At 39.6% G+C, this 141,024-nt stretch overlaps 2 protein-coding genes and 1 long non-coding RNA gene across 7 annotated transcripts; 1 reads left to right on the top strand and 2 right to left on the bottom strand.

Annotated features, from left to right (window-relative positions):
- Positions 1 to 42,863: 42,863 nt before the first annotated feature.
- CXHXorf58 (chromosome X CXorf58 homolog) lies at positions 42,864 to 74,534 on the bottom strand. The gene is made up of 7 exons (XM_036912772.2): positions 74,404 to 74,534; positions 65,886 to 66,019; positions 64,777 to 64,872; positions 62,938 to 63,032; positions 62,420 to 62,531; positions 56,527 to 56,658; positions 42,864 to 43,040 (listed from the first exon to the last, which is right to left on the bottom strand). The coding sequence occupies exons 2-7, from the start codon at positions 65,997 to 65,999 to the stop codon at positions 42,864 to 42,866; spliced, it is 726 nt and encodes a 241-aa protein (XP_036768667.2). The 5' UTR covers positions 66,000 to 66,019; positions 74,404 to 74,534.
- Positions 74,535 to 74,794: 260 nt separating this feature from the next.
- APOO (apolipoprotein O) lies at positions 74,795 to 127,606 on the top strand. Of its 4 annotated transcripts, none has more exons than XM_036912809.2 (9): positions 74,795 to 74,925; positions 95,280 to 95,387; positions 96,560 to 96,679; positions 99,006 to 99,060; positions 102,033 to 102,128; positions 107,179 to 107,270; positions 110,673 to 110,753; positions 122,014 to 122,079; positions 127,331 to 127,606. In XM_036912809.2, exons 1-8 carry the CDS (start codon positions 74,917 to 74,919, stop codon positions 122,047 to 122,049), a joined length of 597 nt encoding a protein of 198 aa, XP_036768704.1. In that variant the 5' UTR covers positions 74,795 to 74,916; the 3' UTR covers positions 122,050 to 122,079; positions 127,331 to 127,606. The 4 variants fall into 4 exon arrangements, with proteins under 4 accessions (XP_036768704.1, XP_057351209.1, XP_057351210.1 ...); XM_057495226.1 differs by lacking the exon at positions 74,795 to 74,925 and adding an exon at positions 77,797 to 77,853 and having other exon boundaries at positions 127,331 to 127,605; XM_057495227.1 differs by lacking the exons at positions 74,795 to 74,925; positions 127,331 to 127,606 and adding exons at positions 77,797 to 77,853; positions 123,757 to 123,974.
- LOC130681744 (uncharacterized) lies at positions 122,102 to 127,317 on the bottom strand. Of its 2 annotated transcripts, none has more exons than XR_008995001.1 (3): positions 124,049 to 127,317; positions 123,675 to 123,874; positions 122,102 to 122,663 (listed from the first exon to the last, which is right to left on the bottom strand). It is a non-coding gene; the product is annotated as an uncharacterized LOC130681744 (long non-coding RNA). The 2 variants fall into 2 exon arrangements; XR_008995000.1 differs by having other exon boundaries at positions 123,675 to 123,836.
- Positions 127,607 to 141,024: the final 13,418 nt, after the last annotated feature.

The following is a 141,024-nucleotide window of genomic DNA, read 5'->3' as shown; positions in this document are numbered from 1 at the left end:
GTTTTTTTGTGGAATATATATGATCCATGAATGTTCTTGAGAAAGCAGGGCTAAGGAGTAAAACAAGTACAGAGGTACCACTAATTCAGGTACTCTGGTCTATAAAACAGGACTTCCTCCTGCAGGTTCACTTAGTTTCCAGGCTGAAGTTGATACTTCGCCAAGGTGACATTACCCCGGGGATTTCACACCCCAAATAAGGTTCCATCTTCTCCCCCCAGGAGTAGGATGAATTTGTACAATTAATTTACTCAACTAGTATGATTTAAGGAGCAGAACGTCCAGAATAGCCAAGTAAGGAGCTCAGCAAATTCTCTCCCTAAAAAGCAAGATAAAACTGGACAAGCTTGTAAAAAAAAATGCAGACACTCTGGAAATTGACCAAAGGTATACAACAAACTGCAAAGTGTTTATTCAACAAAATGTACTGAACTGAAGTTAAGAACTTTGAGAATCTATATGACACTTCAGCCTGGGGCTGCTCCCATCCCAATACCTCCCCCCACCCAACTCTGTTACACAGGAGTTTTACCAGGGCCATCGGAGGGCCCTGCCCTTATTTGGAGTGGACTGTGGAGAATCCCGTATGTCACTGTGACCAACACTGCAGCTAGTCTGAGGTCTCAGTAGTGTTTGGATTTAGCAAGAGACTGGCAGAAAGAACAGCCAGAAATTTAACAGATCTTTGGAATGAGACAACCTACTTTATCCCTGGTGATCCAGAAGGTTGTGCTCATGGACAAGGCTGGTGCACCTAAGGGGAGAACTAAGAGGGCCCTAGAAAGCTACTTGCCCCTGGCTGGATGTGAGGCCTTCCAAACACAGAAAATACAAGCTGAAAACTGCTCCAACTTTGAATGGATTCCCCAGCTCTCGCACGCAGATTCCTTAGCAAAAGGTTGAAGCCTTACTGGCATAAGGTGTTTAAGTGTATTTCTGACCAGCGCTGGCTGGTCACTAAACTATGTTGACTTGGGCAATCCCTGGGTATCCAAGCTTTAAAAAAATTTTAAAAACCCAAATTGAGCAAAGACACAGAGACTATACACTGGGGTTGGGGGAGAAGGGAAGTGAGTGGGGAATATACTCCACAGAATTCATCCAGGCAAATCACTAAATCAACACACAATAAGCAAAAAAATAGCAAAACAACCACACAGTTCAGAGTTGCTACAATATATTATCTAAAATGTCAGGTTTCCAACCAAAAATTACAAGACATGCAAAGAAACAGGAAAGTGTGACCCATAGCCAGGAAAATAAGGGGTCTATAGAAAACTCTGAGGGATCAGAGTGTTATGGAAATCAGCATAATTACAGTTTTGTATCCCATTTCTCATAAAATTTTATTAGAAGCAATTTCACAAGTCATTAAAATTTCTTTGGGAATAATATTTGTAGTGATTGCTTAGTGTTCCATAATACGGCTATATCATAATTTACCTAACCATGCTCCCACTATGAGATATAACTACATTTTTAAAGTTCTTTCATTTGATATGTATATATATGCACTTCTGATTATTTCCTTAATGTAGTTTTTTAAAGATAAAATTTTTTAAATGAACTATTTAAAGTCCCTGACAAATATTGCTAGATTAAGCTCCAGAAAAGTTATACAATATTATATATGCATTCACAGTGAATATGTTTTATTACCACACTCTATACTTTAAGAAATCATTAACAATCTAATAGGTGAACACTGTAATTTCTATTTTTTATTTATAGTGAGTGTTGAGTAATTTTTTCCCATCTATTTGCCATACGTATATGTTCTGTGGATTCCTGTTCATGTCATTTATGCATTTTCAACTGTATTTTGGTTTTTCATTATGGGTTTGGAAGGATTTCTCATCAACTATGCTTTGTCACACTTCAGTATACTAATCCAAACATGACTAGGTATCTTTAATTATTGGGGTGATTTTTTAAAAAATCATATCAAATTTCATTAAATGTGAAAAGCAAATATAAAAGAATTTAGAGAAAACGAAAGTGATGGGAATTATACTGATGAAGTAAAATGACTACAAATCAAATATATTTGAGAGGACAAGCTGATAAAGCTATTGAGAAAGGCATGGTATACATTATAGACTCAAAAGAAACCCTATTCAAAAGTTAACAACATTCTCCTTGGATCTGGGGAATGAGAAATTTCTTTGTAAGGTTCCATCTTCTATAATGGAAACACATTCAACATTTGTAGAATACCTGCTATGTGTTCTAGAGCAAAGTTAGGTGGGAGTGAAAAAAACAAGATCCACTCTGTTCTCAATCTAATGAGGAAACAACAAAAAATCACCTTAGGCAAGAAAAGGTGCTAAATAGAGGGAAAAGGATGCTAAGGGAGCTCAAAGTTACTACTGGTGAGGATCAGGAAAAGGTTCATGGAGGAATTGGCCTTTCTACTTGGTCATGGAGATTAAGTAGGAGTTCTCTAAGTGGAGAATATAGAACAGGGTTTTCAAGAAAGGATGTGTAAAAAAAGACCCAGAAGGTCACATGAGGCAGAAAGTTCTGACCCACGCATGCACCCAGACTCAATCTATCAGGCTTCTACTTAAGGAGATTCTCATACTGGTAGAAATAATCAACATAAAATAGTACCTAGTAAAATTTGTTTCAAAAGAAAATAATGGCTAAAGACCCATTTTAACTCGTTAACAAATGTTTAACTCTGAGAACTTGAAAGAATGACCATGGAAAATTCAGACTGTAAAAATAATCAACACAATAAAACTGATAATGGCAAAAACTTTATGCAATGACCTTTGTAGTGTGAAATTGGGTTCCCTGGATGCCCACTGCAAGATGAGAATGAGAATACCAGTGATTTATTTGGGAGATCATCACAGAAAGCATCAGTAGGGGTGGAGAAAGTAAGAGGGATGAGGATGAGCCAGCAAAGGGCACATCATCAAGCAGTTTTCCACTGGGTGTGACTGAGGTCCACTGCTCTCCCTCCCTGGGGAACTGGGAAAAACTGTAGAACTTACTTCAGACTCATCCCACCAGAGGATGGGGAATCTGGGCTATTTATCCTCCAACTGCCCTCTATCATTGGCTTAGGGCTGTTCTCAGGCACGTTAACTCCCCAGCACTTCTGGCCCAAGGGGTCCAGCTGAGAGAAAGCCCTCAGGTGGGGAGTTGCAGGTGTTTATACTCTGAAGCCAACCACCATTCTTGTGTGCTGCAGGGCAAGTGCCAGAGGGGTAAGGGTGGGCCTCCACAGCTATCTGCTCCTTTTGCTACTGACTTAAAATGATCTGAGGAATCGCTGTCTTGACAGAGTTTAGGCCCACAAAATCTGCAACATGGGCAATTGGTAGACAATTGTCATAAAGGTAAAAATCACTTGTAAGAGGGTAAAATTAAAATTTTTTTTATTTGGACAAATCTTCACGGTGATATTCTTATGAAAAAATTTTCCAGATGAAAAAAAAATAGTAAAATCAAAGCAAATGAACACTAGAAATACTTTATCTGCATTATATAGAAAATTGATATCAAGGAATTAAATTGAGTATTGCTCAGGAAATATGTTCTTCATAAAATTTCATCAATGTTGGCATGATTCTGATTAGAATGTTTGTTTGTACTCAAAAACATGGAGTCAGTGTCCCCAGGCCCAAAACAAGAGGAGGATCGAAACATCCTGTTCTTGAGTTGCTAGAGGCCAAAAAATGAAGAGGATTTGTGCCAGGGGAAATTGCATGGGTAAATGCAGAGTGGAAAGGCATATGGAATGCTTTGGGAATGATGAATTCCTCACTGACAGAGCTATGGGAGCAGATGTTAAGCAAAAAAAAAAAAAATCATTCATGAATATTCTGTGGATCTGCAAATTTCTTTGTTGAAAGAGGATAAGAGAAAAATTGGATCTTACAGCCCTCTGGTGATGCTCCTCACAGCTTTTCACTAAAATATCCCATGACCTTACATGAAAAGAATAAAAATCCATTAAAATAATGAGAGGTTGACCAACAATATAAAATTTTGAGCAGCCTTGAAAATAATTTTAAGGCAAATGGAATTAGACTGAGAAAAACATCCATATTTCACCTTATGGAATACTCAGGTTTCCCTTCATGAAACAGAACTGGAGAAAGATTTATTTTTTAAGGTACATTGCTCTGCCAACTGTGTTCTGATTCAGAAATTTGGGCCTTTACTAGTCAGAAGACTGGGCTTTCATTTCTCTTGATCCCAAAGAGCTATAATGTCAGACAGGTGGTTTTGTTGCTGAGTTTTGCCCCTTCCCTTGAAACCTGTCTCCTACCTCTAGCCCCCTAGTCCCTTCTGGTCCCACAGCCCCTGCTCCCAGTCTACCCACTGTCTTTTTACATTTTTACATTGAGAAAGAAGAACCTACTAATCAGCTAGGCAGGAAGTGCCAGCGGACTGGCAGTGGTTTAAAGTGTAGCCTCCCCCATTACTCACTGTAGGTGGCCATAGTCATAGGAAGAATTGTTTCACTTACTGCTTCCAGCTTCCAGTACAGAGGAGAGGAGCACAGGAGGGCAATAACCACCAGAGTACAAAGAGCTACACTGAGAAAAGGCCTATTAGAAGTTGAACAGTGGCCCAGAAGCTGTGCCTGTCAGTGCACCCACTTTCCAGCTGCAGATTTATCAAGGGGGTAGAACTACCCAAATGATAAAAATTGAGACTAAATGCAACCCCCACGTTCGATTGACACACTGAATCTGGAAGATTCTTCCCTTATTTGTGTATGAATTAAGAGAAAAACCAAACTGGGGTCTATAAACAGATTAGGGGATAAAAGAGGTATTTGAAGACTCAGAGAAAGGGTACTCCTGGAAAATTACTGGCTTTCAGAGCCAGAAGAACAAAACTATTTGGCATCTTCAAAAGACTGCAAATAATCATAACCTCTGTGCACGAGAAGCCAAAGGTCATAGGTAGATGAAGAGCAAAAGTTGAAAATGCAGTTGACTCAAAGACTAAGAAAATTCCAAAGGCAACAGCAGAATTAAAATCCAAATGTGGTCAGTAAAGAATAGAAAGGATATTGTAGAAAATTCACCTGCTGATGTGAAAGACTTCCTTCAGAGGCTTTCCCAGAATACAGATGAAAATGAGAGATTCAGTTCTTCACTACATGCTTTGTGCACACCTACTATGTGTCTGTCACTTCTGGGGGCTCCATCTAAAGGTGCGCCCTCACATTAACTATCCTTCAAGTGTGAGAGGCAGCCATGAAACCCCCAAATAAATTAGCATGTAATTTCAAATTGTGACAGTTACTGCAACTGAAAACTGGCCCTGTAAAGACTACCTGGGAGAAGCTCATTCTGACTGGGTGGTTAGGGAAGGCCTCTCTAAAGAAGAAACATATAACTGGAAATATAAAGGATGAGTAAGAGAAAACCAAAAATGTGAGAATGGGTAGGGTATGTAGCCCTGTGGCAGGAAAGCATGTGAGGTAGCAGAGTGGCTGAAAGAGGGACCCAGGCATCTGATCACAGCGAGGAAGGCAAAGTGTGGTTCAAGCTGTGCCAGGAGAGGTATTAGGGCCAGATGCCCCCAGGCTGCCTAAGGCTTGGTGAGAAGTTTGTATTCGCTTCTAAGGGAATGTGAGGTCATTAAAGGCTTCTAACTAGTTGGTTGATGTGATTTATGTTTTAAAAGGTTGTCTGGTCCCTGAAGAGGGGTAAGGATGACATTGGAAAGCTCACTGAGGGAGCCAGGTCAGTGAGAAGGGTAACAATGCCTTGGACAATGGTGGTGGTTGGCATGGCAGACAGAGAAGTGCATGGAGTTAAGATGCTCTGAAGGTTACGACTGGCAGAACTTGGCGATGGATTGGGTATAGGACATACTGGAGAAGGGACGGTCCCAAAGAACAGCTGGGTCCATCTTGAACACAGGGCATGTGATGATGCCATTAATTCCACGGGAAAGATGGGTAGAAGAGCGATTTGGGGAGGGAGTAGCGGGAGTGCAGGTACAGGCCCCATTAGGTTTCAGATGCTTGTGGGGTGTTCAAGAATGAAGAAGTCCAAATGTCACTGGATATATAAATCTGGGTGAAACTCCAAAAGAGAGGTCAGAACTGCAGAGATACACTGGGCAGTCATCCACTATTACAGATAGTACTTACTTATTTTGGTTTTATGTACCTTTTCCTTAATGGAAATATTCAAAGATACAGAAGAGTAGACAAAACAGTATAATGAATCTCTGTGTCCCATCATAAATCAAATATTTTGCCTTGAGAATGGTAAGTCTCCTAAAGAGGAAGAGAAAGGTACCAATTCCCACTGATGACTCCAGTCTGAGTTTCCTCATCCTCAAAATGGGAATATTCAAACCTACCTCATGGAGTTCTGGTGAGAATAAAATGGAATTAACCATGTCAGTGATGATATTTTGTTATTGTTGGGTGAGCAAGACTGATCCAATATTGGAGAAAGAAAAATATACCGAGGTTAGAGGGTGGAAAGAAATTGAGTTGTTTCTCAACTGAACAGAAAGTATTCAATTCACTGAGCTCTTATGGAGAGAAGAATAAAACAGAAGCTGCTGACACAATTATGGCAAGTTTTAGGATTCTTGCAAAGGTGAGGCAAGCTGGGAACATGGCCAAGAATGACCAAGTGGACTTGAAGCTTCCGTACTGTGAACTGTGCATGTAAGACTCCTAGGAGCGCTGGCAGTGGAGCCCCCACTTACAGCAATAACTTCATACTGAGGGGAAATTCACATGAACATGAAGAATTAAAACCTCAGAGCATTACATGATCTGGTCTGGTGAGGCATTGGGGAAGGTTTTGGCTTCCCAAGAAGCAGCACCTAGAATGGCTCTGTGAATAGACAAAAAAAAAAAAGGACTGTGAATAGAAAGGTTAAACTGAGCCCAGGCTCTGGAGCAGAGCTTCTCAAACAGTGATGTTCACACAAATGCGCGGGACGTTGTGAACATGCTCCTGCTGATGCAGCGGGTCCAGGGTGCGGCCTGAGAGTCTGCATTTCCAACAAGCTCCAGGACGAGGCCTTTGCTGCAGGGCTGGGCAGTGGGAACGTCTAGGGTCCTGCACACCTGTTGCTCTTCCCGCTGACTTTGCCTGAAGTGTGTCACCGAGATGTCGTGGGTCACAAACACCTGCCAGCACTGCTGCCAGGAAGGCAATAGGATGGGGAACCGGCAGAAACTCATCCCCTCAGAAACCCTCAGGGGTGGGCTTGTGGCAGCCAGTGGCCCACGTCCCCCCCTGGGCCTTCTAGGGCCTCGATGGAGGGGAGAAGAACAAGGAGTCAACCCTGTTGGGATTAATACCATCATCCACACCCCCAGGCCCTCAACATTCAGAGGTGGGGGCGTGAGAATACGATGAGAGAGACGATAGATTCGGAGATGACTCTGAACACCTACATACAGGTACTGGCCGTTCCCAGCCAAGGGGGGCCGTGACGAAAGATCTGTTAGAAAAAGACTTTCCTAAGCTTAAGGAAGATCTGGTCTGCAGACGGACAGAACTCACCTCGTTTCAGGGAAAATAAGCTACCTACACACACACACACACATTTGCAACCATTTCAACGACAAGGGGCAAAGCCCCGTGCTTCGGCAGGCAGGAGAAACGATCTGTCACTGAGGGCTCACCTTGTGTTCTGTACACTGCTTGGTGCTTCCCGTGAGTTCTCTCCTTCAGCCCTCATAGCGTTCCAGTCAGGTGGTGATGCTGGCCTTCGGGATGACTGCTATCGGGAGCTGGAGCGATTTTGTCGTGAGCCCTTTGCTCGCCAGCTCCCTCGGCTCTCTCCGCACGGTGTGGCAGCAGACAGGCTTCGTCCACGTGGCACATGCAGCTCTGGCCCCCAGCAGCCTCGCTCAGTGACCCCAGAAGAAAAAGACAGAGTCTCTCGTCTGGGTTCACCACAGACGGACTCCAGTCGTCTTCATGCCTTGTGCTCGCCTTTGGAGCCATCCCAGTGGCCAAGAGGGAGGGGTAAGGTCACTGGCCAGGGGCCGAGGGTGCTATGATTAGAAGTCCCACTGGAATGGCAAGGTTGGAGTGAGAAAAAAAGCAACAAATGAAAGAGAGGAAAGATGGTTTGGCCCACAACAGGGAGGTCTGTGAGTCGCCTGACTTTACAGATGATGACCACAAGGATTAGAGAGGTCAAGTACCTCGCCCAAGGCCACACAGCTAGTGTAAGTTGAAAAGCCAGGATACACACCCCGGCGGTCTGACCAGAGCTTACCATGCTGTAAGACAAGTCAGTTTGGTTGCAGACTTCTCTGCAGCCATCAGCTTTCAGAAGAAGAGAGAACAACCGCTACACTATTTGGGGAAAGGTTTGTAACTGAAGATTTGTACGCTCTGCCAAATTGTCTTTCACAATAATAGCTAACAAATATTAAACACACACCGTGTGAAAGGTGCTGTTCTAAGTGCTTCATATATATTGAGTCACTCACTCTATGAACAATGCTGTAAGACATGAATTCTTATTTTCCTCAGTTTACAGATGAGAAAACTGAGAGGTTAGGTAACTTATCTAAGAGCCAGATGGCAACTAGACAGTCTTACCTCCGGAGCCCATGCTGTGCAGTGCTCTCCCGTAGGGCCAGGGTTCAAAGGCAACTCACCAACACCAATGTTTTGAAAGACAGTTAATAAAAATATACACCACAATAACAAGAGAGCAAAAACACAGAGTTCAAAAATGAGAAAATTGTGAAAATGATAAAAGTAGTTTTGAAAGTCTTTATGATTTGTCTGCATCTAAGATTTTATTAACAAAGAGAAGATGGAGGAAAGTAAAAGTGAGCTCTGTTTGGCTGATTCAGGAGGAACTAAAAGATTATCATTTCACATAAAAATACTGATAATTTAAGAAATATAGGCCACAGAATTTTTTAAATTATTGTCCTGCTTGAATATTTTATTTAACAGTTCTCCAAATATAGCTGTGCCATAAATTGCTCTAAAGGGAAACAATAAGGTTTTTGTTAAAAAGTGTAAACAGTAACAGTGTTTTGGTAGTATGAACTCACTGATTCAAATTTATTCAGTGTGTTTCAATCTGCCACAGTTATCTTTACTGATGCTCAAATTATCCCAACCGTGGCTAGTGAGAACTTTAAGTTGGCTCCTGAGTCCTTTTGCCTTGACCCTGTAGACAACCTATAGCTTTATTGATATCAAAACAACTTACATGTGTCCTTTTCTAGACCTACAGAGTGTTTAAAGGTTATACCCCATAGTCCTAAAAGAAGTGTATGTGCCTTCCAGAGCAATGAAGAAGATAAAAGCAAAGAAAATATTCATAAGAGAAAAACAAATCATAAAACAAAGGAAATAGCATAAAAAAAGATGAAACAATCAACTAAATGTATTCATTACAATGATAACTACAAATGGAACCTACTCCCATATTTAAAAGTAAGATTTCCCAGAGTAGATTTTTTGAAAATCAATTCTATGTTATTTAAAGGAATTGCACAATGGCACAAAAAGATCAATGTAAGAGAATGAGGAAAATACGAAAAACAGACGTGAATGAAGGGAAACCAAAGATCAAAATATTCACTTAATAGAATTTGAAAGAAAAAACTGAATGAAATGTCATTGAAATGCATAAGAACAAAATATGAAGGATAGAGACTCATTTAATGATAAAAGTAATGTCTTATTTAACAGCTTCCTGGAAAGAAACAGTAGACAATAGACCTTTTTCCCTAGTGCCCACGGAAACCGTGTAAAAACTGAATGCATAGCTGCACTAACAGTGGGGCTTAAACAGGGTCCAATTGCTGAAGAAGACTCACAGGACCCAAAATGGCAAAGCTTACAAATTGTACAGTTCATTCTATAGCGAGAGTGTGAAAGTCAGAATATATACATAACAGCATATGACTCACAGCAGGGATCTGGAGAGGCCAGGTGGGGCTCATATCATGCTCTTTCTGTAAGGGCCAGGCCAGATGCCTTGTAGATCAGGAACCACTGTTGTGTGCACAAAACGCTTCAGAACCAGGGAGACTAAAATGAAGTCCTTGCCGAGGTGGTTTTTATTTTGCTGGTCAGCTAAGCATATCTCTGCTGCAGAACCAGCAAAACCCAGGGGCGGGGGCAGAGGAGGCTCACACCAAGACCAGATGCAATTCTTCAATTGCCTTGTTATTAATAAACAATGCTGATGAGCTGGGTCCAACTTCCCTAAGCTCTTTGGACTCATGGTTGCATAGAGACACTATACATCAATGTTCCATGCTTTGACTGGGAGTCAGTGTCAAGCAGGAGCTTTCATTTAAACAAACAGCTCAGGTTCACAGCAGATCTGCTATGATTAACCTTTATAGGACAATAGCAAAATGCTAAGTATATCTCAGTAACTTTGAAAATGCTTTCTGAAAACCACACAAACCCTATTTTGGGACCACAATTCAAAAAATGAATAAATATGATGAATCAAAAGGTAATAAAAAATGCAAATCAAAACAAGGTATTTTTAAATAATATAAGTGTGATGAAAATAAATAAGAATGTTAATATCCAGTGTCAGTAAGGATCTAAGGGAACAAGCCTCTTCATTCACTGCTCATGGAAACAGAAGTTTGTAGAACTTTTTTCTGGTACATCTTGATAATCTGTATCAAAGTCCTTAAAAAAGTATACTCTCTAGGCCCAGAAATGACATATTTGGCATTTCATCCTGAGCAAATAATTGAAGATATGGACAGGCAAGCCTGTTTATTGTAGCACAGTGGATAATAGCAAAATGGAAACAATCAAAACATCCAGTGGTATGGGCTGTTTCAGCAAGTTATATCCATATCCAATTATTCCAGATAATTTTGTAGAGGTCTATTTGTGGAAGGGTCTGTTAGTTGCATGTCTAAAATCCTTTACCTTCTTCTTTTATACTAACAGAACCCAGGTACTGTTCAGGGCAGCAATGTTCACTGCTGTAGGTACAAAATCATGACACTCCTGTTCCCATTTTCCCAGCTTCCCTTGCACCTAGGAGAGGCCATGTGATCCAGTTTTGGCCAATGAAATGTAAGGAGAAGTCTACTGGGGGCTTTGAAAAGTTTTTTGCTTTCCTAACAAAAGGGAGAGATGCTGTTGATGCCAACAATAATCTATGGCAGGCCTTACACGAAGTGAGAAAAGCTATTTGTTAAGCAAGAATTGGCTGGGTTTTCTGTTATTTGGACCACAGAGTGTCCCTCACTGCAGCAAATACCACATCGCCCATCAGGATTTCCAGGTACCAGGAGGGCTACAGTCTGACCATTTTCATCTCCAGGAATGGCACTCAGTTGAAGTTAGCTACCTTGCTCAATGTCACATCCCCTTCCCAGGAGGCACCCACATCAAACTCCACAGGAGTATAAAGACCCAGCCTTCTGTTTTCAGTTTGGGACAGCTCTGCCGGGCCCTCCCTGCTCCAGACCTACAGCCCTTGTGATTGCTGCACTGTTGCCTAATATCCCCTTCTGCCTAATCCCACTTGATTCCCTTCCCCGATGGTGCTTTGTTTGTTTTGCTGTTTTATTTTATTTTTTACATTGAGGTACATACAATAAAATGCACAAATCTTAGAGTACAGCTTGATGAATTTTTTCCACGTTGTGTGATTTATTTTATATGAAATATTTAGAATAAAGAAACCCATTTAAACTGTAGACAGTGGTTGCCAGGTGCTGCTGGAGAGGGAAAATGCCATGTGACAACTTAATAGGTATGGAGTTTCTTTCCTTTTTTCTTTGTCTTTTTGTTGTTGATTTTTTAAATTTAAGTATAGTTGATATACAATATTATATTGGTTGCAAGTATACAACATGGTGATCAACAGTATATACATTGCGATGAATTCTGACATGTGTATACCCTCATGTAACCATCACCCAGATTGATATCAAACTCGATGGTGTTGACCTTAAGAGCACTCCCTAATAAACCTCCTGCATTCAAATCTCTCTCTCAGAGTCTGTTTCCTGGGGAACCCCACCCATAACACCACTGACACATTTATTCACATAAAAAGATGAGCAAAATATATTGCTAAATGATATAACAGGTTATAAAGCAGTATGCATGGTATTTTCTTATACAGAGTTTATACATCTACATGGAAAAAGTAACTGCAAAGGAAGAGACTAATATTTTAACAGTAGGACTTGTGTTTCCAACAATATGCTAGACTAGAGGTTCAGAGAAACTCCTTCCAGTTCAGGGCACATTAAACACCAAAAAAAAAAAAGAAGCCTTAACATTTTAATGTGTAGAGTAGTGGTGGGAAAGTAAGGGAATTCCTGGGGTGTGGGGCAGAAATTGTAGGAAAGTACAAATCCCCAACAACTAGAGACTACACTTGCTCTGGAGGTATCTGCTGATTCCTGATGGCCAAAAGCCACGTTTTAATGAGCCATTGCTGTCAGACCCCAGAGACAAAGCCTAGAGCCCAAGGTGCATAAAGGGTCAGGTTGGAGACCCTTGCATAAAGGCAGGAGAGCCAAAGAGCAACAGCCTCAAGAAATTTAACTGGAAAACGCCCACCCTGCAGATGGAGCTGGAGGAAGTAAACTCCATGGGAAGGGCCAAGTACAAGTGCACTCACATGGGTGATGCAAACCTAAATCGCTGTGGTTCCAAATAAATCCTATGCCTAAAACAGAGTTCAGAGTGATCCTTGGTAGTGCCCACAGAAAACTGCCAGAAGAAAAATATTTTTTCTTTGGAGGAAACTTCTCTAGACTTAAAAAAAAAAATTACCGTAAAGTTACAAATTCAGAATAAAAAAATAAATTACTAAATCAATGAAGGTCAACATAAACATCAAATTTCAGAATCAGGCACACACACACATGCCTACAAATACACAGATGGTGGGAATTCAGATACAGAATATAAAATACTGAGGTTAGTTGTATATAAAGAATTAAAGATACAGTTAATCAGTTAATAGAATAAGGGCATACAGACCATCAAGACTGATGGGTAGATTTGAAAGAAAATCAAGTAGTTTATACAATAAAAATATAATAAAGTAGAAATTTAAAGCAGATAGAAAAGTAGAGAATTAGAAGATCTAAATAAATTACCAATATAGGGCAAAAAGAATGACAGAAAATATTGATTACCAAGCATAGAGAGGGTCTAATATATGTTCCAAGTAGAGTTAATAATATTGTATTATGGGAGATTGGATTAAAGATGGTACCCTGAGAGGTGAGACAGAAGCTTCCTCCTAAAACTGCATATAATATGAAAATATAATTAATACAACTAATCCTGAAAGAGCAACAGGAAAGAAGGCTGCGCCAGACTTAATACACCTGGAGAAAAGAATAAACCTCACAGAACAGGGTAACTTACCAAAGCCATGCTCTGGCAGGACCCAAGCCCTTCCCCCACCCCAGCTCACCAGAGGGAGGAAGAGAAACAGAGCCAGGAGGGAGTGGAGGCCTGGGACTGCTGAACACCCAGCTCTGGAGATGGGCTCTGGGAGCAGAAACCTACATTTCATGGAGCTCTCATGATTAGGGGGGTTGGAAAAACTAAGACAGGCAGAACACCTGGAGAGACTGAGATTCCAGCTGCTTGTGGAAAACAGGGATCCATATCCAGCTGCTCTGGGACAAAAGAAAGGTGGGCAGACTGAAAGACTTCCTAAGAGTGAGAGGGCTGCTAAAGCGGCAAGGATTGCACAGGGCTTACTGCTCAGGAGAAACAATAGGTAGACAAAATTGTCCGGGTGCACTCTGCCCAGCAGGTTGGAAACTTTCAGGAGCTTCAGGCATTCCAGGCCCCTGGCTGGCTATGCAGTTTCAAGGCCCCCCTCCATGACACACAACCTGCTGCAACTTCCTCCTGGCCAGCACCACCTGGCTCACAAACCAGCAAACCCTACCCTGGCATTAGGCCAGCCAGACAGAAGCCTCGCCTACATCAGCTACAAACACAAAGCATAGAGGTGTATACCTGTGTGCTTGGCCCACTGATTCTGGCAGTGGAGACAGGTATAGCAGCCAGGAAGCAGAAAACAGCTATTTCCTCCCCCCAGGCAAAAAAAACCGCTCCCCTGTGACCCCCAACATTGCTCCAGGGGCTGAGCAGGTCCAGAGAGTAGAGCTTTTGGGCACTAGAAGGTGCCACATAAAAATATGAAACATCAAAGGAAACTGATTCAAAGCAAAATTATGAATACACCAGTGAAAGATTCAAATGAAATTGATCTCATGAATCTTCCTGAAAGATATTTCAAAATAAAAATCATTAACAAGAACATGGAGGTACAGAAAAATATTCAAGAACTCAGAATGAAGTCTGGTTGGAGATCCAATCATTATGGAACACAGTATCAGAAATGAAACATAAAATGGAAGGTTTTAAAATCAGGTTAGTTATGGTGGAGGAGACACTAAATGAAATAGAAATTAGAGAAGAGGAATAAAAAGAAGCTGAGGCACAGAGAGAAAAAAGGATCTCTAAGAATGAAAGAATACTGACAGAACTGTGTGACCAATCCAAACAGAACAATATTTGCATTATAGTGCTACCAGAAGAAGAAGAAGAGAGAAAAAGAGATAGAAAGTGTCTTTGAGGAGATAACTGCTGAAAAATTCCCCAATCTGGGGACAGGAGATAGTTTCTCAGGCCATGGAGGTGCACAGATCTCCCAACACAAGGGACCCAAGGAAGACAATACCAAGACATATAATAATTAAAATGGCAAAGATCAAGGATAAGGAGAGACTATGAAAAGCAGCGAGAAAGAGAAATAAGATCACATACAAAGGAAAGCCCATCAGGCTAACATCAGACTTCTCAGCACAAACCTTACAGGCCAGAAGGGAGTGGCATGATGTATTTAATGCAATGAAGCAGAAGGGCCTGGAACCAAGATTACTTTATCTGGCAAGATTATCATTTAAATTTGAAGGAGGGATTAAACAATTTCCAAATAAGCAAAAGCTGAGAGAATTTACCTCTCACAAACCCTCTCTACAGTGTATTTTGGAGGGACTACTATAGATGGAAGTGTTCCTAAGGCTAAAAACCTGTCACCAGAGGTAATAAAACCACAGTAAAGAAAGTAGAACAGCCAATTACTAAGCAAATGCACAATTAAATAAAATACCACCAAAGTCAGTCAAGGGATAGACAAAGAGTACAGAACATGATACCAAATATATAAAGAATGGAGGAAGAAGAGAAAGGAGGAGAAAAAAAAAACCTTTAGACTGTGTTTGTAATAGCATACTAAGTGAGTCAAGTTAGACTCTTAGATCGTAAAGAAATTACCCTTGAAACTTTGGTAACCACGAATCTAAAGCCTGCAATGGCAATAAGTAAATACCTATTGATAATCACCCTAAATGTAAATGGACTGAATGCACCAATCAAAAGACACAGAGTCACTAAATGGATAAAAAAACAAGACCCATCTATATTGCTGCCTACAAGAGACTCACTTCAAACTGAAAGACATACGCAGACTAAAAGTGAAGGGATGGAAATATATATTTCAAGCAACTCACAGGGACAAAAAAGGAGTTGCAGTACTAGTATCAGACAAAATAGGCTTCAAAACAAAGAAAGTCACAAGAGGCAAGGACATTACATAATGATAAAGGAAGGGGACAATCCAACAAGAAGATATAACCATTATAAATATCTATGCACCCAACACAGGAGCACCTACATATGTGAAACTAATAATAACAGAATTAAAAGGGGAAATAGAATGCAATGCATTCATTCTAGGAGACTTCAACACTCCATGCACTCCAAAGGACAGATCAACCAGGCAGAAAATAAGTAAGGACACAGAGGCACTGAACAAAGCATTAGAACAGATGGACCTAACAGACATCTACAGAACTCTACACCCAAAAGCAGCAGAATACACATTCTTCTCAAGGGCACATCGAACATTTTCAAGAATAGATCATATACTAGGACACAAAAACAGCCTCAGTAAATTCAAAAAGATTGAAATTGTACCAACCAGTTTCTCAGACCACAAAGGTATGAAACTAAAAATAAATTATGCAAAGAAAATGAGAAATCCCACACACATATGGAGGCTTCACAAATAAAGAATGGATCAATGACCAAATAAAAACAGAGATCAAGCAATATATGGAGACAAATAACAACAATAAATCAACACCGCAAAAATCTGTGGGATGCAGCGAAGGCTGTGCTAAGAGGGAAGTATATTGCAATACAGGCCTACCTCAGGAAAGAAGAACAATCCCATATGAACAGTCTAAACTCACAATTAATGAAACTAGAAAAAGAAGAAATGAGACCCAAAGTCAAAAGGAGGAGGGACATAATAAAGACTAGAGCAGAAATAAATAAAATCGAGAAGAATAAAACAATTGAAAGAATCAATGAAAGCAAGAGCTGGTTCTTTGAGAAAATTAACAAAATAGATAAACCCCTAGCCAGACTTATCAGGAGAAAAAGAGAGTCTACCCTACACACATAAACAGAACCAGAAATGATAAAGGAAAAATCGCTACAAACACCACAGAAATACAAATAATTATTAGACAACACTATGAAAAATTATATGCTAAAAAACTGGATGACCTAGAGGAAATGGACAACTTTCTAGAAAAATGCAACCTTCCAAGGTGACACAGAAAGAAACAGAAAATCAGAACAGACCAATTAAAACCAATGAAATTGACTTGGTAATCAAAAAATTACCTAAGAAGAGGCAGAGCCAAGATGGCGGCATGAGTAGAGCAGCAGAAATCTCATCCCAAAACCACATATATTTTTGAAAATACAACAAAGAAAAGAAAACTCTTCCTAAAAGAGAGACCAGAAGACACAGGACAACAGTCAGACCACATCCACACCTGCGAGAACCCAGCGCCTCACAAAGGGGGTAAGATACAAGCTGCGGCCCGGCGGGACACAAGCGCCCCTCACCCCAGCTCCCAGCGGGAGGAGAGGAGTCAGAGCAGGGAGGGAGAGGGAGCCCAGGACTGCTGAACACTCAGTCCCAGCCATCCGCACCAGAGCGCAGACACAGTGCATGTGTGGGGTGCTGGAAACTAGGGAAACGGGATAGTAAGACCTGTGAGCGGGTCCCTGCAGACGTTGCATGCGGGACAAAGAAAAGCGAGTGCTTTTTGGAAGTCTTAAAGGGACAGGGACCTCACGGCCCGACGGAAGGGTCCTGGGACATTTAGTCCAGCAGCAGGGAATCTGGGGATCTCTGGGCACTCTAACCCCCTGGGCAGCAGGGAGCACGGAGGCCCCTCACAGAGATAAAAAGCCTCCCGGCTGTTCCCCCTCCAACACGGCTCCACCATTTCGGGGCAGCAGCCCGAGGCAGGCCATGCCCACAGTGACATTGGAGATAAACTCCATAGCAGCCTGGCAAGAATCAGAAGCCCTTTCTGCACGCAGCTGCCCAGAACAAGCCACTAGAGGTCGCTGTTCTCCCAGGAGAGAAAGGCCACAAACCAACAAGAAGGGAAGTTCTTCCAGCCGTCACTCGTCCCAGCTCTGCAAACTATCTCTATCACCATGAAAAGACAAAATTACAGGCAAACCAAGATCACAGAGACAACACCAGAGAAGGAGACAGACCTAACCAGTCTTCCTGAAAAAGAATTCACAATGAAAATCATAAACATGCTGACAGAGATGCAGAGAAATATGCAAGAGCTAAGGGATGAAGTCCGGAGGGAGATCACAGATGCCAGGAAGGAGATTACAGAAGTGAAACAAACTCTGGAAGGATTTATACACAGAATGGATAAGATGCAAGAGGCCATTGATGGAATAGAAACCAGAGAACAGGAACGCATAGAAGCTGACACAGAGAGAGATAAAAGGATCTCCAGGAATGAAACAATATTAAGAGAACTGTGTGACCAATCCAAAAGGAACAATATCCGTATTATTGGGGTACCAGAAGAAGAAGAGAGAGAAAAAGGGATAGAAAGTGTCTTGGAAGAAATAATTGCTGAAAACTTCCCCAAACTGGGGGAAGAAATAATCAAACAGACCACGGAAATACACAGAACTCCCGACAGAAAGGATCCAAGGAGGACAACACCAAGACACATAATAATTAAAATGGCAAAGATCAAGGACAAGGAAAGAGTTTTAAAGGCAGCTAGAGAGAAAAAGTTCACCTATAAAGGAAAACCCATCAGGCTAACATCAGACTTCTCGACAGAAATCTTACAGGCCAGAAGAGAATGGCATGATATATTTAATGCAATGAAACAGAAGGGCCTTGAACCAAGGATACTGTATCCAGCACGATTATCATTTAAATATGAAGGACAGATTAAACAATTCCCAGACAAGCAAAAGTTGAGGGAATTTGCTTCCCACAAACGACCTCTACAGGGTATTTTAGAGGGAATGTTCTAGATGGGAGCACTCCTAAGACTAAACAGATGAAACCAGAGAAAATAAAATCACAGCAAAGAAAGCAGACCAACCAAAAACTAACTAAAGGCAAAAAATAAAATCAACTACCCACTAAAAGCAGTTAAAGGAAATGCGAAAGAGCACAGAATAAAACAACCAACATATAAAGAATGGAGGAGGAGGAATAAGAAGAGAGAGAAGAAAAGAATCTCCAGACAGTGTATATAACAGCTCAATAAGTGAGCTAAGTTAGGCAGTAAGATACTAAAGAAGCTAACCTTGAACCTTTGGCAACCACGAATCTAAAGCCTGCAGTGGCAATAAGTACATATCTTTCAATAGTCACCCTAAATGTAAATGGACTGAATGCACCAATCAAAAGACACAGAGTAACAGAATGGATAAAACAGCAAGACCCATCTATATGCTGCTTACAAGAAACTCACCTCAAACCGAAAGACATGCACAGACTAAAAGTCAAGGGATGGAAAAACATATTTCAGGCAAACAACAGAGAGAAGAAAGCAGGGGTTGCAGTACTAGTATCAGACAAAATAGACTTCAAAACAAAGAAAGTAACAAGAGATAAAGAAGGACACTACATAATGACAAAGGGCTCAGTCCAACAAGAGGATATAACCATTCTAAATGTATATGCACCCAACACAGGAGCACCAGCATATGTGAAACAAATACTAACAGAACTAAAAGAGGAAATAGAATGCAATGCATTCATTTTAGGAGACTTCAACATGTCACTCACCCCGAAGGATAGCTCCACTGGATAGAAAATAAGTAAGGACACGGAGGCACTGAACAACACACTAGAACAGATGGGCCTAATAGACATCTATAGAATTCTACATCCAAAAGAAACAGGCAACACATTCTTCTCAAGTGCACATGGAACATTCTCCAGAATAGACCACATACTAGCTCACAGAAAGAGCCTCAGTAAATTCCAAAAGATTGAAATTTTACCAACCAACTTTTCAGACCACAAAGGTATAAAAGTAGAAATAAATACTATAAAGAAAACAAAAGGGCTCACAAATACATGGAGGCTTAACAACATGCTCCTAAATAATCAGTGGATCAATGAACAAATTAAAATAGAGATCAAGGAATATAGGGAAACAAATGACATCAACAACACAAAGCCCCAACTTCTGTGGGACGCAGTGAAAGCAGTCTTAAGAGGAAAGTATATAGCGATCCAGGCACACTTAAAGAAGGAACAACAATCCCAAATGAATAGTCTAACATCACAATGATCGAAACTGGAAAAAGAAGAACAAATGACGCCTAAAGTCAGCAGAAGGAGGGACATAATAAAGATTAGAGATGAAATAAACAAAACTGAGAAGAATAAAACAATAGAAAAAATCAACGAAACCAAGAGCTGGTTCCTTGAGAAAATAAACAAAATAGATCAGCCTCTAGCCAAACTTATTAAGAGAAAAAGAGAATGAACACACATCAACAGAATCAGAAATGAGAATGGAAAAATCACGACAGACTCCACAGAAATACAAAGAATTATTAAAGACTACTATGAAAACCTATATGCTAAAAAGCTGGAAAACCTAGAAGAAATGGACAACTTCCTAGAAAAATACAACCTTCCAAGACTGACCAAGCAAGAAACACAAAAGTTAAACAAACCAATTACGAGCAAAGAAATTGAAACGGTCATCAAAAAAATACCCAAGAACAAAATCCCCGGGCCAGACGGACTTAACCTCAGAATTTTATCAGACATACAGAGAAGACATAATACCTATTCTCCTTAAAGTTTTCCAAAAAATAGAACAGGGGGGAATACTCCCAAACTCATTCTATGAAGCCAACATCACCCTAATACCAAAACTAGGCAAAGACCCCACCAAAAAAGAAAATTACAGACCAATATCCAAAAACACTCAATAAAATATTAGTAAACCAAATTCAAAAATATATCAAAAGGATCATACACCATGACCAAGTGGGATTCATCCCAGGAATGCAAAGATAGTACAACATTCAAAAATCCATCAACATTATCCACCACATCAACAAAAAGAAGGACAAAACCACATGATCATCTTCATAGATGCTGAAAAAGCATTTGACAAAATTCAACATTCATTCATGATAAAAACTCTCAGCAAAATGGGTATAGAAGGCAAGTACCTCAACATAATAAAGGCCATATGTCATAAACCCACAGTCAACATCATACTGAATGGCGAGAAGCTAAAAGCTTTTCCTCTGAGATCAGAAACAAGACAGGGATGCCCACTCTCCCCACTGTTATTTAACATAGTACTGGAGGTCCTAGCCATGGCAATTAGACAAAATAAAGAAATACAAGGAATCCAGATTGGTAAAGAAGAAGTTAAACTGTCCCTGTTTGCAGATAACATGATATTGTACATAAAGAGCAGAAAAGAATCCACCCCAAAACTACTAGATCTAATATATGAATTCAGGAAAGTTGCAGGATACAAAATTAATACACAGAAATCTGTTGTATTCCTATACACTAATGATGATCTAGCAGAAAGAGAAATCAGGAAAACAATTCCATTCACAATTGCATAAAAAAGAATAAAATATGTAGGAACAAACCTAACCAAAAAAGTGAAAGAACTATACCCTGAAAACTATAAGACATTCTTAAGAGAAATTAAAGAGGACACTAACAAATGGAAACTCATCCCATGCTCTTGGCTAGGAAGAATTAATATCGTCAAAATGGCCATCCTGCCCAAAGTAATATACAGATTTGATGCAATCCCTATCAAATTACCAGCAACATTCTTCAATGAACTGGAACAAATAGTTCAAAAATTCATATGGAAACACCAAAGACCCCGAATAGCCAAAGCAATCCCGAGAAGAAAGAATAAAGTGGGGGGGATCTCACTCCCCAAGTTCAAGCTCTACTACAAAGCCATAGTAATCAAGACAATTTGGTACTGGCACAAGAACAGAGCCACAGACCAGTGGAACAGATTAGAGACTCGAGACATTAACCCAAACATATATGGCCAATTAATATTTGATCAAGGAGCCATGGACATACAATGGGGAAATGACAGTCTATTCAACAGATTGTGCTGGCAAAACTGGACAGCTACATGTAAGAGAATGAAACTGGACCACTGTCTAACCCCATACACAAAAGTAAATTCAAAATGGATCAAAGACCTGAATGTAAGTCATGAAAACATAAAACTCTTAGAAAAAGACGTAGGCAAAAATCTCTTAGACATAAACATGAGCAACTTCTTCATGAACATATCTCCCCGGGCAAGGAAAGCAAAAGCAAAAATGAACAAGTGGGACTATATTAAGCTGAAAAGCTTCTGTACAGCAAAAGACACCATCAATAGAACAAAAAGGTACCCTACAGTATGGGAGAACATATTCGTAAATGACAGATCCGATAAAGGCTTGACATCCAAAATATATAAAGAGCTCACCCACCTCAACAAACAAAAAACAAATAATCCAATTAAAAAATAGGCAGAGGAACTCAACAGACAGTCCTCCAAAAAAGAAATTCAGATGGCCAACAGACACATGAAAAGATGCTCCACATCTCTAATTGTCAGAGAAATGCAAATTAAAACCACAATGAGATATCACCTCACACCAGTAAGGATGGCTACCAACCAAAAGACAAACAACAACAAATGTTGGCGAGGTTGTGGAGAAAGGGGAACCCTCCTACACTGCTGGTGGGAATGTAAATTAGTTTAACCATTGTGGAAAGCAGTATGGAGGTTCCTCAAAATGCTCAAAATAGACTTACCATTTGACCCAGGAATTCCACTTCTAGGAATTTACCCTAAGGATGCAGCACTCCAGTTTGAAAAAGACAGATGCACCCCTATGTTTATCGCAGCACTATTTACAATTGCCGAGAAATGGAAGCAACCTAAGTGTCCATCAGTAGATGAATTGATATAGAAGATGTGGTACATATACACAATGGAATACTATTCAGCCATAAGAAGAAAACAAATCCTACCATTTGCAACAACTTGGATGGAGCTAGAGGGTATTATGCTCAGTGAAATAAGCCAAGCGGAGAAAGAGAAATACCATATGATTTCACTCATCTGTGGAGTATAAGAACAAAGGAAATACTGAAGGACCAAAACAGCAGCAGAATCACAGAACCCCAGAATGGACTAACAGGTACCAAAGGGAAAGGGACTGGGGAGGATGGGTGGGTAGGGAGGGATAAAGGGCGGGAAGAAAAAAGGGGGTATTATGATTAGCATGCATAATGTGGGGGGTGGGAGAAAGGGGAGGGCTGTGTAACACAGAGAAGACAAGTAGTGATTCTACAACATTTTGCTATGCTGACGGACAGTGACTGTAATGGGGTTTGTGGGGGAGACTTGGTATAGGGGAGAGCCTAGTAAACATAACATTCTCCATGTAATTGTAGACTAATAATAACAAAAAAAAGAGAAAGAAAAAGGGGATTACTTCCTGATAGGATAAAACTAACTGCAAATCAACGATTAATGCATGCTTTACATATCCTTAATTTTGATCTTTTAAAGGGTGTCAGATGATCAGCTATGGAAGTACATTTTTCTGATAATATTCCTTTCTCTTAAAAAAAAAAAAAGCAGTTCCTGTGTGGTGATCTCCAATAGGTTCTTCACAATGGTATAATGGTCATATCAAAGTGTGGGCAAAGGGTTTGTTTGTGTTTATACAGAAGATCAAAGCCTAATTTGGCTACACAGAAAACGAATTAAGATACGATATGAAGAACTTCCAACATCAACATCCTCTGTAAGAGTCATTCCTGAAGATGAACATCAAAAAACTTCAACAAATATCCTGGCGCTGTTGCAGTTGTAGCTGCAGTCATCCCACCGGTTCCTGGACTTGCCATTGGAATGAAGAAGGAGATATCTAACTGACCTGTGCATACAGTAAAGCAACAAATTTGACTGGATCTATACTGTTGGAACTCAACCAAGAATTAGGAGAAGTGCAACTTGCAGTGCTCCAAAATCGTGCGACTACAGACTATCTACTGTTAAAAGAACACATGGGATGTGAACAGTTCCCAGGAATGTGTTGTTTTAATTTGTCTGATTTTTCTCAAACTATTCAAATTCAGTTAGACAATATCCATCATATCATTGATAAGTTTTCACAAATGCCTAGGGTGTCTAACTGGTTTTCTTGGTTTCACTGGATATGGCTGGTAATTGTAGGTCTGCTTTTGTTATGTAGCTGTATTCCTATTATGTTAATGTATGTGTGCAATTTAATTAGTAGTTTAAAACCTATATATACTTATGTTACTCTACAAGAAGATATGTCAAAGAAATAATCAATCTTCCCATGTTTTCTTCCGTCTGCTACTTCTATAGCTTTTCTTTTTCCTTCCTAATTACAACCCTTTAGAAGAATTAGTGCCTCATATCGAAAATTACCGAGTATCATAATTCTTCCAAGTGGTAAAGATACCTCAAGACAAATGCTGGGCATAGAAGCCACAGGGCATAAATCTGCAAAGAAGTAAAAAGCTAACCTTTTCAAAGATTATTGCTTCTCTCTCACTTACCAACTGTACATTTCCCTGTATGGCCCCAGAAGACGACTGGTTAGCCAGAGATGGGTAAGATTCCTCAAGGGAGGAACAACCTAAGACAGGCACAGTCGCAGGGGGGCCATCAGGAGAGAAATTGGGGACCAACAGAGGCGAGGCTTAGAACCTCACCCCCTGCCCCTGTTTTGAGAGAAATCTTCTGCATCTGTGGATGTTTTGTTGCCCTGGTCTAGCTTGGATTAATACTTAGTCTATAGGCACAGACCTGATCATCTACATTTGCCCTCTTACAGCACTAAATTATGTTTTCTACCTTTATCTTGCATCTACCTACCACTTCAGCATTTTATTTAAAAAATAATAATAATAATAAGGGAGAAATGTGGGACTCACATATAAATCAAGTATAAAAATTAAACGAATAATCATATCTGACTTGATTGTTTATAGTTCATGATGCATGATCAAAACTGAATGTTTCTGTGATATGACTGCCCTTGCACTGTTCACCATGTAAGAACTTATTCACTGTGTAAGACCTTGTTCACCATGTAAGAACTTGTTTGTTATGCTTAGAAGATTGGAGACTGTTGAGATATAGGCTTGGGGTTGATTAATGACTGTGCATTGAGTCCCCTATACAGAATTTTATTGTTGTTAACAACCATTTGATCAATAAATATGAGAGATGCCCTCTCAAAAAAAAATTACCTAAAAACAAAACTCCTATTCCATATGGCTTCACCGCGGAATTTTATCAAACATTAAGTGAAGACCTAATACCCATCCTCCTTAATGTTTTCCAAAAAGTAGAAGAAGAGGGAATACTCCCAAACTAATTCTATGAAGCTAGCATCACTCTAATACCAAAACCAGGCAAAGACACCACACAAAAAAGAAAAGTACAGACCAATATCCCTGATGAACATAGATACAAATACTGAACAAAATATTAGCAAACCAAATTCAAAAGTACATCAGAAAGATCATCTATCATGATCAAGTAGGATTTATCCTAGGGAAGCAAGGATGGTACAACATTCGAAAATCCATCAACATCATCTACCACATCAACAAAAAGGACAAAAAAAACCGTGATCTTCTCTGTAGATGCTGAAAAAGCATTTCACAAAATTCATCATTCATTCATGATAAAATCTGTCACCAAAATGGGTATAGAGGGCAAGTACCTCAACATAATAAAGGCCATATATGACAAACCCACAGCCAACATTATATTTAACAGTGAGAAGCTGAAAGCTTTTCCTTTAAGATCAGGAACAAGACAAGGATGCCCACTCCCCCCACTTTTATTCAACATAGTTCTGGAGGTCCTACCCACAGCAATCAGACAACACAAAGAAATAAATGGCATCCAGATTGGCAAGGAAGAAGTTAAACTGTCCCTGTTTGCAGATAATATATTGTACATAAAGAGCACTAAAGAATCCACCCCAAAACTACTAGATCTAATATCTGAATTCAGCAAAGTTGCAGGGTACAAAATTAATACACAGAAATCTGTTGCATTCCTATACACTAATGATGATCTAGCAGAAAGAGAAATCAGGAAAACAATTCCATTCACAATTGCATCAAAAAGAATAAAATACCTAGGAGCAAACCTAACCAAGGAAGTGAAAGACCTATACTCTGAAAACTACAAGACATTCATGAGAGAAATTAAAGAAGGTACCAATAAATGGAAATACATCCCGTGCTCATGGATAGGAAGAATTAATATTGTCAAAATGGCCATCCTGCCTATAGCAATCTACAGATTCAATGCAATCCCTATCAAAATACCAACAGCATTCTTCAGTGAAATAGAGCAAGTTGTTCTAAAATTCATATGGAACCACAAAAGACCCCAAATAGCCGAAGCAATCCTTAGAAGGAACAATAAAGCTGGGGGGATTATGCTCCCCAACTTCAAGCTTTACTACAAAGTCACAGTAATCAAGACAGTTTGGTACCAGCACAATTACAGAACCACAGACCTATGGAACAGATTAGAGAACCCAGATATAAACCCAACCATATATCGTCAATTAATATATGATAAAAGAACCATGGACATAGAATGGGGAAATGACAGCCTCTCCAACAACTGGTGTTGGCAAAACTGGACAGCTACATGCAAGGGAATGAAACTGGATTATTGTTGAACTCCATACACAAAAGTAAACTCGAAATGGGCCAAACACCTGGATATAAGTCACAAAACATAAAACTCCTAGAAGACAACAGAGTAAAAAATCTCCTGAATATAAACATGAGCAATTTCTTCCTGTATGCATCTCCTTGAGCAAGGGAAACAAAAGCAAAAATGAACACATGGGACTACATCAAACTAAAAATCTGTATGGCAAAGGACACCATCAACAGAACAAAAAGGCATCCTACAGTATGGAAGAATATATTTGCAAATGACATATCCAACATGGGGTTAACATCCAAAATATATAAAGAACTCACACGCCTCAACACCCAAAAAACAAATAAGGCAGTTAAAAAATGGGCAGAGGATCTAACAGACACTTCTCCAAAGAAGAAATTCAGATGGCCAACAGGCACATGAAAAGATGCTCCACATCACTAATCATCACAGAAATGCAAATTTAAACCACAATGAGATGTCACCTCACACCAATAAGGATGGCCAGCAGCAAAAAGACTAAGAACAACAAATGCTGGTGAGGATGTGGAGAAAGGGGATCCCTCCTACACTGCTGGTGGGAATGTAAGCTAGTTCAACCATTGTGGAAAGCAATATGGAGGTTCCTCAAAAAACTCAAAAAAGAAACACCATTTGACCTGGGAATCCCACTCCTTGGAATTTACCCAAAGAATACAACTTCTCAGATTCAAATAGGCATATGCACCCCTATGTTTATCACAGCACTATTTACAATAGCCAAGATATGGAAGCAACCTAAGTGTCCATCAGTAGATGAATGGATAAAGAAGAGGTGGTACATATACACAATGGAGTATTATTCAGCCATAAGAAAGAAACAAATCCTACCATTTGCAACAACATGGATGGAGCTGGAGGATATTATGCTCAGTGAAATAAGCCAGGTGGAGAAAGACAAGTGTCAAATGAACTCCCTCATATGTGGTGTATAACAACGAAGCAAAACTGAAGGAACAAAATAGCAGCAGACTTCCAGACTCCAAGAAGGGACTAGTGGTTACCAAAGGGGAAGAGTGTGGGGGGTCAGGTCGGGAGGGAGGGAGATGGGGATTGTGGGGTATTATGTTTAGTACACATGGTATGAGGGGTCACAGGGAAAACAGTGTAGCACAGAGAAGGCAAATAGTGAACCTGTGGCATCTTACTACACTGATTGTCAGTGACTGCAATGGGGTATGGGACTTGATAATATGCGTAAATGTAGTAACCACATTGTTTTTCATGTGAAACCTTCATAAGAGTGTATATCAATATTACCTTAATAAAAATATTGTATTATGTAATAACATTTGTATGGTGACAGATGGTAGCTAGATGGTGAACACTTTGTAATGTATATAAATGTTGAAGCACTATGTTGTACACCTGAAACTCATATTGTGTGTCAACTACACTTCAATAAAATAAAAATAATAATAAAAAGGAAATAGTATTATTTACAAGAGTAGCAGAAACATGAGATCCTTAGGTATAATTCTTACAAAATATGTGCAAATTTTGTATGCTGAAAATCATAAAACATCAATTAAAAAAATCAAAGAAGTCCTAAATAAATAATGATATAGTACCTCCACAAATTTGAAGACTCATTAAGATATCTGTGGTAGGGAGTCTTTAAGATGATCCCTGCCATCTGGTGTTCATGCTCTTGTGTAACTCCCTCCCCTTGAGTGTGGGCTACACCTAGTCTTGCATATCTAGTGAGTAGAATACAGCAGAAATGATGCTGCTTCTTAGATTAGGTTGCAAAGAGTCTGTGGCTTTTGTTCTGAGCACTCTCTCACTCTCCTTCTCTAAGGAAAGCTAGATGCCATGTGGTGAGCTGCTGTGAGAGGGGCCCACAGCTCAAGGAACTGAGAGAGGCTTCCAACCAACAGCCCAAAAGGAGCTGAATCTTACAAACAACCACACATGAGTTTTGAATCAGAGCCTTCAGTTGAGCCTTCAACTCAGCCCTGGCTGACAACTTGATTGGAAGGAGAGGCAGCCAGCTAAGCTGCACCCAGATTCCTGACCCACAGAATCTGTGAGAAAATAAATATTTGATACTGTAAACTACTTAATTTTGGGCTAACTTGGGTATGCCGTTATAGGTAATACAATGTCAGTTCTCCCCAGATTGATCCATAGATTCCATGCAACTACAACCCAAATCCCAAAAAGACTTTTGTAGAAATTGTCAAGCTGACTCTAAAAATTGGTATGGTAAAGCAAAGGAACTAGAATAGTCAAAACAGTTTTGAAGAAGAACAAAGCTGGAGGACTCACAGTGCCTGATTTCAACATGTGATATAAAGCTAGAGTAATAATCAAGACAGTGTGGTATTGGCAAAAAGATAGATAGACACTTAGATCTATGGTCTAAAACAGAGTCCAGAAATAAACCCACACCTATATGGTCAACTGATTTTTGACAAAGGTGCAAAGGCAATTTTTAGAAAGGTATCTTAAACAAATGTTGCTGGAACCCCTGAACACTCATATGAAAAACAAAAGATCCTATTGTACACTTCATATCATGTGCACAAATGAACTAAGGATTGATCACAGACCTAGATGGAAAACCTAAAGCATTAAAACTTATAGAAGAAAATCTTTGTGACCTGGGTTAAACAAAGATTTCTTATCTCTGACACTAAAAGGACAATCCATAACAAATTGACAAGCTGGACTTCATCCAAATTCTGCTCTTTGAAAAACACTGTTAAGAAAAGAGACAAACCAATGGAATATTATTCAGCCATAAGAAGAAAACAAATGTTACCATTTGCAACAACATGAATGAAGCTAGAGGGTATTATGCTCAGTGAAATAAGCCAGGCGGAGAAAGACAAGTATCAAATGATTTCAGTCATCTGTGGAGTATAAGAACAAAGCAAAAACTGAAGGAACAAAACAGCAGCAGAATCACAGACTCCAAGAATGGATTAACAGTTACCAAAGGGAAAGGGACTGGACAGGAGGGGTGGGAAGGGAGGGATAAGGGGAAAAACGGGGGCATTACGATTAGCACACATAATGTAGGAGGGTGGGGACACGGGAAAGGCAGTATATACAGAGAAGACAAGTTATGATTCTATAGCATCTTACTATGCTGATGGACAGTGATTGTAATGGGGTATGTGGTGGGGACTTGATAATAGGAGTAGTCTAGTAACCATAATGTTGTTCAAGTAATTGTACATTAACGATATTAAAATTAAAAATTAAAAATATTTTAAAAAATTATTCCTTTGATGCTGTGTCTCCAGATAGAATTTGGGAAGGAACAAAAGGGCTGGCGGTGCATAGTCTTTGCATAGAGCATTTTTTACTCACTTTAAATGAATGTAAACCTGCATGTCATCATCTGATCCTATTTAGCATATTAAAAAATTACATCAATTTATTTGTGCTAAATGAGAAAGTACTCTGAGGAAAAGAACAATGGACTACATGCTGAGAATAACCTATGCATTAATATTTAAAGTTTCTCAAGAGATGATGTCAGAATAAAACTCCCTGGGACATACAGTATAACAGCATTAGTCATAGATTTCCAGAAATGCAGATTCCACATCTTTTAACACTGGAGGCTTTTTATTTATAGAAACCTGTAATAATTATTGATCCAAAATAAACTCAGGTTGTATTTCTTTCTTTCTTAATATTACATGATGAAATGGTGTAATTTCTGATATTTATTTTCTTAGTCTGGTCCATAACCATCGTATCTTGATATTTTCACTTTAGAAGTTTTCGTATACTCTGTAAATATTGGAGCATTTTGGAAAATATCACTTGATGGGGTGATTTTAATGCCAAAGATTGTCATCATTTAATATTACCAGGGAAAAATGAATATTCACTTTCCCAAAAATATAGAAGGAAATAACTTACTCTTGGAGAACTTTAAAAAATGATATACATGAATATTTTAAACTTAATGTCATTTCTATGAATCACAGCTGAAAATAATTCTGTAAATTTATAGAATAGCATTGAAAATTTTTGGTCTGGGGGCAAGCTTCATTCTTTCATATCTTCCTGGTCCACAAATCTGAGCATCTCATCTTACTTCCAAGCAAAGATTTAAGAGTGGAGGTGAGGTAAGTTCTTGTTACTAACACTTGATTCATTTAATATATTATATATATATATATACATATATGGTAAAATGTTCACACGTACAGTATGAAAATAAGCCACAAAACTATTTTAAATTCATTATATATATATATATATATATATATACACATATATGGTAAAATGTTCACGAGTACAGTATGAAAATAAGCCACAAAACTATTTTAAATTAAACCACATTTAATTTAGACACGTACTATTCATGAACAGGAAGCCTTGATGTTTGATTTTAAGCAAAATTGCTTCAAGTTGTCAACATTATTCTAGAAATAATTAGGATTAGTTAGGAAGACTGTTATTGGCTCATCATAGGAAAACATTAATAGAGAGTATTCATTAAGTTATAGAATCTTATTATTCTCTGTCCTTTTTTTAACTTAAGGTTCTGATTATTTAGAAATATGTAATAAAATTTCCTCTTTTTCTTTCTAAAATCCTGTATTGCTGAGTTCCTACAACTATTCCTATGAAATCTGCAATCATTGTTAATGGTGCCTGGTTAATGTACCGCTGTTAAAACCAGCCTTGAGTAACAGACAGAGGTTTCTGTACAAGTGGTTATGCAGTTAATTTCTTCAGGAAGGCATTGCTGAACACCTCTATGCTATTACTAGGGGTCCCTTTGTCAGTTAATATATATTTCACACATAAGGTTTAACACTTCTGGAGATACCTTTTGAGATGGCAACCAAGATAATGTTATAGAGTGAACTCTAACAATTTGTCTCTTAAGAAGATTCTGCCAGTTGCCTGAAATAATGAAAGTCCTTAAAAATTACTTTGTATTTTTATAGCACCCCGTTCAGGCATGTAGTAAATGTTCAATATATATTTGCTGAATTAGTATTTTTGTTGTCATTGTTGTTAATAATAAAGAATGAATCTCTAGATCTACCTACTGATTTACAGGAAATACAGAGGGCAGAAGAATATGTTAAGCTACCCCACAAGAATTCAATCAGCAAAATCCAGATCATGGGAGATGCTGCAGACGAACAATCCAGTTTGTCAAAAAATTGTAAGGGGGAAAAAAAGAGGTGAATGGGGAACCTACAGATTAAAAAGAGGTAAAAGCCCTTTTAAAAAGAGGTGAAATGAAACCATAGTATTTATGGATGCATGTTTAGGGGATGAAACTATAAAGGATGAAGTGATTGCCATAAAAGTCAGAAGTATGGCTTCTCTTAGGAGAGGGGCAGCAGGTGGAGAGTTTCTGGGGTGGTCGGCTATGGTTCTTTTTCTGGGGTACATCTGATGTGATAAGTTACAAAGGTGTCTTGCCTTAAAATTATTCATTAAACTATATTTGTTTTATATGGATGGTTTTCTGTAGGTGTATTATACTTAACAATAAAAAAGTCTAAGAAATAAACAAGATACATATATTTTCAAGTTACCAGCACATTACAATGTAGAGTTGAAAAGAGATATCCAGTAGCACACCATTATATAGCACTTCTACCAAATACAATATAAATAACATCAAGATCATAGATCATAATAAAATGTAGTAAAATAACCAGGAAATGATGAGTTCTAAGTAACTAACTGTGCACTTAATATCATAGTTTACTTAATGGTAAATTTATACAATTCAATTTTTAATAATGGCTATATTTAACAACTGGCTGACCAAATTCCTGGAAATCTAACAACAACTTGAGCAAGCTAAATATGAGTTGCTCCAGCACAGTCCTGTCTGCATCCCAACAATTATCCTGCTTTCTTGTATTTGTAAAACATTTTAGTTTTAACCATCAAATGCATATATGCATGGAGCTTTAAAAGTCAGATAGTTCTACAATGATCATTATAAAGTCCACTAGATTCTGCTCCTGTTCCCCTCCATTTCTGATCCCTAGAAGCAACTGTTTGAATTCCTGCAACTGAGTCTTACATGGCTGTTTTCTTACAAACACACCAGTCCTATTGGATTTGGGGCCCACCCTACTATAGAGTGACCTCATCTTAATTACATCTGTGACAACCCTATTTCCAAATATAAGGTCACATTCTGAGGTTCTGAGAGTTAAGAATTCAATGCCTATTCTTGGGGAGAGGAAGGGACACATTGCAATCTATGACAGTGGGGAAGGGATTTGGTGTTCTAATTGCTTGTTAAACAGATTTTCAGCTAATTCCTTCTCCTTCACCCCTCACTTTCAAAGATAATTTTTTTGCTGTTGCCAATTCCTAAGTCTTCTGGGGATCCCACAGTATAAACTGGTTTGCTTCTTAGCTTTTCCTCAAGGTCGGTTTTCTCAGGTCTGCTATGTCAACTACCACTCAATTTCGTTGCTGGTAATTAGTCTTCAGATTTTCTGTTTCTTTCTGGGTCAGCCTTGGAAGGTTGTGTTTTTCTCGGAAGTTGTCCATGTGTTCTAGGTTATCCAGCTTGTTAGCATATAGATTTTCATAGTATTCTCTAATAACTCTTTGTATTTCTGTGTTGTCTGTCATGATTTTTCCTTTCTCATTTCTGATTCTGTTTATGTGTGTAGATTATCTTTTTCTCTTAATAAGTCTGGCTAGGGGTTTATCTATTTTGTTTATTTTCTCAAAGAACCAGCTCTTGGTTGCATTGATTTCTTCTATTGTTTTATTCTCAATTTTATTTATTTCTTCTCTCATCTTTATTATGTCCCTCCTTCTGCTGACTTTGGGCCTCATTTGTTCTTCTTTTTCCCGTTTCAATAATTGTGACTTTAGACTATTCATTTGGGATTGTTCTTACTTCTTTAAATAGACCTGTACTGCAATATACTTTCCTCTTAGAACTGCCTTTGCTGCGTCCCACAGATGTTGGGGCTTTGTGCTGTTGTTGTCATTTGTCTCCATATATTGCTTGATTTCTGTTTTAATTTGGTTATTGATCCATTGATTATTTAGGAGCATGTTGTTAAGCCTCCATGTGTTTGTGAGCCTTTTTGTTTTCTTTGTACAATTTATTTCTAGTTTTATGCTTTTGTGATCTGAGAAGTTGGTTGGTAGAATTTCAATATTTTTGAATTTACTGAGGCTCTTTTTGTGGCCTAGTATGTGGTCTATTCTGGAGAATGTTCCATGTGCATTTGATAAGAATGTGTATCCTGCTGCTTTTGGGTGTAGAGTTCTGTAGATGTCTGTTAGGTCCATCTGTTCTAGTGTTTTGCTCAGTGCCTCTGTGTCCTTACTTATTTTCTGTGTGGTGGATCTGTCCTTTGGAGTGAGTGGTGTGCTGAAGTCTCCTAAAATGAATGCATTGCATTCTGTTTCCTCCTTTAATTCTGTTAGTATTTGTTTCACATATGTAGGTGCTCCTGTGTTGGGTGCATAGATATTTATAATGGTTATATCCTCTTGTTGGACTGACCCTTTTATCATTATGTAATGTCTTTCTTTATCTGTTACTTTCTTTGTTTGGAAGTCCATTTTGTCTGATACAAGTACTGCAACACCTGCTTTTGTTCTCCCTATTGTTTGCATGAAATATCTTTTTCCATCCCTTCACTTTTAGTCTGTGTATATCTTTGGGTTTGAGGTGAATCTCTTGTAAGCAGCATATAGATGGGTCTTGCTTTTTTATCCATTCTATTACTGTCTCTTTTGATTGGTGCATTCAGTCTATTTACATTTATGGTGATTATCAATAGATATGTACTTATTGCCATTGCAGGCTTTGGATTCTTGGTTACCAACGTTTCCAGGGTAGCTTCTTTACTATCTAACCATCTAACTTAACTCTCTTATTAAGCTATTATAAACAAAGTGTGATGATTCTTTATTTCTCTCCCTTCTTTTTCTTTCTCCTCCATTCTTTATATGTTAGGTGTTTTATTCTGTACTCTTCTGTGTTTCCTTTGACTGTTTTGTGGATAGCTGATTTCATTTTTTGACTTTAGTTAGTATTTGGTTGGTCTGGTTTCTTTGCTGTGATTTTATTTTCTCTGGTGACATCTATTTAGCCTTAGGAGTACTTCCATCTAGAGCAGTCCCTTTAAAATACCCTGTAGAGGTGGTTTGTGGGAGGCAAATTCCCTCAACTTTTGCTTATCTAGAAACTGTTTAATCCCTCCTTCAAATGTAAATGATAATCATGCTGGATACAGTATTCTTGGTTCAAGGCCCTTCTGTTTCATTGCATTAAATATATCATGCCATTCTCTTCTGACCTGTAAGGTTTCTGTTGAGAAGTCTGATGATAGCCTGATGGGTTTTCCTTTTTAGCTGATCTTTTTTTCTCTCTCTGTTTGCCTTTAATACTCTGTCCTTGTGTTTTATCTTTGCCATTTTAATTATTATATGTCTTGGTGTTGTCCTCCTTGTGTACCTCGTGTTGGGAGATCTGTGGGCTTCCATGGTCTGGGAGATTATTTCCTTCCTCAGCTTGGGGAAGTTTTCAGCAATTATTTCTTCAAAGACATTTTCTATCCCTTTTTCTCTCTTCTTCTTCTTCTGGTACCCCTATTATGCGAATATTGTTCTGTTTGGATTGGTCACACAGTTCTCTTAATATTCTTTCATTCCTAGAGATCCTTTTATCTCTCTCTGCCTCAGCTTCTCTGTATTCCTGTTCTTTGGTTTCTATTCCATTAACAGTCTCTTGCACCTCATCCAGTCTGCTCTTAAGCCCTTCTATCAATTGTTTCATTTCTGTTATCTCCCTCCAGACTTCATCCCTTAGCTCCTGCATATTTCTCTGCATGTCCATCAGCATGGTTATGACTTTTATTTTGAATTATTTTTCAGGAAGATTGGTTATATCTATCTCACCAGGCCTCTCTCTGGGGTTGTCTAAGTGATTTTTGACTGGACCAGTTTCTTGTGCCTTTTCATTGCAATAGAAGTGGTCACAGGCAGGTGGCATGTGTGTCAGCTGGGAGAACAAAGTCCTTTCCTGCTTGTTGGTCACCTTGCCTTTCTCCGCTGCCTGTGCTGTCTACCCGCACACCAGGAGCAGCCTCTGGGACAATCTCCTGAGCTGCTGTGGGTGGGGCTGCCCTCAGGATAGCCTAGCACACTGCGGGGGGGTCACAGCCATGCTGGGTGTGTTCTCCTGTGAGGACAGCACCACTTCATACCTTCTGGACCTTGCTCTGGCTTCCACTGCCTGTGCCGGTTACCCGCACATTGGGAGGCAGTCTCTGGGATAATCTCCTGAGCTGCCATGGGTGGGGCGGCCCTCGGGGCTAGCCTAGAGTACTGCAGGGGGTCGCAGATGCGCTGGGTGTGTCCTCCTGCAAGAATGGTCCCTTCATGCCTTCCAGACCTTGCTCCGGTTTCCACTGCCTGTCCCAGTTAGCTGCGTGCAGGGCAAGACTCTGTGTGGTTACTGTGGGTGGGGCCGCTCTCCAGCTGCTCTGCAGCTGTGGTGGATCAGCCAGTCCACTTGCAGCACCAGTCAGGGGGAACAAATGGCAGGCTGCTTATTGCTGTGAGGGGTTTCGGGGCTGCTTTACCCCCGAGGGGGCTAGAGGGTCCGAAGTTCCTCAAGATTCCCAGCCTGCTGGGCTGAGTGTGCTGGGACGATTTTGTTCAGCTTTTGAGCCCTTGTCCCTTTAAGAGCTTTAAAAAGCACCCACTTTTCTTTTGTCCCAGGGGAGCCGGCTATGCGCTGGGTGTGTCCTCCTGCAAGAATGGCCCGTTCATGCCTTCCAGACCTTGCTCCAGCTTCCACTGCCTGTCCCAGTTAGCTGCGTGCAGGGCAAGACTCTGTGTGGTTACTCACACTCCAGTGTGAGTAAGACCCACTCACAGCCTCCATCTCGGACCCTACCCTTTCATTTCTCTAATATCCAGTACACCATGCAATGTGTGTTTTCGACCCCAGTGCAGATTACTAGGGCTGGTTATTTAGTAGTCCTGTGCTTCCACTCCCTCCCCAGTCTGACGTTTTCCTCCTGCGGGTGAGCTGGGGTGGGGGGAGTGCTTGGGTCCTGCTGGGTCATGGCTTTGTATCTTACCCCCTTTGTGAGATTCTGAGTTCTCCCAGATATAGATGTAGCCTGGCTGTTGTACTTTATCTTCTGGTCTCTCTTTTAGGAATAGTTGTATTTTCAAAAATATATATGGTTTTGGGAGGAGATTTCTGCCGCCCTACTCACACTGCCATCTTGAGACCCTCACCTTCTTTCTTAATTCTTTCACATCTCAAACCACAACAAAACTTATAAGGAAAAGAGTTTCTCTAATCTCTATAATACGTGAAGAGTGGAGGGATAGAGAGAGTTGGAGTAGGGAGAGAATCAGATTTGGTGGATTCAAAGCCCATACTCTATGATACAACTCTGCCTCCATGAAGTGGATAAACAAATATAAATATAGTACCTACCAGTCAAAAAGAGAACAGCTGGAAAGCAATCTGACAATGCATATGAACAGCTATGAAAATATTTAAAGTCTGATGCAGTAAGTAGTACCCCTCTCAAGATTTTATCCTACAAATATAATTCAACAGAATGAAGTGACAAAGTGGACTTTCACTTATGAGAAAATGATAGACAAAATTTCTAAAACACCATTCCACTGCAAAAACCATAAAAATCCTACATAAAACAATGTTTTAAAATCTTTTAAAATGTATAGTTGAGTTTCTAAGAAGGAAAATCATCAGGAGTGAAAAATAAAAAGGGAGTTATCAATTAGCATGGGAGCATGTTTGTCACTCCCAGAGACCTAAACTCTTGAGTTTTAAAGACCTCATGTGTGTGAGAGACAAGATCTTAGGTTCAGGGAAGGTAGGGAATTGGAACTGAGTCTTCTTCATAAACCCAGACTCTCAATGGACGGGAAAGTGAAATAAAATGGAGGTAGGGGAGAGAGAATGTGAGACAGTCTTCAGCAGCAGCATAACTGAAGAGCACAAAATACAAAGAGCAAATGTTAAAAGTTTTCAGAGAGGAAAGAGATCATCTGTAAAGAACAACAGCTAGACTGGCAGCAGCAGGTGAACAATAACTTCGGATTGCTAAGAGAAAACCACTGTTAATAAAGAATGTGATATCTACTTAAATTACATATTTAAGAAGAATGAAATTAGGACATTTTCAGAAAAACAAAAAATGAGAGTTATTACCAAAAGATGCGCATTGAAGGAGGTTTTAAGAGTATACATCAGGATAAAGAAAACAATCCCAGGAGGAAAGTCTGAGATTTATGAGACAATAATGAAGTCTAATTAGGAGGTTAAAAACAAGATGGTGCTAAAATATTGGAATAACAGTAACTTTCAAGACAAAAGGATGGTGATTAGCATTTTAAGGCCATTGGATAGTTTGGGAAGGGGCTGGAGCTACTGATTTATACTTTAAATACACATGCTAAAATTTAAGAGTAATCACTAAGAACAGAAATAGAGTGTATAACTTCCACAACAATAGAGGGAAAAATGTGAAATCAAAGGAATAATCTGAAAGAAACAGGAAAGGGGGAAAAAGACATAGGAAAAGCAAGATAGCACCAAATAAAATGGTAAAGATAGTTCTATAATCAACAATCAATTAAAATCACAAAATAAAAATGAGGATTTAAAAGAATATCCTCAGATTGGATTAAAACAAAACAAAACAAGCAATCTGGATGTTTGCTGTATCCTAGAGAAAACCTAAAACACAAAGACATGGTATATGAGAAGAAATAATGTTAGTTGCTTTACCAACCAACCCCTAAGATTGCTGGGGCTGATCACAACAAGGTTTATTTCTTGCTCACCTCACAGTTCATCAGGTCATGCTACTCATGACCAAACTCGTGCCACTCACTGCAGGACATGTTGATAAGTCGAGATACAAGGTGTTGAGGCAAGGAAACTGATTATTCGGGAAGCCAGCAACCAAGGAGATGGCAGACTAATGTCCTAAAGCACCATCTTAACTCAGCTTGATTGCAAGCTTCTTTTATGCTAGGGAAGGGGGAACAGATTAGTGGTGACTGACAGTTGCAGATATCTAAGCTCCAGTGAGCGTCCGAGGAGAGCTGAGAAACTGTCGTTGGTCAGTTGACTCTCACCGTCCTAGGTCTGGTCATGATGTTCCTAAAACTCTTAGACAGGGCAATCATTATTTTCATGCATATTTCCCTATTTCCTGGAGGAGGTAAGCTTTGGGCAAGGGGATAGTTGCAGAAATCTCACACTGTGAGTAAAATTCCTTTTGATGATTAGCAAGCCTAGTGCAGGGCTGCAGGGCTGAGCAGAAGCCCTTTTCTTCTTCTTGTTTTTCCTTTTGGCCCACAGGTTAAGGCAGCAAAAGACACAGCGTGGAGGCAGAGATGCTCAGCTTTTCTGTCTGTCCTGGTCAGGCTGCTGTTTGGTTGTTGTTCCTTCAATCAGTAATGTGGGAATCTGGGATCCTTCAATCCTAGTTCTGCTATCTTAGATTTCTTTGTCTCGTGCCATATGAACAGGAGTGATAACTCATTGAAGACCATGCATGACATTTTAGGGGCCAAGCCTAGAAGTGGCATATATTACTTCTGCCCACATTCCTCTGGTGGTCCCTACAGAGCTGCAGAAAGAGCTGGGAAATGTAGTCCTGTGTTCCCAGAAAGAGGAATGGAATTAGTGAGCATCTAGCCAGTCTCTGACACATAAAAAAACACTGGAAATATGAAAAGATGGAAAAGGATACACCAAGCAGACATCCACCAGAAGAAAGCTAGAGTAGTTCTGTTCATATTAGACAAAATAGTCTTCAAGGCAAAATGCATTATTAGGAATGAAGACAGTAACTACATCAAGATAACAGGTTCAATTCACCAGGAAGAAATGCTAATTCTGAAATTATATATGTACTAATGACATCTTCAAATAGCATAAAGCAAAAATTGACAAAATTATGAAGAGAAATGGACAAGTCCACTACAATAATAGGATATAACATACACTTTTCTCAGTAACTGATGTCACACAGACCAAAAATTAGTAGCAAATAGAAAGTGTAAACAATACTATTAATAAGCTTGATCAAAAGAACACGTAGAGGAAACACCAAAGACCCCGAATAGCCAAAGCAATCCTGAGAAAGAAGAATAAAGTGGGGGGGATCTCACCCCCCAACTTCAAGGTCTACTACAAAGCCATAGTAAACAAGACAATTTGGTACTGGCACAAGAACAGAGCCACAGACCAGTGGAACAGATTAGAGACTCCAGACATTAACCCAAACATATATGGTCAATTAATATTCGATAAAGGAGCCATGGACATACAATGGGGAAATAACAGTCTATTCAACAGATGGTGCTGGCAAAACTGGACAGCTACATGGAAGAGAATGAAACTGGATCACTGTCTAACCCCATACACAAAAGTAAATTCAAAATGGATCAAAGACCTGAATGTAAGTCATGAAACCATAAAACTCTTAGAAAAAAACATAGGCAAAAATCTCTTGGACATAAACATTAGCGACTTCTTCATGAACATATCTCCTGGGGCAAGGAAAACAAAAGCAAAAATGAACAAGTGGGACTATATCAAGCTGAAAAGCTTCTGTACAGCAAAGGACACCATCAATAGAACAAAAAGATACCCTACAGTATGGGAGAATATATTTGTAAATGACAGATCCGATAAAGGCTTGACATCCAAAATATATAAAGAGCTCACCCACTTCAACAAACAAAAAGCAAATAATCCAATTAAAAAATAGGCAGAGGAACTCAACAGACAGTCCTCCAAAAAAGAAATTCAGATGGCCAACAGACACATGAAAAGATGCTCCACATCACCAGTTATCAGAGAAATGCAAATTAAAACCACAATGAGATATCACCTCACACCAGTAAGGATAGCTACCATCCAAAAGACAAACAACAACAAATGTTGGCGAGGTTGTGGAGAAAGGGGAACCCTCCTACACTGCTGGTGGGAATGTAAATTAGTTTAACCATTGTGGAAAGCAGTATGGAGGTTCCTCAAAATGCTCAAAATAGGCTTACCATTTGACCCAGGAATTCCACTCCTAGGAATTTACCCTAAGAATGCAGCAGCCCAGTTTGAAAAAGACAGATGCACCCCTGTGTTTATCGCAGCACTATTTACAATAGCCAAGAAATGGAAGCAACCTAAGTGTCCATCAGTAGATGAATGGATAAAGAAGTGGTACATATACATAATGGAATATTATTCAGCCATAAGAAGAAAACAAATCCTACTATTTGCAACAACATGGGTGGAGCTAGAGGGTATTATGCTCAGTGAAGTAAGCCAAGCAGAGAAAGACAAATACCAGATGATTTCACTCATCTGTGGAGTATAAGAACAAAAGAAAAACTGAAGGAACAAAACAGCAGCAGAATCACAGAACCCAAGAATGGACTAACAGTTACCAAAGGGAAAGAGACTGGGGAGAATGGAAGGGTAGGGAGGGATAAGGGTGGGGAAAAAGAAAGGGGGTGTTATGATTAGCATGTATAATGTTGGGGGTGTGGGAAAGGGGAGGGCTGTGCAACACAGAGAAGACAAGTAGTGATTCTACAACATCTTACTATGCTGATGGACAGTGACTGTAATGGGTTTTGTGGGGGGGACTTGGGGTAGGGGAGAGCCTAGTAAACATAATGTTCTTCATGTAATTGTAGATTAATTATAAAAAATAAAAAAATAAAAAATATATATATATTATTTTAGAAAAGGATGTGTAGAATCGTGTATCCAGCAACAGAGAATGTACATTCTTTTTAAAAGTGCAAGAAACAGTTATAAATACTGGCCACATACTTGGCTATAAATCCAGTCTCAACCAGTTTCCCAGAATCTGTATCATACAAATCATGTTCTCTGGTTACAATGCAAATAGGTTACAGATAAATACAGAAAGAAAACCAAAAGGAAAAAGTCTGTATATGAAGATGTTCCCTTTAGTGTAAATTACCTATAACAGTCAAAAATTACAATCACTGAAATATCCAATGATATTAGTATGGTTAGGTAAATTATGCCTCATCAACCCAAAGGACTCTCATGTGGCCATTAAAATTATTTTTTAAACAGACTATGTTTAAGATATAACATTAAGTGAAAATTCTAAATCGCTATGTTACTTATGATTACAACCATGTGAAAATATGTGTGCATTTAGAGAGATTAGAAAGATATAAGCAAATGAAAACAGTTGTTATAGTGATGAGATTATGTGTAATTCTACTTTTAAATGGATTTTCTGTGATGTGGTTACACTGTTTGAGTTAAAAGAATCAATGGAAGACATGCTCTCTGTCTGGCAACTGATGCTAGTTATGCCTTAATAACTATAATCCCTTTCTTTGATAACAACAGAATTTTAGTTGCAGACATAACTGCACCAAACAAGAGTCCAATTTCCAGACTCCTTTGCAGCTAGGCATGACGAGAGGACAAAGTCATAGGTAATGAACTATGAGAAGTAGGTGCCCTTAAACACAGAGTCTGTCTTTCCTTTGTCCTTTTCCTTCACCTTGTTACCTGAAATCTTCCTTAGGTTTGTGATTGCACATGCTGTTAGTGGACTGAATCTGATATGCGTTTGACTGGATGAGGAACTGCTTCCCAATTTCATGAAAGAGAATATGTGTGACTCATAAGGACAAACACATGTTTTCTATTCAACCAGTGACCAGTACAAGCTCTGAAAACAAGGGGATTATCCATCCTATTTTTAGATATCAAATGGAGATACATTAATATCAAAGAGTACAAATTTATGTTAAATATATTCTAGTGGGAATCACACACATTTACGCAAATGTTCTTTATCATTTAAGAAAATGTTTTAGCAGAGAATCAGATCCATTTATAGGCTGCTTTGCTTGAATTAAATCAGCAATCGACCCCCACATTTTAAATGTGAAACAAAATGAAAAACTGTCTTTTTAAAATTCAATAAATAATGCACTTTGTTTAACTAGGTTTGATATAATCTAATAGCCTGGATCACAAAAAGTATCAACAATTTGTACTATATTAAGAATGAGATGATCAGTTCAAAAGGGAATTGATAAATATTACTCAAAACAGTATTTATACTTGAAAAACATCCAAAGTACAACATTAAAGCAGATGCAGCATCCTGCCCTAGGTGCCTACAATCTTCAAGATAATGATTAGGTATGCTTGTCATGCTTACTGTAGCAACAAATTCAGTATTATTTTTATTACAATTCAGAATAGGTCAAACACAAGCTGTTCTGTAAAAACAACATGCTACTTTAAAAAAAAGGCACTGGAGGCTGACTCAAGAGCAGCATTTTATTCTGTGAATTCTCATATTTATGCTAAGCATGGCCTGTTCAGATGTTTTTTTTTACATGAAAGACAATCAAAATTGAATAAAGTTTCAGGGACTAATTTACTCAACATTTCTTCAACAAAACTGTGCATGGCTAGTTCACGGGCATCTAGTCAAAATAATTTATTCAGATTAAAATTCTGTCCTTAAAAAACATTTGTACCAGTGGTAAATACAAAGAGAGCTTAAAATTGGTCACACCTTTGGTTAAGAAAGCATACCAAGGGCTTGTCTATACTTTGTTTTCCTTTAATACTCATACTGATCATTTATAGACAGACAAGCACATTGTTAAGTAAGTTGGTTTTCTGTCAATTAGCTGTGCATTAACATGATGGAGAACTGTTAGTACAGAAATCTTGACACCAGGCAAATAATTCCTTTTCTCCTTTTTCCAATTCGTCACCTGATGTGAGTTCTCCAACTTTCACAATGTCAAAAGATCGGGTGGAGAACACGACCATCTGTTGCTGCTTTTTATCTGGTGCATCCATTTGCAGTTCCTAGGTAGAATTATAAGTGAAAGCAGAAAGTGTGTTATAGTTGGTTTTCACTAGTTTATGTTCTTGTATTTGGCTGTTATACTTAGCCTCATCTCAAAAAAAATGTATAGCATTGTTTTAAAAAATTACAAAGTAATTCATGAATACATGTTCATTGTAAATATTCCTACAATGTAGTAGTGTACTGAGGATGTCTTTACACATAGAGCTTTTAACAACCTTAGGAATAGATATGTTAAGAGTGTAGATAGAAATGACTTCTATTTTGAGAAAAGCATCATTAGAGATGTGCTGAATCAAGAGAGTCGACATACAGAGCCAACAAGGATTTTTTTTGCCAACTCATGCTGATGTGTAGCCAAACCAGCTATTTATCAGAATAGCTACTCATACTGTTGAAGAATGTTTAATATATATGTTAGCAAGAAGAATGTAGCTGTATACTATCTGAGATATACACCATAGGTATCTCAGCCTTGAACTTGTAGATTAGGAAAATTCTGCTTAGGGAAGTAGAAGTACTCGGTTTGAATATTGTCCAAAACAATGAATTCAGTACAAGTTAAACTTACAGTCCCTGCAGAAGCATTTTGTTTCTTTAGCTATCTTATAAACTTTTTTCATTTTTTCAACTTTCATTTGAGCTTCCTTCAATCGATGACCCAGATGTTTAATTTGGCTTTGCTGTTGGTTGGGCCGATATAAAGTTTGGCCACTTGAGAAGGATGAAGGATGCCTAGAAAATTTTTGTATTATAGACTGAAAAAATGCACAAATTAAAATGTAAATGTACAGCAAGTTCCAAATTTTATTAAAGCATCCTCTAGGAAATATTCATAGACCTCAGTACTTGGAGCAATACTGCATGTAAGTTTATAGGCCAGTTATCATTTCTGTTTAAGTTAAATAGCTTAGTTCTTTATCAGCTACTTATGAAGGTGTATAGATGATGGTCCTGCTGCTGCTACTGAGTTATAAAACATGGTATTAATTTAAAGTCAGTGTTCCTGGAAAATATTGTGTAGTAGTCATTGAATCTTTTTTATATACTACATACTAACACAGAAAGAGTAATAAACTTCATAATGGCTGGGAAAACCATGTTTTTATCAGTGTTGGGCTCACACGCAGCCAGTGCCATGCCCATAGTCCCCTTGACCTTACCACTACAGGGCCCATGGGCCCAACTTCCAACTGTCAGCATCAGCCTGGCAACTTTCTTGTGAAAACAAGAGCCCATGTGTGGGGAAAGTGCCCGAGAATTAATACCTCCCCTGCTAATGAATAACTTGAGTTCCATGTTCTATACTGATTCGGACATTCCCAGGAAGGATTAAGCTCCAGTTACTCATGGTGGTAACATGTTTACTAACACACTGGACTGCTGCCCTTCCCTGTTTCACTTCTCTGCTCCCTCTCATCAGTGGTTTATGGGATCACCTCCCAGATAAACTACTCATGCTCAAATCCTTGTCTCAAGGTTGCTTTGGGGAAATCCCAAACTAAGAATGCATTCAAAGAAGGCCTTAAGAAAGCACTTTTCCCTCTTCAGTTGACTTATAATTTGGCTACTTATTTGGCTCTTTAAGTGACTCATTCTTAGATAGTAGCATGAGTTCAAATTGCAGGAAGCCTAGGGTCATATATGGGAGCAGAGAAAATTACATCATTTATTTGACCTTGATGGTAATAGGGTTAATTTCTATATTCAATGCTTATATGGGCAAGTTAGAGAACATCTATTTCATGACAACAGACTGCACCTTACACCAGGCCATCTGTCGGGCAAATGTATAGCCTTGAACATAAAATAAATGGGCTAAATTATGTTATTGGGTCAGCACCACTCATCTTTACTCCTGAAAAAAATCCAGTGTATTTGCCTGATGGACACCATGTCTTCTTCATGTACTAAAGGAGCAATTTTCATTTCAAATATGACTATGTGAAAATAGACTACCAACAGGTCCTTTTCAGTCTATTATCTCTTTTTCTGGAAAATGAAAGCTTAATTTGTAAATAAGAAGGGCTAGGCGAGACATGGTAATGGAAAGAAAAAAAGGAATGTAACTGGAGCAGTCGTATCCTGTCCATGTTGTTTCAGATCATAATACAGCCTATTGTGCTACAACATGCATTTCTATAATGTGAATTGGCTCACATGCTATTCGTAAAGGAAGGAATAATGTCACTGTAATTTATATGCAATTTATCCTCAGCAAGGGGAGCCAGAATAGTGAGAGTAGAATTACAACCTTCAGTAGGAAAGGAAAAAGTCCTCAGCTCTGTGCAGCATGGTCAAAGGGAACCCTTTGGGCTGTATTTCTGAAAACAAGAATTACCACCTGCATCTAGGGCTCTTTCCCCAGAAAGGCAATCCTGGTCCCCACCATCCATCTTTACTGCCCTCCACCCTACTCTCCACCCTCAGTGGTTTCTTGGTTCTTGGCAGGTTGTACTGCCTCTCATGTCTACTTAAGAGGCAGGCACCCTGGCCCAGGGTCCAATTTCATCTGTGCTGTCCCAGTGCCCACTATCTGCTCTAACTGAAAGGGTCACCAGCATTTACACTCCATTGTTGTACATTTTTTTATATTTGCCATGGTGGCCTCCAGCCATCCTGAGCTACCTGTCTGGTGGTACAAGGTATCTCCCCAGGTACCAAACATCCTTTTTGTTAGTGCTCCGTTTACAGGGTTGCATATGTTTTGAGCACTCTGCCCACCCCTCTTTTTCCGTATGGCCTGTTATTATCTTTTGTGAGATATCTGGCAGAATGTGACCATTTTCAGAAATGCCCCCAGTGGTGTAACCCTGGAAAAGGGTCACTATTACCTAACTTCAGAAACAATCTGTAGCTGGTGCTGACGCATCTGTTCTGTTTGTGGTCTCTGTAACAGATACTTCATTTCCTTTCGGAGACACTTTGAGATTATTCCAGACTCTGCATAATCAACTATGTCATATATTATCATTGTCTTGGGAATGTTTTTGAGGCTTAATTTTCGCCAGTAATTATTTCTGCCACCAGAAGATGCAGGGGTTTCATTCAGGTGACTGGAATACTCTACAGAAAAAGCAATTAAGAATTGTGTTTTGGTTGTGGGTGCTTTGAAATGTTTTTGGATACACATCCCAAGATTCCATTCCAAGGATACTTCATCCAAAAAGCATTCCTTGATCCCATCTCTGAACTTCAACAGCATCTCTTTTATTATCAACTACTTGATGTTTGAGCCAGCTATGTACATTTTAGCTCCTTACAGGATGGCAGGAGCCTAGTCACACAGTATCACACACATGGTACCACACTCACTAAATATTTATTTAATGCATAAATGTTTCAGTGGCACATATGACTCAGATAAATTAAACTCAGGATGAGTCTAAAAACTGACAACAGCTATGTGATCTGCATACCTGGTAGTGCTCATTCATGACATGCTTGGGTCGAGAGGACATTTGCACAAACCTTTTTAGAAATTAGCTCATCTCTGTTCTAAGAAGTGAGTTTCACTGCTTTCACTTGGAATAACTGTAGAAATCCCCCTTTTCTCTTTTTAAAATTCAAAATGTCAAATTAGGAATTTAAAAAATGCAAATATATATAGTCAATTTGGCCTTATAAATGTTCAGCTATGAGATAGGAATAGAGCAAGAAGAGCTATGATGCTAGGAAATGGAAAAACAAACAGCTAGGCTTTTAGGGTATATACCACAGGCCCATGCTTGCACTCACACTCACACACACAGGCAGTCCGCCCTTTGTATCATTTAGGCATGCATGAATTTCAATTACCACTATTTAATTGAATGTTTAGTCCTCCAACAACATGGTTCAAATTTCAGTTACCACAGTGTAACTGAGTAATTGCAAAGAAGTACAACCTCTGTTGCTAGCTGCTCTTCAGTCCCTAGAGCACAACATAAATGACAGATGTGCATGGTGATTAGTGACAAATTCTGTCACTTCTTTCGAAGTGTATCCATGACTGGTCACTGGGGATTTGTTATTCATTTCCCACACAGACGGCAAAGTGAGTAGCTGTGTTGCCTCTTTGTCTCCCAGTGATAGATCCATGTAACATTTTACAAAAAAAGATAATTGGAAGAGGGAATAAGCCAAGAAAGAAACAAAAAGTGGCAATGCTGGAAGTGAAATTCAAATAGAATGTACATGGAGTTCTAGAAGAAACAGGTGACCATGCGGATGCAGTCACTGCCATCATTCAAGAGACTGCAGACAGGAAGCTAGAGGAACTTGTTGAAGGTAAACTTAAACATTAATGAGGAAAGTGGCTGAGACAAAAAGGATAAAGCTATCCCAGAGGAAGTGACGCTGGCAAAAGATACTTCACCTTAAAGGAACTGTGAGATAATTCATGACATTTAAAGCACAAAGGATAGAATGTTGGTGGGTGATCCAAACTTAGAAAAGAGTATGACAGTCTGCCAAGGCAGAGAAGAGATGCTCACTCCATATTGTAAGCTATCTGAGAAGAACAAGAAGGCAAGCACTGCTTAAACTACTCTCAAGAAATGGTTTTTTTACAGCTTTATTGAGATTCACATCTCATACAATTCATCCTTTTAAAGTGTTGAATTCAATGGTTTTAGTATATTCACAGTTGGTAAGTTTTTTAATAAAGAAATAAAACATTTAGTTCTCATTGTTTCTAACATTTTAAATTATACTGTACTGATTGAATTCTTCATTTTTTTTCCTTCAGTTTCCTATATATTATAACAGACAGTAGAAGAGTTTTCAGTGTTTGGGCAAGTTTGTTTAAAGGCACGGGGCACTCACAATGTTCCCCCTTGGTCATTCAGCTTGCTTTGCATTGTTTCGGCTTGCACGGTCACTTTCACCACCCAGTACTACCCGGCAAGTGAGAACTGCCCATGCATGTGATTTCCAGAGAGTCAGGCAGTAAGACAGGCAAACATCTCAGAACTGTCGATGTGCTCTGCACTTATTAGCCATGTGACCTTGGGAAAATTTTTAAAAACCTCATTAAACTCCATTTTTCTCATCTGTTAAAGGGTCACCTAGCTTGACAACTAAAAAGTTAAAGGAGATAATATGCAATATAAAGAGCTAAAAACAGTGTCCATAAAGGGCTCAATAAATGTCAGCAATGTGCTCTCTCTCTTCCAATATGTCTATCTGGGGACTTCCTTCTACGAGACCAATCCCTGGCATAATCACAGTCTTCAAGTATACAACCCATGTCCTTAGCAAAGATAGCTGGTGTCCCCAAACTCTACTAATTTCCTGGTTCAATTCCCTCATCTTCTAGGTGAAGGCTCCAAAAGAAAGAAACACAATTGGGAGTCTCTGAGGCACTGCATTCACTTTCATTTAATGTTTCACACTGAAGCAACTGGGTGAATAGTTAAGGTCATATGTTATTATTATGAAATGGAATTCAGGGATCCCTTGTTTCTTCAGAACTTGTAAAATGTAGGTAGTAACAGTACCTGCCTCTTAGAGTTGTTATGAGAATAAAGGGAGTTGGTATTACATCGGCATTTGCTATTATTATTATTCAGATATCTAGTTTAAGTTCCCTGATTCAGCTCTGCTGTCTGATCAGTTAGGCAAACCAGAAACCTAGGAGCCACACTGGACACTTTCCTTTAGCTTACCTCCCTGTCTGTCAGCAAGGCCCACTGCTTTTATTCTCCAATCATCTCTTTTGTCTCCAGCCTCACAGCCATAAACCAAGATATGACCATCTCTCCTAAAATAACTGTAGAACCTCCAAATTAGGAGAAGGCTCTAATGCATTCTCTACATTACAGTAGATGTATCCCACTCATTCGACTAGAGCACCTCATTTCTTGAAACACTGAACCAGCTTCTCATTGCACACAGAATCAAGAAAAAATGAATAAACACCTTACTATGGCCAAAAGCTCTACATGATGATCTCTTGCCAGCCCTGCAGCCTGACTGCATGCCACATTCTCTGTGCTCTCTGCTCCAGCCCTACAGTCCTGCTTTCAGGCCCTTTGCTTGGGATGTGCCACCCACTGAGCTCTAGACTGAGGCTGTGACCCATTGCTGATCACCTGCCTATCAACCATTTCCCACTTCTCCCTTGCTTGTGGAATCCTGATTTTTTTTTCAGGTATGGAACAGTAATAATGTCCAGGAGGAAGGGCTCAAGCACATGAACCATGATTGTTCCAAGTCAATCATGGGAAATGATCCCATTTTCCTTTATTAGTGATTGGTTTAGGTGGAGCATGTGATCCACTTTTGACCAATGTGACCTGAGGGGAAGTCTCTTTGGGGATTCTGGGAAAGACTTTTCTTCTTGAGATGAAGAGAAAAAAATGGCAGGAGTTCCCTTCTTCCTGTCTTTGAATGTAATTGAAAATGTGATAGTCATCCTGTTACCATGTGCAGGAAGCCAAGAGGACTGTGGAAAAGCTGACCCAGGACTGTGATGTCCTTGAGCTGCTGCATTAGCTAGCTTAGGACCCCCTATCAATAAATGTCCTTTACTCTTGAAGCCTCTTGTGATTGTGAATATTCTGTAACATGTAGCAGAAAACAAGTGAACAATAGTAGAGCCCTTCCTTACTAGGTCAAATCCCCATCATGCACTCTCTTAGCACCATGACTTTTTACTGAGATAAAATTCACTTAATATATAATTCAACATTTTAACTACTGTAAATTATATAATTCAGTGGTATTAATAAATTCACACTATATCGATGGAGGAGGCGATCAAGATGGTGGCGTGAGTAGGGTGGCAGAAATCTCCTCCCAAAACCATATATATTTTTTTAAATACAGAAAATACAACTAATCCCAAAAGAGAGACCAGAAGATACAGTACAACAGCCAGGCTACATCTACATCTGCGAGAACTCAGCATCTCACGAAAAGGGTTAGATACAAAGCCATGACCCGGAGGGACGTGAGCACTTCCCCTATCCCAGATCACCTGCGGGAGGAAAAGAATCACAGTGGGAAGGGAGTGGAAGCACAGGACCGATAAATAACTAGCCCTAGTAATCTGCAGTGGGAGCACAGACACACATCGCATGGTGTACTGGATGTTAGAGAAATGGAAAAGTAAAATCTGAGATGGAGACTGCGAGTGGGTCCCCACAGCTGGCTCCTGTGGGACAAAAGAAAAGCGGGTGCTTTAAGAGTATTAAAGGGACAAGGATTTAACAGGTAGACAAAATTGTCCTGGCACACTCAGCCCAGGAGGCTAGGAATCTTAAGGAACTTCAGGCACCCTAACCCCCTGGGTGACAACACAGCTCTGAAGCCCCTCACAGTGATAAGCAGCCTGCCGTTCATTCCACCTCACCGGCAGAGCAGGCAAACTGGATGATGCGCCACTGCTGCAGACCAGCTGGGGAGCAACCCCTCCCACAGCAACCACACAGAGTCTTCTCCCAGCATGCATCTAATTGGGACAGACCCAAAGGCTGCCCCAAGTGCACAACTGCCCAGCATAGGCAGAGGAAGCTGGGGAAAAGTCCTGAAGGCATGAAGGGGTGCCGTTCTCACAGGAGAACACACCCAGTGCACCTGCGGCACCTAGCAGTGCCGTAGGCTATCCTGAGGGCTGCCCTGCCCATGGTGGCTCAGGGAATTAACCTAGAGACTGCTCCCTGTGTGTGGATAACTGGCACAGGCAGCGCAGAAGTGCAAGGCAACCAACAAGCAGGAAGGGACTTTGTTCTCCCAGCAGACAAACACACCACCTGCCAGCAATCACTTCTATCACCATGAAAAGGCTGAAGAACCTGGTCCAGTCAAAAATCACTCAAACAATGCCAGAGAGAGGGCCTGGTGAGATAGATATAACCAATCTTCCTGAAAAATAATTCAAAATAAAAGTCATAACCATGCTGATGGACATGCAGAGAAATATGCAAGAGCTAAGGGATGAAGTCTGGAGGGAGATAACAGAAATGAAACAAATCGATAGAAGGGCTTAAGAGCAGACTGGATGAGGTGCAAGAGACTGTTAATGGAATAGAAACCAAAGAACAGGAATACAGAGAAGCTGAGGCAGAGAGAGATAAAAGGATCTCTAGGAATGAAAGAATATTAAGAGAACTGTGTGACCAATCCAAACAGAACAATATTTGCATAATAGGGGTACCAAAAGAAGAAGAAGAGAGAAAAAGGGATAGAAAATGTCTTTGAAGAAATAATTGCTGAAAACTTCCCCAAGCTGAGGAAGGAAATAATCTCCCAGACCATGGAAGCTCACAGATATCCCAACACAAGGTACACAAGGAGGACAACACCAAGACATATAATAATTAAAATGGCAAAGATAAAACACAAGGACAGAGTATTAAAGGCAAACAGAGAGAGAAAAAAAGATCAGCTAAAAAGGAAAACCCATCAGGCTATCATCAGACTTCTCAACAGAAACCTTACAGGCCAGAAGAGAATGGCATGATATATTTAATGCAATGAAACAGAAGGGCCTTGAACCAAGAATACTGTATCCAGCATGATTATCATTTACATTTGAAGGAAGGATTAAACAGTTTCTAGATAAGCAAAAGTTGAGGGAATTTGCCTCCCACAAACCACCTCTACAGGGTATTTTAAAGGGACTGCTATAGATGGAAGTACTCCTAAGGCTAAATAGATGTCACCAGAGAAAATAAAATCACAGCAAAGAAAGCAGACCAACCAAACACTAACTAAAAATAAATAAAATCAGCTATCCACAAAAGCAGTCAAAGAAAACACAGAAGGGTAAAGAATAAAACACCTAACATATAAAGAGAGGAGAATAAAGAAAAAGAAGGGAGAGAAATAAAGAATCATCAGACTTATTCATGTTTATAATAGCATAATCAGTGAGTTAAGTTAGATGGTTAGATAGTAAAGAAGCTACCCTGGAGACTTTGGTAACCAAGAATCCAACGCCTGCAATTGCAATAAGTACATATCTACCAATAATCACCATAAATGTAAATAGACTGAATGCACTAATCAAAAGAGACAGAGTAATAGAATGGATAAAAAGCAAGACCCATCTATATGCTGCCTACAAGAGACTCACCTCAAACCCAAAGACATACACAGACTAAAAGTGAAGGGATGGAAAAAGATATTTCATGCAGACAATAGGGAGAAAAAAGCAGGTGTTGCAGTACTTGTATCAGACAAAATAGACTTAAAAACAAAGAAAGTAACAGATAAAGAAGGATATTACATAATGATAGAGGGGTCAGTCCAACAAGAGGATACAAACATTATAAATATTTATGCACCCAACACAGGAGCACCTACATATGTGAAACAAATACTAACAGAATTAAAGGAGGAAACAGAATGCAATGCATTCATTTTAGGAGACTTCAACACACCACTTACTCCAAAGGACAGATCCACCAGACAGAAAATAAGTAAGGACACAGAGGCACTGAGCAAAACACTAGAACAGATGGACCTAACAGACATCTACAGAACTCTACACCCAAATGCAGCAGGATTCACATTCTTCTCAAGTACACATGGAACATTCTCCAGAATATACCACATACTAGGCCACAAAAAGAGCCTCAGTAAATTCAAAAATATTGAAATTCTACCAACCAACTTCTCAGATCACAAGAGCATAAAACTAGAAATAGATTGTACAAAGAAAACAAAAAGGCTCACAAACACATGGAGGCTTAACAACATGCTCCTAAATAATCAATGTATCAGTGACCAAACTTAAACAGTGATCAAGCAATATATGGAGACAAATGACAACAACAGCACAATGCCCCAACATCTGTGGGACACAGCAAAGGCAGTTCTAAGAGGAAAGTATACAGCAATCCAGACCTACTTAAAGAAGGAAGAACAATCCCAAAGGAATAGTCTAAAGTCACAATTGTTGAAACTGGAAAGAGAAGAAAAAATAAGGCCCAAAGTCAGCAGAAGGAGGGACATAATAAAGATGAGAGAAGAAATAAATAAAATTGAGAGGAATAAAACAATAGAAAAAAAACAGTGAAACCAAGAGCTGGTTCTTTGAGAAAATAAACAAAATAGATAAACCCCTAGCCAGACTTATTAAGAGAAAAAGAGAATCTACACATATAAACAGAATCAGAAATGAGAAAGGAAAAATCATGATGGACACCACAGAAATATAAAGAATTATTAGAGAATACTATGAAAATCTATATGCTAACAAGCTGGATAACCTAGAACAAATGGACAACCTTCTAGAAAAATACAACCTTCCAAGACTGACCAAGGAAGAAACATAAAATCTAAACAGACCAATTACCAGCAAAGAAATTGAATCAGTAATCAAAAAACAACCCAAGAACAAAACCTCCAGGCCAGACGGATTCACCACTGAATTTTATCAGACATATAGAGAAGACATAATACCCATTCTCCTTAAAGTTTTCCAGAAAGTAGAAGGGTATGGAATACTTCCAAACTCATTCTATGAAGCCAGCATCACTCTAATACCAAAACCAGGCAAAGACACCACACAAAAAAGAAAATTACAGACCAATATCCCTGATGTTGAGATGCAAAAATACTCAACAAAATATTAGCACACCAAATTAAAAAATACATGAAGAGGATCATACACCATGATCAAGTGGGATTCACCTCAGAGATGCTAGGATGGTACAACATTCGAAAATCCATCAACATCATCCACCACATCAACCAAAAGAAGGACAAAAACCACATGATCATCTCCATAGATGCTGTAAAAGCATTTTACAAAATTCAACATCCATTCATAATAAAAACTCTCAACAAAATGGGTATAGAGGGCAAGTACCTCAACATAATAAAGGCCATATATGACAAACCCACCGCCAACATCGTACTTAACAGCACGGAGCTGAAAGCTTTTCACCTAAGATTAGTAACAAGACAGGGATGGCCACTGTCCCCACTTTTATTCAACATAGTAGTGGAGGTCCTAGCCATGGCAATCAGACCACACAAGGAAACACAAGGCATCCAGATTGGTAAGGAAGAGGTCAAACTGTCACTATTTTCAGATGACATGATATTGTACATAAAAAACCCTAAAGACTCCACTCCAAAACTACTAGAACTAATACCTGAATTCAGCAAAGTTGCAGGGTACAAAATTAATACACAGAAATCTGTTGCTTTCTTATACATTAATGATAAAGCAGCAGAAAGAGAAATTAGGAACAATTGCATCAAAAAGAACAAAATACCTAGGAATAAGCATAACCAAGGAAGTGAAAGACCTATACCCTGAAAACTACAAGACACTTTTAAGACAAATTAAAGAGGACACTAATAAATGGAAATTCATCCCATGCTCTTGGGTAGGAAGAATTAATATTGTCAAAATGGCCATCCTGCCTAAAGCAATCTACAGATTCAATGCAATCCTTATCAAAATACCAATAGCATTCTTCAACGAACTGGAACAAACAGTTCTAAAATTCATATGTAACCACAAAAGACCCCGAATAGCCAAAGCAATCCTGAGAAGGAAGAATAAAGCAGCGGGGATCTTTCTTCCCAACTTCAAGCTCCACTACAAAGCCACAGTAATCAAGACAATTTGGTACTGGCACAAGAACAGACCCACAGACCAGTGGAACAGAATAGAGAGTCCAGATATTAACCCAAACATATATGGTCAATTAATATACAATAAAGGAGCCATGGATATACAATGGAGAAATGACAGCCTCTTCAACAGTGCGTGTTGGCAAAACTGGACATGTATTCAAAATGGATCAAAGACCTGAATGTAAGTCATGAAACCATAAAACTCATGGAAAAAAACATAGGCAAAAATCTCTTAGACATAAATATGAGTAACTTCTTCATGAACATATCTCTCTGGGCAAGGGAAACAAAAGCAAAAATGAACAAGTGGGACTATATCAAGCTGAAAAGCTTCTGTACAGCAAAGGACACCATCAATAGAATAAAAAGGCATCCTACTGTACTGGAGAATATATTCATAAATGACATATCCGATTAAGGGTTGACATCCAAAATATATAAAGAGCTCATGCACCTCAACAAACAAAAAGCAAATAATCCAATTAAAAAATGGGCAGAGGAGCTGAACAGACACTTCTCCAAAGAAGAAATTCAGATGGCCAACAGGCACATGAAAAGATGCTCCACCTTGCTAATCATCAGAGAAATGCAAATTAAAACCACAATGAAATATCACCTCACACCAGTTAGGATGGCCACCATCCAAAAGACAAACAACAACAAATGCTAGTGAGGATGTGGAGGAAGGGGAGCCGTCCTACACTGCTGGTGGGAATGTAAACTAGTTCAACCATTGTGGAAAGCAGTATGGAGGGTCCTCAAAAAACTAAAAATAGAAATACCATTTGACCCAGGAATTCCACTCCTAGGAATTTACCCTAAGAATGCAGCAGTCCAGTTTGAAAAAGACAGATGCACCCCTGTGTTTATCGCAGCACTATTTACAATAGCCAAGAAATGGAAGCAACCTAAGTGTCCATCAGTAGATGAATGGGTAAAGAAGAAGTGGTACATATACACAATGGAATATTATTCAGCCATAAGAAGAAAACAAATCCTACCATTTGCAACAACATGGATGAAGCTAGAGGGTATTATGCTCAGTGAAATAAGCCAGGTGGAGAAAGACAAGTACCAAATGATTTCACTCATCTGTGAAGTATAAGAACAAAGAACAAACTGAAGGGACAAAAAGCAGCAGACTCACAGAACCCAAGAATGGACTAACAGTTACCAAAGGGAAGGGACTGGGAAGGATGGGTGGGAAGGGAGGAATAAGGGGGAAAAAGGAGCACTACTATTAGCACACATAATGTAGGGGGGGCATGGGGAGGGCTGTACAACACAGAGAAAACAATTAGGGATTCTATAGCATCTTACTATGCTGATGGACAGTGACTGTAATGGGGTGTGTGGTGGGGATTTGATAATGGGGGGAGTCTAGTCACCATAATGTTGGTCATGTAATTGTAGATCAATGATACCAAAATAAAAAAAATTCACACTAAATCATCACAACTATCTAATTCCAAAACATTTCCATCCTCCTAAAAGATACCCCACATTCCTTAGCTATCATTCCCCAGACACCAAAAGCCACATGTTATATGATTTCATTAACATGAAATATCCACAACAGGGACAATCTCAAGAAAGGGAAAGTAGATTAGTGGTTGATAGGGGCTGGAGTGACAGAGGAATGGGGAGTGACTGCTTAATTGGTGTGAGGTTTCCTTTTGGGGAGACAAGAGTCTGGAACTAGATGGTGGTATTATTTATACAACACTGTGAATGTACTTAGTACCACTGAATTGCACACTTTAAAATAGTAAATTTTATATTGTGTGTATTGTATCATAATACGCTCTAGCTCCATCCATGTTGTTGCAAAATTTATTATCTTGAAGGATAAGGTCAGAAGGTTTTTTTGTTGTTTTTTCCAGCATCTTAATCCAAATTCCTTACTTGCATGTAATCTTGCAGGGTGACAATATCTATTTCTTCAGTTATTTTCAACTTCTGGAAAAGATGTTCATCTTCCATAATTTGATGATAAAATTTCTTTTCCCCCATTATTCTGCAAGCATCAACGACTGCCTATAAAGAGAATACAAAATCAACTTTTAAAATAGTTGTATAATAACAATAGTTATCAGTACACACTTTACATAGTTTTTCTGACAAATACATCAAATATTGTTCCTTTCTTCTAGCAGCACGCTATTCAATGAAAAGACTGTATTCTCAAAGAAAAGATTATGTAAGGATTTTTTAAACCACTTAAAATTTGTTTGCATAATTATATCTACATAGTTTTAATATGTAGCTGGAAGAGTAGCTGAGTCTACAATCCTCAGAGGAGCGCAGTTTTTAAAAAATCTGCTTTCCCCCCCCTTAAAAACATTCTTTTCCCTTAAAAAACAAAACAAACCTATGACATCATTTGTGTTGTCAAAGCAGAGAAAACTTATCTGGTTATTAAATAGGTTGCCCTAGGAAATGCAATGAAAGGTGTTACTGGGCCCAACTCTCTTTTATATGTTTATTAACCCATCCCTTCCAAATGGAAACAGGTACATTTCGCATTGCTTAGCCCTCCCCCTTCTTTTAGACTTGATTCTCAGTAGCTAGAGTAGAAAGCAAATGGTTTTCTTCTCTCCCAAATGTCAACATTTTGTACTCAAGGAAAGCACGTGAGAGGGCAGAGGTGGAAGAGTCACAGAAAAAAAAGAGGCTCAAATCCTGCCCTGGCCCTATTTGCATCATACCCTTCTTTATATACCCATCCTTTGCTGACAGCTATACATGGACTTTGAGTAGCAATTGAAGTGCTCCCCACCCTCTTTCCACCCCCCATAAGTATGTGCTGACTCTTATAACACATATTTATATTACATATCTGTGCTTCTGGCCACCAAGGGTAAGCTTATGTGGAGGCAGACTGGTGTTGATGAAAATTCAAGTATCTTTTGATTCCAGATCAGTTTCTCTTTTCCCTTGCATCTCAGGATATGTTACTTGTGTAAGTGTGGTAACCCTGGTGTTATACTGTGGGTATAAGGCCTTAGAGGAGTGACTGAGACCCGCTCAACACTTGGAATCTCTGTTCTTTTTACTTGACACACAATACAACAGCAAACCTTAATGTATTTTCTATGCCAGTTCACACTTTTGTCATCCAGAATATTCATTTTTAAATTTGTTTTTTAATTCCAAAGCTTAGAACACAGACACATATGGAAATGAAGGAAAATACAGAAATGGTTGTAGTTTTATTCCTAATGCATTAAATTGAAGGGAAACGGTTTACTAGAAATGTGATGGAACCTTCCTTTAGGCAGATCATTTTTGTTTTCCATTTCATTAGTTTCTTTACATATCATGCATCTGAAGAGAAGGCAGCATTGGCATGTATCTCCATTATGCTTTCTTGCCATTAATTTCCTGCAGGTTCTCATTAGCCATCCCCTCAGTTACACTGAAGGTAAAAGCAAATAGTTGTACACTGAACAGGTCTGGAAACCTGTTACGTAATGTCAAACTATATAATTCTTTTTTGAGAATTTCTTCAGATATAACTATATTTACTTAAGCTCAGGTTACTCATATATGGTATTTCTTGTCAGTTCTTGCCTCCTCTACTCCACTCAGCTACCACCACCGATCTCTCCAAGCCCCAGTTTCTTCATTTGTACAGTGCCCCATGTGTGGCTCAGCTGTGTCAGGTCCACCCCCGTCTCTCAGCCAAAAAACCCATGCCTGGCAGCACAGGGCAGGCTTCCTGCCACTAGTGACAGGGGTTTGAAAAAGTCTGCCCTCCAATGGCCAAGATGTTCTTTCTCAGACATCTGCTGTGTGTGTGGCCAGACTCAGCAAAGTCTTTGTGGATAGGAAGGGATGGCAGAGTCCAGCCCCAGATGAAAGGGAAGGGTGAAAACTAGGCAAAGATTCCAGGACAGCAGCCAGTCAGCCTAGGATTCAAGAGGCAAGTTCCCTTCTTAGTGGGTGACTCAAAGGGTTAGAGGGGGACATCTCACAATTAGACACCTCCTCCGATACCTGTGGCCCAGATCACTGTGGCCCAGAAGCCCCCATAGCCCTGTGGCTACTTGCTGGCCTAGCTCCATGCTAGGGCCTATCAAGTTACTCTAGATTCCTCAACCCACTTCCCCACCCAGCTGGAAATTCTCACTCATGAAAGTGGTAAAAACTGGCATCCTGACAAGGAACAGAGTCTCTAGGTTTGGGGCCAGTTCAATTATATATAGATTCCAAATTAATAAAACTGCCCTAACTGTGGGTATTGCTTCAAACTCAAAGCATGGACAGTGCAGTGGAAACCCAGAGAAGCGTTCAGGTCTCAGTTCTGCCCTGGCAGGCCTCTCCAAGTTCCAGCTTCATGTAGGCATGTGGGAGTAACATGTGCCCGAGTGATCAGGGGCCGCATAAGAGAACATATTTAGTGGGGTTCCTGACTCAGAAGTGGTTGAGAGCGTGGGCACGGGAGTCAGGCTCAACGACAGTTCCTTCAACTTTCTAGTTGTGAGAACTTAGGCAAGTTACTTAGTCTTTTTAAAAAGAAGATAATAACACAACCTACATTCTAGAGTTCATGAGAATTAAATGGTAGTGCACATAAAATGTTTAACATCGTACTTGATAATGCTCAATAAGGGCAGCTATTATTAACAATAATGTTTTTCCTTTTTACATAAAAGCCCAATCCTCAAATAGGGATCTTCAGTTTAAAGTAACAGTTGCTGGATGTTAACACTTAAGAATTGTCAGTAAGCCAGAGGTATCCCAGGCCATGGTGGTGATGGAAAAGGACACCTTTAGGACTGTACTTGCTAAACCATATTATGCTGAGGATTGTCTGGGGGTCTTGTTAAAATGCAGATGCTGATTCCATGGGTCTGGGGTGGGGTCTGAGAGTCTGCATTTCTAATAAGCTCCCAGGGATGCCAGTGCTGTGGGTCTGCAGACCACACTTTGAATAGCAAGGCTTTAGAATATTCTAAATATAGTTTGTGAATGAGATATAGTGACAACCCTCTGTAAATAAGCATTGCTCTGAAAATAGACCATCAAAGTAGGTAACTGAAACGAGATCTCTTTTTGTACACATGGTTATCCAATTGTTCTAACACCATTTGAACTGCCTTGACACTTTGGATGAAAATCAATTGGTCATCTATGTGTGTGTCTATTTCAGAGTTCTCTATTCCATCCTATTGATCTACATGTCTACCTTTATGTCATCACTACACTGTTGGGATTGCTGTAGCTTTTCAAGTCTTGAAATCAGGGAGTGTAAATCTAACTTTCTTTCTTCTTCTCCAAAGTTGTTTATGCTCTTCTATATCTTTTCACTTGTCTTTGCTTTGTGTGTGTGTGAATACATGAGAAAAGTCATTGGAAAATGGTAAGGAAATGAAACTAGAAACAGAAATAAGAACAAGGGAAAAGAAGGAACAACAACAACAAAAATTTGTGAAACTCCCCACCCTCCATAAGTGAACTTAGGCTAAAATCTGAATGGACTAAAATTTGTTTCTTTCATATTAGGAAAGAAGTAAACTCAAGAAAGTTGGATCAGTTTGCTAAGACACAATTTCTACATTCAAAAAGCAAAGGAGTTCAATAGAACAAAAAGGTACCCTACAGTATGGGAGAATATATTTGTAAATGACAGATCCGATAAAGGCTTGACATCCAAAATATATAAAGAGCTCACACTCCTCAACAAACAAAAAGCAAATAATCCAATTAAAAAATGGGCAGAGGAGCTGAACAGACACTTCTCCAAAGAAGAAATTCAGATGGCCAACAGACACATGAAAAGATGCTCCACATCACCAGTTATCAGAGAAATGCAAATTTAAACCACAATGAGATATCACCTCACACCAGTAAGGATGGCCACCATCCAAAAGACAAACAACAAATGTTGGCGAGGTTGTGGAGAAAGGGGAACCCTCCTACACTGCTGGTGGGAATGTAAATTAGTTCAACCATTGTGGAAAGCAATATGGAGGTTCCTCAAAATACTCAAAATAGAAATACCACTTGACCCAGGAATTCCACTTCTAGGAATTTACCCTAAGGATTCAGCACTCCAGTTTTAAAAAGACAGATGCACCCCTATGTTTATCGCAGCACTATTTACAATAGCCAAGAAATGGAAGCAACCTAAGTGTCCATCAGTAGATGCATGGATAAAGAAGATGTGGTACATATACAGAATGGAATATTATTCAGCCATAAGAAGAAAACAAATCCTACCATTTGCAACAACATGGATGGAGCTAGAGGGTATTATGCTCAGTGAAATAAGCCAAGCGGAGAAAAACAAATACCAAATGATTTCACTCATCTGTGTAGTATAAGAACAAAAGAAAAACTGAAAGAACAAAACAGCAGCAGAATCACAGAACCCAAGAATGGACTAACAGTTACCAAAGGGAAAGAGACTGGGGAGAATGGGAGGGTAGGGAGGTATAAGGGTGGGGAAGAAGAAAGGGGGTATTATGATTAGCATGTATAATGTGGGGGGTGGGGGAAGGGGAGGGCTTTGCAACACAGAGAAGACAAGTAGTGATTCTACAACATCTTACTATGCTGATGGACAGTGACTGTAATGGGGTATGTGGGGGGAACTTGGTGTAGGGGACAGCCTAGTAAACATAATTTTCTTCAAAAAAATAAAAATAATAAAATAGTAATAATAATAATTGAGCCAGGATTTGAACCCAGGAAAAAAAAAAAGCAAAGGAGTTGAGTAAATTTACAGTGAGAAAAAATCCACTTCCACAGGTTTTCTATCAACCATGAATCCAAGTGTTACCAAAATTTATTTTGAAGCTGAAGTAAAGGGGAAAGGACCCCTAAACTGTTCTCTCCAAGTTGGGTATGTTCTGATCATTCAAAACCCCTTGTAAATGTTTAGTGAAAAACTCGTGCTGAAGACTATGATCACATTTTTATAAGAACAAAAATTTTATATATTTGTGTGTATATTCTCCTGGGAAAAAAATTCAGGATACACAGTAAACTATTAACAGTGATCACCCCAGGTGAGTGAAAGTTGTAGCACAGAGAAGAAAGGCATAAAGACATATTTTCCTTTTTAAAAAATCTCTGTGCTATTTTCCTTTTTTTCCAACAGTTACTTTGTAATTTAAATAAAAATTCAAGTTATTATACAGCATTTTGAGAAGTTGTAATATACAGACAGTGCTTTCCAGTTGCAGCCTCTAAGGTTCTCATTTGCTTCAGCCTGGGGACAGTAGGGGCCACAGGAGCTGACCTGGGAAAACCCCAGTTCCTGGAAAAGTCCCATTACATAACCTCAGAGACACAATGATTGATGATATTTTATAGGGACAACTATAAGTTTATTCTGTAAGTCAATGTGGCATGGATTTATCCCTTGAATTGAGGATAAATATCTACTTTCACATTTGAAGTCATTCCATACAAATGAACAAATATTAATGTTTCATATTCCATATGAAAATACTCCATTTGATACATTTCCGAAACTGAGTTAAATGTTCTCTGATATTGCCTGAGAACACAGAGAAAAGCAGTCTCTTTTCCTTTTCTAATATTCATCAGAGAATAAATGCTGCACATCCTGGATCTGATTAGAAACTGTCAGGCTGTAATTCATTCCAAATAATATTTTAGCTAATAAAGGGAGATCCTTTGAAACATGATGCCTAAAGAAAATACTACCTTCTTGTTGGGCTGTTTAATGGTGAAATAACTTAGTCCGTATACTTGAATGCAATTCAGATACTGTATAAATGTTAAGAAGCTAAATTAACATCAAATTTGCATCATGAAATATCACGTCACTCGACGGCTTTAATGCATTTTTTCCGCTGAGATACTTGTAACCATGGCCTTCAGTATGATGAAAAATTTTAAACATGATGACAGGTGGAAATGTCTTGCCCCTAAATCTGAAATAAGGACCCAAAACTAGTCATTTGGCATCAGGTTTGGGGCTCAGCTACTTCCTCCCCTTGTGTGTAGCTTCTAGCATGGAGGGTAAAGGCTCTGCCGGAGTATACAGAGAACTGGTCATGAAATGGATTACAGAGAGTGGAAGAGCCACACTCTGGTGTGTGAGCTCATAACTGTTTGTATATGTGGGTCCAGACTGAACACATCATGGGAGATGAGACCCACTCTCAAGGCAACTTTTGGCTCAAGAGTCATGCCTCAGTTTCTTCGCATAATCAATGTAAATAAGAACAACACATTTACTTTGCAATGAGGAGGTATGAGGACCTAAGAAAATTAATTTCTAAGACTTCTTCATATTAACTAAGTACTTCTTGAAATAAGTCAGTATAGAGACATTACCTGAATCTAACTTTACACTTCATGCTAGGATCTTTAACAAGCTCAGCCTCTAAGGGGCTCACTTCGTTCAGTATTTCATGTGTCACACAAGTTTCCTGAAATAGATGATAGTACAGTACATGGAAGGTGGCACCCTGCCCAGACATAATTTAGTATAAAGGCAGCACAGTAAAGTGAACAGTACGCCAGACTTGCAGTTCTGAAGACCTGGGTTCTAGTCTTGGTTCCCCCACTGATTATCTGTGTAGTCTTGAGTCAGTTACTTCATTTGTTTGGCCTCCAAATTTGGGTATGTGTCCCTCCTTGAGGTCCCAGGCACTGTTCTTTCCCCATGACAACACTTTCCACGATGTATTGTAATCAACTATAAACTCGCCTTTGTCTGCTACTAGTCTGTAAGCTTCACGAAGGTAGGGACAGGGTCTTTCTTCTTGATCACCATATTCCTAGCATCTAGTACAGGGCCTGAAACACAGCAGGTGTTAACAAGTATTTGATGTTGAATAAGTCATTGTAAAATGAGGATAATAATAGTAATGTTACTAACTGTTAAACACCTTTTATATACCACATACTATGTTAGATGCTTTATACACATGCCTCATTTAATCTTTATGCCTCAGCAATATTATTTGAATATTATTATTCCCATTTTACAAATGAGCAGGCTGAGGCTCTGCGAGTGTCGGCAACTTATCCAAAGGCATACAGGTAGTAAATGGAGAAGCCAGGATTCAAACTTAGATCTGTTTGACTCTAAAGGCTCCACTTTTCTCCCCATATGACCCTGCCCAACCTTTATGCCTATGACAGTCACATAAAAATGTACAGCAAGGGCTTTTAAAATGATAAAGCATTATTAACATAAGGTAGTAAGTTGAAATGTTAGGATAAAAGATGAAAAGAAAATTAAGTTCCTTCTTTCTGTCACTAAAAGACTCTAAAATAATGACAAAACTAGTATTATGAAAATGAAGCACAAGTTCCATATGTAATGGACAATGGACCTTTACTTGGGTAGACTTCCTGTGTTTTCTGCTTTTACTGACATCAGAAATGGGTCTGGCGTCAGATGATGCAGAAGTGTACACATTGCTCAGTCCTTAGTTGTTTTCAGAGCTGCTAAAATTCCCTTGATGTGACTATTACTAATTGTAGACTGCCTTAATCATGGATGATTTTATTAGGAGAATATTCGGTATTCTACAAAGGAAAGCTTAGGACTCTGCCAGGGTTGCCAGAGTTATTTTTTGGGGGGATACTCATCATTGTTTTGCCTTTTTTTTTTACTCAAATAGGATCATATTCAGACTGCTCTGCACTTGCCTTTTTCACTAATGAGGTATTTTCACTATCTTTGTATTGCAGCATCAGATGCAAGGCTGTGAGGTTTAACACTATGAGAACACCAACACTTACTTAACCAGTAAAACATTATACGTTTAACTTACTTTGCTGGAAGAGACAATACTGCAATGAAGTTGTATATATATTATAGGAAGGATTCCTAGAAGTGAAATTGCTGGGTGGAAGGGAAGGGCAATTTTAATTCAGAGATTTTTTTTGTTGGAAGATCACTGTCTCACATCCTCAAATAATAAATCAAAATCTGAAATATCATATTGCTTTCAGAAAAAGAAATAAAGTCACCCATGTTCAAAATAAATCCAGAAGTATTCTTGTAGGGCTAGCCAAGCAAGCAATCCCAGAACCCCATGCAATATTATTAGATTCAAACAGAAGAGATAAAAAAGTTATATATTCTGTCTTTACTTAACAGACTTTTTAGCTTATAAGTTAATTAAATCTGTCGAAGAAAACAAAAAGTAAAATACATACAGCTGCACAAATTGTGTGCTTTAGGAGTTGAAATATTGCTTTGTCCATATGAGATAACCAAGCTCTCTGTATTGTATGAGCTGAAATATCTTTATTAATTTTGAGAGAAGAAAAAAAGGTTAGAATTTGTGAAGCAGTTTTCATTTTCAAAGCCTTGGGGAACTCTGAATTTATGCTTCTTCTTCCTACACCTCCCCATTCCCCATGATAAGACTGACCTAATGGGCAACATTTGGATGTGGTAATTGGAACTGGTCATTTGCAGAATCTAGTCAGAATGAGGATATGAAATACTTGAGAATATTTCCCTTGAGATGAAAAGAAGTCCTGGCTAAAACTTTATCATCAAAAGGCATATATATTATAAATGAAAAGTGTGAGGAGACATACTTGCTTTCTAAAAACATCTATGACCTAAAATGATTCTGTTATAGTTAGTTCTTAAAAACCCTGTCCAACTAGTTCAAAAGCTATGAAAATAGAACATGGAATAGGTCAAAGTTACAGTAGGCCCAGTTGTCTTCTGGGAGCAGATGACCATGCCCTAGAAAAAGAAACTCCCTTTTCTGATCTTTGCCTGAGTCAGGCTCATCCCTGTCAGGTCAGAGAATTCATCCACATTGGATCATATTCCAGCACTGGCAGACTGTAGGGATCTCTTTCTCTCTCCAAAACCACTCCCCGACCCTGTTATTTACCCTCACAGGGCTACATGCAAAGAGAGGTAGGCACTCCTGTAGTACGTCACCGTTCGCTTGCAAAATGCAGACTATAACATGTAGAGTTGAAAAGGCCTCAACCTTGAATCCTAGCTGTGGTCATTTATTAGCTGCTTACCTTTCTGCAAATCACTTACCTTCTCCCAGTTGCTCCTCATTTATAAAATAATAATAAGACTGCTTCACAGGATCAAAGAGGTGTGTGCTAACATGCCTCATAAATTATGAAATACTATAATTAGAATTATTATTCAATTTGAAAGTAATTTTAAAACACACAGAAAACCTCTAATTTACAAAACAAGATGTATTTTATGTTGGCTGGGTAAGTACTGTATGGAAACTATCCAGTTGCAGAAAATGATACAAAGCGAAAGACGAGAGTACTTACTGTTGTACTGTCTTTGTCTTCACATTTGACAAATGTCCTTTGTGGCCTTTTCCTGTGCGTGGATTATCTGTTTTTGGAACATCAGTAACTGACACCTTGGAGGGATGACTCATTTTCCTTATAATGAAATACTCTGAAAGTATATAAATTAAGTGTTGGAAGTCATAATCTATATTATTATACTGTTGGAACGAGACTCAAGTGCCATATGATTGTTGCGCTAATTCCAAAACTCCTTAAAAAAGGAAGGCGTTGTGGATCTCGTAATCTTGCTTACAGTTTACATTCTTTGTGTACTAAGAACACTATGAGGTACCTAGGAAAGACAAGGGGGTCTCTCCATAGCCTTCCTACTGGTCTCCCTGTCTCCAGTCTCTTCATCCTCCTAGTCATCGTCCACACTGCAGCTGGAGTGAACTTCTTAGGCAATAATCCAACCTTATCATTCCCCAACTTAGAATCTTTCAGGGACACCTCATTTCCTTCAAGCTGAAGTCCAGGCTCCTTAGAATAGGGTTTAAGTCTTTTCACAGTCTACCTAGTTCCATTCTCTTTCAAATTTCAAAATACCAACTTTCATCAGCATTCCTCTCTATACTCTATGAGAACAAAAATTTGCCAAAATCAGTCAATGTTTTACAACTCGGTGCAGCTGCCCATGCCATTTCTCCTACCTGCAAAATGACTTTCCTACCACCAGCAAACACCAATTTCTCCTTCAAGACCCCAGCTAATTGATGCCTCTTCTCTGAAGTTTTCCACCTCTTTTTTTCACAGAACTGCTCACTCCTGTCTCCAAGATCCCATAATACTAAATATATTTCTCTTTTACAGTACTTCTCATACTGCACCATACTTTGTTTTCGTGGCTCTCCCCCAACAAGCTGGTTGAAGGCAGGAGGCATCTTGCTTACTGTGGAATCCTCAGTGCCTAGCAGAGTGAGTTTTCACATGTGTGTCTAAAAGCTTTGTCCTGGTTTTATCATGGAATAGATGCAAACTTTGGGTGAGTCCCTTAACCTCTCAGTAGCTCAGGTCCCTCCTTGGGAAAGTGAGAGGGTGTGTACTAAGTGATCTGATTCCACCTTTGATTTTATATCCTTTGACACATTACTCCAGTTTGGATACAACCCCCAAATTTTTAGTAACTGCTTAGTCTTTTCTATGAAACCAGGGTTTTTAAATCTTTTCTTGTGGTTCCATGGGCCCCTGCAGACAGACTCCTTCTAAGGACTAAGTTTTTAAAATGTGTAACATAAAATACATGGAATAACAAAGGACTCCAATTATACTGAAATCATTGCCCAAATATTTTCAAAAACAAGCTTACATGGATGGAGCTAGAGGGTATTATGCTCAGTGAAATAAGCCAAGCGGAGAAAGAGAAATACCAAACGATTTCACTCATCTGTGGAGTATAAGAACAAAGGAAAAACTGAAGGAACAAAACAGCAGCAGAATCACAGAACCCCAGAATGGACTAACAGGTACCAAAGGGAAAGGGACTGGGGAGGATGGGTGGGTAGGGAGGGTAAGGTGGGGGAAGAAGAAAGGGGGTATTATGATTAGCATGTATAATGGTGGGGCTGAGAGAAGGAGAGGGCTGTACAACACAAAGAAGACAAGTAGTGATCCTACAACATTTTGCTATGCTGATGGACAGTGACTGTGAAGGGGTTTGTAGGGGGGATGTGATATAGGGGAGAGCATAGTAAACATAATATTCTCCATGTAATTGTAGATTAATGATAACAAAAAAAAAGAAAAAAAGGGGGGGATTACTTCTTGATAGGATAAAACTAACTGCAAATCAAAAATTAATGTATGCTTTAAATACCCTTAATTTTGATCATTTAAAGGGTGTCAGATGATCAGCTATGGAAGTACATTTTTCTGATAATATTCCTTTCTCTTAAAAAAAAAAGCAGTTCCTGTGTGGTGATCTCCAATAATTTCTTCACAATGGTATAAAGGGCATATCAAAGTGTGGGCAAAGGGTTTGTTTGTGTTTATACAGAGGATCAAAGCCTAATTTGGCTACACAGAAAACGAATTAAGATACGATATGAAGAAGAACTTCCAACATCAACATCCTCTGGAAGAGTCATTCCTGAAAACGAACATCAAAAAACTTCAACAAAGATCCTGGCACTGCTGCAGTTGTAGCTGCAGTCATCCCACCGGTTCCTGGACTTGCCATTGGAATGAAGAAGGAGATATCTAACTGACCTGTGCATACAGTAAAACAACAAATTTGACTGGATCTACACTGTTGGAACTCACCCAAGAATTAGGAGAAGTGCAAGTTGCAGTGCTCCAAAATCTTGCGACTATAGACTATCTACTGTTAAAAGAACACATGGGATGTGAACAGTTCCCAGGAATGTGTTGTTTTAATTTGTCTGATTTTTCTCAAACTATTCAAATTCAGTTAGACAATATCCATCATATCATTGATAAGTTTTCACAAATGCCTAGGGTGTCTAACTGGTTTTCTTGGTTTCACTGGATATGGCTGGTAATTGTAGGTCTGCTTTTGTTATGTAGCTGTATTCCTATTATGTTAATGTGTGCACGCAATTTAATTAGTAGTTTAAAACCTATACATGCTTATGTTACTCTACAAGAAGATATGTCAAAGAAATAATCAATCTTCCCATGTTTTCTTCCATCTGCTACTTCTATAGCTTTTCTTCTTCCTTCCTAATTACAATCCTTAAGTAGAATTCGTGCCTCATATCGAAATTACCGAGTATCATAATTCTTCCAAGTGGTAAAGATACCTCAAGACAAATGCTGGGCATAGAAGCCACAGGGCATAAATCTGCAAAGAAGTAAAAAGCTAACCTTTTCAAACAATATTGCTTCTCTCTCACTTACCAACTGTACATTTCCCTGTATGGCCCTGGAAGATGACTGGTTAGCCAGAGATGGGTAAGATTCCTCAAGGGAGGAACAACCTAAGACAGGCACAGTTGCAGGGGGGCCATCAGGTGAGAAATTGGGGATCAACAGCGGTGAGGCTTAGAACCTCACCCCCCCCCCCGTTTTGAGAGACATCTTCTGCATCCGTGGATGTTTTGTTGCCCTTGTCTAGCTTGGATTAATACTTAGTCTATAGGCACAGACCTGATCATCTACATTTGCCCTCTTACAGCACTAAACTATGTTTTCTACCTTTATCTTGCATCTACGTACCACTTCAGCATTTTATTAAAATAATAATAATAATAATAATAAGGGAGAAATGTGGGATTCACATATAAATCAAGTATAAAAATCAAACGAATAATCATATTTGACCTGATTGTTTATAGTTCATGATGCGTGATCAAAACTGAAAGTTTCTGTGATGACTGCCCTTGCACTGTTCACCATGTTAGAACTTATTCACTATGTAAGAACTTGTTCACCATGTAAGAACTTGTTCGTTATGCTTCAGAAGATTGGAGACTGTTGAGAATTAGGCTTGGGGTTGATTAATGATTGTGCATTGAGTCCCCTATACAGAATTTTATTGTTGTTAACAACCATTTGATCAATAAATGTGAGAGATGCCCTCTCAAAAAAAAAAAGAAAAAAAACAAGCTTAGAGAAATGTGTCTTCTTTATGCGTTAAAAAAAAATGAGGGTTCTACAGACTAGAGAATCCAGACATTAACCCAGACATATATGGTCAATTAATGTTTGATAAAGGAGCCATGGACATACAATGGGGAAATGACAGTCTCTTCAACAGATGGTGCTGGCAAAACTGGACAGCTACATGTAGGAGAATGAAACTGGACCACTGTCTAACCCCATATACAAAAGTAAACTCAAAATGGATCAAAGACCTGAATGTAAGTCATGAAACCATTAAACTCTTGGAAGAAAATATAGGCAAAAACCTCTTAGACATAAACATGAGTGACCTCTTCTTGAACATATCTCCCCGGGCAAGGAAAACAACAGCAAAAATGAATAAGTGGGACTATATTAAGCTGAAAAGCTTCTGTACAGCAAAAGACACCATCAACAGAACAAAAAGGAACCCTACAGTATGGGAGAATATATTTGAAAATGACACATCCGATAAAGGCTTGACGTCCAGAATATATAAAGAGCTCACACGCCTCAACAAACAAAAAAACAAATAACCCAATTAAAAAATGGGCAGAGGAACTGAACAGACAGTTCTCCAGAAAAGAAATACAGATGGCCAACAGACACATGAAAAGATGCTCCACATCGCTAATTATCAGAGAAATGCAAATTAAAACTACAATGAGGTATCACCTCACACCAGTAAGGATGGCTGCCATCCAAAAGACAAACAACAACAAATGTTGGTGAGGCTGTGGAGAAAGGGGAACCCTCCTACACTGCTGGTGGGAATGTAAGTTAGTTCAACCATTGTGGAAAGCAGTATGGAGGTACATCAAAATGCTCAAAACAGACCTACCATTTGACCCAGGAATTGCACTCCTAGGAATTTACCCTAAGAATGCAGCAGTCAAGTATGAGAAAGACCAATGCACCCTTATGTTTATCGCAGCACTATTTACAATAGCCAAGAATTGGGAGCAACCTAAATGTCCATCGATAGATGAATGGATAAAGAAGATGTGGTACATACACACAATGGAATACTACTCAGCCATAAGAAAAGGGCAAATCCAACCATTTGCAGCAACATGGATGGAGCTGGAGGGTATTATGCTCAGTGAAACAAGCCAAGCGGAGAAAGAGAAATACCAAATGATTTCACTTATCTGTGGAATATAAGAACAAAGGAAAAACTGAAGGAACAAAACAGCAGCAGAATCACAGAACTCAAGAATGGACTAACAGGTACCAAAGGGAAAGGGACTGGGGTGGATGGATGGGTAGGGAGGGATAAGGAGGGGGGAGAAGTAGGGGGGTATTAAGATTAGCATGCATGGGGGGTAGGAGAAAAGGGAGGGCTGTACAACACAGAGAAGGCAAGTAGTGATTCTACAACATTTTGCTATGCTGATGGACAGTGACTGTACAGGGGTTTATAGGGGGTCCTGTTATAGGGGAGAGCCTAGTAAACATAATATTCGTCATTTAAGTGTGGATTAGTGATACCAAAAAAAAAAAGGGCAGTTCCTGTGTGGTAACCTCCAATGAGTTCTACACAAGAGTATAAAGGGCATATAAAAGTGTAGGCAAAGGGTCTGTTTGTGTTTATACAGAGGATCAAAGCCTAATTGGGCTACCCCGAAAATGAACTACGATACAATATGAAAAAGAACTTCCAACATCAGCACTCTCTGGAAGACTCATGCCAGAAGATGATCATCAAAAAACCCCAATAAAGATCCACGCACTGCTACAGCTGTAGATGCACTCATCCCACCAGTTCCTGGACTTGCCATGGGAATGAGGAAGGAGATATCTAAGCTGGCCTGTGCATACAGTAAAACAACAAATTTGACTGGATCTATACTGTTGGAACTCAATCAAGAATTAGGAGAAGTGTAAATTGTAGCGCTCCAAAATCTTACAACTACAGACTATTTACTGTTAAAAGAACATAAGGGATGTGAACATTCCCCAGGAATGGGTTGTTTTAATTTGTCTGATTTCTCTCAGACTGTTCAAGTTCAGTTGGACAATATCCACCATATCATAGATAAGTTTTCACAAATGCCTAAGGTGCCTAACTGGTTTTCTTGGTTTCACTGGAGATGGCTGGTAATTACAGGTATGCTTTGGTTATGTAACTATACTCCTATTATGTTAATGTGTGTGCGCAATTTAAGTAGTAGCTTAAAACCTATACATGCTGAAGTTACTCTACAAGAAGATATGTCAAGGAAATAATCAATCTTCCCATGTTTTCTGCCACCTGCTACTTCTATAGCTTTTCTTCTTCCTTCCTAATTACAACCCTTAAATAGAATTCGTGCCTCATATCAAATTTACCGAGTATCATAATTCTTCCAAGTGGTAAAGATACCGCAAGACAAATGCTGGGCGTAGAAGCTACAGGGCATAAATATGCAAAGAAATAAAAAGCTAACCATTTCAAACAATAAGGCTTCTCTCTCACTTACCAACTTTACATTTCCCTGTATGGCCCCGGAAGATGACTGGTTAGCCAGAGACGGGTAAGATTCCTCAAGGGAGGAACAACCTAAGACAGGCACAGTCGCAGGGGGGTTATCAGGTGAGAAATTGGGGATCAACAGAGGTGAGGCTTAGAACCTCACCCCCCTGTTCTGAGAGAAATCTTCTGCATATGTGGATGTTTTATTGCCCTTGTCTAGCTTTGATTAACAAGGCACACACCTGATCATCTACATTTGCTCTCTTACAACACTATACCATGTTTTCTACCTTTATCTTGTATCTACCTACCACTTCAGCATTTTATTAAAAATAATAATAATAAAGAGAGAAATGTGGTATCCACATATAAATCAAGTATAAAAATCAAATGAGTATTCATATTTGAACTGACTGTTTATAGTTCATAATGCATGAGCAAAACCGAAGGTTTCTGTGATGACTGCCCTTGTATTGTTCACCATGTAAGAACTTATTCACTATGTAAGAATTTGTTCTCCATGTAAGAACTTGTTTGTTATGCCTCAGAAGATTGGAGACTGACGAAAATTAGGCTTGGGGTGGATTGATGATTGTGCATTGAGCATTGACTCCCCTATACAGAGTTTTATTGTTGTTAACAACCATTTGATCAATAAATATGAGAGATGCCCTCACACACACACAAAAAAAAGTACACACTTCCAATGGTAAAATAATAAGTAACCGGGATGTAATGAATATAGTCAAGATATTGTAACAGCTTGGTATGGTGATAGCTGGTACCTAGAATTGTCATGTATATAAATGTTGAATCACTATGTTGTACACCTGAAACTAATGTAATGTAATACTGTGTGTCAACTACCCTTCAATAAAAAATAATTATCTACAAAAAAAAAAAAAGAAAAGTACTTTATGAAACACGAGTAAAAGGCACTGAAATTTTTGTTGTGCTGAATAGACAAGAGTATACCAGTAAAAAAACCCAACTTTTACCAAGTGTCCCTGGTACATGAAACTCTTACATATTCGTGAATGTGGAAATAAAGACTTGATGATGCAATTTGAAAAAAAAAATGAGAGTTCTAATAACTGCTATACTTGTGAAGTGGTAATGAACAGCAATGCTATTTAAGAAATCTGCCATGGCTGTAATGTGCTATGAAAATATCTATGCTTTCTATTGATGACAAGGTCACAGGTACCGCTGCTAGTACTGTGGCTTGTTGCCTCCACTATAATGCAAAGAAATGCTAAATAAAGCTGTTAGAGGTTATGAAAATAAAGTTGCAATTTTTCCCCCATCCGACTTGGTATCACTTGAATTAAGAACTCCTGCCCTAATTTAGCACTCTGTTTCATACTTTTATATACATATGGCATCCCTTTATTAAAGCAGAGCCTTCAGAATCTCCTCAATATTTTTTCTGATGGGGAGGATGAGGATGGCTTGGAATATACAATTCTCTTGAGAAAGAGAAAGGCAGCCCTTAACATTTGGGAGTTGGCCCAGTACTCAAAGCTGGGCTTCCTAACAACACCCAATCCAGAGCAAAGCCTTGCTTTCTTGAATTCACCCCAAAATCACCCAACCAAAGCCCAAAGCCTATAGTAAATCTTCCTAATACCCTCTTACTGAGATGCCCCACTGTTTCCCAAGGTGTGCGTTTTCTTTGCAGTTGAGAAATAAACACAACTTGCACAACTACAGATGTGTTCCTAGTGGTGTCATGGGCACGTCACCACACAAATCCCCAAAATCTTCCGGATGCCTGCCAGGATGAGTTTACACTTTCTATGGGGTTAGGATGTGAAACACAGAATGAAATATGAAATACACCCCTTTAAAAGACACTATAATCATTGTATAGTTGAGTTCACAATCTGTAAAGGCCGACTAACTAGGTTTGGATCCTGGCTTCCCACTTCCCTTGTGTATGGTATGTACAAATTATTTCTCTGTGCCTCAGTTTCCTCATCTATTAGGTTGGGAATAATAATCACACCCTATTGGAAAGGTTAGGTGAATATCAGTAAGGAACTTAGATCACAGCTGGGCACATAGCAAATGCTGTGTTCCTATTCTTGTTAGTATATAATCATTATTACTTATTTCTACTACTATTAAGAGACAAACATTTGGTTCACAGTGAGGGGCTTAAATATTTTAAAGGGGAAAAAAATGTCAGGGCAGTGTAGCACCGAGAAGACAAGTGGGACTCTGGCATCTTACTACCCTGATGGACAGTGACTGCAGTGGGGTATGGAGGGGACTCGATAATAAGGGTGAATGTAGTAACCACATTGTTTTTCTCGTGAAACCTTCGTAAGATTGTATATCAATGATACCTTAATATAAAAAAATGTCAGGGCCTTTAGAGACCAAAGGACGTGACAGATTAGGTTAAATTTAAAACCTCAGAAAGGTCCAGCCCACGGAAAAAAAAATTTGAAAACCTTCTATGAGGTAAACCCAGGCCTCTAAAGTCCGCGGCTTCCGGCTGCGAGGCTTTCGAAGCCGCCGGAGGACCGCCGAGCGCCCCCGCCCGGGGGCCGCCGTGTACAGGATTCCCAGCCCACGCCGGTGGGCGCCCAATCGCCGCCACGAAGGCCAATTGCCAGTGCGGCGCCGCGTCTGGCACCTCCCTCCTCGCGCCCCCGGGTGCCGCCCACACTGAGCTGGCGCTTTCCTGCCGCCTAGCAACTGCCGGCACAGGGGCGGAGCCTCAGGGAGGCGGAGTTTGCGTTCGCTCGCCGCCTGGGGCGCGACAGGCTGCAGCTCCACGACTCAGCTTCCAGCTTAGGCTTCGGAACTAAGCCTTCGCTGGATTGACTTTGCTATAACGCCGTCGCCCGCATCGCGGCCCACTTGAGGTCGGAGGATTCAGGGCCCTACCCGGCCGCCGTAGCCGCCCGTCTGGTGGGCGGGGCCGGGATTGGGGTGACCCGGTCGGAGCTGCCGCTGCCAGCATGTTGAAGGTGAGAGGACGGAGCCGGGCCGCAGCTGTCACCGCCCTGTCCCGGCCGCCCGGAGCCCTTCCCGCGCTCTCGCGGGCCCCTCCGGGAACCAGGCCCAATTCTCCCCGAGGCTTTTCCCGCCCCCCCCGGCAGTCTGCGTGCCGGCCCCGCCGTTCATTCATCGGTCCTCGTGGAGTGAGCGGCTGCCGGGCGGTGACGTGAGACCCTGGGTGGGTGGGCCCTTTGGGTTGTGGTCTCGTGAATAAAACACTGAAAAGTTAAAGTACCCCCCGAAGTATGCACCTCCCACACCCGGCTGGCGCCCTCTTGGGCTCTGGGTGGTGTGAAGCCAGTTTAGGGCACTTTGGGGTTTATCTTTGGTTGCCTGGCAGGGTCAGGTTTCAGAACCTGGTGTGTGAATGTAGGGTCACCTTCGGGGAAGCCGCTGCCTGGGGGAGGCTGGCGTGGGAACGGCTGGGTAAAAGGTGGGGGAAGCTGGAACTTAGCTCCCCTCCCCAGTGAACATTATTTGGTATTTCCTTACTTTTTTATGAACTTGCGTCCTTTGAAAGAAATAGATTTTTACAGTGAAGACTCTGTTCCGAAAGTCTGCATTTTAACATGAAGCCGTTATTTCTACTACTTTTAAGAAAGTAAATGAGGTTTCCTATCATGAAAAGCAAATCGCAAGCTACCAGAACTTAGTCTACAAAACTGAGTCTTCAGAAGCATACCACCATTAAATGGTGCTAATGAAATCTCAAAATTACACTACTCATTTAAAAGTTTTTTTGAGCTTCTGTAATGTGCTTTGGGCACATTAGGATATAAAATAAGAACATGGATTAGGCCTTCCAATCCTGGCATTGCCACTTTCTAGCTGTGAAAATCAATCTCTTTCTGTGCATTTTATCCTGTCGGTGAAACTGGGGGAATAGCATCTAACCTCATAGAGTTGTTAGAAGGAATAAATAGGTTAGTATGTGTAAAGCCCTTGGAAGAATCCCTAGCACGTAGAAGTGCCATCTAAGTGTTTTATTTTGTTTTCAGGCTGCTCACAGTTCAGTTCAGACAACAGATACCATAAGCAATTTGCATTCATTTAATAAATTTGTAATGAACACATTATGTGCTAGGAGCTCAGCCCAGTTTTAGGGTTGCAACAACAAAGACTATGCTGTGATCAGTTTATATGGGTATCAGCAATGTACTGTGGTAGTAAAAGGGACAGCAGGACCTCCTCTGCCTGCCCAGGGGTTCTTAACCTGGGCTCCTTGGCCCCTCAAAGGGTCTGCGGATAGAAATCGGGGCTCCTGAAATCTGATGGGAAAACAGTAATCTATTTTCACCAATCTCCAACGGAAATGTAGCATTTCCTTCAGTTATGAATTCAGATGAACTGTTTCAGTTACCTATTGCGAGATAACCACGGTAAACCAGTGCCTTAAAACAAGAATGACTTATTATTCCTCACCATCTATAGGTTGGCTGGGCAATTCTGCAGGCATCCCACAGTCGCTGACTTCAGCTCGTGGCTATACTTCAAGGTGGCCTTACTCCCATATCTGGGGCCTTGATACCTTTCTGTGCCTGCTTTGGGCTTCTTCACATGGTTACTGGGTTCCAAGGGAACAAGTCCCAATGTGCAAACACTTATCTGTTTGCATCACATTTGCTGATGTCAAAGCAAGTCGTAATGCCAAAGCCCAGAGTCAATATGGTGGGGCACTATAGAAGAGCATAGATGTGAGGAGGTGTGGTTCATTGGGAGCAATGAACAAGCTACTACAGAACAAACCACAGTAGTATTAGCAGGACCTGTCACCAGTAGACGTCATAGGACCAACACATGTCACACACATTTTCATACCACATTACAGTTGTTGCTGATCTCAAATATTTATGCTCACTACTTCAAAATTATAGTACTTATAAAATTCAGTTTTAGATCTTTTTATTTAATGAGCTAATAAAAAAGCATACATTACTATATCAGATTTCGGGTTTTAAAAATATTTTTATAACTATTGCAATGTAATTGGTATTTTATGCAATTAGAAGCATTATTTTGAGAAGGAGTATAGGTTCACCAGACTGTCAAAGAGGTCTGTGGCACAAAAAAAGGCAAGGAACCTCTGGGCATTTTAGGGGAGGCTTCACAGAGGAGACATTTAAATTTAGTTTTGAAAGACAAATGGTTCCTCAAGTGGATGAGCTGGAGAACATCAGCAATGTTACCCACTGGGGGAAGTGCCAGTAGTTCAGTTCTGCTGTGTCATGGGGAAGATACAGTGAGCCAAAATTATTCAAACATGTAGTTTGAGTAGAGAAGATCACAACAAACCTTGGCAGATACCGAAACATAAGGAGTAAGCAGAGGAAGACGGGAGGCCAGAGATGTTTGAGAAGCAACTTTTGATAAGTAGGAGTTAGGGGTACAAAAAGGTGATGTTGAGAAAATCAAGGGAGGAATGTTTCAAGGAGGATAGGCTATGTTAGCATGCTTTCACCTGGGAAAGTTGCTTAAATAGTAAGGAAAATTATCTCACAGTCCAAAGGAAGGATGGACTCCATGGGGTCAACAATGTCATCAAGGGCCCTGTCTCTTTTCCTGGTTTTCCACAGTAAGATTGGTTTCCCTATGGTTACAAGATGACTGCCGGTAACACATGCTTTCCAATTCACTAGAATGAGCAAGCCAGAGAGAGGACAAAATTACCACACTCTGAGCACACCCTTCTTTCAGTCTAATTGGACCGACTTAGGTCAGGTACCAAAGTAGTCAGTAGCTAGTGCCAGGGAAATGCCATGCTCTGATTGGCTTACACCAAACAGGATTAGGTAAGGATGGGCTCATTTTACTTCAGTCACATGGGAAAGAAATGAATTCATGAACACAATGGGGAAATGGAGATGACATGTGCAACCAACAATGTCTATTACAGAAAGGTGAGTTAGGTTAGTCTGGAGAAGTGTTGATTGGGCAATTTGGAATACTTTCATGATCTTTAAATGTGTAGATTTACTGATGGAAGTGAAAAATTAATGTGGATTGGTTACTGAAAGATGAATAAATGGACACAGTGGCAGTGTTCATAAGCTTAACTGTCAAGGGAAGGAGAGTATGGTAGGTAGCGGGACATGTTGGGTCATGATTCTAGAGCTGTTTTGTGGTTGTTCCAGTATTCAAGATTTGGCAACATTAATGGCCTAGGAAGGAATGTAGGGAGGGAGCTTTCATAAGAGAATTCCTCAGCTTTAAAAAGTAGGGGAGAGATTTCCTTCCTCCTGTGAAGTGGAAGGAAAAGAAGGGTGGGAGTGATTGTGGACTGGTGGTCCTCAACTGGATGGTACCACCTGCTTGGGGTACAATTTGGAAACTCCTCTTGTTCTTCACATCTTTGTGTTGAATATTTGTATACTGAAATATAATTATTATAAACCTTTCCTTTTCATTTTCCATTATGTGACTATCACATCAGTATACTGGATTTATTGCAGCATTATTTACAGTGGTCAAGGTAATGGGAGCAACCTCAGTGTCCATTGATTAGGTGAACGGATGAAGACAATGTGGTGTATGCACACACAATGGAGTGTTAACCATAAAAAAGAATGAAATCTTGCTATTTGAGACAACATGGATGGACCTAGAGGGTATTATGCTAAGTGAATAAGTCAGATGGAGAAAGACAAATACCGTATGATTTCACTTATATGTGGAATCTAACACTCAAAACAAATGAACAAACAAAAAACAGAAACATTCATAAACATAAAAAACAGACTGGTGGTTGCCATAGAGGAGGGAGTGGGAGGATGGGTGAAATAGGTGAAGAGGATCTAGAGGTACAAACTTCCGGTTGTCAAATATGTCATGGGGATGAAAACTACAGCATAGGGTTATAGTCAATGATATTATAATAATTTTGTATTGTGACAGCTCTGTGGTGTGCATTTTGTAGTATATATATATATATATTTGTTGTTTGCTGTACACCTGAAAAGAATATAGTATTGTATGTCAACTTTTTTTCAATTTAAAAGATCAGTATACTGGTCTCTCTTTTTTAAAGACGTGTGTAGGTGCATGATGACTTATTTCAAAAGGGTTACTTAGAAAAATATTTGTCAAAAATGGCAGTGTTAAGTCTAGTAGCTGAGAACTAGTGCTTCTCACACTTTAATGTGCATGTGACTCTTGTTAAAATGCAGATCCTGATTCAGTAGGTCTGGGGTAGGGCCTCAGATTCTCCATTTTTTAACAAGCTCCTGGGTGATATGAATGCTGGACCCCCCATCATACTTTGAATAGCCAGAAGTGAGGCAAATTGGTAGATGACTGGTTTCTTGTGTTTTCGAGATGAGCAGTTTTATGGGCATGGTGGTATTTGGAAGAGGCACTGACCGAGGAACAGAAAAGGTAAGTGAGAGGCATTGAGGGCTGTCCTGAATGCAACCTGGGAATGGGGATAGCAAATGGTAGGATTGATCTGGGTTTGAGAGTTGTCAGCTTGGTTCAGCTAGGACTGGCGGGCAAAGGAGTTGATTGTACACATGTTGGTGGAAAGGTACAGTGTGTGTGACTAGTTCTATGTGCATATACAATTAGAATATTTGCTCTCCATTGTTTTGATTTAGCTATCCATCTTCAGGTCAGTAGGGGGCACTGGTGGATTAGAAAACATTTGAAAAGCTGCCCAGTATATGCCTTCAATTGCAGGAAGCAGCATTTCTGGGTGCAGCTGCCAGAGGCTTGAATGTTGAATACATACACCCAGTACCCAGATTCATGTTACTAGATTTCATTCATTACGCAAATGTTTATCAGACTCCAGCTATGGTCTAGGCACTGTGCTGTACTCTGGCAGGTACAAATGGAAAGACCAGTTCTTACCTAGGAAGAGAGTTCCCAAATTTGGCTGCACATAAAAATTATTCCAGAGACAGTTTCCAGGGCCCTGCTCATGGGTCTGATTTAGTTTTTAAATTAGATCCTGGAACCTCTAGTTTTGAAAAAGCAACCCCCCCCACCCACACACACACATGTGACTGTGAAACTTCTATTTGAGGAGCTCATGGTGCAGTTAGCAGTGCAGATATAAAAAGTCCATTCCCACACAGAGAAGGGCTCTGGTAAAAGGGTCGCACAGTATAGAGCAGTGGGTCTCAGCCTTGACTGCACATTAGGATCACCTGGGGAGCTTTTACAAGTTGTGATTCCCAGGCTGCATCTAGACCAATGCCATCAGAATCTCCAGAGTTGGGATCTAGGCATCTGGTGCGTAGAGCATGTAGCCACCCATGAGAACCACTGACTTAGAGTAATGAGCACCAGCAGGAGGCATCAGGAGACTTTGTAGAGGAAAAGGCGCTCGCTCAGACCTTTAAAGCTGGGCAGACAAGGTTGAAAGGGCCTTCTACGCAGAGCATAAATACACACCGAAGTGAGAGTTCAGCACCCTGTTAAGACCTTGGGCTTCCCATGCTCCATGAACTAAAGTTCTCTGTAGCTGTGTCTTTATCTGTAAAACAAGGATAAGACTAGCACCAACCTCCCGCTGTGTGGATTAAATTAACTCAGATTGAAAGTTTGGCATAGTGCTTGGTACAAAGTGCTTGGTAAATGTGAGCTGTGAACTTTCAGTTAGCATCTTGTAGGAGGCAGCTACAGTGATGTTACAGTGGTGCTCAGTCTGTGCTTTCTAAAAGTATTTTTAATTTCAAAACTTGGAACTTGGTAGTTGATTGGATGTGGTAGAGGAGCGAGGAGAATTTAAGGATGCTGCCCAGGCTTTTGGCTTGGAAAACTGAGTGGCTGTTAGACCAGTCATTGAGATGGGAAAGTGAAAGAGGGCTGCGCTTGGTTTGGGGGGAGGTGATAATTTGATTTTGAACAGGTTGCACATGTTGAAGTGTCTTGGCCATTAAGAGGTGGTGATCAGTTGACACGTAACCCGCCTGAATGGAGTTTTCATGAGATACCAGCTGGAGATGTGGGAATCATCAGACACTTCAAGGGTGAGAAGGGGTCCTAAAGAAAGCTGGTCTACCTCAGTTCCTTCCTGAAGGACAGCGATGTGACCTGTATTCAGAGCTCACTGCTCAGAGGAGCCAGAGGTGACTATTCTTGGCTATAAGGCATTACTACCTCTTGATGTAATGCCTTTATTGACTATCTGAAATTAACTTTATTACCATGAATAGTATGTTACTAGTGCAAACTGAAAGGAGAATTACACTGCAAAATGGAAAAGGAAATCGTCTGTAAATTGGAAAAGACGTACCATAACGTTATTTTAGTTAAATAATATTTTAAGTGCCACATATTTTGAATAATATTTTTCCCCTTATAATTAAGCATCTCTGAGGAAATTCTCCTTGAGGAATTACAGTGAATATATTTTTATTCACATGAGTACTTATTTATGTGCAGGATTAATTGTATTTTTTTTCCTTTCTTACCCACCAAAGATGTTGGGTACTAGATAACAAAGAAGAAGGAATAAAATTGTCTTGTACCACTGGACACAGAAAACACAGGCTCAGGTTCTAATTGTGGTATTTGTGGTTTCTGGCTGATCCACCTTAATGAGGTTTCTTAACGACTTGGAGTCCCCTTATCAAGGTAGTGTGGGGATAGTAATATATGCCTCCATATCACACAGGATTGTTGGGAGGTTCAAATGCGATAATATGTGAAAAGAACAATAAACCACATGGCACTCCATGAGTATAAGGTATTTTCAATCCCTTCTGTGTCATATCTGTCCTCTGACATGATCTAGAGTTCAGGTTAGCACTGTGGATTTAGGACTGTAAAAAGTAGGTCAACCTTTCACTTCTCACTTGGAACTGAATTCTGCTTAGGACACTACAGCACTCTTCCATCTACTTCTAAAATGCAAATAGCCTCTCATGTGCAGCTAACACTGCAAGAGGGGAAGGAAGAAATAGGTGAATTATGCCTTAAAAGAATGGGGAGGAGAGACAAAATGAAGAACAGTAGGTAATGCACTTGACATGATAAATGACTTTATTACCCTGGGAGGCCTATGTGTATTTGTAGACTTTTGTGATATAAAGGTTTAATTTATAATCTGTATGTATATGTGCTCCACATCCATGTCCTTTCTAGGCTAGACTGGAACTTCCTAGAGGCTAAGAAATGAACTTTGATATGTGTTTGTAGGGTACATTTAAATTACTGCAAGTCATTAGATGCCATAAGAAACGTCTATAGCAAAGCTACATACCTACTTCAAAAACTTGAGAGTTGACTTGTATATAACATGACAGGAAAGTGCCAAAGATTTTTTAAATGAGGGAATTAAAAAAGTTTGTACCAGTTGATTTTCCCCAATAATGCTTATGTGGGATTTTACAGTTAGTGTATGCAACGTGAAACTTCATGTAGATATAGAGGACAAAAATCTCAGTCTAAAGATGTTTTAGAAATTGGAAATTATTTGTTTTTTATTTTTTTTGAGTTTTTCCTAAGTTTTGATTGGCCTCATGCCAGTTTTATTAGAAAACTTGAACAGTGCCAGTTCCTTAATGCAGTGGGGATTAGTGTTCACTGTACACTGAAACTTGTTGAAGCAAGAATTTAGAGCAAGGTCTGTAGAGTTTTCAATATGCCGAGAAGCTATAACTTTGAATATTAAGTTGTATTTTCATGATAATACCAGTGCAGATAGTACAGTTGTATTTTGAACGAGTATCACTTGCCCTGTGTCCCCTACTTCTTTCTGGCTCCTTGAAGCATTACAATATGTCTTCTTCAGAGTCCACATGGCTCCAGTTTAAGGCCCTCTTCAGGTTGGCTGAGGAGAAGGAGCCCTCCATGGGAGCTGGAGAGAGATTCACAAGTGTGTTTTCATTGCTTTGGTTGCGAGGAAGCCTAGTGTTGTTTTTTTTTTTTTCCTCTGGATATGTCTTTCATTTCTTTGAGCAGCCTTTTTAAGTAGAGTATATGAAAATATTAAAGTTTCGTTTTTCTTTTCCTCCCTATCCCACAAACATCAGCCCTTGTGAAATAACACCCTGTTTTCCTTTGTACTTGCTGCAATCAATCTCGTCTCCCCTTAGACGTGCTGATTCACGTGTTGTACAGACATGGGTTAAACTGTTGAGTAAGCAGCAAATGATACAAGGACTCCAACAAGTTTCCTCCATTGCCTGTTTATAGCTTACCTCACTTGGCAAATATTGACTTTGAGCCTGTTGGTGGAGTCACATAGTTTGCAAGCACTGTTAAAAGTTGCTGTGTATAGTCCACATACTGACTTTTCTTGTCGCTCCATGTTTTCACAGAGATTCTCATTATGAATCCAGATTATCATCAGCCGATTGAGCCGTGTGCATGATTTTTTTCCCCCAGAAGAATGCGGCAGTTTACTTAAAGAACAAAAGGCCTGTGGATAACTGAGATGAGATCCAAGGCAGTGTTGTCAGTGAGTTCCGCATTCTCGGTGCCCACAGTGGTCGATGCGGAAATGAAACCTATGTCTAGATAGACTTGACTTTGGCTGAATAGCTCTTCCTCTTTGAAAATGTAGATCTTTTTAGTTTGAGAATACAGAAGCATTTGAAAGACAAGTCTCAAAGTAAATGTTTCCCTGTGATTTTTTTCCTACCTATATTCCCTTAACTCAGAAAAGATTGAGTGGATTTTGGGATGCCATTTCAAGAATAAACAGTGTACGTATCTTGGAATTTTAGGTAAGCAGGCGTAAATTTCTGTCTGAATGAGGAAGTTCAAAACAAATTTGAAACATGGTGAATGATATGTCATATGTGATCCAAGTCTGTGAAACCAGTACAACACAACCAGATGACTTTTAACTTGCCTGAAGGAACAATGATCTCACTCTTTGGCCCTGAGATTTCCTTCCTGTTTATCAGGCAAGCTTATTATTTTTTTACGTCAATTTAAGAAAAAATGTGGTAACGATTTTTAAAAAGTAGGAAGTGAAACAATTGCAGATGAAATGTATTTGCTTTGCTTTGCTGACCTAACTTTGTGGCAAATTCTGCCCTTCACAGACAAAATAGAAGTTGGTTTTTCTGTAAGGATGTTGATCTTGAGAACAGCCTCATTTTTTTTCTTTCCCTTTAGATCACATTCTGTTTACAGTGGATGAGGAAGAACTAGGAAATATCAGTTACTCAGGTACAGAAATACTGAACTGGAAGTTTCTCATAAAATAGTTCTGTGTCATAGTTGGAAGACAGTTTTTTTTTCTTTTTGGTTAATGTCACAACTCTTAAAATATTGGCTTCATAAACCTTTCACTATGAGACAGTTTGAAATGATCGTGGATTCTATTAGTACTCCAAATTTATATATTCATCAGAGTGTCCATCAGAGCACTCATTTTGAGAGGACAAATTTAATTATCCTGTCAGTATATTTCTTCCAAACATGCTGTCACTGCTCAATATATTTATTCCAGAAATCATCATTGATCAACACATTTTTGCCTCTCTTCATTTGGAGTTAGTTTTGTAATTTGTAGCAAATTCTTTAGCATACCTTCAGGAGTCAGCCATTTTTGCTGTTTCTGTGTTACAAAACAAATGAATATTCATTGTAAAGACTTAAGGAAATACAGATAATACTAAAGAATCAACCTGAATCCCAACACCTATAAATAGCTACTGTCAACATCTTTTCAGACTCGTTTCTAGGCATACTTCTTTCTTTTTTTAATTTTCAATTATTATTTATTATTTATTTATTTATATTAAGGTATTTTTATTTATTATTATTATTTTTATTTTGGTATCATTAATCTACAATTACATGAGCAACATTATGTTTACTAGACTCCCCCCATCATCAAGTCCCCCCCACATACCCCATTACAGTGACTGTCCATCAGCATAGTAGGATGCTATAGAATCACTACTTGTCTTCTCTGAGTTGTACAGCCCTCCCGTGCCCCCCCTCTACATTATGTGTGCTAATCGTAATGCCCCTTTTCCCCCCTTGTCCCTCCCTTCCCACCCATCCTCCCCAGTCCCTTTCCCTTTGGTAACTCTTAGTCCATTCTTGGGTTCTGTGAGTCTGCTGCTGTTTTGTTAAGGTATTATTGATATACACTCTTATGAAGGTTTCACATGAAAAAACAATGTGGTTACTACATTTACCCATATTCTCAAGTCCCCACTCATACCCCAATGCAAACACTGTCCATCAGTGTAGTAAGATGCCACAGATTCACTATTTGTCTAGGCATACTTCTTAGACTCTCAGTTTGACATTTTAAAAAATCCCCCCTTTTTAAACAAATGCCATTTTTAATACACTTTTCTTTTTATTGAAGTATTGTTGTACATCTAATATGTTTTTCTAACTTTTATTTCAAATAAGATTGACTTTCTTACAGGCTTAAAATTAAATCTGAAGATATTTAGAAATGGAAGCCATAATATGATCATATACTGAAAGTAAATTTCCTTTATTAATTTGTTATGCAAATAGTTGGAATAAATTCTGATTCAGGATATGATCTGTTAAGTTTACTACTTTGGAGAGAAAATACTTTTTTTTGAGAAGGCATACTTTTAACTTTTTTTGCTGGCTGTGTTGATTTTTTTGTTTTATAACTTTTTTTATCTTAACCAGTTTTAAAAATTATGATATCATTAATATACAATCACATGAGCAACATTGTGGTTACTAGATTACCCCATTATCAAGTCCCCACCACATACCTCATTACAGTGGCTGTCCATCAGCATAGTAAGATGCCATAGAGCCACTACTTGTATTCTCTGTGCTATACTGCCTTCCCCATGGCCCCCCCTACATTATGTGTGCTAGTCATATTGCCCCTTAATCCCCTTATCCCTCCCTTCCCACCCATCCTCCCTAGTCCCTTTCCCTTTGGTAACTGTTAGTCCGTTCTTGGGTTCTGTGATTCTGCTGCTGTTTTGTTCCTTCAGTTTTTGCTTTGTTCTTATACTCCAAAGATGAGTGAAATCATTTGGTACTTGTCTTTCTCTGCCTGGCTTTCACTGAGCATAATACCCTCTAGCTCCATCCATGTTGTAGCAAATGGTAGGATTTGTTTTCTTCTTATGGCTGAATAATACTCAATTGTGTATATGTACCACATCTTCTTTATCCATTCATCTGCTGATGGACACTTAGGTTGCTTTCATTTCTTGGCTATTGTAAATAGTGCAGTGATAAACATAGGGGTGCATATGTCTTTTTGCATCTGGGATCCTTCATTCTTAGGGTAAATTCCTAGGAGTGGAATTCCTGCATCAAATGGTATTTCTATTTTTAGTTTTTTTTGAGGAACCTCCATACTGCTTTCCACAATGGTCGAACTAATTTACATTCCCACCAGCAGTGTAGGAGGGTTCCCATTTCTCCACATCCTTGCCAGCATTTGTTGTTGTTTGTCTTTTGGATGTTGTCCATCCTAACTGGTGTGAGGTGATATCTCATTGTGGTTTTTATTTGCATTTCTCTGATGATTAGTGATGTGGAGCATCTTTTCATGTGCCTGTTGGCCATCTGAATTTCTTCTTTGGAGAAGTGTCTGTTCAAATTCTCTGCCCATTTTTTAATTGGATTATTTGCTTTTTGTTTGTTGAGGTGCATGAACTCTTTATATATTTTGGATATCAACCCCTTATTGGATATGTCATTTTTTAATATATTCTCCCATACTGTTGGATGCCTTTTTGTTCTACTGATGCTGTCTTTGCTTTACAGAAGCTTTTTAGTTTGATATAGTTCCACTTGTTCATTTTTGCTTTTGTTTCCCTAGCCCAAGGAGATACCTTCATGAAAAAGTTGTTCATGTTTATATTTAAGAGAGTTTTGCCTATGTTTTCTTCTAAGAGTTTTATGGTTTCATGACTTACATTCAGGTCTTTGATCCATTTTGAGTTTACTTTTGTGTGTGGAATTAGACAGTAATCCATTAACCAGTTTTTTTTAGCACCATTTTTTTTATTGTGGCTAAAAAAACACATAACAAAATTTACCATCTTAACCATTTTTAAGTGTACAGTTCAGTAGTGTTGAGTATATTCATATTGGTGTGGAAAAGATCTTCAGAACTTTTTAATCTTGCAAAACTGAAACTCTATACCCATTAAACAATAAATCCCCATTTCCTCATCTTATCTACCCTTGGTAACCACCATTCTACTTCCTGTTTCTATGACTGACTACTTCAGATACTGCATATAAATGAAATCATACAGTATTTCTCTTTTGTGACTGGCTTATTTCACTTAGCATAATGTCCTTGAGACTCTAATAATCTGTTGTATGCATATACTACCTTTTGTTTATCCATTCATCTGTCCTTGGACATTTGGGTTGTTTCCACCTTTTGGCTATTGTGATTTATGCTGCTGTGAACGTGTGTGTGCAAATATATTCTTGAGACCCTGCATTCAGTACTGTTAGATATATACCCAGAAGTGGGATTGCTGGAACATTCGATAGTTCTAGTTTTAACTTGTTGTTTTCTCTTCTTTTGATAGTGACCATCCTAACAAGTGTGAGGTGAGAAAATAACTATTTTTAAAAATTCTGTAAGTAATACTGAGTAACTTTTCCTTGTAAAAAGTCAAAACAATGCAATTAAGATAACGATCATGCTTTCATTTTCTGCTTCCCTCTAACCGCTTCTCAGAGAAAGCCTCTGTTACCAGTTGGGTCTGTGGCCCTCCAGATTAGAAAGCATTAATGTGTAAAATGTAGGTACTGAATTGAATGCTCATTGTGTGAGAAGGGCATATTCTTTGATGTTTCTCTTTGTTTGTAATTAAGTTTATGACACGTTACTAAAAGCAGCAATGTGGCCTGATTAATTGTTGATTGTTTTCATCATTTTGTTTCACCCTAAATTCTTTCACATAGTTTATTTTCTTGTTTTATGTTCTTTTTTTTAGAACAAGATTAACCTCAAAGTATTGTCAGTTTTCACAGATGTTTTTTTAAAAAAAATCTATTTTAGATTTTTACCTCTTTATAAATGCCTTCAGATAGAAATTGTTACAGAAAAGGTTGACAGAAGATGAAAGAACCATTGTAACATTTGGGGAAAGAAATACATAATTGTGTCTCATTTTCTGTATTTAGGGGAATATCCAATTTAAAATGGCATTTACTTTTTAAATGTCCCCAAATGCATTTATTTTCTGTAATGATAGATATAAAAATGATCTTATGCAATAACTTTGGAAACAGCTGCACATTTTAGTGTACAGGTTATATGACAGCTAAGATATGTGATAGCTTAAATGCAAAAATTAAAACATTACATTGATGCAGTTTTTGATACCAAATCATTTTGAGTAGATTATCATCATACCCCCATCTGACCTTGATATTAAAAGGGAATTTCTTGATTGAGAATGGCTTTGATATTAAAATAGCAGCCATGGTTTATTGTTGCCTCTCTTTGCTCCCTGTAGAGATCCTATCTGCATATGGGCATAGCTGAAAAAGATTGTGATGTCAGGAATCATTCTCATGTTCAAAATCTTTGGTTTATTTTGTCCCTGCTCTTATAGAGGCTGTTCCTAGTGACACTGAGTCTTAACATCAGTCCGTTAGGTGACTTTGCTTAAAAAAAAAAAAGGGAGGAAGGAAGAAACTCTACTAATTCTGTCTTTTCTCTGCAGTTATTGCCCAGAATTCCCTATTGTGGAACGTTGTTCCCTTTTCTGTGTTATTCTTGTCCCTTGTCTGTTAGCACTCTTATCACAGGTGCTGTTATCATTCATCTACTTTATTAGTGTGGAGGCAGAGACCACATCCTACTGTCTTTGAAGTCTGTTTACATTGTTTCACTTAAGAGTTGCTTTGATGTCCTTTGACTGTGTGTGGCTTGTAGGTCCATTTAAGTGAGGTACCAAACTCAGAAAAACAGGTTTTTGGAGAAAGGTAATTCATTACGAGGTAGCAATTGAAAAACCTGGTGAAGCTGTCCATGGAGAGTTAGACATAGAAACCTGAGGCTTAGGAGGCAGGTGGGGCAATGTCAGGAATACTGATTTGGGCATCAAAAGCATGGGGCAGGAGTTAAAGACTTCGATTTACATGGAATTGCTTTGGAGTCTGAGGCTAAAGGGTTAAAGAACTACTCTGACTCATCAACCTTGCAGAGCTGGCCAGGGGAAGAGAAGGTGAGCGAAAGCCTGCCCTCCAGTAAAGTGTGCCCTTGTAGAAAGGAGCTAGAGTAGAATATCAGAAACCAAAGGAAGAAAGAGTTTGAAGATGGTGGCATTGTCACCAGTTTTAGGGTGCAACTGAGAAGCCAGATGTCTACTGGACTTTAGTAATTGGGAGCCATTGGGAGCCTTGGGAAGAACAATTTTAGGTACCTTGAGTAGTGAAGGGAGGGAAGAATAAAGTAGAGAAAGCAAACATAGTTTGTCTTTCTAATGCTGTGTTGAAATACAATACACAGAAAAGCCCACAGGTCAAAGTGAATTCTTGCAAAGTGACCATACCAGTGTATCCAGCATTCTAGAAGCCCTCCTGGCCCTTCTACTCTCTCCCCAGCTTGCCAGGGGTATCCACTATTTTACCTTCCATACTGTAGTCTATTTTTAAAATATACTTGTCTGTGGAGGTAAATAGAAGAATAGGGTGGTAGTTAGAAAGGGAATTTGGGTGGAGGGTATTGGTTGTGTTGTGTTTGAGATGGGAAAGGTTTTCTTGAATGTAAATAAATCCCATAACTTCTTTAGTGGGTGGCCAGTCACTGTTTCTTTCTTTGTTTAGGATGAATTTCTTTTTATCAAAGTATTTTCATTTCATCGATTTTCATTTCATTCTTTGAAATGTTTTTAAAATAAGTATGTTTGAGTGTTTTTACAAACTAGAGTTGAGTAATTGTTCCCCAGGCATCTACTTGTGGAATAGTGGTTTTCTAAACTTGGCTGATCATGGGAATAGATTCTTAGGTCCCTCTTAGGTTTACTAAATCAGACATTTCTGGGGTAAAGCATTGGAATCTGCTTCTAAAAAATCTCCCCAGGTAAATCTGAAACCTCTTGTGTTCACAGGCCTGCAAAGCAAGGCTCGCACACATTACACTGAAAAGGAAACTGGTGTATATTTTAAATGGAAGGTCTAAGAAGATAACTGATCTGTAATGGTGGGAAAATAAAGGGGCACTCTTGTTAAAAATGAATCCTCCTTAAAGTTGAAAAAGAAAGCTATACTATGGGTCCTCCTTAAAGTTGAAAAAGAAAGCAAGTTTTCAGGAGTTTGAGCTCCACTATTCATGATAGTGGATAATTCTGAGGGTAGCTTATTTAGCTTGAGGTTTTTGCTTGTCTTTCAAGCAGTTTTATTGGGAGATGATCAGAAAGTGGTCCTGGAGCTAGAGTTCTAGGCAGTGCACTTTTATTTACAAAACAAGGACAGTTTAGCCTTCTGCATACCAATTATGATCTAAGTGTGCGTGACCGCAGCAGATTCCTATCTTGGTTAACTGTCCAAGAATGTGCCCTTGCTGCTGGAGCTGAAGGCTAAACTCAGTCTTGTGCCTGAGTCTTTTTATTTTTTAATTGTATCGCGAGTCTTTTTGAGTAAACTCACAAGCTTCCTGGAAACTCTGTAAGGGCAGGGGCCATGTCTGCTTAAGTGTTATGTCCTGTTTAGCACTGTGCTTGACACAGAGTAGGTATACAATAAATATTTGCTTTTTCAAATAAAATTCTGGTTGACCTCTTCTAATTGTTATGTCATATTGTGACTCTGCTTACCTAGCCAGATTTGTTCTCAGCAGTCCTTGATGAGTTTCAGTGGAGAGTAAGAAGCAAAAGCCCTTAAGACAATGGCGGCTATCCTTTTACAACCCTTTCTGTTAGGGCCCCATCCAACCAACCGCAAATACTGCCCCTCAGTTTCCATTGAAAGACAAAGAGAGTCCAGAGGTCTAGGAGGGGGAGTTTTAAGATATCTTGCTAGAGAAATAGAAAGAAAGGTTTGGCCACATGAGCCAGGGAACTCAATGACACTCCCCCTGAAGTTTGCAAAGCTAAGGGTCACCAGCTCACCTTTGTCTGAGCCAAATTTTAGTTCTCCCTGTGACTATGGGTCTGTATTCAAAAACCTCAGACAAGTACAGGGGTCCTTAAGTTTGAGACCCCTCACTGGCTGAATTCCAGGAGTGGCATCTAGTAACTGAAGGGTGTATTCCAAAGGATAGACCAGCTCTGAAACAACACAGTCAGAGCTTTAGTGATTATGACCCAGATACTGGAAGTTGCTTCAATTTTTCTTCAAGACCTCCAACTTCCAGATTAGTGTTCTTTTTCTTCCTTGGGGAGATGAAGGATTGAAGAAGGTTCTTCTTCACCCACTCTTGCTCTCTCACTTCCTGGGGTGATCTCTGCCCTCTTTAATAGCCTTTCCCTTCTTAAATTCTGATATTGAATGGGTTGGCCTGAATACTTAGCATGCACTATTATAGATTAGGCTGGCCACCCAGCAGGGGCCCAGTGTCCAGAATCTCCATCTGTGATAACATCTGGTCTGACTGAGGTAGAAGGGATGGTTTCTCAACAAGAACAGACCCTTTGATGCAGAAAGAAAAGTGAACCCCACAAGATGTTGGGCAGTGCATCAGTACCAGGCTTGTCTGCCTGTGCACCTTTAACTGAGGTTCCTCCTGTGGGTTTCCATCACACAGATCAATACCACCTAGTTTCTTACCGTGGTCGGGTGTGTGGCTCACTGTTTCCTAGTAGTCACCCTTGGCCTGCAGTCTCATCCATATTTTGGCATTAACTTGACACGATTTAGGTGTGCATGATTTTGTTTAGATACAGTATACGTACAGTGAGATGCACAGATTTTTAAGTTGTACAGGTCTTACAATTTGAGTTTTGACAAATATATACATCTTCTGTAACCCACCCCAATCAAGGTATCAATCATTTCTACCACCCCAGAAAGTTCCCTTGTACCCCTTCTCAGTAAGTCCATTCCCTCCCTGCTTTCACACACCTCCCCCAGATATTGACTGTTCTGATTTCTATCACTGTATATTGGGTTTGGGGCCATGGATTTTAAAACACTTTTTATTAAAAGTCTAGATGGTGAGAGACATCAGAAAGTAAAATTTATTGAAGTAAATCAGTGCTTCTCAGTGTTGTAGGGATGCCTCCCAGGAGACTTCTGGCAGTGTCTGGAGACTGGGAGGGGTTGACTCATGACTGGGAGGGGTTTCCACTGGCATCTGGGGTTGAGAAACCCTGAAGTAAACCATGTGCTCTCAGTGCAGAGAACTGTGGCCCTAGGGAGTGTTAGTTAATCTGTGGATCTCACAAATCTCCTAGGATGAGATTTGTTTTTTCTTGTTTTATTTAGTAGTTGAGAGTCTGCAGGAAGCTGAAAGGGCAACCGCAGAAGAGGACTTCCTTGCTCACTAGCACTTCTGTGGCCACAGTTCATGCTGGGGTGGGAGTGAGGGTGTGCTGGGGGGAGAAGAGGAAGAAGAAAACAACTTGGACAGTAAAGAAGCAGGCTTAGCATAATATGAAAGCTAGAAAAATGGATAAGATGGAAAAATAAATGAAGTAGAAATCAAGAATCCAATAAAATGTTTAATTTCAAAAGTAAGCGAGTTGAGACAAAGTAAAAGATGAAAGTTAAGTGAGAACAGTCATTAACATAAAAGTGTAAATCTGAATTAAAACAATAGAAGGCTATGAGATGAAAAATGAAATACGTGAAAAGTAGACAGGATTAAGGATTGAAAGTAGGAATTGAGAATTAAAAAGGTCAACATAAGGCATTATATCAGATGGGGATAAAGATAGGGGACAATATGTACCTGTAACTCCGGAGGAAAAATCCCGGGGCAAAATATCTCTAAAACCGAAATTAGTCAAAGGGAGAAATAAAATTAAGAAACCCTTTTATTTCTTACAAGCAGGCATCCAGTCTTTCCTCTCTTGACCTGGCTGCAGCAGAAGAGATCTCCACCCAACCTCTCCTGTCTTGATAGACCTCCCTTGCCCCTATAATTACCTATTGATATGTAGATGGACACTTCTCCCCACCCCTTGAAATACCTATTGATATGCAGATGTACTAAAGCCAGGTGGGAGATTCTGGAGATATTACAGTTTTACCCAAAGCACCCCAAATGCTTAGAGGCCCCAGGCTGGATGTGGGAGGGCACTATTCTGCTGCCCATAAGGAGGTAATCTGAAACAAAAGTCTGGGTGAGGGCCAACTGTCTCAGTGGAAAGTCCCCAGTTCATATGGTGTTGTCAGTAAGTTATGGATCGACCCAGAGGGCAGAGAGCACTGAGTTGGCACCTCTAGATACCAACAGCCTAGTAGGCCCTTGCATGTAGTGCAGAGAGGGACCACACTGTAGAATCAGCGTAGCTGGCCAATCTTTACCGTGGAGACGAAAGAATTCTGTAGCAATACTGCCTTGAAATTAAGGCCTTTCAAGATGAACACTTACTACTGCAGGATGTGTTAATTGTGTTTAAGCCAAAGTATAACCACTCTTTTTACATACACACAGACACACACAGCTTCTAGCTCTTTATTTCTTTTTCAAATACGGGAATTTCCTTTTTTTTATGTGACTCCAGGCATGCATTTCAACAGACATTTTGTTATGTTTTATCTAGCATTATATGTTTTGTGAGTATTACAGAATATCCAGTCTTTCACATTACAGGCACTGCAAATCTTAGTCATATGACTTCCATGATGCCAAAACATACCTAAGTAGTTAAAACAAGTCAACCACTCATTTATTTTTTGCCTCTCTTCCATCCATTCATGCAGGCAAAAAAACAGTTATTGAGCATTTCTTATGTTCTAGGCAGTCATGGACAGTAAGAATACAGAGTAATACATGGCCCCATATTGAAAGGGCTTCCAATCTGGTAGGGAGAACTTGGTAGACATAAATAAATGGATAAATAAGAAAAGCAACGAATTTCCTGCTGTTAGCAGCTGTGCAGATGTTTGAGGCAGAGCAATTAGCATGTGTAAATGAATGAAGCTGGATAAAAGCATGGGAAAAATATAGGAAGTTCAAGTTCTGTGAGAGAAGGCAGAGTGACAGAAAGATGAGGTTAGAGGAGGTGACTGGGGTCTGATCATAATGGGCCTTTTTTGGCTCACTTAAAAGTCCTAGGTAGTAAATACCAAAGGAATGCAAATAAGGAGAGAAGATAATCAGGTTTGCAGTTTAGAAAGATCCTTCTTTTGTGGTGTGGTGGTTCCAACCATCAAAAGACCAGGTGGGCAGTAAAATGCTGATAAAACAATCCAAGAAAGAAATGAGGGCCCAAGGGAAGATTGTGCAGAAGGGGATAGAGAGGAGAAAGTGAATGGAGATAATTTAACAAGCGGAATTAACAAGACTCAATGACCTGAGGACTGGTGGTGGTGAAGGTGACCTCAGACTTTCTGATCAAGTTGTTTAGTTGGATGGTTGGCACCATTCCTGAGAGAGGAAGTAGTGGAAGATGGACAGGTCTGGGAGAAAGATGCTAGGTGGTCACATGCTGTGTAAATGTCAGGGGTTATTACTGAAAAAAAAGTGTCCTGACTTGATACCACAGCACACATCCACCCATCAGGCCTAATGTGGACTTGGAAGCATAGATCCTGATGGGTTGGTTTTGGACATGCTTGGTCTGGGGATCTTGTGTAGCAATCCAAGTGGAAATGTCTAGAAGTAATAGAATAAGTGAGTTGGGAGGTCAGGAGGAAGCTCTGGGCTGGAGCCACATATTTGGGAGCCACTGGCTTCATGTTGAAGCTATGGGCATGAGTGACCCAGTCGGGGAGAGTAAGGCACAGGAAAAGTCTGAGTTTGGGAACTGAGGTGGGGGAGACCAGCTCTGGGTGGGGATGAAAAGGGAGAATTTCTGAAAGTTTGATTGTTAGATTTATAGAAATAATCTTCACTCTGTTCATTGAATCACTAAGTGAGATCACTAAAAACTCCTTCCCTTGCTGTTGTTGGTGAGGGCTATGTGTATGTGAGAGGGAGAAAGAGATAAGGACTATTTTGTACTTTTAAATTCATTTCGTAGCATTTTCTCACTTACTCCTAGTATGTGCATTTGTGTGTGTGTCTTTTCTTTGAAAAGTTAAGTAAAAAAACTTAGGAACTCCTGTCTTTTGGAAATTAAGATGAAGGCGACCTGAAATTGTAAGTCCATGAGAACATACTTTTTAGGCATTGACTCCCACAGAACTTCAGGAATACATTTATTTCTCATAAAGCGCAATAAGCCTTTCCAGGCAGGAGTGGCTGAGAACAGGAATGTGCTTATACTATGCACATTCAGTTTGTAGCATTGAAAGGAGGCTTAAGATTGCTTCTGTGTTTCAGGTAATTCAGAGGTCTGTGGGGCCAGCCAGCTGGAGTCTGCTCACATTCAAAGTCTATGCATCGTCGAAAAAGGACTCACCTCACAAAACTTCCGTGAAAGTTAATGAGGTAACGCGTTGTTCATGTTGTGATGTACTTTGAATGTCTGGTTTAGCTACTATAAGAAGCATACAAACAGAATATCAGGAAAACATTACAGTTTAGAAAATATTTAAAAGGAGGCAATGTATTTCCTTATAGTTTGTTTTTCCTCATGGGAAGCTACTAAACTATGGCTTTTTCAACAGATAAACGTTTGTTAGTGGTACTTAGCTAAGGGCACAAGTAAGGAATATTTCCTCGATTTTTGGTGGGGAATCTGATGTGTCCCAGTAGACTATAAGTACAACTTGCTTCCAAGTGATCTGCCTGATTCTAGAGATTCTAGACTGGCTATCAAGCCAAGAAAACATTCATATTTTACCTTAAGAGATTAAAGACCTAGTCTAAGAGATTAAAAACTAATTCTGCTTCTTGGCTGGATTAGAGGTTCCTAAGTAGATGCTTAATAAATATTAAATAGATAAAACAAGAAATCTACTCTCCATTGTTTACATTCTTTTGTGTCTGTACTTCCCACTGATTATTTTGGATATTGGGTTTCAGTTGACTTAAAGTGAAGTGACATAAAGATAAAGATGCCTTCAGTCATGGGCAGAGTTACTTGAATGGTGTTTACATAGAGCTAATTAGTCTTTTGTCCTTTATTTTCTCTTCTTCTCAGGCCTTGGGGCAGTGGTATTTTTTAGGGTGAAGAAGGCAGCCAGTGGTGGCTGCGAAAAGTTCCTTCTCTGGGTGGGGAGCAAAGCTGCTGCCTCTCCTGCTTTGGTTAGCACCAGACTGATCTTTTGAACTAAGTAAAGTGCTCTGCAGTTACCCTCAAGCTTTATTTTTTTTAACCTACCCTTTAGAGTAATAGAATCCTTTTTCCAAACTAAATCTATGGTGGAATACCAAATACTAGTGTATAAAATGAATAAAGGGGGGCTGCTTTGTCTGCTACTAGTAGGGTGGGAGGAGGGTAGGACACCTCATAGGCCTGCCTGCTTGGCCTTGTCCTCATTGATTATGGGCATAAGTAAGGTGTAAAGATTCTCTGAAACAAGGCTCAGGGTGCACGTAACCATGCAAATCACTGCAGTTTCATGAATTATTAGAAATATGATGCTTACCAATTTGATAGTTGATTATGTTATCTCATCACTGTATACTCTTTTTGTCTTGTTTTTTGATGTACGCAGCTTTCACTCTACTCTGTTCCTGAGGGTCAATCTAAATATGTGGAGGAGCCAAGGACCCAACTTGAAGAAAGCATCTCACATCTCCGACATCACTGTGAGCCATACACAAGTTGGTGTCAGGTACAGCCGTTCTGAAAATGGATGGATGCATTTCAGTTTAGAGTTACTAGTGCAAAGTCTTTATTGGCTGCATGGTTTCAGAAAAAGGCACAATCAAGGGTCCCAACTTACCAGTGTTCATCAGTGCTATCTGGGGAGGGGGGGGAAGCGGAGAGCCCTAGCTTCCTGGTGGTGGCTGTTGCCATAGTTACAGAGCAGATTTCCCTCTCACCAGGCAGTGGTTGCCACCTTGACTTGACAGAGGAGGGCTGTTAACTATCTTGCTGGTGATAGCTATGACAGCATTACTGTCTACCAGAGGAAGACATGGGGCTGGAACTCTTGTAAAAAGAAAAAGATATAATATAAACATTTATTATCAAAATTGGGAAATTTTTCTCACCCCAGAGATTCTATAGAAGTACCACTTTAAACAGAAATGGTCATAGAGCACTTTGGATGTTATAATAGGGAGGCAGATAACTAAAAGAGGGTCGATTGCATATGTGAGTACTGAATTATTTGTCCCAGTGGTCAAAGAACTGCATACAGAATGGCTTCCATCACTGCTGAGGTTGTAGATTAGGCATTTGTCATTATGTTCATGAAAGCATTTCTGAGATGGTTAGTCCAAAACTGAAGTTTACGATCTACAGAATGCTCTCATGGGCTTTGATACATATATTTGCTGTACTTGATCTTGATTTTGGAAACTGATGACGGGATCCCTGGTAGCTCACTGTGATCAGATAGTGGTTAGTTCTCTGCATTGTGAAAACCAATGACAAACTAGTAAAAAGTATGTAGAGGTGTGTGACATGGTCTCGATTTACTTTGCTTGAGATTTATAAACTCAATTTTCATCGAGAACTTGTTTTAAAAGTTTTAATTTCCATTGTCTGTGCCAGTGCTAAACTTTTGTTTACCAATTTAGAAAGAAAATAGTAAACATAGATTCCATCAACAATATAAATTAAGCCATTATACCTAACTCAGTAATACATAACCATATTACTGAGTTATGAAATACCTAAAGACTTTTACATAATGTGTTGGAAAACACTTAAGACTTTATTCTCTTGTTCTAGAAGATTTGTAAACCATCTGCTGGTGGTCAAGATAAGATCAGCAAATTTGTGCAAGTATTTTTGTATCATGTAGGCATGACTGTTACTCCTCTCTCTCTCTTTCTCTCCCTCAGTTATAAAAGTACTTTGTCTCTTCACCTTCCATCTTAAGGTTGCTTTTCGTTTTCTACCTTTTCATCTGCATATGATGCTCAGTGCAGTAAAATAACCTTTCTTGGTGATAGAATAGTTATCAACATTAATTGTACTACTTCTAAATAAAAAAGCTTTTTTTGTGATTACAGTGGCTTGATTTTCCTATAGAATGAAGTCCTCATAAGTAGAAATATTTCTAATTCCTGGCTCCTTTTTCAGGCGAACAATTTCTGGCCCTTTTGTTCAAGAACTAATTTAATTTTTCTTCATAGGAAAACAGATTATGCTAGCAAAGAAGTGGGCAGTCACTCTAGACTTTGATCTGTAGTTTTTATTTATGGGGAGCGAAAGGACAATAATGAATTTTAATGAAGCAATATTCAGTTTTTTTATGTTCTTTATGTCCTCCCCCAAATTTAGCATTTATTATTTAAGGCCATTTAACAGTACTATGATAATTTTTTGCTACTTGAACTGAATAAATAAACCAAATCCTTTTCTGTGTGGCAACTTGCATTATCTCTTTTGCCATCTTCACTGTAGACTTCTTGAAGGTGAGTACCTTCTAGCTAGTCCCTTGCTTTCTTTAGGACGTCATGTACAAAGCCACTGTATGGTTGTTATTATTAAGAGAATGTTAATACTTCATTTGCTTCAGGATTAAGGTATCTCTCCAAACTGGGATATAGACTCCTTTGCCCTATTAAAGCTGGTCATTCCTGCTTCAGATGGGCAGTTTTTAGCAATAAGCTCTAAAATCATGGCAAATCAGGAAATAGACTTCTGTGAAAGACAGATTTAATCTTACAGGGAAAGGATTGCCACTTTATTAAGGGGATTGATTTTTGTCCATTCTCTTCAATTTTAATAGAAAATGAAAAGGCTGGATTGTTGAAATCACTCTACTTGAAATCTTTGCTTCCTGTGGCAATAATAAGCTGTTCTGCTGAGGAATTTGTGGTGAAGGGGAAATTACAAAAGAAGAAAAGAACACAAAAAAACAGATAGTATATCCCTTTGTTCAAAAAGTGTTATTAACATGATAATTTATTCAGTAAAGACAAATATATAGTTACTTTCTCATCAGTGAATCCTACTCATTCATTTTCTTTTCATCTTTTTAGGAAATGTACTCCCAATCTAAGCCCCAGATGCAGAGTGTGGTTCAGTGGGGGTTGGGTAAGTTGATTTTTAACTGGGCATAATCAGTTTCTTCATTAACATTGGACTCTTTAACTGGAATTCCATGGATGGGCTCCAGGAGATCTGTGAATTCTTTAAAACTGTATGCAGAATTTTAGAGCTGTGTGGATTTTTCTGGAAAGCGGATCTACTGTTTTCATCAGATTTCAGAGGACTAGTGTCCCCAAATACTCAAGTAAGCCTATTCAAGATCATTACAATGGCTAGCAACTGCAGATACACTGGATTTTTTACCTTTAAATCTCTTTCCAGGTACAGTGTCCGTAACTCACACTAACCCACACTAATTCATCAATAGGTTTTCAGAACCAGGATAGCACATTTGCGTGGCTATTAATACATGTTATAAAAGTTTAGGGGCAGGAAGGAATTGGACTGGTGTGCCTAGAAAGGCTTTCTTGCATAATTAGTAATGTTCTTACATTTTTTCACTTGGTTTTTTATCATCCTTGACTCTTTTTCACATCCACTTATCACATATACTCATAAACTGGGTTCACAGTCTAATCTCTGTCAGAAACCAGTAAATTAATAGTCATTGATCATATTCCATTCCCCTTATTGTGCATCATGGCAAACTAAACTCTTGCTTTTACAAGTGTTTCCATGACAGAATAAACTAAGCCTGAGCTTGGCTTATTTGTTTGTGAAGATCATCACAGAGTGTTGATGTGCTGATACCCCTGAGACTACCAGATAAATTTTTCACTTGAAGCCAGACATATTAATAGCCTACCAGTTCTTTAAATTATTCATATATGTTAATAAGTAACATCTTAATTTCACAAACACATGTTTGGTGCTTCTTATGTGCCAGAAACTAGTCTAAGTGCTTTAAAATGTTAATTTATGTATAATCCTCAACAACCCTGCAGTTGGATAGTTTGTTACTTTCATTTTTTTACCTGAGGAAACTAAAGAACTCCTGATCTTTTGTCTGTATCTGTTGACTGAGGCCGTCTCTTCAATGTCAACTGTCATTTCCCATTGATTCGTAACAGTAGGCATTATTTGCAACATAAATCTTTTTTTCCTTCTCTTGGACTCGTAGTTACTACAAGGTTTTTAAGAAGAAACATTCCGTTATGAGTTGTGTTGTTGTGTGCCAACATAGTCCATTTCCTAGCAATCACAGCTAAGACATGTTACCAGAAGCTGGGCTCTGGCTTCAGTGCAGCTTTATAGCATATCTTTCCCACTTCTGTGTAATTTACCCACTTCAGCTCAGCTCTCCAATGCCATCTGGGTGTCCTTCTGTCAACTGCTCTGTGTACATGTCTGGAATTGAAAACACCATGTTGGAAAGCAGAAATTAAGAGAAGTAGAAAATTGTCTTAAATGACCCAAACAAGAATATAGAAAGTTAAAGATAGGTTAAAGGCAAAATAAGTAAAAGACTAGACAGGAGTTAGTGCAAACAACACAAGCCCTATAGTCGTATTTAAAATGAGCACCACATTTTCCCAAGAACCCTGGAGAAGAAAAACTGGCATGTATCTGGAGAGAATTCCCGAGTATTCTAAATAGTTCAGTTCCACATACATTTATTATGTCACCATCCTAGCAGGCATTGAAGATGGAGGCTGATTAAGACAGTGGTCAGAACCACTGAGGTGCATATAATAAGTTATTCAATACCAGTGCAAATACAGAGACAGTCACAGACCACTCTCAAAGGCATAGAGGAAGGAGACTAGTGTAATAGACCCTGGGGATGTGAGAGTAGTCAGGAAAGGATTTGAGATGAATCTTGAAGGAACAGAATTAGCCACATCAAAATGTGGGGGTGGGACTCGGGCAGTATTCTGCACAGAGGGCATAGTATGATAAGGCTTGGAGGGTGCCTCAATGTATCATATGCCAGCAACTGGAAACAGATGCAGAGTGCTGAAGATGAGGTTGGGAGAGAAATGTGAAGGCTTTTTAAATCGTGACATAGCTAAAGTCCATTTGTTAATTCATTTGGTGTCCCATCAATTCCTAGCAGTGTTTTTAATGGCTGTTGAATGAACATCCACTCTAACCACTGAGAGAAGATAACATAGAAGTCTAAGCCATCCACCATTAAGGAGCATATGTTCTCCTTGAGGAGACATAAAATATACCCTTGAATAATTAAACACAATTTTCATTATTCACAGGATTAGGTGCCAAATGATAGTACAGAGAATAAATATAATGGGCTTCAGAGGAGGAAGAGAAGTGTGAGCTGATGAGTATAGGAAAGGCTTTTCTGAGGAGCTAGAACTTAAGCTGGCTCTTACTTGGTGGGATTGGCTCAGTGGAGAGGAGAGGAGGCATCATGGGATTGAGATCATAAGGCATGTTCAGGCATGGCAGGTAGGTTCTCGTGTTGCATTTATTTGTTTATCTATCAACAGTGACTATTTCCCACATGTACTTGCACTGCAAGTTTCCTTCATTGTCCAAATTTATTCTGTTCTTGAGTTCAAGTAATGAATTCAGATGGCAGAGGATACATTTTTTCCTGAGTCTAATGGATTTGATTCCTGATTTTCAGAAAACAAACAGGAAAGCTTCAAGCAGCAGCAGATCTATCCAAAGATTTATCTAAATCTATTCTGTTTCTGTGTTTGGATAACAAGTTTAGATAGCAAGAGATCCCTGTATTTGTATTTCTCCTATTGTGAGTAGTTGATTCAGATCCGTTGCCTTCAGGAATATAAAGGTAGTCCAGCATTACTTTATTGTCAGTAGGTTGTCAGACCAAAAGTGTTTGAAAGTTGGATACTTGCTATGTGAATAGTAAATCATGTTTGTATATCACATAAAATGAATGTCTTGAAAAGACTCAGGTTATCAGAAAGCAAAGGATATATTCCTTGAAAAGCATTTGATACTATACATAGTAGTCATAAATAAGATTTTTTTGTTTAGCTTTTAATGAGCAATTTATGGAACTGTTTCCCGGTCTGATTCTATTATAGACAGCTATGAATATCTCCAAAATGCACCTCCTGGATTTTTTCCAAGACTTGGTGTTATTGGTTTTGCTGGCATTATTGGACTCCTTCTGGCTAGAGGTAGGTGCAATTATGTGGGTTTTTTTCTTAACAGTTAATAATATCAGGGAGAGATAAGATGTATATTTGGTTCTTTCTTTTCATTTGTCACTTTTCATAGTGAGTGGGTTCCTGAATATGGCTTTCTTAATATATAATTGATGTGGTGGTTTTCTCCAATATATTTGATTTTAAGCATATATAGAAAATATAAAACAATAAAATGAAAGAAATTGTGTACTGTCAGTTAAAAAAAGAAGTTAGTTATCCTTCATAGGCACATCTACGTGAGCAAATTACTGTTGTTCTTTGGTACAGAAAGAGTGAGCTTCTGTTAACCAAAGTCTGCCAGACCTCAGAAACTGTTTCTAAATGTGTCACTATTAAGATCAGGCTGTCAATGAAGCAAAACTGAAGGAACAAAATGGCAGCAGACTCAGAGACTCCAAGAATGAACAAGTGGTTACCAAAGGGGAGGGGTGTGGGAGGAAGAAGGGGACTGAGGGGTATTATGTTTAGTACACATGGTGTGGGGGATCACGGGGAGAACAGTGTAGCACAGAGAAGGCACACAGTGGATCTGTGGCATCTTGCTGCACCGATGGACAGTGACTGCATTGGGGTATGGGGGGGGACTTGATAATATGGGTAAATGTAGTAACCACATTGTTTTTTCGTGTGAAACCTTCATAAGAGTGTATATCCATCATACCTTAATAAAAAGTTTTTTAAAAAAGTAAGTCATTTCTCAAAAAAAAAAAAAAAAAGATCAGGCTGTGAATCACACCAAGTAGAACAGTGCTTTCATGGGCATTTTATTAATTTCTTCATGTGTTATAGCTTTGGCCATCAGTGATAATATAAAAAATTTTTTAAACACTTTAAAATTAAAAGCTAACAAATACCGATTAAAAATATTACCATATTAAGACTGCTGGATTGCAAAACATATAGGAAATAAAAGATTATAAAGTAGTTCACTATAGTGAGGTGAATTTCTTATGGACTACTTGAAGTTTCAGTGAATGTAAAATTCAGGCTTTATGAAAATTCCTAAAATAGAAAGTTTTTCTTTAAATTGCTCTCTTTTAACTACTTTCCTGGGCACAACAGCAGCATAGGAACACCTACTACTGCTGGTCCTGTTCCTTTGTTTTCATTTGCTTTTTTGTTTCTCTCTTTCCTTATCCTGGGAGGTCTCAGTAGTATTAAGATAATTTAAGACTTTAATTCTTTTTCAAAAAAGTACACACAAGCATACACACTCATGCACACACACTTGACAACAGGCCTTTTCCTGTGGGCGCTGGGGTAGAAGGGCCTGAAGTGAACAATGTCAGGGGCTCACTAAGCAAGATGAGTGGGATGGTAGGTATGTTTATGGGTGGCTGGCGTGGTCTGTATGCCTCTCTACATAGATGGTCCCCTATGATGGCAGCAGCAGACGGCCTCAGAAGGTAAGTTTTTTTTTCTTTTTTCCAGTCTAACATTTTATTTATTTTTATTTTTAAAATTGTATTATTTAAGGTATACAACATGATGTCTTGAGAGAGATACACATACCCATACACACACATACCTACACACACACACACAGTGAAATGACTGTTACCGTCAGGCTAATTAACATATCTTTTCACATAGTTATCTTTTTTTGTGTGTGTTGAGAGCACCTGAAATCTCCTTTCAGTGCATTTCCAGGGTTCAGTATCATTAACTGTAGTCAGTATGTCATGCAGTAGCTCTCTAGACTTGTTCATCGTATATAATCTAACTTTGTATCCTTTGACCAACATGTTCCCATTTCCCCTACCTCCCTCCCCACTCCTACTAACCACCCTTCTACTCTCTGCTTCTATGTATTTGACTTTCTTAGATTCTGCATATCAGATCATGCAGTGTTTGCCTTTTTCTGTCTTGCTTAGTTCACTTAACATATGTCCTCCAGGTTCATCCCATGTTGTTGCAAGTGGCAGTGTCTCCTTTTTTAAGGCTAAATAATATTCCACTGTATATAACTACTACAGTCTTTATCCACTCATCCACTGACAGACACTTACGTTGTTTCCACGTATTGGCCACTGTGAATAATTCTGCAATGAACATGGGGGTGCAGAGGATCTTTTAGAGGTACTGCTTTCATTTCCTTTGGGTATATACCCAAAAGAGGGATTGTGGATCATACGGTAGGGTTTCCTGAGCATATCTGCTAAGCTAGTCTGCCTCAGTTAATGAGGATGGCCACAACTGTGGTGTTGACAGGAGGCACCTCTCTGGGAAGAGAGGGGAATGGATGACCATTCAGAGGAAGTGGGCCTAGCCAGGCCACTCAAGGGTGGCAGGTGTTTGTTGCCCACCAGCACTGGCAGCCAGTGGTTCCCTTCTGGCATTGCTGGTAGGTAGAGCCCATACCACTGGCTTCTTGGGAGGTATGGACATGGAGATGGAGGCAGAGGCTGGGGATCACATTCCTTCCTGAAGTTCTGGGCCTCCAGCTCATTGTATGAACCAGAAGAAGCTGGAGGCCCAAGAGCTGCTGCTTGTCAGCTTTCCCTAGACAAGTGACAATGGCTGGGTGGTGGTTTGCTGCCCTTTACCTCTTCCTAACCTTTGTGAGCTGCCTAGGCACTTAAAGCTTCAAACTGTACAGGTGGGATCCCAGGGGTGTAGCAGGCAAGTAATCATCCCTTCAATCAAGGCAACAGGACGAGGAGAAAAACTTTAATTTATTAGGAGTCTAGATTGATAACATTTGTATTCCTCTGTAATCCCAGTTCCATCTTCAGGGATTTGTTTGTTTAAAGTTTAAAACCAAACAAACAGTGCTTATGTTACCCTAACTGTGAGTATTAGTAACATAGATTGCACTAGCATCTGTACATACATGTCCCATGTCAAAAACCTTGTGCCTCTCAGTGGAGACTGTTTCTAGGTTCAAGTCCGTTTCTAGTGTATTCTCCTGTTTTCACCCTGTACTAATTCTCTTACCCTCATTCTCAGGTTTCTCCTAGCCCTCCATCCTGCTCTCTATTCTGTCAATTCCCCTTTTCCTGGGGCTCTATATCCTCTCTCAGTCTGGACTGAGACTCAGCACAGTTGTTGTCTCGGGACATGGCTCCGTGCTCTCTTGGGTTTGACCCTCTTTTCCTAGGTTCCATATTGTCTTCCTGGTTTGCTCTGTCATGTTTAACTACATGTTTAAGTCACTTGCAAAAAAGCCCATGTTGGAGGTATACTTTCCAAGTTCTTGCAAGTCTGAAAATGACTTTATGCCCTCATACCAAGTGCTAGTTTGGTTGGGGGTAGAGTTTGTTTTCCATCAAACCTGTGAAGACCATGTCTTCTAGCATCCAGCATTGCAGATGTAAGAGTCAGCAGCCAGTCTGGATTGTTCCTTCTGAAATGATTCATATTTTTTCCCCTGGAATCTTTGAGAATCTTCTCTTAATCTTCAGTGTTCTCGCCTTCCATTGTACTGTGACTACATACAGATTTTTCATTCATGGTTGGGCATTTTGGTAGCATGCAGCCCTCAGGAAGACACCCATCTTGTATTTCTTTGAAAATTTACTCTCATCCTCGTTCCTTCCTGAACTCATATTAATTTGTGATTGAACTGTTTGAACTGACCCTGTATGTCTCTTACATTTTCTTGATTATTTTATTGTATTCCGTTTGAATTTTTTCCTTTGGTCATTTCTAAGAGCTCTTTCTTGTTCTCTTAGTGTCCTTTTTCATAGAACTTTTTTCCTTTAATGTAGTAGTTTCTTGAATTTATTTGATGATAACAGTTTTAGCTTGTTTTTAAGTTGTTTTCTATGAGGTTTTTTTTTCCCTTCTTGATTTTCTTGATCTTCTCTTTTATGTTGCAGGCTTTCCTCAAATGATAGGTGATCCGTGTTTAAGAACAAGGCAATTGAAGTGCTAGTAAGAATTTGTTGTGCATAGATGGCAGGCAGGCTGTACCACAGAGTGACCTGAAAGGGAACTGATCTTTTTGGGGAGGTGCCTACCCTCAGCCTGCACGAGGAAGGCTGTACTTTCGGGCACTGGCATGGATGTGCCCAGACACCATCAATCTTGGTTCTCAGCAGAAAATCCATGGCATTGCTTTAGAAACACCCCACCCCCTTTTTAAACTTTGCCTGGAAGGACTGCCTGGCCACAGGCACTTTTGCCCTGAGATGGTATGGAGGAAGGAGAGGATCACCTGGTCCCTGCACAGGCCTGCATTTGTCCCCAATCTTGATACCTGGTTGATCCCTCCACCCTCTACAGTAGCTGGCATCTCTGGGCTGCTGGGGACATTCTGTTGTGTCCTGTGCTGCAGTCCCTCCTCAGGACTTAAAGACTGTCTCCTTGCTTCTGTTCACTCTCCATTTTCTGATAATTGGTTGACACTTCTTGTCTACCAGTGGACCCCTCCACACATTTTCTCTTGGTTGTGGATTTATTATCAGCATTTTATTCTTGTACTGTTATGTTTATGGAGCATTAGAAAGGAGAAGAGAGGAATGCTTATGTTCAGTCTTTAAATAGGAAGCCAGTTTACTGTGAAAGAATGTAAACCATAGAACAATGTGTGGTTTTCTTTCAAAACAGTCTTCCTTTCTGCTCCCTTAGAAATGGTGGTTCTCTTGAAAACGTTGTACTAATGAAAGAAACCAGTGACAAAGGACCACATATTATATAATTCCATTTATATGAACTGTCCAGAGTAGACAGATTCATAGAGATAGAAAGTAGATTAGTGGTTCTGTAGGGCCGAGGTCAAAGGGCCTCGGGGGGTGATGGCTAATGGACGTGAGGTTTCTTTTAGGGGTGATGAAAATGTTCAAAAATTGATTGTGGTGATGGTTGCACACCTCTGTGACTACACTAAAAGCTGTTGAATTGGACACTTGAAATGGGTGAGTTGTATGAATTGTATGTCACTAAAGCTATGAAAATGTGGTGGTTCTTTTGGTGCATATGATATTATAAGGCACATGCTCTGTCACTGTAGGATGGCAGATTGGGAAGGTAAGGATAGCAAATCATCTGATGGTGTCAACAAACTTATATTTAATAGGTTCAAAAATAAAGAAGCTAGTGTATCCACCTGGTTTCATGGGATTAGCTGCCTCTCTTTATTATCCACAACAAGCCATCATATTTGTCCAGGTAAGTGAGACCCAGTAAACTCGGATGTCCATCATTCCTATGTATGTATGGGTTTACTGCTTAATTTTATTTTGCAGCTTTTATAACACTGGACTAAAATTTATTTGTACATAGAGTTGAATTGCAGCGAATTTCAATGTTTTTGCACTGCTGTGTACCTCAGTTCTGGCCCTCCTTCCAGTCATGCCAAGTATTCAGAGAATGCATGCTAATTTGAATATTAGTCAAAGGAAATTTTAGGATACCTTTTTTTTTTCATATTTACATGGAGACTCAAATTCCAAAGCTGATAGCTAACGGGCCATTCTCAGTGTGGGCGTATCTGGCCACCACCTGCCCTCCTTGGAGTTACAGGCCCAGGCCTGTGCTCTGGCCTTCTGCACCTGCTCCCTGGTCCTGGCCCCAGCCTCCCTTTCCTGGCTGGGGACTTTGGGGACTGCAGTTCCCTGTGCTGCAAACACCCTTCTCAGGGCTCTCAGCTGGCTGCTCCTTCCTTACCCTTCAGGCCTCAGTTTGATGGCATCCTGGCAAGTAGGAGAACACAGTAGCAGATAACATGGGTGAAATGGATGTCTTAGTCTGCTGGAGCTGTCGTGACAAAATGACACAGGCTGGGGGGCTTAAACTGCAGGCATTTATTTTCTCACAGTTCTGGAGGCTAGAAGTCCAAGATCAAGATGTTGGCAAGGTTGCTTTCTCCTGAGGCCTCTCTCCTTGGTTTGCAGATGGCCGCCTTCTTGCTGTGTCTTCATATGGCCTTTTCACTGTACAGTCACATCCCTATTGTTTCATCCTCATCTTATAATGACACCAGTCATATTGGATTAGAGCTCTACCCTTATGACCTCATTCAACCTTAATTACCTCTTTAAAAGTCTCATCTCCGAATACAGTCACATTGTGGTTTGGGGTTTCAACATATGAATTTTGGGGGACACAGTTCAGTCCACAACAGATGGACCAGCAGTTTTCAAAATGTCCCTGGACCAGCAGCATCAAGACCACCTGGCTTGCTAGAAATGCACATTCTCAGGTCCTACCCTGACCTACTAACTCAGATACTCTAAGGGTGAGAGCCAGCAATCTTTGTTTTAGCGAGCCTTCCAGGGAGTTTTAATGCCCCTGATTTTTGAGAAGCAACTAGACTGGTAATAGACTAGACTCCCTAAGTCCATCTGGACTTAGTGGGACTCTATATGTAGAGTCCCTTGGAAAACTGTCAAGAGCAAGGGATGCTCTATGTTTTAAGGTCCTGGACAGCTTATGGAGACAGGGACCCCATTGCCAGAACTGTGTATCACATGGAGACTTGGTCTACGAGGAGCAGCAGCCCCTCCTAGACTTGGGCTCTGAGGGCTCCAAGCTAGACTGACCTGACACTGAGCTCTCTGGAGTCCTCATGACAGGCTTGAGTCTAGGTTCCTGGATTACACTGCAGTTGTAGGTGGGAGTCCAGTGGCTCCAGCTATGGGAAATTGATGGCTCTGGTGGCACATGCTGGTAAGATATTTCCAAGGTGAGCTTGACATTGCTTACAGCAGTCCTGGAGGCAGACAGTGTTCTGCCTGGTGCAGACTCCAGCTCTGGAACAATAAATCATGTCTGCCTGCCCTAGATCATCAAAATAATCAAACATCATCAGTCTGTTATGGATTTTAAAAAACAGTAAATGAATGGGGTAGGGAGGATGGGCTTGGCCCCTGGCTGAGAAGAATATGTGGCTGTTCCCTGAGTAGGGGTCTTTTTGTATCTTGTATGCTACAGCATATGTTGCAAAAGATCTTTTGTATTCACAACCAAGATGGTAGGATGCAAGTCTGAGTTGTATTCTAATTTATTTTAAAAGTCAATGGAAAGGAGTTTTGTCTTTTATTTTGTACCTAGAGTAAGCCAGAACAAAACAATTAACTTTATTTTTACTAGATATAAAACATTAGTGATCTGTTAGGGATAATGAAAAAGTTCTAGAAATGGATAGTGGTGATTGCTGCATAACACTGTGAGAATACTTAGTGTCACTGAATTGTATACCTAAAAATGGTTAAAATGGTAAATTTTATAAGTCTGTTTTGTCACAAGAAAACAAACATCAGTTACTGAAAGAGATTTTGATAGTGTTTTAGTGTCATTTAGTTCCTATTTCAGTTTCAGTTTTTTTCAGTGAATACCCTGTTCTTAGACAAGCCATTTAATTGCTTATATTGTTTTCTGTTCATTAGTGTTTGAATAAAAGTACTGTAAGAAATCCCTTTAAAGTGATGACAAGTGTTATTTTCCTCTCAGAAATCTAAAACACCAAGAACAGTGCCATATACATGGTAAATGCTCAATATGTCCACTGGTGGCTCCAAGAATAGAATCATATATCATATTTTAAGAACATTTAGAGCAACTGGAAGAATATAACTTGTAAGACACCAGCGTGTTGCAACCATTGGATTTACTAGCACTGTGACCTTAGATAAGTCACTCAGCCTCTGAATAATTCCTTACAGTCTTTGCGAACTTACCACATGGGGTAGTTATATAGAATAGAGATAATTCATGTGAAAGTGCTTTGTAAACTACAATGCTATATACATAGATAAATTATTACAAAAATTTGGAAGAGAATAATAACTGCTTTGTTTAAAATAAAATAAATTTGAGGTACTGTCACGTGGAAGGAATGTAGTCAACATTCTCTGCCATAAGTAGGACCAGTGAACACAAACTACTGGAAGCACTTAAAAAAAAAAACCTCAATACTTTAAAAAAAAGTTTCCAGCAATTAAAGCCAGCCAGCCAAAGGTGGACAAGTGCATTTTAAGGTAGTGGCTCCTTGACCCCAAACTGTTCTCTGACCCCAGGGCCTATCTCTCGGAATGTTGCAGGAAGGATCTTGAATCAGGAGGCAAAATCCCTGTAGAAATTTGAAGACTTTATGTTTTGAAAGACCTGGGAAAACTGAGAACATCTTCATTGGGTTCACCTAACTAACCCCCTAAAATGGTGATGGATTTTGGCAAATGTGATTGGTTGGCTGTTATGTGCTATGTGCTAGTTGTGATAGGTAGAAACCTTCTTTCTGTGTCTGATTTTCAGGAATTTTCCATATCAGCAACGGTCTACATTTTTTTCTCCTTGAAATTGTGAAAATATAAGATATACACCTGCAATTAATAGCAGATTATTTTAAACAATAAGTATATACAACTAAACTATTTTTTCTTCTTATTCTGTGATCTTAGTATCTTTTTATTTGCTTACATTACACATTTTAAATGTATCTGTCCCAAGACTTCCATGACCATCATATGCTAAATACAGTTCTTTTAGAAACAGGAAAAAGGGAAATGGAAAATTCTCTTCCTTACCAGTCATTTATGGACTAGCAATGGATATTTTCTATTTTGTTTCAAGGTCAGTGGTGAGAAATTGTATGACTGGGGTTTACGAGGATACATAGTCATGGAAGATTTGTGGAAGGAGAACTTTCAAAAGGTGAGAAGATCTTCATTATCTTCCTTTTGGTTTAAATATGTGGTTTCTCTAGGGTTCTGTAAAATTCTTGATAACCCTGTTGCTTGCTCTTGCTTTTCCAGTTTGTTTTTCATAATCCCTTTAGCTTAGATTCTCTGGTGGCCTTTATTGGAGGAACAGTAGAACTTTGGTGCATTTTATTTTTATCAGCAAGGCTGAATAAGTGGTGACCATAAAATGTACTCTACTGCCATGTACTCTTAGAACATAATTTCATAATTTTTGCTGTGTTGTATTTGTAATTTGCTCAAAGTATATCATATTGTCTGAAAGTTTTATCATAACTAGATTCAAAGGGAACATAGTGTGCTCCCAGGCAAAAGACAACCAAGACTCCTCCTCTTAACTGTTTCACTTATCATAAGCTCTGTTCTTTCCTTTAGCAGTACTGTATCTGTTCATCCCCTGGCCTTCTTGGCCCAGTTAAGAGTATGAGCCATGGTGTGTTGGGGACTCTCCACCAGCTACAAGCCACATTCTCGTGCTGACTGGTGGATGAGGGGCAGAAAGGGGAGGTTGTGTAATTGTAAGAAGGTATCTTCTTTATCTCTTCTCACAGCCACATAGCTGATTGAATGTTGCCTGTGTTTGCTGAAACGTTTTCTTTCCGATAAGGAAGAATTAGGTTCTTATATTAACATACTTCCTACAGATTGAAGGAAGTTCATTTTGACTCCTGTCATCTCAAATCAGAATACTTTTTAAGAAAAAATAGAAATAACTATCTCAAAATTAAAATCCAGCATTTTGAACTAGAATTTGAAAATAACATAAAATAAATTGTGAACCCTCCTCATTATTTACATAAATGACCTTCCAGTGAAATCTTAAGACTGATTTTTATACTGGTGGTTTCTAAAGGAATTAGTTTCTGTTGAGCCTGTTTAAACTAGCTCTTGAGTAGGAAGTTCTGTATTACTATCAAGTGCCCTTCGGCAATCCCTTTAAAAAATAAACACTCAGAGTTTTGTTTTAATTTCTCTGACATTTTCTTTGGAAGCCTTCTTTCCTGTTAAAAAAATTTCTTAAGTCCACACTGAGTTTTTTATGGGAAAGGAAATCAAATGTCAGGAAACCTGTACACAGCCCTAGAAACATGGAAAATTAAACCGAGCCTCAGTTCTTAGTGCTCACTGTGGTATCGTCGCAGACACATGCACACCAAAGCCAAAGGGTGTCCCCCCAGAGACTCTTTGAAATAGATTTCCCCGCTCTGAGAGTTCAGCCCATTGCGGAAGCGACCGGACTGTGGTTGGAATGCAAGTTAAACAGGCCAGCAGTTTATGGTAATTTGGAAACATTAGACACTAAAGCTACCCAGATTTATATGTACATTTTTTGAGAGTGAGGTAGTTCTGATGTCTAATCAGCTTGAGGTTGGTCCGCATTTCTTTCTTGAATCTTCTATGCCCTTGCCCTCCTCAGCGTCTTTGAGAACTTAGCGTTCTTCCATTTGTTTACTCCCAAAGCATAATTTTCCTGACAGCTGTCTGTTCTCAATAAAAAGTAATACAGTTGATGTGGACTAATTAAACATTTAGAACAAGTTTTAAATGAGAAATAGCAGAAGGCCCTATTCAATATTTGATAAACTTTGATTTAAGGAATTATTTGGTAGTGAAATGCCATTGCTTTATATTGATTCCCCTGCTCCCTTCTTGTTAGATTTTGTGGTTTTCAGTGGGGTTTTTTGCTTTTGTTTTATCAATGAGAGCAAAGATTTAAGCTACCCTGGAACAGAAATCTTTTGGGGCCCGGGCACTGTCTGTTAGAAGGGAATTGGGGGACATTTCATGAAGGAGATTTTTGCTTATTTCTTACCTTGTTTGGAAATTGGTTTTCAGGTCAGGCTTCAATTACCAGTCTCAGGTAATTGTTTGTACTGACATATCAAAACCTACAGACTGAGAGACCTCTGAAATAAAAGGGTTTATTTGAGCCTTCACAGATACAGCCAGAAAAAGGACTGAGTCCTGGGGCAGGAAGTTCCTGCTTCACCAGCAGCAAGGCAAATTAACAGAAACAGTTCATCCGCTAGACTCAAGAAACAGGGGGCATGAATAAGGAGTCTCAAGAAAAGAAAGTTCTTTAAATTCACACTGGCTACAGATAAGGGAGGTGGGCTAACTTGAAGCGGGGAAAATTGGGGGATAAGTGGTTAGTGCATAGAGAAGGCTTGTGGATTGGTTGTTGACGGTCAGACTCATGTACTAGGGGGATGTGGTTCTGGGGATCTTCTAGATGATTGTTGAAATGGCTTCATCCAGGAACGTGGAGTTTCTGGTTAGCTACTGCCTGTGGCTGTTGATCATCGATGGCCTGCCCTTTTCTCCCTCATTCTCTGGCCCTTTGTCACTTAATTTAGGACATTTCAGAATTTTTCTTTATCAGTACTCTAATGGTGTAACAGATGTACATGCTTTTGGTTGTAAATAATTAAAGAAATTTGTGAGCATTGTGTTTGAAACAGAGCCTTGAAATTTAAAGTGGTAGGAAGGTCAATTCATAATTATGTTATTTCCCATGGATCTACATCTCAGAGACCCTGAATAGGTCTGTGGCATTTTTCTGCTCTGCCACATCCCTTTTTGGAATTAATTCTAAATGTTTGCACTGAGTCTTCTACCAATACAGTTTGGATAAGTTGGCCTTTCAGTACTATCATTGTCATTGGTCACTCAAGAGGAATTTATCTGCTTCAACTTGAAATGAACTCTTGGTCAAAACTGTGAAGCAAAGATGGATGGGTGTGTCCAGAAATACTGTCCTGGTAGTGTGATCTGTTGTCATCATAGTGTAGTTTGGTTTTTTCAAAATAAAAGAATATATAATATGTTATATATTCAATGAATGTTTTGCTACTTTTACTTTGTTTGTGTTTTATTTTTCTGACCCATTTGAGAGTTAGTTGTAGCTATCACAGCACTTGCCACCCATATCTAATTCAGCATATATGTCCAAAGAACATGGACGTTCACTCATATCATCACACTGCCGTTATCAGGCTCAGGAAAGTTACCATCTCACTGTTTTTTTAAATTAATTAATTAATTAATTTTGTTGTCATTAATCTACAATTACATGAAGAATATTATGTTTACTAGGGTCCCCCTTCACCAACTCCCCCCCACAAACCCCATTACAGTCACTGTCCATCAGCATAGTAAGATGCTGTAGAATCACTACTTGTCTTCTCTGTGTTGCACAGCCCTCCCCATGCACCCCCCCACATTATACATGCTAATCGTAATGTCCCCTTTCTTTTTCCCCACCCTTATCCCTCCCTTCCCTCCCTTTCTCCCCAGTCCCTTTCCCTTTGGTAACTGTTAGTCCATTAGGTTCTATGATTCTGCTGCTGTTTTGTTCCTTCAGTCTTTCTTTGTTCCTATAGTCTTTGGGTTTGAGGTGAGTCTCTTGTAAGCAGCATAGAGATGGGTCTTGCTTTTTTATCCATTCTATTATTCTGTGTCTTTTGATTGGTGCATTCAGTCCATTTACATTTAGGGTGATTATTGAAAGATATGTACTTATTGCCATTGCAGGCTTTAGATTCGTGGTTGCCAAAGGTTCAAGGTTAGCTTCTTTAGTATCTTACTGTCTAACTTAACTCACTTATTGAGCTATTTTAAACACTGTCTGGTCATTCTTTATTTTTCTCCCTTCTTATTCCTCCTCCTCCGTTCTTTATATGTTTTATTCTGTTGTTTATTCTGTGCTCTTTTGTGCTTCCTTTAACTGCTTTTGTGGGTAGTTGATTTTATTTTTTGCCTTTAGTTAGTATTTGGTTGGTCTGCTTTCTTTGCTGTGATTTTATTTTCTCTGGTGACATCTATTTAGTCTTAGGAGTGCTCTCATCTAGAGCAGTCCCTCTAAAATACCCTGTAGAGGTGGTTTGTGGGAGGCCAATTCCCTCAACTTTTGCTTGTCTGGGAACTGTTTAATCCCTCCTTCATATTTAAATGATAATCGTGCTGGATACAGTATCCTTGGTTCATGGCCCTTCTGTTTCATTGCATTAAATATATCCTGCCATTCTCTTCTGGCCTGTAAGGTTTCTGTTGAGAAGTCTAATGATAGCCTGATGGGTTTTCCTTTGTAGGTGACCTTTTTTCTCTCTCTGGCTGCCTTTAATACTCTGTCCTTGTCCTTGATCTTTGCCATTTTAATTATTATGTGTCTTGGTGTTGTCCTCTTTGGGTCCCTTCTGTTGGGAGTTCTGTGTGCCTCCATAGTCTGAGCTACTATTTCCTCCCCCAGTTTGGGGAAGTTCTCAGCAATTATTTCTTCAAAGACACTTTCTATCCCTTTGTCTCTCTCTTCTTCTTCTGGTACCCCTATAATGCGGGTATTGTTACTTTAGGATTGGTCACACAGTTCTCTTAATATTGTTTCATTCCTGGAGATCCTTTTATCTCTCTCTGCGTCAGCTTCTATGCATTCCCGTTCTCTGGTTTCTATTCCATCAATGGCCTCTTGCATCTTATCCATTCTGTTTATAAATCATTCCAGAGATTGTTTCATTTCTGTAATCTCCTTCTGGACATCATCCCTTAGCTCTTGCGTATTTCTCTGCAGCTCCATCAGCATGGTTATGAGCTTTATTTTTAATTCTTTTTCAGGAAGACTGGTTAGGTCTATCTCCTTCTCAGGGTTTGCCTCTGTGATCTTGGTCTGCATCAGTTTATTCTGCCTTTTCATGGCGATAGTTGTATTTGTGGGGAGCTGGCACGTGTGTTGGGTAAGAGAAAGTCCCTTCTTGCCAGTTTGTGGCCTTCCTCTCCTGGGAGAACAGCGGCCTCTAGTGGCTTGTGCTGGGCAGCTGCATGCAGACAGGGCTTCTGATCTTGCCCGGCCGCTATGGAGTTTAGCACTGCAGTTGCTGTGGGCGTGGCCTGCCTCAGGCTGCTTCTCCAATATGGCGGAGCCACATCAGAGGGGGAACAGGCGGGAGGCTGTTTATCGCAGTGAGGGGCCTCCGAGCTGCGCTGCGGGAGTTTGGGCGCCTGGAGTTCCCCAGGATTCCCAGCTTTTGGGCTAAGTGTCCCGGGGCACTTCTGTCCAGCTGTGGGGTCCCTGTCCCTTTAAGACTTTCAAAAAGCACTCGCTTTTCTTTGTCCCGGGTGCGCCGGCTGCGGGGACCCACTCGCAGGTCTTACTGTCCTGTTTCCCTAGTTTCCAGCCCCCCACACACGCACTGTGTCTGTGCTCCGGTGCAGATGGCTAGGGCTGGGTGTTCAGCAGCCCTGGGCTCCCTCTCCCTCCCTGCTCCGACTTCTCTCCTCCCACTGGGAGCTGGGGTGAGGGGCGCTCGGGTCCTGCCAGGCCGCGGCTTGTATCTTACCCCCTTCACAAGGTGCTGGGTTCTCGTGGGTGTGGATGTAGTCTGGCTGTTGTCCTGTGTCTTCTGGTCTCTCTTTTAGGATTAGTTGTATTTGTTGTATTTTCAAAAATATATATGGTTTTGGGAGGAGATTTCCACTGCTCTACTCACACCACCATCTTGGTTCTCTCTCCCCCATCTCACTGTTTACATAAATATTCCCTAATACACTGCCCAGGTTCAGATTTCCCCAGTTGCCCAACAATGGGCTTCCGTCCAATAACTTTTCATTTATGATTTTACAGCTAAGTGAATTATTATAAGATACATACCCTTGTAACCATCATCTAGGACAAAAAAATAGAACTTTGCCAGCCACCCCAGAAGCCCCTCCATGTAGCCCACCCCAGTCACTGTCCACCCCCTCTGTCCCAAAAAACCCTCCTATCCTGACTTTTACAGTAGTAACTTCCTTCTCTTTCTTAATGGCTTTATCACCTAAGTATTTATCCCTGTCACTTTAGTCTTGCCCATTATTATTTCTCACTTTATATGCCTTTTTTTTGCCTTTTAAGTCACTTTTAATGTAGAGGTTCCCCTTCCGTCCTTTTGTTTTCTTTACAATGTATATGTTAAAAGAACCTGGCATGTTGGACCTGTAGAGTTTCCCACAGTTTGAGTTTTGCCGATTGCACACTGATGGTACAGCTGGACATGTTCCTCTCTTCTCTGCATTTCCTGCAGATTGGCAGCTGGATCCAGAGGCTGCTTAATCAGGTTCCTGTTTGATCCTGTTGGCAAAGCTGTAGGTCTGTGTTGACATGTGAGTCTGGTTTTTGCCTTGCTGTTTTGGTATTAGTGGCTATTGATGCTCAATGCCAAGACCCAGTGATTCACTGAGAGTTGGAAAATGGTACTAATTCTACTTCTCTGTCATTTCATTTTCACATATTAGTTGGAATACTTTAGTAAGGAACCAGTTCCCCTCATCTATTTAGTTACCCAGTTAGAGGGAAGACAGGATAAATGCTGAATTTTTTCTTCTTATTTATCCAGTTTTCAAAATAAAAAATTGGTTTCCTATCATCCTCAGGAGGTCACCAATTAGGTTGTTTAATATCATTATGAATTTGTAGATTTATCCATATTTGTAATTCTTATCCTTATTAAAGTTTTAATTGTTCCATCTTGGCTGGTAGACGTTGGCTTGGAGTTCTTTGACAGGACCCAAGTACACTGTGATAGTTTCCTCTCTGGCTTGTCAAAATGGTCCCACAATTTCTCATTGTTGTTAAATGTGCTTTTCCTTGATTACTAATGCGGTTGAACATTTTTTCACATGTTTATTGTTTTCTTCTTCTTGAAATGTCTGTTCATATCTTTTGGCCATTTTTCTATGGTTCATTTGTCCCTTTCTTAATGATTTATTTTTTTCATAGACTTATATTTTTGGTTGCATGTTTGCAGATGTCTTCTCCCAGTTTGTGGCTTATCTTTTCAGTTTTGGTGTCTTTTGATCAGAAGTTCTTTTCTTTCTTTTTTTTTTTAACTTTTTTCTTTTATTGAAGCATAGTTGACATACAATATTAGGTTGGTTTCAGGTGTACAAAACAGTGACTCAACAATTACATACATTATGAGATGCTCACCATGATAAGTATAGTTACCAGCTATCACCATTCAAAGATACTAAATACTACTGACTATATTCCCTATACTGTACCTTTCATTCCCATGACTTACTTATTTTATAATTGGAAGTTTGTTCCTCTTTATTCCCTTCACCTATTTCACCCATCCCTGCATCCCCCTTCCCCATGGTAACCACCAGTTTTTTCTCTGTGTTTATGAGTCTGTTTCTGTTTTATTTGTTGATTTGTTTTATTTTTTAGACTCCACATGTAAGTGCAATCATACGGTATTTGTCTTTTTCTGACTTATTTCATTTAGTGTAATACCCTCTGGGTCCATCCAAATTACAATATTTCATTCTTCTTTTATGGCTGAGTAATACTCCATTGTGTATATGTATCCATCTTCTTTATCCATTCATCTACTGATGGACACTCAGGTTGCTTCCATTTCTTGGCTATTGTAAATAGTGCTGCAATAAACATAGGGGTGTATATGTCTTTACAAATTAATGATTTTGATCTGTAGTTGATTTATTGATATTTTCCATTATGGTTTTCACTCTTTGACTCTAGGAGCTTAATAAAAACATGAAACTATTTATTGATTGTCCATTGCTAGTTTGAAATCCTTTGAGAATATTTCTGGCCCAAGGTCTGAGTATCAGAGTTGGAGGCCAGTTGTGGGTGTCAGGCCCCAGAGTCACAATGACTCTTTTGGAGTTGTCCTATAATTAGCCAAACACAGCAGTGTGTCTCAGTAAATGTCATGCTTAGTTTTTGCTAGGTTTGTAAAAAATGTAATAAGTTATCATCAAAGAATTATAGAATGACTGTTAAAGGCCTAACAATAACTAAAAAGAAAAACCTTAATAATTCTTAAAAGAGCAAGAAAATACATAAAGAAATCTAAACCTGAAAGCTGAGCAGAACTTCTGAAGCTGGGCTTTTAATAGTTGTGTTCAGGCCCCTGCTGGCTCAGCAGAAAAATGAAAGGGAAGCAGCAGAATTCAGTTCTTGGGGTTATAGGACCAAGATCTGTTTTGCTGACTGTCAGCTGAGGGCTTTTCCCAGCTTCTAGAGGCTGTAGCATTCCTTGGCTCACTGCCCTCTTCCTCGATCTTCAAAGCCCAGTCACTGCAGGTACAGTCCTTTTCATGTCTCATTTCTCTGACCGGGTCTTTTGCGTCCCTCTTAGACTATAGGAACCTGTGTGATTCATCTGGGCCCACCCAGATAATCCAAGATGATCTCCCTCTTGTAAGATCAGCTGATTAACAACCTTAATACCAATGCCACTTTAATTCTCCTTCCCAATGTAAAGGTGCAGGTTCCAGGATTAGGATTCACACATCTTTGGGGGACCATGGTTCTGCCTACCACATCCAGTGAACTAGAATTTCACTGGGGTCTTTAACAGGTCACTTATCTTTACCTTTTATTTCTTCATCAAAAAAAGTTAAGCGACCTACCACAGAGGATAGGTAATGTTTACTGAGCACTACTTGCTGTGAGTTTAGCCCTGGGCACTGAACTGTTTGCTAAACTCTGCTCACAAGAGTCTGTGAGGCAGGTTCTATTATTAGCACTGTTTCACAAATGAGGAAATTGCATTTTGGAGAAGTTAAGTACTTAATCTGTATAGTTCAACTGGTGAGGAGCTCAAAAACATTTCAGTGGGCTGCTGTAGTCAAAGGTTTAGCTGGAAATCCCCCTTCACGTGGCAGTGCATACTAATTAGAAATACATGTTCCAATTAAAACAAATGTCTTGTTTTGATATTAGAAATTACCTTTCATGTTTGTGGACATGGTAAGAAAATTGATTTTCTACTATAGCCTAGCCAAGTTGACACATAAAACTAACCATCACGGTGCTGTTTAGTTTATTACTCTAGCCCTGTGCAGTCCAAGATGGTAGCCATTAGCTATTGAGTACTTGATGTAGCTAGTCTGAATTGAGATGTGCTGTAAATTTAAATTCACACCAAATTTAGAAGACTTGGTACAAATAAAAAGAATGTAAGTCATCTCATTATTTTTATTCTGATTGGTTTTTATATAATCATTATATGTTGAAATAATAGTATTTTAGATATGTTGGGTAAAATAACATGTATTAGTTACTAAAAAATACCAACAAAACCTGATATGTATTAAAATTGAATTATAAAGAGAACAACTGAGTTCTAAAATATTTTAAGTAAAACTCTGAAAATGCAAAAAAAATTTAGTTTCTGGCTTGTGCTAAATCACGAACTGTCTTTGAAGTCAGAATGTGTTTTTTTCTGAGATCATGGCAGTTTCTGCCAAGAGAGATTTGATTTGTAATAGGGTGGGTGGGCTCAATATTTCTTTAGTGAGATATTTAACTGTCATGTTTTATTATACTGTAAGTGATATGTAACCAAACAAGAATTTCCTAGCAACTTAGTTGTTTTCCTCAACCAAAAGAATGTTTTTATGCGCTCATTTTCTTAATGTCCAAAAGATAAATAAGCTCATGAATTTAGCATCTTGTATTTTTGAGATTGAGATGCTGGTAAGTATAGATAGTAGAGTAGATATGAATATCACTAGAAGTACTTCGCAAGCATTTTGTTAAGGTAATTCAGACCTAAAATACATTTAACTAGGTAGAGAACCACATGGTTTTTATGACAGACCCAATTGTTGAACATGAATATCTCACTTACCTTCATAAGCCTCTACTTCTCTCTTCTTGTTCTTCGTTAAGTACATACTCAAACTTTTTTTTATGCTCAGGAGATCTCGGGGTTCCATCCCATTCCATTTGTTTATTCAACAAATGTTTAAATACTATATGCTGGGAGGCCTTAAGGATGGATATTGTGCCCTTGTGAAGTTTGTATTTAGTGAAAGATTCAAACATGCATGAAAGAATTACACAAATCAGGAAGTACATGGATGCTATGATGTGAATAAAAAGGTTCTCATCTAAATCGAAGGGCAAGAGATAGGGGAAAGGTTTGATCTAAAAGATGAATGGCATTTAGCCAGGCAAAAATTGGGATTGGTTTAAGTCAGGGGATACATTTTGCAAAGGTCTCATCCCAAGAAAGAATTTGGCAAATGCATCAGTAGGAAGCTCCTCTGGAACTGTGTGTGTGTGTGTGTGAGAAAGTGACTCTTGAGTAGTAGAGTAAGGTACACAGGCACTGAGTCCTTTCAGAGAACATGTGGGCCTGGTCCACCAAACGGTACATAGGGTCTCGTTCCCTGGAATTCCATCAGCAAGTGGATATGATCTGTAGATAGAGTGACTGTGTAGTTTATCATCTAAACCAGGATACTCTTGAGAGTGAAAGGGGGCACTGTTAATTATGCTGGAACATTGGGTATAAAGCACTATAATTCAGGCAAGCCAGGTGTCTGATAACTGTGTTTAGTGACCAGTTCTCAGCCATTCCTGTAAGCCTGAAGTTGCCTAGAAACCATGCTCTGCAATTACATAGTTAGTCCTGCGTTCCTGCTTTCTCACTGGGGATAAAGTCACCCCTCCTTCGGTCATGGGTGACTGAGAGAAGGCTACCAGAAGAACCTGTACCAAGTCCAGACCACAGATCACGGCCTCATTGCCTGCTCAACTGCAGCCTACTGATTTTCAGGTTGCCATCTTATGAGAGCTCAGATCCTTGATGTACAGCAGGTCTTACCAACAGGTTTTCAGAGTAAAAGTCTTAAAAACATGTAGGAAAGAAAGGCTTTAAACATTTAGCACATGAATGAAATTTTCCCACTAGAAACCTTGTTACGTCACTTCTCATGGATGACATGACCTAATTATATGTTCCCAGATGGTGGCCAGGCAGAATGGGTGTGGCTGATTATAACTCCTTTCACAAAACATGTTTTGTAATTTGGCCCCTATGATGGATGACACACAGAACAGAGTACCTACAGGAAGCATTCTCATAGGTATAAAACCTTCATTAACAATGATGGTGGCATGATGTGGTAAAGAAATCTTTTCACTATTGATGTGATTTTTTATAGAATCAGCTGTTTGGCCAAATCTGTGTAGTGAAGAAAAATGGACCTTTATTTCCTGCCCTCCTCTTGCCTATGTCGCTCTAGACAGTAAGGCCCTCAGGGAGCCATATGAGGCCTTCAGTTTACTGAGAAATGGGTCACTGTGCATTCTAATAATATTTAATGTTTGCATTCAGCCAAATACTGAAGACAGGCTCTTTGAGACATTCTACTCTTCTCTTCAAACTATTAATATTTTTTACTTTTTATTTCACAAGCCAGGAAATGTGAAGAGTTCACCTGGAAATAAGTAGAATGCTCCATGCTCCACCCATTGTAATCAGGTAAAGAGCAAGAAAACTGTTATTTTTAACATTGTTAACACCAGCTGAAATGACTTGTCTTTAATTAATTAATTATACCAGTTTCAACTTTATGCAGAAATATAGGATCAGGATGATTTTTCATTCCTTTTCTTTAATTTCTGGGTTAAAGTGCCATGACTTAATTTAATTGTTTGTTCTTGAGAAGTACCTGGGTTTTATTGACAAGCTAGAACCCAACAGTTAGGATTTGTCTACAAAACTACTTCAAACTATTAAAAAATGCTTTTATTTCTTAGGTTATTTTTTTTTCAAACACCATTTCACTATAGTAAGCACACTTGTATTCATCTAATAGGCATTCAGTAAACATCTGTTGAACACATGACTATTGTAGAGAAGCTCAAGATTATATAGAGATATTGTAAGTGACATAGGGAATTCATAAGTGTAATTATTCATTCTTTAATGGTTGAGTAACCTGAGGTTAGAGAAATTTAGAGTGGTATCAGATAAAGTCAGAAAATCAGTGTGATTTCTTCTGGTTCTTATATTCAGTTCACCTTTTATTTTTGTTATTCCTTCAATATTTACTGATTGAGCATCTGCTAAGTACAAAATAGTAGTTATAATAATATTATTTTGTGTATATATTAAAAATTATATACTAGCAGTTAGGATTGGATGGTAAGTAGATCATATTAAATTTGGAAACAATCTAAATATTCAGAAACAGGAAAATGGCTTAATGGTGGTATATCCATAAAGAAGAATGTTATTATGCCTCAATAGTATTTAATTGCATGGGAACATGTGCACAATTGTTAAATGAAAAAGAAAAAAACATAGAGTGAGGCAGTTTTAGAAAAGATTAAAAAACAGGAAATACAACAAAAAATGGATGTTATCTTGCTATTGGGTTTCAGCCCTGGGCAAGTTCACTATGGATTCAGTGTGACCAAAGAAATGACAGTAGAACATTCTTGGGTTGAAAGAGCTATACCCAACTTTATTTCCACGGTGGCAGGTCAATCACTAAAATCCCAATCACTCAGAGCCAGTTTGCATGCAGCAAGCTGGTCTCTGCCTCTGGGCATCTCTATCTGCACAGCCATCCTCTGGGCCTCTCTGCCCGCACAGCTGTCCTCTGGGCCTCTGTCCTTGGCACTGCCACGCCAACCTCTGCTCTCCTGCAACCTTGCAGCTGTGCCACCGTGTCTCCCAGAGCACTGGGCAGGGCTCTCTATATAGTCAACAACGATGCATTGCCCACACATGTGTAGTGAGCTAGCCAACCAAGGCCAAATGAGAATCCTGGCCACAGGAACTTTCATTTTATCCACACTCCACTTCTCCAGAATTCTCTCCTCTCAGTCTATGTGCCCTCAATCCTCTGCAGTAGTCCCTGTGCCAGAAAGCTGGAGCATTGTAACCAAATTCCATAATAACAACAGAGGCCACGACAATATACAAATAACAAAAATTACAACAAATTATAATAACCCTCAAGCCTAAGGAGATCCATTGCCACCAAGTGGTTATCCTGGCTGTATTCAAACCAGTTCTACTCAAATGAGTTAACCTAAAGGACCCTGGGGGAGCCTTACAATACCCACCTTCTCCAGCCTCTCCAGCAAAGTCTTCCAAACACACAGGCCGATCTTGTTGCTTTATCTCTGCCTTCTGCTTTGTCCTCAGCAGCCGGAACTGCTGCTCCAGTCTCAGTTGTTGCCACAACTCCAGTCATCCAATTTCTTTCTGTCTGCTCCTGCCTTTTCCTTCAAGAAGCAGACCATATTTCCTTTTGTTCTTGAGCCTGCGGATAGCAGCAGAGCATGGAGTGCTCCACAACCTGAGGAGGGGTCTGCACCTCTCCTGGAAGAACCCGCAGTTGCCGAGTCCTTCTGGCTTTCCACCAGCTTTCAACCAGGTGGGGTCTCAACTAAGGAGGGGCCAATGCCTCTGGCACCAGCAGGGCCTCTGCCACTACCTGTTCGTCAAACCTCTGCTCCTCCATTTCTGGAGCTGACAGCTCCACTACATCCTTCTCTTGTCTCACAGCACCTGGCAGTCTGTGTGCTGCTTCTTCTTGTGCCGCTCCTTCTCGGACCTCTTCCTTCACCTGCCCCACAGCACCTGGCAGCCTGCACTCCCATACTGCTGCTTCTTGTGCCACTCCTTCTTGGGCTGCTGTTCCTTCTCATGCTGCTTCCTCTTGGGTTACCATGACATCCTTTACTATTTCCACAGAACGTGATAGTGACACCATCCAGTCAGCAACAAATTTTCTTTCTCTTGGGGTGGACCCCAGTCTCCACCCCTTCACAGTACCACATGTCCACAGGGGGACACTCGAATGTCTCCCCGTCTGTAGGTGTGGCCTGCTGAAACACTCCTTCCATGAGGGCAGCCTGTTCTTTTTCCTTAGTCACCAATGAATCCTGCCGACTACGCCAGTTGTCTTGCCAATGGATTTCAGCCTGGGCAAGTTCACTATGGATTCAGTGTGACCAAAGAAATGACAGTAGAACATTCTTGGGGTGAAAGGGTTATACCCAACTTTATTTCCACGGTGGCAGGTCAATCACTAAAGCGAGTCTGCATGTGGCAAGCCGGTCTCTGCCTCTGGGCCTCTCTACCTGCACAGCTGTCCTCTGGGCCTCTGTCCTTGGCGCTGCCACCACGCCAGCCTCTGCTCTGCTCTCCAGCCTTGCAGCCATGCCACTGTGTCACCCAGAATACTGAGCAGGGCTCTCTATATAGAGTCAACAATGATGCATTAACCACACGTGTAGTGAGCTAGCCAACCAGGGCCAGGTGAGAATCCTGGCCACATGAACTTTCATTTTATCCACATAAGTATATTTCTTGAGATAGTAGGACTATGGGTGGTTTTTTATATTTTTTCTTCTATATAACTACAGTTTTTAATTTTCTGCAATGAATATGAAATTTTCTTTTACAATAAATTTTTTAAAATCATTGTTATGTTTATTATAAACATGGCTGCTCTTCATAAAATTCATGAAAGCCCTGGGTTTGAGGTTTATCTTTCTCAAGCTGTCTCCATGTTTTTGGAGTCCCAGTGAGTCATATAATCTTAGAATTTGATGGGGGTCATCTGGCTCAACTCTCAGCCTTGAGCATAAATCCCTTTTAGCTCTGTGTATTCATACTTTAACCTCCACTGATAGGAAACTCACCCCCCCCACCACCACCCCAGGGAAGCCATCTTTGGGCAGTTCTTATTTTTTTGGAAACTGTTTCTTATACTAAGCAAAATATTTCTCCTTGAATTCCTAAACAATGGTCTGGATCCTCCCTTAGGGGTCACAGAAAAAAAATTTTGATCCTCTTTGACATTATAGCCCATCATATAGCAACCCCATACTAGGTCTCATTGTTATACAAACCAATTACCTGGGGAGCCTGTTGAAAGGCAGAGGCCTAGACCCATCCCAGAATAGGCATCAATGTGCTATTAGAAGGGAGACAGAGGGTGAGCAGCTAGGAAGCCACACATACCCTCCAGAAACTTTACACTCAACATGGTTATATTTCTCTATAGGGATAATGAGACATGGAATGCAGGGAAACTATGTAAATATCCATTTCATTTTTCAAAAATATTCTGGGCCAGAGTTCAGCTTACTGTATATGCAGTGTTGATTTCATTCTTAATTTTTTTAGATCTTTATTGGACATGTAACTTCTAATTATAAAAGTGGTACATATTTGTCATAAAGACTTTTTTAAGCTATTTTTCAAGCTTGTCTTGTGCTCTGTGCCTTTCCCAGAGATAATTTCTCTTAACAGTTTGGTATAGTGTTTCAGACTTTTTAATCTATGTGTGAATATGTATGTGTGTGTGTATACACACCATACACACACACTCACACATCCACATATGCCTTTGGCTTTTTGACAGAATGAGATCATATTCCTTGTATTGGTTTGCAAGTATACTGAAAGCTCCATAAGGGCACATATCGCAGTTTTATTATCACACCTAAAAAAATTAACATTAATTCCTTAATATCATCTGGTATCCAGACAGTATGCAGATTTCCCTGATTTCATTAATAACTTTCTAATGTTGGTTTGTTTGAATCAGGATCCAAACAAGATCTGCATATTGCTTTTGAGTGATAGGTCTCTTAAGTCCCTTTTAAACGGTAATGGTTTCTTCTCTCTCATTTTCCCTTGGCATTTGTTTATTGAAAAGCCAGGCTTATTTGTCCTTTAGAATTTCCCATGTTCTGGCTGTGGCTGGGTGCATCCATTTAGTGTCATTGTGTTTATCTCTTGGTTCCTGTCATCTGTGCATTCCCTACAAACTGATAGTTTGGATCTGAAGGCTTAATAAGATTTAGGTTCAGTTTTTTGGTAAGAATATTTCATAGATGTCGACTGTATCAATTAACTTGCTTTTTTCACTTAATATATCATGTTTATCTTTCCCTATTTGTCCTTATAGATGTATCTCATTCCTCCTTTGGCTGCTTAATAATTTCCTAGGAGGACTACCATAGTCTATTGAGTCTTTATTAACATAGGCTGTTTCTAGTTTGTAGTTTTCAACAATGCAGTAAATCTATTGAATTCTTAGAGAAGTCCCAAACAGATTAATAAACTGAGTTAGGAAAGGTAAGCTAATGGTTTACATGTGTAAGAATTTTTGGTTTTATATTAAAAGATCAAGTGAGTAGTCACTGCCTCTAAAATATTGATAAGCCTCTAATCACTAAGTAGATTCATTGCATATGGGGGAAAAGCAATCTGGAGAGGAGTTCATGTGTCTTTGGTGTGCCTTTGGATTGATGTGTTTCATTCTACAAAATAAAGAGGAGGTGAAGTGAGGAAAGGTATACGTCACATTGACAAATGATGTAATCAGGCTCTCCAGCAGATAGATGGAAATGTAGTTGTTTGGTTTTCACAAGGGGAGAGATGTGGTGTGTGCAGTGCCATTTAGGCATTTCTTATTCTTCCATCCATCCATTTGTTTAATTATGTGCAAATACACAGCCGGTTGAGAATCTGAATGTAGTATTGATGAAAGACAAAACCTTTCTCATATTTAGTTTACCCATCTATAAAATGGGAATAATTATAGTTTTCCCTGGCTCATTATGATCCCCATGGTCATATAATGATAATGTAAATATTTGACGTGGTTTCTGTTTAAACAAAGATTTTTCACAATGCAGAATTTTAGAGTCATTATAATTTTTTTCTGGCGCAGTTTACTTACGTTTTCTTTTTCTTTTAGTTACAGGTAAACATTGGAAACACCATACAGTAATGCAGTATTTCCAGAAAAATGGCAGAGAAGTCAGTATTGAATGCAGTAAATTGGCTTACTTCTTCAGGAAAAACTACACTAGACCTCTTGTTTATCTTGGGTAATGCCATTCTACAGGTGGATTAATCTGAAGTCCTTTCACCTAGAGATAATGTGCAAGTCTTAGAACTCCTCATTCTCATATTGCTATTTATGTATATAATTAAAATTCCACGTTCAAAAAAAGTTCTCCTTTTTTCCTGATATTGAGTGACAGTTTAAGTATATCTGGTGCTCATGTGTGGGGGGGGTGTGTGTGTGTGTGTGGTGGAGTGTGTTTGTGTGGTGTATGTCCCTGAGTGTGTGCGAAAGAAAACTGTTAACTCTTCTTAGGGCAGGGGTTATCAGCTGGCATCCTGCAGAGTCTGAGCCTTGTAGTAGAGTCGAGTCGAGAAGAGTGGCTCTGGAGCTGAGATGATGCTTCTTCAGGAGCCAGCACAGGGAAGAAAACTTGTAATAGTTTGCCTGACACTGTAGAAGACATACAAAAGGAGACAGTGACTGTGACCCCTGGTTGTATGCTGTTGCCTCCCAGCTTGTACAGACCTTCTGGTTCTTGATCACTAGTGGCAGACTCATAACAAAGTAGCCTCTGTCCCCTGCCAGTGGAGGAATGATAAGTGGTTGTGTGTGTTGGTTGTCTGTATGTAGGCCTTGTATTCATTTGTGTGGCCCCTGCATGCACAGCTCATTGAGCGTCCATATTCCCAATGCTGGTAGGAACAGCAGGAGCCTCTTTGAATTGTCAACCAGCCAGGAAGGATGGTAGGGGAACAGTATGTAGAAGAGAATTGAGAATTTCTCATTTTCAATCAGATTCAGAAATTAAAAATTGTTTTTTTTCTTCTATTGTCAATTTAATTCCTAATTGTTGACTTTTTAGAATTGATAACAGTTGGAAAGATAGCAATACACAAATGGAACACTCACATGTTAATGTTAAATACATGTAATACAGCCAAAACGGCAGGAATGGTGCCAACATTGTTACCAGATTAATGAGCTAAAGCAAATTTGTGCCTAGAATAATCCCCCCACACACACACAACCCAGGTTTTTATTTCTTCTTATGCTGGAACACTTTTGTGTTATTGTACAGTCATTAATGCTATGCCTAAACTAGAATCTCTCATTATAAATATATTATTATTTCAGGCTTTTCCCAGTGGTTTGGCTTCCTACAACACCTCCAGAAAGTAGAGATTCCACAAGCTTCCTCATTTTTTAGATTGCTTGATCTAGAGATGAAGAAATGGCCCGCACCACAGCGTGCTCTGGAGATCATTAGTCAACAAGTATTTGAGTGCCTCCTAACTGTAAGGTATTGTTTCCCATTTTTAATGCTTTAGTGAATGTTGAAACGTTGCCTCAAAGTGTTAACTCTTCCAAGGGGGAGTTAGAGGTGGAGATCACAGAGCCTGGCTCCTAACAGTATCTGGCCTGTATTTAGGACAGCAAGGGACTCACCCCCCACCAGGGTAACTCAGTGGTCTTTTATACTGTGCTCTTTTTCTTTCATGGCTGTTTGTATCCAGTGCTGCTCTGTTTTTATATTTAGCACTTTTTCCATGCCTTCCATGAACCCTGAACTGTGGGGAATATAAAATTATAGTATCTTGCATTTCTCTAGCTCTTTAAGCTTTTTCAAAGTCCTTTTTTATATCTTTCCTTCCTGGATTTTTCTGGATCTCAGTACATTTGTACTTTGCTTTTCTCGGTCCTGAGGTACTTGTCTTCTACTCACGTGTACACTTTTAATTCTGTTTTTTATGACCATTTCTCCTTATAAGAAAACAATGAATCTCAGTCCATCTTATCTGTAACTTAATCAGCATAGTTCTTTTTGAGTAACTTCCGGGACTTTGCAGGGGATGTTCTTTACCATGCAGTGAGTTAAGGGCCTCTGAAGAGATAAGTGTGGTGTGGTCTGTTCTGTGATAGTGTGGTAGTTAGAGTCCTAAGAAAGACTGCTTTGTGAAAAATCAAGATTTAAGAGCAATTGCTTCTGTCGGGGGGAGAAAAAGAAGGGATCAGGGGCACCAAAGGATGCCTTCATTTAATCTTATCACTGGGGCACCCCTTGGGACAAAATCAGAACAAGAACCAAGGCCCGCAGTAGGACCAGCCACTGGTAGTGGAGAAGCAGGTGCCTGGGCCACTGTGTCGGCAGCTTTTCTCCTGAGTGCAGTGCTGGGTCCTGGCCCAGTAGGGGCCCATGTCGTACAAAGCACTTCCCTAGTGGATCAATGGCATTGTATCCCAATGGCCTAAAGAAAATTCAAATATAGGCAAAACACCTGTGTTCACGTATACAGGAAGAAAAACGTGGCTTGCTTGTGGTTAAATAGCAAAGCAAGTGACAGTTAAAATTAGACTGTGTAGTGAGCATTACTGATTTTGATTAAAGAGAAAATTCAGGATCCTTGAATTCAGCAAAACAAAGAGATCATGTTCTCTTTGTCCTGTTTTAATGAAATACACTTTGCACTCATCTTGTGGCTTGATATTTAAGAAACACTTTATTTTGTGAGCAGCAGTATGCGTGCTTATTTTATAAGCTGAGTGATTTGCCATGAATGTAAAAGTTCCCACTTTTTAATTCAATGATCCACCCACCCAGCCTAATGCAAAATGAATGTCAGAGGAACCAACAGTATATCTGTGGGACTAAACTCTCATCCAAGGCTTAATTTTAATTAAAGATAAACATTTGAAATAATGGTTTCATTCACCATCAGTCGAAAGAAACTTGGCTTGAGGTTTTGGTTTTCACCCTGTACACCTCCCGCCTGATGTTTTGTTTCCCTTCTGATAGGTTCAAGTTTCACGTCCATAATCAGCCAGCCCATAGTTCTGCAGGTACAATTAGGTCAAACTCCAGACATGACCGAATTTCACATGGAAGGGTCCTTATCTTCTTAATCCTCTCAGAGCTTTGCTGGAACTTAGCTGTGACTCCGGAAAGCAAAAGAATAGGGAAGGAAGTGACTCTTCTCCCTGCCCACCCCCGACCTGTGGGGTAGTCTTCAGATCTGCGTTCACAGAGTCAGTCCGTAAAGGCTGTCCTCTCAGGTACACCACGAAGGACCCTCCCCTCAGCACTGGCCTTTCCTGGGAGTATAGAGGACAGGTGGAAGAAAAAGTAGAAGGCAAAGATGGAGAAAAATACAGGGTTCAAAGACTGCTCCCCACACTCAAAAGTGAAGTCATAGTGAATCCTTGAACTGCTTAGATAACCCAGTACTGGGATTTTGTTAGTGACCTCAAATTTGAGTGTGGTTCAAAGAATGATTTTAAATGCTTTGTTCACTAAGGGAAAATACCAGCTTTTCAATATCAGCAGGTATAATTTATCTTCCACGCCTTCTCTAAATAATGAGAAAATGGTCTTCAGGTCATGATCATGCCTGAACATTCTCTGAAATATGCTTTTTGAAATCCCAAGAAGACAAGAGGAAAGGGATTTTTAAGTTGGCATTAGCACCCAAGGAAAGGATGGGATGAGGGAGACAGTGGATGCTTGGTTTTTGCAACAGACTTACTAGAACTGTTTGATACTCAAAGTCCTGTGTCCCTATAAAAGTGACACAGATAAAAATAACAAAACAAAAACATTTAAAACCAAATTCTAAGAAAGGCAAGGAAGCTAATAATAAAAGTCTCATATTTACTTTGTAAACTTCCGTTCCATGTGTCCAAAGGGGCCCTTCCTGTAGTGAATGCAGTATGATACATTTCTCCCCCCTTTTAGAAGTTTTAGAAGGTTGTGGTGTGTCTTTTATCTGTGGCATTTTGTGGGTCATATCTCTGATTCATTTTTTGAATCCTTCCATCAGGAATGCAACCTTCAGTTACAACATTGCTCAACAGGGAGGCTGTGAGCCATTTGGGGGGTATTTTCCCTGGGACTGGAAATGGTGGTGTTCCTGTGAAGAAAAGCAGAGACTGCTTGGTGTATTGTTAGCCTTGCCTAGGCTCTTCAGAGCTGGAAGTGGCCACGGTGCTCCCCAGGGCCTTCCCTGCCTCATGCACTTGGTAAGGGTGGAAAGGAGGACACGTCTCCTTTCCGCTCCTCCTCGCTATCCATCAGGCAGTCTTGGCATTGTTTTCCACTCCTCACTTTGTGTTACTGGCTTTAGGTGGCCCTGCTGACCTAAAGATGCTCAACGTATTACTAACAGATTTCTTTGTGTAATTGTTCTTTTCCCCGTGGGACACCTTCAGTTCTTGTTATTCATTTCTAGGCAGGATGTGAGAGTCAGGAAAAGCTTTCACCCTTGCAAAACCTTTTAATTTGTTTGTACTCCTATTGAATTCCCCATCATGTCTACATTTCAAAGAACTGAATTCCCACCCAGACATGAAAACCTTTTCTCTCTGAACTCCTGATCACTTTCTAGATTTCTTATGGCCTCATGCATGTTCTACCCTGGTTAGTTCACACCTGATCTCTAGTAGTCTACAGTCTTCCTGAGGCCAGGGCAAGTATCTTTCTTCTTAGTGTTCCCACAGTGCTGACCAAAGGCATTGATGTATATATTACTAAACTTATGTTGAGTGTATTCTTTAAAGTTCAAAATTGCATTTTGATTTGGTTTCATTTGAGTCTTTGAGGGTACCAAAAGGGCATTGGATTTGTGACTTTTCTCCCTTAGGTTTATTAAGGACCCACTGAGTGCACCATCTAAATATTGTGTTATAGTGGGCAGGGAGGAGAAGTGCAGTTTACAATTCAGATGTGAAAATAAAGCATATACACAAAATAATCAGAATAATTACAAGGCAACAGCATCATCACCTACAGGTTAACTGTCTGATAGTGATTCCATATATCATCTTGTGCAAAGAAGCACCTGAGGATATTTGCTTAAAACACGAACATAATGTACCTAGGCAGTGGTTGTACACTTTTGTGTACACTTTTTTAGAGAAGGAAGGAGAGTAATAAGTGGAAACAAGGATGACTTTACTTTTACTTTGTTAAGATCTAACTCCAGCTGTCTGTGTGATCACTGTTTTCCCCTTGGAACACCTCTGTCCCCAGCAAGTGTAGCAAGAGTTAGCCCAGGTTGGGTTTTTAGGGCACTGTTGGTGTATTCCTCTAGCTCATTCCTTAATGTTGCACATAGACAAGATATAGAATCTAATTTCCTTCAAGTATGAATAGGAATTTAAACATCTGGCTAAGAGTAGTACTGGTTGAGATCCTATAGGTTCCTACTTTAGTGAAAAGATATGTTTAATTTAAAAATTAGTATCTGTTTGCATAATAAGATATACCATTCTCCTTTGAGAATCTCTTAGTAGCTTAAACATGCCACTATACAATATTTATATTGTAATATACTTATATTTTTTATTCATATATAGGATAAACTTCAACTCACTGAAATGATGACAAATTTGGAATATTATTAGACAACAAATTTGAATGTTTCCTTAAGTAAACTTCAAACTAGAGCTTGAGAGAGTGCCACAGCCTCTGTGCAGAAGGGAGTTAATATAGCAGGCCTGAGGCTGCCATCTTCAGAAAGGCCTGCTTACAGGGTGGGCACTTAGGAAACAACTTCTCAAAAGTTCCTCAAGCAATAAAGACTGGGGCACCAGACCTCGCCCTACCAGGTCATGTAGGTTATGCAAACAATGTGATTTATGGCAAACACCTGATATGCTCCTGCGAATCAGGAATTTGGGTAGTAGCTACACAGGGGCTGCCTGTCTGGCCAGCCCCCCAATAAAAACCTTGGGTGCTAAGTCTCTAATGGGCTTACCTAGGCAGAAGCATTGCACAAGTGTGGCTGTATTTTTTCTGCTGGGGAAAGGAACGTGCTCAATGTGTCTCTTCCCAGGCTGGGAGGGAGAGAACCTGTGAAGCCTGTACATGGATTTCTCCAGACTCCACCTGTGTCTTTCCTTTGCTGGTCATGTCTTCTACCCTTTGCTGTCATCACCCTAAGCCATGAGTACAACTACATTCCGAGTCCTGTGAGTTATTTTAGCAAATCGCTAAATGGGTAGTCTTGCGGACCCCTGAAACACCATGTTGAGATGGTGTTTGTTTTATTTATATCATGCCATCTTTCCCTCAGTTTTAGAGGACCAACATAAAATAAATGGCCTATTATATTTACATTAAATATTTCCAGGTCACAAGATATTAAAAAACAGTTCTTATTAGTCTTCCTCAAGCAAAGAGAAGGTAGTTCTTGAAAGCCAAAGAGAAAACTCTAAGCTCCCTTGTTTAGACCAAATTAGTGATTGAATTTTTTTTTCCTGATTCTCACAATAGAGTCTTTCTTCCTTCCCTCACGCTATGGAGGCAAGCTGTTTGGGGTGGTTCATAAGTAAATAGGTCATAAACTGCACTCCATTCAAAAGTGACGTACTTATGAAAGCGTTTATTTGTCCTACAGGGAGAGCACTGGCTCATTTCAAATATTGTTCTCAGCCTAGATCAGAATGCTAAAGAGCACACATTGCATATTTTGTTTTAAACACAATAGTCTGATTGTTTGTTTTTTGTTGGTGCCATAAATATTTCCCTGGGAAAGCACTACCAAATAGGTAAGACTTTTAGAAGACTGTGTGGGATCATAGATCTAAATGTAAGAGCTAAAACTACAACTCTGAGAAGACAACATAGGAATAAACCTTGGTAAAGGTGTAAAGCTAATAAGAGACTGCATTAAGATATATAAAGAACTTTTATAACTCAACAATAAAAAGACAAATAACCCAATTAAAACTGGCAAAGGATTTGAATACATTTTTCCAAAGAAGATATACAAGTGACCAATAAACACATGAAAAGGTGTTTAATATCTTTAGTCATTATGGCAGTGCAAATGAAAACCACAGTGAGATGCCACTTCACATCCACTAGGATGGCCATAATCAAAAAGACAGACAACAAGTGCTGATGAGGATGTAGAGAAAACAATACAGCACGTCCTCAAAATATTAAATATAGAGTTGTTAAATGACCTGGAAATTCTACGCCTAGGTGTATACCCAAGAGAAATGAAGACATGGTCCACATAAAAACTTGTATATCAATGTCCATGCATATTATTCATTCATAACATTTAAGCAGTAGCAACTATTAAATGTTCAACAGATGAATGGATAAACAAAATGTATTTTTCAACAATAGAGTATTATGCAGCCATCAAAAGGAATGAAGTACTGATACATGCTACACCAATGACTCTTCAAAACTTTATGCTAAGTGAAAGAGTCCAGCCACATATTGTAATGTAAGTCCACATATTGTATGATTCTGATTCTGTTTATTTGAGATGTCTTAAAAAAGCAAATCCATAGGGACAGAAAGTAGATTAGTGGTTGCTCAGGCCACTGGAGGGTAGGAGTAGAGTGGAGTGTATCAATCACGGTTCAACTAGAGAAACAGAACAAGTAGGAGATATATATTGAAAGAAGTTTATTGCAAGGAATTGGCTTAGGGAATTATGGGGATTAACTAGGCAAGTCCAAAATCCACAGAGCAGGCCATCACAAGGAGCAGGCTGAAAGTATTAGGTGTAAGCTGAATTCCCCAGTCCACAAGTGAAATTTCTTCTTCTAGGAAAGCTCATTTCTACTCTTAGGTGTTTTGTTGATTAAATCAAGCCCACTGAGATTAATGTCAACTGATTATAGACTGGAATCATAATTGCAAAATAACCTTCATAGCAGTACCTAGATTAGTGTTTGACTGAACACTGGGGACTATAATTCAGCCAATTTGACTCACAAAACTGACCATGGGGTGGTGCCTGGATGGGGAGTGACTGCTGCTGATGGACTGCTTTTGGGGGTGATGGAAATGTGCTAAAACTGTGGTGATGGCTGCACAACTCTGAATATACAGAAAACGATTGAATTGTATACTTTAAATGGGTGAATTGTATGGTTTGTGAATTATATCTCAATAAAGATGTTTAAAAAAACACCCTGTGTGTATTTGCACACCCATGTTCACAGCACTATTCACAGTAGCAAGGAGGTGGAAGCAACCCAAATGTCCATCTACATGAATGGATAAAATAGGATAGATCCATACGGTGGAATATTACTCAGCCTTACAAAGGAAGGAAGGAAATTGAAAACAAATCCAAAAAAAATTTTTTAAAGGAAGGAAATCCTGTTACACGCTACAACATGGATGAAACTTGAGGACATGCTAAGTGAAATAAACCAGTCACAAAAAGACAAATGCTGAGTGATTCCACTGATACGAGGCATCTAAAGTAGTCAAATTAACAGCAACAGAATGATGGTGCCAGAAGCTGGGGTGGGGGAACACAGGCAGCTCTTGTTTAATAGGTACACTTTCGGATTGGCAAAATGAAAAAGTTCTGGACATCTGTTGCGTAACAACATAAGTGTACTGAACACTACTGAACTGTATGCTTGGAAATGGTTAAGATGGTAAATTTTATGTTAATGTGGTTTTTATCACAATTTAAAAAAATGAAAAGAAGACTGTCCTGCATTGCCTGAGCAGCATCCCTGTTATCTGAACTCTGCACTGACACTGTTCTGACCCATACAATGTGTATATGTTGCCTGAAATGAGAGTGACGGATATTTCTCAAAATGTAATCAAAATATACTTAAGGAGTTCAGGTGACAGTTGGCTCAGTTGTTTCTCTTTATGACTTATTACCTATTTCTAGCTGATGAGATTTAGAGGTGGTGAGTTTAGTGGATAAAACTTGAGGTAGAGTTGTTTATATCTGTTTTTTCCAATTAACAGACAATTGCTAAAGGCAACTAAAAATCTGGTCTTGACTGGTAGAAATGTGGTTGCCTGGCCCATCTCTGAGTTTGGTAGACAGCAGGGGGTCCTCTACAGGGACGTGATGCAGGGCCCAGACCTGTGATACCTGTCTGCCTGTGTGCCCTGCCATATTCTGACACTGTCTGGTCCCAGTGTAGGGCTGCAAGTCAGGAAGAAAAGCAGCCAACAGCTGAAGTGTCGAGCCAGGAAGTACTCCCGCTTCCTGTTTTACTCCTTTCCTCTCTAAGATCTATTGCCAGTTGGCACAGTTAACAGATTAACCCAGAGGGAGGGGCACTTGGAACTGGTGAGACCAGGCAGGCTGGGGACCTTGTTCCTTCTGCCAGGAGTTCCCTTACTTGAGCCCAGTGGTTCTCAGTCAGGCAATTCTGCTCTCCAGGCAACACTTGGCAGTGTCAGGAAACACTTTTGGTTGCCTCAGTTTGGGAGGGTAGGTGCTACTGGCATGTGGGTAGACGCTGGGAATGCTGCTAAACTGCCTCCAGAGCACAGAATACTCCCACACAAAGAACAGTCCAGCCCCGAATGGCAGTAGTGCTGGGGGTGAGCAGCCCTGCTCTGGACCTTTGCAAGGCTAGCTCCTCGTCATGCAGGTCTTGACCTAAACCAGTCTCTGGTTGGGTGGGTTCTTATGAGCCAGTGTAAGGTATTTTTATTTTGCTTATACTATTGCTATATTTTGTTTGTCTCTTTTTCTACACCATCTTTCCCCCCACATAGAGTGTACTATCGACTAATATAAGTTCCAGAAGTCAGCAAAGATTTAGAGACCTTGTTCCTCCCCACTGCTGTATCCCCAGCTCCTTGCATAGTGTTTGGAACCTAGTAAGATGCAATCAATATCTGTTTCATCAACAAATGGAGAGGATTTAACTTACTCTAGTAACTTGACCTCCTCCTCCCTGCTCCCCATGGCATGCTAGCTCCTCTGTCTCTCTTGATTCTGAGGCCTTCCTGCCTCCCCAGCTCCTCTGCCTACCATTATGAGAACAGGGGAGCAGTGAAACTTCTGGGGGTGTCACCTGGGGGAGCATACCTGCAGGGCTCCAGGGAAGTCTCTGGAACATTCACCATCAGAGTCACAGAGAGGAAGGACTCATGGGAAATAGTGCTAAATGGGGAAGGGTGGAGTGGGGGAATCCAAGTATGCCTGGCCATTCAACATGTTTTAGAGGGAAAGAAAGGGACTACCATTTATTGTGTACCTTTTGATGCAGGGCAAAATAATCTTATTTAATCTTTTCAATAATTCTGAGATAAGAACACTCAAGTCCAGCTAAATCAAATGACATATCTAAGGCTACACAACTAGGAAGTGGCAAAGTTGAGATTTAGGTGAAGGGTTGTATGATTCCAAAAACAAGCTTGTTGTTAAACTCTTTGAGGAGACCAGATAAGATGTTTCCTGTTCTCAAAAGCTTCTAATGTGGCTGTGGGCCACGCAGGCCCATGAATTAGCATATGAAAATTCTAGCATGTGTGACCTTTCTACCAGCCTGGAGGTCCAAGTGTCATGTCTGTAATCAAATTAATTATCCAGACACTCACATACCCAAATTAGTAGGCAATAAAGTATTGTGTCCTCCCTCCCTCCCACCCCTCCCCTCTCAGCCCTCCCCCCACCAAATTATAGTCAAGAACCCAGGGTTTACTAGGTCTGGCTTGGTTAGTCCTAAATGAAAGACAGACATGTCATTCCCACCTGATCACTACTGAAATGAGTCACTAACAAGGGCTGGAGTGGTGGCCCAAGGTTACTACTCTTTATACTCTTGCTGATTTATACTCATGCACTAGCCCTTGTCCCAAAAGGAATCCCCATGCCAAGGTGGTTCCAGCCTAAGGCACCTACTGCTAAACTTGCTATGATCAAATAGGGCCATAGCAATATTTCTGGTTCCACATGTTCCTGTAAAGCCTGGCTCTCCCTCCCACCAAAAGGTGGAGTCCAATTCTCCCTATGAATATGGGCCAACCTTAGTGACTTCCTCCTATTGAATCGGATGCAGCAGAAGTGATGCTACGTGACTTCTGAGGTTGGATCATAAAAGGTGATGTGGCTTCCACCTTGATGCCTCACTGTGTTCACCCTCAGAGCCCAGTCACCATGCTGGGAGGAAGCCCAGGTCACACAGAGAGCCCATGTGCAGGTGTTCCCCTGACAGTTCCAGCTACGATCTTCGCAGATAGCAAGCATCAATTGTCAGACATATGACTGAGCCAGTTTTCAAGTCTTCCAGCTGACACTTAGTGGAGCAGTGACAACTGTCCCTACTGTGCCATGATGAAATTGACAACTCATAGTATCCATGAGCATAATAAATCACTGTTTCTTTGTCTCCATGTTTTGGTATAATCTGTTTTGCAGCTACTGCAACTTCAACAACCCCTACTACCACCACCTGTGAGAGTTTCAGCCCTGCCATGGAGGTCACCAGTCCAGATAACCCTGTCTTCATTGTTTTAAAAGGCCTATTCAAAAGTCAGCCTTTGTGTAATCATTCTGACGCCTCCTAGGGAGAGTTCATCTGTTTCACCTCTGTTTTGACATAACGTTGATCATATCACATTAAAGCTACTTGTGTCTGCCTCCCAGGTCGACTGCAGTCTGTCTTAGGGGACAAGCCTATGTCATACTCTCTTTTCTGGCACCTGATATCTGGGCAAGTCCAACAGCTCCTTTTGTACTTAATGCATGAACCATAGACTCACAATTCAATCCCTTGTACAGTATCAGATATCTTCAGTAGCTTTGTTTATGTATGCATTTTTCTTTAAAAACAATTCCTATTTGTATTCTTTTTTTTGGTATCATTAATGTACAATTACATGAGCAACATTATGGTTACTAGACTACCCCCATTATCAAGTCCCCACCATATACCCCATTACAGTCACTGTCCATCAGTGCCTATTTGTATTCTTATAATGAAACATTATTGAGCCTGAAAAAGGAATGAATTTCTGACAAATGCTATAGTATGGATGAACCTTAAAGTTACTATGCTAAGTGGCATAAGCCAGACACAAAAGGACAAATACTATGTGATCCCACTTACATGAGGCACCTAGAGTAGTAAAATTCATAAAGGCAGAAAGTAGAAGGGTGGTTGCCAGGGGCAGGGTGGAGGGGAATGGGAAGTTAAGTGTTTACTGGGGACAGAGATTCAGTTGGGGATGAAGAACAGAATTCTGGAGATGGATGGTGGTAATGGTTGCACAACAATGTGAATGTATTTACTGAGATAACTATACAATTAAAAACGGTTAAAATGGTAAATTTTATATAAATTTTACCACATTAAAAAAAGATTTGTATAACCTGTTATTTCTGAATATCACCAAGAAGATAGGGGACCCATAGCAGAAACTTAAACTTAGAAGACACGATAGAGATGCCTTCTAGACAATTTGATCTCTTCCTTCCTCAGAAAACAAATGAGAGAGCAACACGAGAGAAGTCACGTGCACACAGTATAATCTGCTACCCTTTCCCATCATGCACTGCTCAGAGACTTGGGATGGAAGTTCATCCCATGATTCTCGCCACATGCTTCCTGCTCCTGTGGCTTTGGCTTTGCCGACAGATTCCAACATGGCAGAGTTCGTAAGGCACATGTCTCACCCCCCACATGCTCTTTGTGGTGACCCTGGACTTGCTAGCACTGATTCAGAAGTGGAGTGCCCAAGGTGACTGACTTCCTGGCTTGAAGAAAGAACACTGAAGTAGGAGCTAGAAGTCCTGAATTCATGTTCCAAGTCTGTACCTTACTGTCTGTGTGGCCTGGACAAGTTGTTTTTCAACCATGTTCTCCTGTAACTCCCCCCAACCTGTTAAAAATACATTCTGAATTGCACATTCATGGATGTGCCCTCTCATACCCTTCTTCCCAGATTAAGGCTATTAGTTATTCATTCGCTTACAATGAATCAATTTAATCAGATTGCAAGGGGGTGTGGGATAATTTTGTTGTATGGAGAAGGCAAGCCTGAAAGAGGTCAGGAGTGAGGGAGGCAGATGGGTCAAGCACCATGATACTTCACCGGCTTCTAAGGGGAGACGAGTCAAGCCAGAAGACTGCCAGTCAAGTTAAACTACCTTTGCAGTTATACAAGAATTTATCATAAAAACAATCTAAGGTGGAATGCCTTTGTGAGGGAGAGGACTTGCACCCTCCCTAAACAGAATCTGATGTCTTGAGAGAAAGGGGAAAGGGGATGTAGGGTCTGAGACCTGTCCCATAATTTCGAATTTTCTGAGACCACGGCTGTTATCAGTTATGATTGGGTTCATCTATGAGTAGTAAAAACCCTAAAACCAGTGGCTAAAAAGTTTATTTTTGAAATAAAAGAAGTTCAGAAGTAAGCAGTCCAGGGCTGGTATAATACTCCATGGTCATAAGGAACCCAGGCTCCTTCCAAGCTTTCTGATCTGGCATCACTAGACTATGTTCCTCATACTTACAATCTAAAATGGCTGCTGGAGCTCCAGCCATCACAGCATAGTTCTAAGCAGCAGAATGAAAGAAAGGAAGGAGCACATGCTGCCCCTTCTAAGACTTACCAAACTTCCACCCATTGACTATAACTTACCCCAGCTGCAATGGAGTCTGACAAATGTAGTCTTTCAGCTGGGAAGCAATATGCCAAGTGAAAAACTGGGATTCTTTGACTTTGAGAGAGAATTGGAGAGTAGATATTTGGTAGGCAGCTAGACCCCACACCACAACAGCCTAAAAGGCACCAGTGGGCATGGTCACTAGGAAATCCAGTTCATTTGACCACACATTCCCTTAGCGTTTATTGAGTAGTCATAATG

Source organism: Manis pentadactyla, chromosome X, assembly GCF_030020395.1.
Source record: "Manis pentadactyla isolate mManPen7 chromosome X, mManPen7.hap1, whole genome shotgun sequence".
NCBI lineage: Eukaryota > Metazoa > Chordata > Mammalia > Pholidota > Manidae > Manis > Manis pentadactyla.
Note: the sequence above shows the minus strand (reverse complement) of the source record. Positions and strands in the feature narration are given on the sequence as shown.

Coding starts and splice junctions, on each gene's coding strand:
- CXHXorf58 (XM_036912772.2), bottom strand. CDS start 65,999: ATGAGTCATCCCTCCAAGGTGTCAGTTACTGATGTTCCAAAAACAGAT. Junction 62,532..62,937: donor AAGTGTAAAGTTAGATTCAG/GTAATGTCTCTA, acceptor TCCTTATTTCAG/ATTTAGGGGCAAGACATTTC. Junction 43,041..56,526: donor CCCTGCAAGATTACATGCAA/GTAAGGAATTTG, acceptor AATTCTACCTAG/GAACTGCAAATGGATGCACC.
- APOO (XM_057495226.1), top strand. CDS start 77,812: ATGGAGATGACATGTGCAACCAACAATGTCTATTACAGAAAG. Junction 99,061..102,032: donor TGTGGTTCAGTGGGGGTTGG/GTAAGTTGATTT, acceptor ATTCTATTATAG/ACAGCTATGAATATCTCCAA. Junction 107,271..110,672: donor AAGCCATCATATTTGTCCAG/GTAAGTGAGACC, acceptor TTTTGTTTCAAG/GTCAGTGGTGAGAAATTGTA.